At 45.7% G+C, this 144,179-nt stretch overlaps 2 protein-coding genes across 2 annotated transcripts; both read left to right on the top strand.

Annotated features, from left to right (window-relative positions):
- The first annotated feature begins 37,549 nt into the window (after window positions 1-37,549).
- On the top strand, window positions 37,550-114,211 carry LOC8026773 (corticotropin-releasing factor receptor 1-like). Its single transcript, XM_042289627.1, has 11 exons — window positions 37,550-38,234; window positions 65,070-65,228; window positions 83,267-83,361; window positions 86,196-86,308; window positions 88,850-88,982; window positions 97,998-98,154; window positions 107,361-107,491; window positions 109,200-109,285; window positions 110,686-110,824; window positions 112,518-112,559; window positions 113,963-114,211. The coding sequence occupies exons 1-11, from the start codon at window positions 37,550-37,552 to the stop codon at window positions 114,209-114,211; spliced, it is 1,989 nt and encodes a 662-aa protein (XP_042145561.1).
- Window positions 114,212-125,544: 11,333 nt separating this feature from the next.
- Window positions 125,545-143,292, top strand: LOC115331890. The gene is made up of 2 exons (XM_029994154.4): window positions 125,545-125,899; window positions 142,752-143,292. The coding sequence occupies exons 1-2, from the start codon at window positions 125,687-125,689 to the stop codon at window positions 143,115-143,117; spliced, it is 579 nt and encodes a 192-aa protein (XP_029850014.2). The 5' UTR covers window positions 125,545-125,686; the 3' UTR covers window positions 143,118-143,292.
- The last annotated feature ends 887 nt before the right edge of the window (window positions 143,293-144,179 follow it).

The raw sequence follows: 144,179 nt of genomic DNA, 5'->3' as shown, positions 1-144,179 counted from the left end.
GAAAGAGCGATTAAAGAAAAAGTATCAGGTTTGTAGACGATTGAATAAAGACAATAATCCTCTGCGTTCGGCTGTGATTGAAAACTTTGAGACACTAAATGACGCTTGCGATTTTTTATATGGGGAGTTACCGAGAAAAGAAAGTCGTACGTTTTTCAACCCCCATAAAAAAAGCTATGCATCGCAGAAAGCTCAAATTCTGTGAGAATGTGAAACTAGTTGTTGGAATAGAACGTGAAAGTTGGAGAAGATGACGTTGCCTGGATTAAAAGATACTTGAGAAAAAGCGTAATTTCTCCATAAGCCTACACCCGCCTAACCCTAATATCGTCAAACGAAAAAAACGATTATATCGTAAATGCTCACGGGAATTATATAAGTGAAAAACACTTGGTATTCTGAAGCAACCCGAGAGTGAGGAAATACGAAGGTTGACATCAAGAAAGAAGCAGAACTTGCCAGCAAGAAAGCGAATATTGTTTTCTGTATTGCTGACAAGTTCATTTCACTGAGATAGATATTACAAGCGCCCACAATGTAATTTGTTTTTGTTTTGACGAATTTAAGCTTAGGTGGATGCCGGCCCACAAAGAAAATCTTCTGAATGATCTTGTGAACGAAAAACGTAATGTTTTCAAACTACAGCATTCTATTCCAACAGCTAGTGTCACATTCTCACGGACTTTAAGCATTATTCTGGGATGGTAGTTCATTTACCCGGGCCAAAAAACACGGTTCTCTTTTCTCAGGAACTACCCGTACACACCTTTTCCACAAGGACGCCGCCATCTTGAATGCCGCGAAAAAACATTGTTTTGCCGTCGCTACGGGGAGAAAAGACGTTCAGGATGTATGCGTAACCGCCACCCGTTCTCGTTTTTCCTCGTCTCTATTTTATTTATATTTGCCAGTGGAAATGCTTTTTTTTTTTTGTTTTTGTCGTCCATACTGGATGTCTACAAGGGCGCTAGAGACGAGAGACACTGAAAAAGTTGCATACGTCGTTTCACACTAAAGGCCCGTTCACACAGCAGCGCTTGCATACGTTTTATTATGTTAAAGCCGGTTCATACAACACAGTCTGCTTACGTTTTGTTATGTTCCGGTAGCTTACTTCTCCGGGACAACTGCGCTTCGTATGAAGCGTGGAACCATTTCAAAGAGTAGCCTTGCACGCTACATTCGTGGCACGGATTTTCCAGTGACTTATAAGCTATAACTAGGGTTGCAATATCAATCCCTGGAGAAGGGGAACAAAGGGGACAAAGGACAAACACAAATCTCCAAACATTGCTATAAGCGACTGTTGCGCGACCGGAAAGATCCGCCTGGTAGAGTGGTTGTTTGGGCGAGTTGGTTTGACATCTTATACAATCGTGTGCGCAACAAAGACGAGGACAAAAGCAGAGAAGAGGACACAACAAGGCGCCTTGTTGTGTCCTCTTCTCTGCTTTTGTCCTCGTCTTTGTTGCGCACACGATTGTATAAGATCCGCCTGGTCCGGGTATCGAACTCGGGACCTCTGCGTTTCCAGTGGAGCGCTCTACCAACCGATATAACCAGCGGTTAGACGTCAGTAGAGCAAACGGGTTTTATCAGCTGCCTCCAGTCTAACACCAACCAGGGTGAACGGCCTGCACCAGTCACCTATAACTGTGTTTGGAGATTTGTGTTTGTCCTTTGTCCCTTTTGTTCCCCTTCTCCAGGGATTAGTATTGCCATTTTAGTCAAGCTCGCTTGCTCCTCTGCATTAATTGCATATTAATCATAACTATGGTTCCCTGCTTTAGGCGTGTATTTTTCGTCAAATTGGAAGGGAGTCTTTCGAAGTTTATTTTGTTTTTTTGCCCAAAATAACGGAGTTTATATGTAGTGCCAGCTGAAGGTAAGAGGAGGAATAATCCTTATTTTATGCTTAGCTGGCGCTGTATATAGCAATGAGCTTCAAGCCGTCATAACGAAGTTTATCGCATTTTATTTTTGTGAAATTCTCAATTCTCCGGAATTTGGATTTTTTTATTTTGCTTTGTTCTTAATTTTTAATATCCCGCTCTTGATTCATAAAAAAAGAAAAGAGAAAGCTGTCCAGTATGAATTTATATTTCTTCAGCTGGATTTGGCGTTGGCGACCTCGGCATAGGTAATAGTAGCTGTCCTACGACAAAGCTTGCAAAAACGGCGGTGCTTCAATGAACTTTGACACATTAAAACTTATTAAATCGCAAAAACAAGGCTGGGAAACCCGTTTTTTTTTTTTTTGTGATATTATTATACTACTTTACTTCGCAGTTGCACGGACCCGAGAAGTGGTGAATAGGAGAAGTTTCAGTCGCCCATTCTCCCCCACTCTCACAAAATGTAAAGGTTCACAACGTTCACTGTTTTACCGACACAATTCCCCTCTTACCTCTAAAAATCGAAAATAGTACGGTCGTAGTCGGGAACCCGAGCAGAGGCTTTCGTCGTGATATAGGAGCAGAATTACCCGTTGTCCCGAACGACCCTTGCAGAAATAAGCGGTACACTCTCTTTTGCCAATGATTTGAGATATGAAATAAAACAGGCGTGGCATCTGCTTTGCACCAATGACCCTGTGCCCTGAACAAACGTATTTGTGGAATACTTTTCTTTTTAAATTTTACAGTGTGATTTCGAAATTTAGAATTTATCGAATTGGAATCGACGAAGATGTTTTCCGGAGGGCGTTTTACTAAATTTTCTCGATTTATATATATAAAAAAAATAATTTGGAATTCACTTTTAACGTAACGTAAGAAAACGTAAGCAAACGCGCCTTTTGCGAATGGGCCTTATCGTTAATTATTCGTTGCCGAAAAAAAAAATACGCGCCAATTCGTATGTCGCGCCGCAACTTATCTCTTCGAACCGGTCGCCATCCTTCGTGCGAAGCACGGATGTCTCGGTGACTCGCCACCTAAGCGGACGTAAAAGCCAATCGGGGAGCTCCAAAAGTGCAACGTCACGGCCCTCGTCGCCTTTGCGCGATTGACCTGTCGCCGGATAATCTAGTCGAGGACGTGCGAATGGGCCGCGATCCTTCGCTTTTCCTGCGCGTGCCCAGGCTGGGTCCGCGATAGCAAAAGGACGCACAAAGACGACGGGCAGCATGACAATGCACTTTTGGCGCTGCATGATTACCTCCGTCGGGTCGTTGTAAACGGAAACAAACGTGGTGGCGTCTCTTCGAGTGCTTACACCAACAACACGCAAACGAGCCACGTGTTTGCCCACACCACTGCTAAAAACGTTACTGGAAAAAAAAAAAAAAAAAAAAAAAAAACAGGCCGAAGACATTTAAGATTGTTTAAGTGGGAGAAATGAGAAAGGCATTAGGGCTGTGCGAATAGGGGTTTGAATCGAATAGCGTACAGTCATCCCCAGCTTCTGCACTGTTGAAAGAACCGGTCGTCTTGGCTTCCCTCGTACTGTCAAGGCTATGAATGACGCAGCGCTATCCGATTCGAGCTACTATTTCCACAAAGCATTAGAGTCCGGCGGTGACGTCACGCACCCCCACTGCGCAGGCGCAGAACCCCCGCCGGCTCCACGGCTTCCGTGACGAAGCATCTGCGTTTGCTGCGCTTTTGTCTTTTATATCTGAGTCGAGTTCGCTTTAACATTGAGCGGCGCGTGCTTGATGACGTATTTTTATGGCCATGTTTCGGGGACGACGCCGACGCCTTTTCGCGTAATAAAATATATCAAACTGTCGCCTTAAAAAAAAAAAAGTAACGATGTACGTTACTCTTTTCTCGCAAACAAAAGGAACCGTTACCTATAAGAAGTGACAAATGTTATTTTTTGCGTTGCTTTCTGGACAGCGTCTATCCAACCTGCTTGCCATTGAATGCCGACAGGGTTTTGCCCCACTGGGAATTTGGGGAATTTCTAAAGTATGGGAGCGTTTACCCGGGGAAAAGAGAGGCGAAACTTTGGAGGTTTGTTTGATGGTTACAAGAATTTATATAACTTGGCGCCTAAAACTAAAAAAAAAAGGTTGGTTTTGGTAGGAAGATGTAACGAGTAACGTGAATATGTTACCCGTTACTCGAAATAAGTAACGTGCGTTCGTTATTTATTACTGCTTTGACAAAGTAATGAGTGCGTTACTAGGTGAGTGAAAAAAGTAACGCCTTAAGGCCACGGTTCCACTGAATGTGGCAGTTTAGGTACTTTTTGGCAGGTCATTACTCATCTCCTTATAAATACTGTTTTGTGGGATTGATGTCATTCGAGAGGTAATGCAATCCTCTTTCATTTGATATTATGTATGTTTTGGATTTTACTGTTCATGCGCGTTTGTAGCGTTGGGAATATGATGGCGCGGACCCTCACTTGCTCCGCTAGTTCATGTTTTATGAACGATCCATTAAAGATAGCACGGTTCCAATATAGCAGTTTTGTTAAGATGATGTCGGAGCAAAATGTAACGATACACTTTTTTGGTATTTGCACTACTTTGTTTTTTCATCCCTCCAAATATTGCCCTAAAATTGACATTTTTCAGCACAAATATGTTTTTATTGACAAGCGCTAGGGCAATGAAATTAGCTACAGATGTAGTGCCTATAATTGGTAATATGCAGAAAAAAATTTAATGTTCTGTAAAAATTTTTTGTTTAGATATTTTATATCAAACGTAGCACTTTTTTGTGCTTTGAGTCATCGTACTTCAAATGCCGCTGAAAAAATATTTAAACTATAATAAAATATTTTATAACATTTAGAGCTACAATGGTTGCCCAAGAGGTGGACGATGGCTTTTTTTCATTTTCAAAGCGATAACTCTCCAGGAGCCCTTCAAACTTACCTGTTTTTGACGCATATCTTTTTAGACATCAAACAGATTTATTGGCATCTAATAACATTTATTGTTTGGAACAGACATACATTGCGATGTATTAAATTTTCACAATGATCTTGCGTTGGTTTCATAATAGGTGTAGAGCTTAGCTAATTTTAAAAACAATTAAAAACTGTTTGGGTGTTTTGTTGCGCTACCTGGCGGATGGCAGACAAAGTGCTGATTTCTAGTGTTCGAAAAATTTCCGAGGGCGGCGTTGGCGTCTGTATCATCATCAATCGCCGTGTCTTTTTACCTTCACATTTAAAAGATATATTGGACGATTTACTATCGATAAATGAATGGTTTAAGTACTGGGTCAGGTTAATAAATCTAAGACAAATAATTACACACGCGTAGCGTGATATAATCTGTTGATTATTCGATATGATTAAAATCAATAAACAATAAAAACGAAGAGGAAAATAATACACCCGAGTTCACTTCATGCCTACAGTCACTGAATGAGCTTTAAAGTGTCGGCACTCCGTTCCCCAAAATCGTTTTGGGCGCCGCCATTTTGGGTCCTGTTCAGTGCAAACGCAACTGCCGATCGTCATGATCCAAAAGCACGACTTCCTCAGCATTAGATGCGGTGCTAGGAAGCTGATGCAATATTGCAATGCTCTGTCGCGGGTAGTTTAAACATTTGTGGGGGACGGAAAAGCGTTTCCTGTGTAACAGGCTGAAGTTGCGCTAGTTGGTACATAATTTAGGTAAATGGTCAGCTAGAACGAGAGGGACAAACACAGACAGGGAGAAACAGAGACATACACACCGCTGACTATCAACTAAGACTTTATATTTCTTCTTCTTCACTGTGACCCACAAATTCACACCTAAAGTAATGCCAATGAAGGACCCTAAATCCTTACAGTACACTAATAAATGAAAATACTAATTAAATAATATTAAATTAAAATTGAAACTAATTTTTGGCTCAACGTTATTAATTAATAATTAATAACGTTTCCTGTGATTTTAAATAAAGCTTCAGGTAACTGGCAACCATGATTTTAAGCCACAATATGGCCAAGTGTCGTTACTCTGAACCGTAGCTAATTTACTGGCACAAGCGGGAACAATGAAGAAGAGGCAGGTGTCAAAAGGTAGTGGCTTGTGGAATCCACGGGGCCTACGTCTTGGCCCCTCCAGGTATTAGAAGCCTCTTGAACAAGAGCATGAATAGTGTCATTAAATAAGCTACGTGTCAGAGTAGCGACACTTGGCCATATTGTGGCTTAAAATCATGGTTGCCAGTTAATTGAAGCTTTATCTGAAATCACAAGAAACGCTTTTCCGTCTTCCACTTTAAACAGTGTGCGACAAAGCGAAGCAACATTACATGAGCTTCCTAACACCGAATCTAATGCTGAGGACGTCGCACTTTTGAATCATGACGATCGGCTGTTGCACCTGCTCTGCACAAGAGGAGGGAGCGGCCAGGTAGGAGAAACGCGGGTTTTATGTGCGACCGTTCTAACCGTCTCAAAAGAGAGAACGCGCGAGCTTGCGCTGGTTTAAAAAAAAGGCATCCAAAGAAAAGAGGCGGCACGCTGTGCTCTTTGTTATTATGCGTCTAATTGCAAATTGTTGTGTGTATGTTTACACAGCCGGAAGTTAGTCCGCCTCAGTGGGCGTCTGACTCTCAGCTGTAGATAAGCAATTTAGCCAGTGCGGTACAACCGCAAACCTGGTTTCTTTAACGTGCACCACGCAGTAGTGATACACGACCACACGCCGGTAGGATGCTCTTCCAGATCGAAACGGGCAGGGGCGGGGTGGCTTCTGCAGCGCGAGCTTTCGCTCCAAGTGCTCCGAGCTGGGGGGCTAAGCTCGCCTCCGGCGGGAATCTCTCCGATGCCACGTCAAGAGGGAGGGGAGGAGCTTCTTTTGACTCCACCCCGGCGAGTTTCCCACTCCCCCTCTTACATTTCCGACCCCACCGGCGGCGGCGAGTTCCCCAGCGTAGCTCCGATTTTTCCCTACGCTCCGCAGTGAAGGGTTTTTATTTTATTTAAATCGGGGGATCGGTGGCCGGCTGGGCTAGCGCACACCAGCTCGGAGCACGTCGAGCGAAAGGTCCGTTGCAGAACCCAGGATGCTGGGTTCAATACCCACCCCTGCCCGTTTCGGTGTTGATGAGCATCGTACCGGCGTCCAGTCGTGTAACACTACTGCGGGATGGACGTTAAAGACCCCAGGCTAGCGGTTGTACGGCACTGCATGGCTAAATTTCTCATCTACAGCTGGGAGAATCTTCCCCGTTGAGCCAGACCAAGTTTTAGGCAGTATCAACATACATACAGCCCAATTTTTTTTATTTAAATCGTAAATGACAAATAAGAATAGGTAACAGCAGGGATGCTAATTATACAAACATTGCTTGGATGTGGGCTAGTTGACTAGACATTGTGATGGTTTGCTGCGCCACGTAGATGCAAGAAAAACGCTCTTGATAAAGATATAAACTAAAGCAGAGGCTAGACGAAAAACAACATACAGGAATTGCGCAGACTAACAACTGTGTAATTTCTTTCTCGTCTTTCTCCCTTCACACCGCCACACAGCCACAATATTTTTTTTTTGTTTTCGGAATAGGGTGCACGTGGAGCGAAAGCTCGCGCTGTAGAACCCAGGATCGTCGATTCACCCCCACCCCTGCCCTTTTCGATGTTGATGAGCATCGTACCGGCATGCGGTCGTGTATCACTACTACGTGGTGCACGTTAAAGACCCTAGGCTAGCAGTCATACTGCTCTGGCTGAATTGCTTATCTACAGTAGGTGACAATGTCGCAATGTTCTGGCATGTTCTCCTGCTGTATAAACAACTAACGGCCAATTTGTTTGTCAAAATACGGTGTGGAAGAAGAAAGATGAGAAAGAAATTACAGTTGTTAGTCTGCGCCATTCATGTATATTGCTTTTCTTCTATCATCTGTTTTAGTTTGAATTTTATCAAGTGCGTTTATCTTGCATCTACGCAGCACAGCAACCCATCAAAATAATTGTAAAAGCCTGTAGGTAATGGTAAATTGCGTTCCTGGTTGCAGATTGCCGTAAAAACACATTTGTTTCTAGGATTCACTTTGTAGAATTTGGATGTATGATTCACGACGGGGGCGACGGTTCATTCACGGCTCCATCGCCTCAAGCCCGGTTCGCCACGCAGTTCATCGCGCAGCCACCTTACCACGTCTTTCGAGAGGCGATAGTGTTGTTAAAAATGAACGTCGTCCATGTCAAACACATTGGCGTGGTTTAAATACCTATGCCGACGGCAAAACACGAACGAAAACGCTGCCATTTTGGACGCTTCTCCCTGATCTCGCGCCCAACTCGCCCAAACTCGCCTAGGTCGGAGCCGCCAAGCTTTTCCCATCCACGGCGGCTTCTGCCACGTCACAATGACGTCACCGCATCTCGCCGCGAGTTCCAAATATGAAATTCTCCTACTGCCTCAAACCCTCCGTTCTGACGTCACGATCTAGGGAGTGTCGGCGCGTGTCGTCATGCACGGCGCCGACCAATCGCGGCGGTCGGCGAGTTTGGCGGAGAACTCGCCTCGATCTCGCCGCGCCGAGCTTAGCCCCCCTGGTGTGCGCTAGACCATGCACTCGGCCACCAATTCCCCCCCCCCCCCCCCCCCTCCCCTTGTGCGTCTAATTTACATACAGGTATAAGTATTTGCAGACCGACGATGGACGTCGATCGTCTCGAGGTAATGTAACGTAATAACATTATATAAATAATAAACTTGTTGAAGGACTCAACGACTCAATTTTTTAATTCTTGGATTGTAATATGGCCGTAGCCTATTGTGCTTGCTGTTGATGAAGAGCAATATGAGGTGACCAGGTAATGATTAAATGATGAGGCTCCATAAGGACGACGACATTAGTGAGTGTCGAACCACAACGTACAGTGCCATACTTGTTCCAAGTATCGTGTACCTAAGGACTTTCTTCTCCCGCAACAGAATATGGTAGAATCAATGAGAATGCTACTTTACAACTGTACGTGGAACAGGAGAACTGCACTGTGCAGAAGTGCGGCTTATTCGTTAATAAGAGGGACGGATTTCTAGCAGCATTCCCTGATTGATTACTTGGAACAAATGGCCTCATTGACGTAAAGTGTCCCCGTTACAAAAGCATACTTAAACCGCAAAGGAGTATGAGGCGAAAAATAATAAAAAGGAGCCTGGTGCGAAAGGTTCAAATCACCCACCATGGCTTCTTCTATCAAATACAAGGGCAGTTACACAATACACACAGAGAGTTTTGTGATTTAGTTATATTTACACTCAAGGACGTTGATATCCAACGTATACAGAGAGATGACACCTTCTGGTCAACCAACATAGAGCCTTTTCTACTCAAGTTTTACATGGAAGGCCCGATTTCCGCTGAAATTCCTTACGTAGACGAGTTGTCCGACCGAATAAACTGCAATTACTCCTGTAGAGGTGGTCGCCTTTATTTATTACTTTTTTTTCGACCGACAGTACGGCATATCCCGCTCTGTTTTGTTTAGCCGCCTGATGGCGCTTCGGTCGGGAGTGGGGAGGCGCTTTGGAAGTCGAGTGTCGCGTTTCAGGGGGTCCTGTGCCGTTACAAGTTGGCATTCTGCTTGTTTATGAGCTTTTCCCGGTATCGGGGAAATGGCTGCGGGCATGTCACCCACTTCGTTGCATTTCATGCGGAACCCCGGTTTTTGAACGCACGTGAAGACACTTAACTTTCCGACGAGAGGCTGCTGTCTCAGCGCCGCGTGCGTCTACCCCTTGACCTTGGGACGCGGGGCCAGACGTAAAGGTTTGCCGGTTAACCCACGGCCGAGACATTAACACGTCACCGGTCGCCAGGTCGTTTGCTGGGAGACAAAGTGCTTCAGAGGTCTCGGAGTCGTGTCTCGGATCTCTTCCGTCACGCCCGGGGACCAGGCGCTCCCTATATATGTTGCGTATGCCTGGCGTGTCTTTCTTTTTACTTTGTTGCCAACGGCCTTTCGCGGTGGCATAGACGTGCCCCAGTCGACATGTCTCGATGGTTCTCGTCGTTCGCGAATGTGCATCTTCTGTGGCAGATAGGAAAGCCATAAGTCGTATATAATCTTCGGCTTCTGAGAACCAAGGCTCGGCTTATGGTTCACTCCCGGAGCAATGACCTCTCACCCGATTGGTGGAAAGTGCGCTGTGTGTAGGCGTTCTAGTTTGGTTCCTCTAACCAATGGGACCAGGGTCGAACCCTGATTGGCCTACGTAGGTTCGAGCACGCTGTTTTAGACCCTGGTCGGACAGGGGAATCTTGGAGTTTTGGATCGGGCTCGTGAGCGACCCCACTGACGTTCAGCTCCCGCGGTGCGCCGCGTTACCTGTCGTGCGCGACAGCGTCTTCGTCTTCGCGGCTACAAGGTAGTCGCCGTCCTTACCGTGCGCGGTAGGGCCATCCGACGCCGAGGCGTCTGTGCAGTCTGTAAGCCGTGCGCGGCAGTTTATTACAGTTCGCACTTGTATTTTATGTAACTGTTTGATTCTTTTTTTTTTTTATCGAAGTAAAGTTTCGTTCATATCGTTAACCCTCCGAGTTGTCGGTCGCCTCTGCATCACCACCAACGCACCCAGCCCTCCAGCAACTACCTTCATCCACGATCCCCCGGTCCTCGACGGCAACTTCAAGGTGGTCCATCGAGGTCGGGGAAAACAACCTACCTCAACATCTACTACTCCCGATGTAGGAATCTCTCGATCTTCGTTTGTAAGCCATAGTATCATGAGATCGAGGGGTGTGGCTCTTCGTCCACCGAATATTTCTTCGGCGGGTGTTTTTACCGTGTAAGAGGAGACCGTCGCGTGCTGCCGGAACAACAACCTTTCGATTCTTCACTGAACTGCTTCTTCCGTAAGCTTCGAAAGGGCTTTTTTTGTTTCGCACACCATCTGTTCTGCATGGCCGTTAGTTGCAGGATGGTATGGTGCACTAATGTGATGCCTGATGCCGGTTTTTTTCTTCAAAAACTTGTTTATTTTGTTTGAAGCAAGATTTGGCGCGTTATGAGATAAAAGTATTTTTGGTAGGGCAAAAGTAGGTAAAAGAGGCCGTAGAGCGTCAATGACATGTTTGGACGTCCTGGCAGGCATCGTGTAAACTTCCAGCCACTTAGAGTACGCATCGCCCATGACTCTGCAGATGCGGATACGTTTCGCCACCCACCGATTGAATAGTGGATCATTTTCAGTTACTGTTCATGATGGCGTTGGACTCAAGGAAGACTTCGAGTCTTTCCAGAAAGTTAGCCTAGGTGCCAGGACTTTTGTCGAAAGCGGTAAGTGTTCGAAACGTCGACAACGTCGGTAGCCACGTGTTGTGCTTGGCACTGGACACTTTCGCTGAGACGAAACTTGCTTGTTCGTCTGCCACGAGTCGTCCGATATCAGGTCATCACCGCAACACCATCTCCCGACGAAAACGCATGTCCATAGTTAGCAATCACGTGAATCTATAAATTTCCGAACGCTCATAACTTGCCGTCGCTAAACGCCATTCATTCATAGCGTCATCATTGCAAACAAACGCCTCCCTATTTCTTCTGATGGTTTTCATCATATTCCTCCTAAGCTGTACTTACAACATTATGTGTTTCGGTACTTCCGAACATATTGCAACGGCGTTTGTTTTCTGGGAACCCCCCCCCCCCCTTGTAATGTAACAACCTTTACAACATCTCCCGAATCCCATGAAACACAATATATCGTGACGTTATTTTAGTCGTCATTAAAATAGTGAGGTAAGTACCGTAAATCGCGAAGCCGTTCACTAGACGTCCGCTTTCACGGTGTCTTGGAAGATTGAGTCTACTGAGCGTGCATTCCTGCAGAAGAAATTTTCATTGATAGAATATTGACACGTCAATCAACATTTGATTCCTTCTTGGTAGGATTTATTGCGAAAGCCCGTTACAACTGCCGAACCGTATCTCCCTATATCAGAGAACAATTTATACCCAGCCTGACATTCTCGGATACATCCGTTTGATGGGCCACGCCACTTGAGCTAGCTGAGCACAGCTGGCAGCGGCGTGAGTAAGGCCACGAGGGGAACGTGATGGTGCTCGAGCCATCCCACTGTGAACCAATGTTTCGGCCACCCCACGGGTACGTGTCGCCATCTATTGGTTGAACTAACGCTTTGTTCAAGATGGCTGCCGTGGGACCGCAGCCTTAAGCGCGAAACACATGTACGACGAAACCGTCCGATCCGACGTGTGGACTGCCGGAATGACCTTGGGGGGAGAGGGTTTTCGTAGCATCGGAGAGCGTTGAAAACCTTCGCCTCCGACCGTCGTATTGCGCGGTCGGACGTCGGATCGGACGGTTTCGTCGTACATGTGTTTCGCGCTTTAGCGGTAACGCCTTTTACCTGTGACGCATTGCCGCCAACACTCCCCGTTCCAGGTGTGAGCACTACATGTGCGGAGGAACCACATTCCCGGGGCCGACAGCGGCGCCACCGCAACAATGTGACGTCTAAGACTTCGCATAATTTTGATTTCGACGATCGATAACCTCGCTATATAAACGAGACAAAAAAAGAAAATTAACGCGGTTGATATTTACGAAGAGCAGGAGAGAAGAACAGGCGGCGGTCGGTCGGATGGGCGCCCCTATAGTTTCGCGCGTTCTGTCGCAAGCGCTTCACGCGTTGCGTAAAGCTCTCGGAGGCAATTGCCTCAGCGCAATCGCGTGCCGGGGCTTTCCGCGGGGTTTAGTTTGCCGATCGCTTGGATCGAGCCCCGCCCGCCAGACTGCGATTCCAGCGGTTTAGCATACGGCGAACAACGTGACGAGTTTCCCCGCGAGTTCCCACGTGTCGTCTTTGCATACAAGTATAGATGACAAAGTGGTATGTTGATTCATCGTCAAGCTCCTTTCGCTTGTCACGTTGGTTTTCTTTTTTTTTAGAACTGTATTTTGTCTGTTCATCTCTAACAGCTGACAGTGGAAGCGACGTGCTCGTTGGACGAGTCATAGGTCCATCTTTCGTCACGTGATCAACGCTGAGAGCGGAGTTGGGTGATGAAAAGGAGGCGGCTTATGGATCCAGCGAACGCGCGGCTTCTATTGCACTGTCAGCTTAACAAGGTGAATGTAATCAAGTGTTTTGGTCGTCGGGGTTGGGTGGAGCGGGTTTGAGCTTCTATCGCGGAACATTGACCTTGTGCGCAGCCTCGGACTTGCCGCTTATACCATGCAGCGATGATAGTACCTCCAGGCAGCCATAAAAGCGGTTTTACCGCGTTGCACAGAGTGCAGATCTTTGATGTGAGGTGAAAGGCGTCCTCAGATCTATATTTTCATGCCATGAGAGTTACTGGTACCAAACTAGCTTGCGCAGCAGAACCCGGGGACCCCGGGGTTCAATCCGCACCCCTCCTCGTTTAGATCTAGGTAAGCATCGTACCGGAGTGCTGTCGTGTATAGCTAGGGAGCGATACCCGTTAATGGACCCATGCCAGAAGTCGTAGTGCACTGACAAAATTCCTCATATACAGCGGAGACAGCAGATTGGGGTTAACGTTCCACTGTCTAAACATACAAACAACACAAATACTTTATTGCAAAACTATACTTGGTTTTATCTTACAGTGAAACACGGATGCCTATGGGAAGCCTCAAAGCCAGTCCAATGCTACGTGGCTGTCACGGGACCTTCGAAGAAAGAGCAACGACGTGCAATGGCAAAATAATTAAATATATATTGATGTATGTATGATAAAATACACAAACCGCAGGCCGATCTGGTGACAATACATCTTCGCAAAACCTCGAGACTGAGGAAAAGAGAGATAAGGGGGCACACAGACAGAGTCTCAAACACAGTTACAGTATATTTGCCAGTCACATGTCAACTAGTCTCACCTCCTCGCCACTTGTGTACGCCACTTCCTCCAGCGAGGCTAGCCAACACCTCCTAGACTGGGAACGCTCTTTCCGCATGGCCGAAAGAGGGGGTCATCGGGGCCGCGCTCAAGCGCGGAATAGAAGGCAATGCACAGGGGGCTTACCGTCATAGCAACGAGCTATTATTAATGCAAGTGGGTTTATTTTCTTAAACGCCAACTGTGCACAGCATTTGGCTTAGAAAGGTGTGTTTTTTGGACTGTCAACTGATTGTTGCGTAAAATCTTTGGTGTGAAATGGAAGAACAGGGTAGGTGTATGGACGGGGTCTCGAGATAGATGGGGTTTACTTTTAAGCACGAAATTGTGAATGATGAAATTATCCCAACAAGATGGATTATTTATGAACAATACTTGCCAAGTACTTGATAAAGAATGATTCAAAATGGTATTACACGTCACAGTATCAACATAGTTGACGTAGTGACGCATGTAATAACTGAATTCTTGCCTGAAACTAAGCGGTGTTTTTAAGTAAAAACCAGTCGTACGATGTTGTTCTTTTTTTTTTTTTAGCCACGAGTTATTGCTATTTGTGCAAGGAATTTATAGACGGATTTTAGTTTCTTGTGAAAGAAAGTTCAACTTTTTTTTTTTTTTTTTTTTTTTTGCAGCTAGAATTACTCCAAATCTTGTCATATATCTTCCAATTCAGAGTTCGGAGGTTTATCTTCCAATTAAAAGTTTTGAGCTTATACCGCTACATTAACAGGAGACGGCTGTTGGGTCCGTCTCGTGTCTGCAAGAAAGTATGAATATTTCTGATTAGCCAGTATTGTAATCATGAAAACTGGGTTGTAGATATATTGGTGTGGCAAAATTTATTCCCTTTGTTTGCTGATATACAAGTCACATCACATCAACTTGCCTGTGTTTGACACCAGTCAGTTCGACGAAGACTCCAAACATCTCTCGTGGTACAAAACGTAATGATCTCCTATGACATCTGCTTTTAAGTAAGTTTGGGCAACAGCGCAACGTCAGAAATCAAGTTTTCTGGGTGAATGAAAGGAAACGGACGTCTCTCGAAGGATATCAATCTCCGTGAAGTGAAGCTAGCACGCCTGAAAAACACATGTGACTTCGTATAAGTGACAGCAGTTTGTGAGTACTTTTTTATTTTTCACGTGTCACGTGAAACACAGATGTCCCGATAAATACTTTCGAGCACAAGCACGCGTGTCAACATTTGTTCACGCGCACGTCTCTTTACACTGACAGATATGATATTTTACACGCCTCCTTTCTTTTTTAAATGCTTTACAGCATAAAAAAGAAAAACAGAGGAAAAATAGCGGTTGCCCAGTCGTAGTAATAGAATCAATTGCTCTATAGTGGAGCCGTTAACCTGGCCGCCTAGGACGGCGCCCAACGTCATATCCGCCCGCAAGAGGAATTACACGGACAACACGGACTGTGCATGAACAGGCTGTCAAAGTACTGGTCCTATCTTGAGTCCTCGACGGAAGCTGTCGGACGTAACCAAACACTACTAACGGGCTTTCAGCCCAGTGAGCCGTTTTCGAATGACGCCCGACATGATGCCATCCGATGTAAGTCCAGAAATAAGCGCTGTATCGCAGGCTAGCTAGTAAACATTCACACTTAAAAAATAAAACAAAAACTGTCTCGGTCTTTTTTTTTAAAGTATGAGCGATGTAAGTCATTCGACGGAAGCTCAGAAGACTTAGGGAGCGACTGAAACTGCACAAGAGACCCGGTAAATCAAAACAAAGAGTTCTAACCCCGGTGTGTTGCAAGGTTTTCCCACCGGATGGCTCTTGTCCATGCCGCAGGTCACCGTCTCGTGGGAGCTTCAGCACATGCACTTTTTTGTTGTTTTCATATAGTTGCCGCGCTTCCGTAGCACAACATTTGTTCGGCATGCCGATCCGCCCAAGAAACACACGTGCGCGTACGCTTTAAAACAAGGCAGGGCAGACGACGGGTGAAGAAAAACGACAACAAAAAAACAGTGTGAACAGCTTCGACGTCTCCTGCTCTCCTCCCGATTTGAACAGTCACGCGTGCGCAGTCGGCAAGTCGGCAGCGCCCCGCGCGCCGCCACCGTCGCCAGGCCACCGCCACCGGCCGCCGGGGCTATGCTGTTATCCCTCCGCCATCTTTGCATCCCTATTCGCTAACTCTGAGGTATGGCTGATGCCTTTAATCTAGGAGGTGTCGGGGTAGCACGAACGATCTATCCTCATGCATCACACCACACATCCCGCCATTTCACACATAGATGTGATAATCCCGCGCTCTTAAACGCAGCTGCAATGCTGACACCTGCCAACCACTAGAGCCGCTGACGGCCCCGTCCCCCTTCCCCCGCCCCTTCCCCAAGTCCTCCTTTTCAATCAAAACCCCCGCCGAGACAACCTTCACAAGTCCCCAGATTGACAACAAATAAGACACCACAAAGCGTTATATTCTTGAAAACCTCCGAGTCAAATCCACCAAAATTGGTTACCCCTTCCCCTTATATCTCCCCCTTTTCCCCTTCCTCAGTTCCCCTTCGCCCTCACCTCCGCAAACACAGGCTAAAAAAGGGACAAACGGGGAGGAGAAATACGAAAAGGCAAAGCGTGAACGCACCAAATTATTAATAGGGAGTTTTCGTAGATCGCTTCCGCTGTCCCGCAACGTTCCCCTGGAACTCACTACGAGATCCGGGACTCTGGAGGAAAGGCTAGCGCCACGCATGCACAGTAGTTCCGTCTTCGTTGCAGACAGCCTAACGGAGGTGGGAAAACGGTTTACGAAAACTCCCTAATGATGTCAATGAAAACGTGACCAATTATTCATCTCCCGCGGTAATGACGTAGGAGGGGCCTTAGCCGTTGGAAAGATCTGATCTCTTTATCTAAAACAGTGGAAGGGTTACTAATACAACTTTGCACACTAGATATTCTAACTGTCTCTCTCGTCAACCTTTTCCTGGTTATATCCCTCACATAAATGTTCAGTCTCACCCCACTCAAGGACACATTCATAGCACTCATCTACGTGTCTGGCAATTTCTGAATTTCGCGCTCTTCAGCTCAATGCTCTTTTGTTTTCCATTCACCCGTCATTAATACGTCTCGATCCTTGTTTCCCACACGGCAAAGGGATGCGCAACCTACACCTTTAAAGAATTGCACTTCACAGTTCCTACGTTTTTGTGCGCGACCCCTGGACCCGTCCGCAGAGGGAGTTTAGGGGTGGACACATTTAGCGCGAACACCAATAGAGTCCCCTTTTCGTGTACGATATTTTGACAGGTTAGCGTCTATTACCAAAGTTATCATCTAAGTATACTGGTTGTCACATCAAAAAAGAAAAAAAAAGATAGTTATGCGAAGTATTCATGCGCTGTGCGAAGTAGACCTTACGAGATTTTGTTGTCGAAGGAAGAAACTACGATTTTGGCGTTTGAAAGGTGTGCGTCTTGATGAAATATTAGCAAGTTAATATAAGATTTACCCATATATATCTCAATTCACCCCATACAATAGAATAGTTTTATTAGTAACATACATCATCTTGTGCAGTGCAATAGCCAGCTGGTGGAAGCCTCAATGCCTTGTGTGCCTAACTCGGCAGGTGGCGGAAATACGGTATATTTAAAGTAGTACATACTAATGTAAAGCGTTTGCATTAAAATTAACATTTCTACAAAGTGACGTCTTTGGTAGATCGCAAAAATACAAAGCAAAATAATCAAAAGAGCGCAATATATTAGACCTAAAGCAAATAATGAGACAATAAAATAAAGTTTAAAAAATCTTACTGCTTTAAACGCTTTAACGATTTCCTGAGCTTCTGTATAGGAGTAATAGAAAAAAAGTTGTCTTGGAGGTCATTGAAAAGATGTGGTACGTAATCAGACTTGTGCACGTTACTGAAAAAAGTAAACGATCACAATTACAATTAGAGCCTCAAAAACGTAATCGAAAAATTACTCTAAAGTAATCGATTACTTTCCACGTTACTTTTTATTCAAATTTTTTTTCTTTATTACGGTAGCATAATCCTTGGAATATCGCGCTCAATTGTTCCAAAAAAAAAAAAGCCTTGACTGTTTTTGTTTAAAGCTGAGTGAGTGACGCCAATACACCCAATCCCGCTCGTAAAAAAAAAATGAAGTAAAAAGAGCGCTGTTTAAATACATTACTCAGAAGAGGCTGGATAGGTCATTTTCATACCCAAACGTAATCTCCGGTGTACCGGAAAAAAAAAAACATGTACTCAGGAAACAAAGCATAGTGTAGTGACCTACTAATCCTTTTTCGAAACCACTAAGCACGGGACGTGCTTTGTGGTTTCGAAAAAGAAAAAGAAGAATGAACCGTTGCCCAGAGGTGAGTGACTCCAGCACATCTAACCCCCCTCCCCCCCCCCCCCCCCCCCAAAAAAAAAGCATTTATATATATTGAAAATTGTAATGGGTAATATTGCAATCAATTACAACAAAAAAGTAATTCAAGTAAAGGGATCGTTACTCCTAAAAGGAAGTAATTGAAGCGTTACAAAATTAAAGTAAAATGTAATTGATTACAAGTAAGCCATTACTTGTAACGCATTACGTACAAGTCTGTACGTAATACATGCACATACGTTCGCCATAATTTCTTCTAATTCGCGGAACATCCTATTGAATAGAAGGTCTCAGTGACCGCTGTACAGTGTGCTGCGTTTTAAAGTCAGAACTCCAGAAATGACAATTTCTCTAAAAAGCCCGGAAAGTGATGACGGATGCAGTGCGCTAAATATACATGTACTTAAAATTTCAGGTCTATAAAACGCCATGCTTTTCAAAATATCTTTTAAGAGAGAGAGTTAGGAGTTAGCTCTGGTACACCAAAACGAAGAACGATTAGAAAAGATTGTTATACCGTAACATAAGTAACTATACGCAAGAGCTTGTGCCAACACTTTTCTAACAAAGAACGGCATAAAGATTTTTTACTGCAAAGACAGCAGGAAATACTCCTCAATCTTTTACATAAATATATGTCATGTGGGTGCACAAAGACATCACTGTCGAAGTGTATACCTAGATATTTTACCGAATTAACATACCCAATGGTGTTACATTCACACTCCCTACAGCTTTAGGCGTGCGACACTATAGCTGCTATAGCATGTGAAAGTTCAACCTGTTTGAAAGGGTTGTTAGAGCAAACGAGTTGTTATGGAGGCGTTTATTTTCATTAAGTTAGAATCAAAACAGTTCATCACGACAGTGATGCTATTTTCTAGTTGTTGAACAGCAACCTGACAATTTTCATGACGAGATAGCAAAACCGTATCATCTGCGTGGTGAAATAGCTTACAGGATGAAATCAGATTAGGAAGATAATTTAAATAAAAATTAAAAAGCAAAAGTGTGAACACTGACCCCTGCGGCACGCCAGACGTTAAGACAGTTATCTCCGTCTTACGATTTCTAAATGCGACATCTTGGGATTGCCCTGATAGGCATACTTTTAAAAGTGAGAGAAATGGACCCTTAAAACCCAGTCTGTATAGTATGGTACTAAGAAGTTTACGAATAATGCTTGCAACAGCTTTTGACACATCCAAGAACACTGCACAGTTGAACATATTATTCTGAAAACCGAAGTGAATGTCATCACAAAAAGTTAAAATTAAACCTGAGTTCCTCGTTCCAAAATAAAACCATAATGATGACTAGATAATAAACAAGAGCGACCTACAAAACTAGTCATTGCTCTCAAGGTCTGTTTTACAATTATTTGTGCAAGATACAACAAGATGGAAATGGGTCAATAGTTTTTGGAGTCATCAGCTGCCCCTCCCTCATTCAGCGACTTTACAATATCCGTTTTCGTCTCCATTGGCCAGTTCCCCGACTCAATTTTACCATGAATCATTCATAAAATTGTACATGCTTGATTGTCTCAAAATGTCTTCGTGTGGCACGCGTATAAATTTCAGTAGAGTAGATTGTTGGGCTAGTTGGTTTTTGGAATTTGGAATACATTTTAGCGCTCAAAAAACAGGGACAAAGAGGCGAGAAACAGACAGCACAGTGCGCTGTCTGTTTCTCGTCTCTTTGTCCCTGTTTTTTGAGCGCTAAAATGTATTCCAAACGCGTATAAACCCCATCAAAACCTGGAGACTTTCTTTCTTTCATTGAGTATAAATAATCACGCAAGTCAAGCTCTGATAACAATGAAAGAAAAGCAGAAGCTCCATAAAATTCGTGCAGTGTAATATCTTGGTCATCACTATCCTGAACGACCCCGGAAGTACGAGAAAAAAGCGCATTGAAATCAAGTGGCTTTTCCGTAACAGACGAAAAACGTTTCTATCGTATCATCAGTAAAACGCTTTTTTGACGCCCTCGAATTAGATTGGCTAACTCCCATGTTTTTTCTGTGGCAAAACGGTTCTCATCAAATCGGGCTTTTAAGTACCTCCTCTTAAAAGAACGGATTACTGCGTTCGCTTTATCCCTTGCCATTTTAGTTTCGTCCCTGAAGGTTCTATTGCTTGGGACACGTTTGAAACGATTCCAGAGAAAATCTTTATACATTATGGCCGAAAAATCTCTAACGTAAGCCATACATAATGGGGCTCACGTTTTTTAATAATACCCTCCTTTTTTCACAGATTGAGGAAAATAGTGAAAATATTTAACCAAAACTGTCATACTGTGTTGCTGACTCAACCGAAGCTAACAAACCGTTCCAATAGTAGTTTTTAACAATTCGATCGAGCCACGTTTGATCAGTTATGTTCACCTCCTTCGCCATTTTGTCGGAGTCTTTGTCACTGTCTCTCAGAATTATCTGGTCAACTATAAAGTAGCGATCTGCTACTTTCTCGGCAATTACTGCAATGGTCATTGTACTTTCAAAAACACGCATATTAACGCGGTCAATGCACGATGAAACAAATTTCTTTGCCAAGAATTTTTCACGACTTGGTGCCTATATATCGCATTCGATGCCGCAAGTCCTAGCACATTTAGGCAGTCACATACACTTGCGCTCGAGCAATCCAGTGTGTTTATATTGACGTCGCCAACCAAGCACACTTGCCTGGCTGGGTTGAAGGCTGACATGGCCTTATCGAGGTTGTCCGAAAATAAGTTCACGTTGTTCGAGGTTTCGCGATATATTGCTATCAGGATAATGGAAAAATCTTGTCGGTTAATCTGCAGATTTAGGTAATCGGAGTGCATCATCGTTATTTCAATTTGGGAAGTACACCAGCTACATTTCACGTAAACACATATTAAACTACCCCTACCACACCATCTCGTAAAAGCAAACCGTTCGTAACCTGGAATAGAAAACAGCGTTGTCATGCCCTTGTTAATATTGACCTCGGGTAAAATAAATGCATCAATGACTGTGCCTTAGTCTTCAACAATAATCATCCACTTATCTCAATACTTTCTAATACGTATTACATTCACATCAATAAAGTAACCGACGACTCTGAAGATTCTTCAAATTTACTTATAATTAACGAAATGTTAGAAAACTAAAAGAAATCCACGACAAAACATCTACACTATCTTGTACAAATCTGCAACGCTATTGATGCGCGCCAACGAAGACTTCTCGTTTTTCTTCTCAAAGTGGTTTCCGTTTTTTACCCACGTGAATCTATATTGGTTTTCTTTCGCTTTTTTTTTTTCTAACCATCCAGAAGAGCTGACAATTTTGCTCGGTAAGGTTCTTGTTGAAAAACAGCCTGGGCATAGCTATCGCTTCAACAAGAACTCGCAGCTTTCCACGTGCTCCCCACCAGTGGCGTTTCAGTTCAGGTGAACCAAATTTAATCAACACCACTGGGATCGATCCAGATTTTGCATAAAGACAATGAATGGCAACAATATCGATTGCTGCAAAATTTGACAACCCAAGTGTAACTGCCAGGTCACTCACGTTTTTCTGAGATCTTCATTTGTTGATGTCGGCAGTCCATGAATTTCCAAATCTACAAGGCGACTATATTGCTCCCCCTTACTGACTTCGTCCCGTGGGCATTGAATCGTTTCCGCTTGCGCAGTTAGTTTCACACAGTTTTTCTTGTTGCCCTATAGCTCCTTGATCTTGAGTTCGTTTGTTGTAGTACTTTCTCTAGTACCTGGACGTACTGTACGGACAACTCATCAACTATGGTCTCCACCTCTTCGAGCGCGGCTTGTAATCTCCCTACTGTAGGTTTCAGCGTTAGTAGCTCGTCAACCTTAGCAGGTAGTGGCAAGAGAGTATGGACACTTTCCTTCCTTGCCAATAGGGCAACCAGTTTTTTTCGGTAGGACTGTAGTTGAGCAGGCACCGCTGTGGGCTCGTATGTGGTAGTCTGTAAAGGAAGCACTAAGTTCTCAAAATCACTTCTATTTCCCTGGGCGCGGCAGGTCTTACAGCTCCATTTGTCGCGTTTCGCTTGTTCCATGTTAGAATTGGATGATTCAGCAATTCCAGCACAAGACTGTACCAAATGATATCCATTTTTACACACTAACCAGAACATACATTTTTACTCGCTAGCAATTGCTTCCAGGCGTGCCACACACTCTTTCACAGATGACAGCGTGTGCGGGACGCAGACAAATACTATAGCTACAAAAAAGATAAAAACCCCATCTCACCTGTTTGAAAAAAAAAAAAAAAATAATACAATCTGTCTGGGGAGGTGTTTCACAGCACTTCGCCACCGGCTGTGATGATCGATTCATTGTAGCTGGCTTTTGTGGTCTCCGATTACTCGATTAGCATGTGTTGCGCATCTGTGACCCGGGGGAGGGGGGGGGTGTAAAGAAACCAATAGAAAGGATGATTCGGACGCTTCTCAGGCTCGCCACGGTAGGGGCTTACCTCCCCAGGAATGCAGCCGCATCACTTCCCCCATAAAGGAGTAAATAAGAAATGCTCTGCAAAAGGCCATACCTTTTTCTTTTCTTTTTTTTTTACTACGGTTTTTGAGGTGAATACGAGAATACGAGTATGTATACGACAAAAATAACTATATTTGACTACACTAATAGCGCTGATTACTGCCGTTTAGTCGGGATAAAAAACTAAACAGAGAAAAAATAAATCTAGACATCGCTTTTTCGAACTCAGCGTCGCCATCGGTGCGTGATGTAGCGGACACTGGGCCGCTTTTTTTCCAAGACGCAATTTGTCAAATTTCGAAGGACATTAACTTCCTGCCCTCCAACAGTAATAAAAAAAAAAGAAATTGCACGCGGTTGTTTGAATGAATGCAAGCAATTGAAGAACCAAAAACAAAAATCCAGCCATCGCGTGCCGTGACACGAGAGCGACCAGACTGCGTGCTCTGGCGCACGATCCATCTCATCTATGGGCGAATTCTCCGAAATGGACGGCACCTAGCGACCAGAATAGAAAGCTGTCACGGCAGGTTCGCTGACCAGCATTTCCTAGGCCAATCAGATTTTCACAGCGCCTTGCGATCGGAAGCCGCGGTCAGACTGCCCAAACATCATTAAAAAAACAGTCTGCAGCCAGTGTCTGAGGCGTCTTATGTTTGTTTTTCTGAAATTCCTGTAACATTGCTTTTACACAAACCATCTGTAGAAGAACTTGAAGTATTGATAGTTTATAAATCAGACATGCTACGAACTTCCTTCAGCTTGACCAGAGTTAATTCTCTCATTCTGTCTCCAGCCAGGGTTAAACAAAATTGTGACTAAAAAAAAAAGGAAATAAATAAGGTATATTCGATTTAAAGCGGAATTCGATTGAGATAAGATTAATTTGATTTAAATGACTGTAGCTGGTAAAAGAGTGCTTCTTAATCACTAGATGTGTTTTTGAACATGACAGATTGACTGACTTATCTGTTCGATCACCGAAAGCAACCGAAAAAAAAAAAGAGAATCACTGTAAATGTAAAGTACTACCTAGTTACTGACTTCTTGAGTAAAAACGGCCATAGTAAAACAAGGCCAGCTTAATATTTTAACCGAGTAAAAAAGCTTTATTTAAATGTTTTGTTCTTACTTCTTTACAATAGAACATTACTTTTTTTAGTGTTAGTTCCATTGGCGTTCTTATTTGCTTGCAGTAGGACGTTACGCGACGGACGGACGCAGTGAATAGGGATTTTTAGGGAACCGTTTTCGAACATCTGATACGGCACAATGCGGTGCAAACATGGTGCCTTCTATATTCGAAACTTTCACAGTCTATAGGGGCGCGCTAGTTCCTACTAAAATGGCTGTCATCTGTCACTGATCTCTACTATAAGGGAAAAGGCGCATAGCTGCTCTCTGAGCCTGGCGCGAGTGAACCCACCGGAAGTTCGGTGCTTCTCCCGGAATTCGGGCGTCTGCTGGGATTTCTAGCGCATTCAGTCGGTGTTTTGGTCCACGCTTGCTTGTGCCTCTGAGTGGTTTGTGGTAATCCAAGTTTGAATTTAATGTCGAGAATGGGGCATCAGAACGTGTCACATGCGCACACTCGATCAAATAAAATCTCTAAATGTTTCCATCGAATGGCTTTCCAGAAGAGTTCTCGGGTCTGCATGCGCCGTTGCTGTGCAACGAAAAGGCTCTCTAAAGATGACAAAAAAAAAAAAAAAAAATCCAGCGTCGTGTATGTTGTTCGAACCAGCACCAGTTGAAAAGCCTTTCAAGCGCTGATTTCCGGAACAAGCAGCTTACTTCCGGTGGCTTCAAACCTGTTTGCTCAATCTCCGTACAGCCCCCTGTAGAGGAGATCAGCGATCGTCGTAGAACAACATTATGAGTTTGGGCCTCCAACGCGCGAGTAAACCCAATTTAGTGAAATAACAGGGATGTAAGAGCCTTATCTCATACTTCCACGTCAGCCAGGTGTAATAAGCACCTTCCACCTGAAGTGGATCATGGCTGGGCTCCGAGCTTTCAGAGCCCCTGCCAAGCACGCGCGCTCGTGCGGTGCAAGCACTGTTCAGGCATAGCCTATGGTTCAGAGCTACATGCTCGCACTTTTAGCATAAGCATCGAACGATGCATGAACGGTGTGAAGAATAAAGCCGTAGAAACAGTGTTAAGTATGTAGAAATCCTGCTTATTAATTAAGGTGATATTTGTTCGAAAAGTTTGTCATTCCAGAGTTACGTGGGCATTTTTTTTTTTTTTGTTTAAACTTTTTAGGTTGGGTTCGGCGTTTTGGAGGGAGCATTGGCGAAGGCATCGTGGCCGAGGTGGGAGAGTTCCCCCCACGGTCGTTAAGAAACGTCTCGGGTTTCGGGAGGCGGTGCGGGGAGAACCCGTGCTTGGAGTTGCTTGCGGCTTTTAACCGAGTGTGCCTGTAATAGAGGGTTTCGCCACTCAGTGTAAAATTTTCTCTTTTTGCCCGATGTAATAATTTAGCTGTTGGCGCCAGCGAGACTGGGAAAAATGCAGAGAACGAATCTAGAAGCAATTTGGATTTGGCGGTTGGAGCGCCAGGCTGACAGCTCGCCGACCATTGGGCAACAGTGTACCACGTGGGAGTGGTGAAATTTGAAAGGATTGATCGGTCCCTGAGGGGACCGATCAATCCCTTCAACTCTACAACTTTAAGTTATGCATGAAATATAAAATAGAATGCAGTAAAAATAGACTGTTTCATTTCTCTAGCGTCCCTGAAGGAAAAAAACTCAAATTATCCAACTCGTAGTTCTGAACCTTGGTTCATTGAAAACTCCCGCTCTAACTATGGTCTTCAGAGAATCAAAATAACTCTCCCGAAGTTACTAAATATGCTAACCCTAAAGCACATAGACATAACTACACTTTCACCCAAAGAATTGCGGTCTTATTTTTTGTGTTGCGAGTGATATGGTTACACTTGAGTTGCATTTGTATTTTACTTGCTTTGTTGCTTGTTTTTTGGTTTTAAATCCACTGTTCTCTGCATTAGCTAATATTGTATAACTTTTTATCTTTTTTTTTCTTCCTTTAATATGTATACCCTGTGTGTGAACTCGCATTGCCGCTGCTGCTGAAACTTTTGTGGTGCTGGGAACTCGTCAAGCTGTCCATGCAGCTTTTTTTCCCAGCCCCCGCCATTGTAAAAAATGGTAAATAAACATTGAATTGAATTGAATTGATTGAAAGGAGGCTCCTACGAGCCTACAAAAGGACTGCCGAGAGGATTCTCGAGGATTGGCTTCGATTCGATTTCGGGAGTCTGGGAACAATAATGTAGGATCTAATTTTGGGATTTTAACTCACTGTTGAGTTGTTTTGTTTCATAATAAACGTGGCCACACTGGCCACTGCAAAGCCAACCAACGTCACAATGTTGTCAGCGGGATTGAACAACTTTTTGTTGTTTTTTTATCACCTTTTTGGGGGGTGTCATGGGGCGAGCACCATCCGGACCAGGACGCTCACCCCCATACCACGAGGTCGAAGGGAAGTTGACTAACAGGTTCAAAAACACGCCATGAAAAAGCGCCAAAATCCAAAGCCAAAATCCAGAATCTTTTTGTTGTTTTTTTGAACTGGGAAAGAGGGGGGGGGGGGGTGGAATTGTCAGACGCATTTCAAGACATCCTCAGAAGCCCCCCGAGCGATCTGCAGAGCGGTGGCATCGTGTTCAAGCCTTGACAAAATCTCGAAGAAAAGCTCTTATTCCTGTCCGTATTACGAAAGCTCGTGCAAGAAAGTGAATTCCAATCCCGGAGTCTGTCTTCTGAAGACGGCACCAACTGTTCCTCGGCTGCCTTGAAATTTAATCGTCGCTCGTCGCTGCGCCGAACCGTCCGCCTCACAACAGAATACTAATCCAAGGAGCGAAAAGGTTTAGAAATGCCAGGCGCAGAGGGCTGTTCCTTCGTCTCACGGCAGAACAGGATTTTCTCAACCGTAACACGAGCTCGTCGAATCTCGCAATGTCAAAGGTAGTTTCGAGACGCTGTCCTTCTCTAGGGCTCTGCGTCGTGTAAAAGTAGATTTACACACACGAACGAATAAACAAAGAGGACGGAGCACAGGAGGCAACATCTTTAACGACAATTTAACCATCAAGGTGATTCGAATATCCTCGTTGCCAGATGTCCGAAGCTTCACCCGAAATGGCGGGGGAAACGGATTTCCGTCCTACAACAACGTTAGCACTGTCCGCGAAAGAGCGAGGCGATATCGCCTGGGCTTCTTGGCGTCATGTTGAAGGACCAGAAACTCTCATATTCGAATCGGCACGATTGCCAATATACCTTTTTCCAAAAGTCCGCTCCAACTTGTTACCGCACCATCGCTTGATCGCACCTACTCTGAGCACGTAATGGACACGAGGACCGCGTCAGCGCTCGGCGTGAACTCGGCTCAGCTCGCATTGGAAACGAGTGCTGCGTCAGCGCTCGGCGAGGATTCGGATCCAATCAGGCGCGTGTCCAAGCAACAGCGACCGCCAATGTTGCTCCATGGACTTTTGAAAAGGATCTGTACTGCGCCCCATCTGCACTAAGCACACCGAGGTTATAATGGGCAGGAGGTGGAGGTCCCTATGTCCAATGCACGGGCTAGGTGTAACGGAGGTAGGCGGAGCAACGAACTCTTCTCAGCCAATGGGGAGCTCGTCAATGGGTGCTGCCATTGATTTTTGGGGAAAACAACCCTCGTTGCCATGGCATTTCCGTGGCAACCTGCTTTGTTTGCCCCAAAAAACAATGGCGGCGTCCACTGAATCGGTGTCGAACGGTTTGGAGCCCAACACTTGCCTGACCAGTAGGAAGTCGGCGTGTAGCGGATGCTCTCGACACCGCGCCTGGAGCGTCGTCTAGAACGAGTCGTCATAGCGTGGCTTTGGAAAGCGATCGCGTGTTAGTCGTCGTACGCACGAACGCTGAGAATGGCATCGCGGGTTGAGAAAGCCGAACAAACCCGGCTTCCAGAAGGTGTCGGTTTCACTCCGCCATGATGAGAATGCGGGTTCGCATCGAAAGATCTTTTGGTGCGCCGATCGAATCGCAAGACAGCCGCGACAGCGAGCAGACGATGCAGACCGCAGGCACGGAGCAGACGTAGCCTAACGCAGTCGACCGAGCGGCGAGCAGAAGCTCGGAGCTTGGTTGGATTGAGTTTGGATGGGAGGCGGTTCTGATCCAAAGGTATGTTCGTATATGGTTTTAATACGCGCGTAAGAGTGAAGTGTAGTAACTCTTTGTGGTTGAAAATAGAGTGCACGTGATGTTTCGATCATGATCACGCAGAGAGATGTAAGAAACGAATGCGCCGCTCAACAGATCTGTTTTGCTCGGACAGAGTGTGACCGCTCGGACGGCAGATTGCCGGCCCTCGGCGCATGGCGTAAGGATTATGACGAACGTTCCGCGAGTCGCACTCTTCCACCATCATTTTGGATCAGCGTGATTGAAACATCACGTGTACTATATTTTCAGTCACCGAGAGTCACTCCGATGCACTTATCAGGTTTGTTTCTCGCGACCACCGCCAGGGTATCATTTCCGGCTTCTGCTTGGTCACATTTGAATTTCTGAAGACGCCCTGGAACACGCCCAGCCCGCTTCCAGCCATTGGCGCCTCCTCACATGTCTCCTATACTTCTTAACGAATGGCGAAACTCTCTACATATACGGCTCTGCTACACGAAAATCCAAGAATAAAATGCCGATACCTTAGTAGCTCCATACTTTTTAGATAAAAAAAAAGGCGTTATTTATGCGCTGGGCGAAGTAGTTCCTACAAGAGTTGGTTGAGGGGAAGGGAAAAAATGAGGCTTTCAGCGTTCGAAACGCGTACATCTTGATAGAATAACATGCAGGTAATCTAAGATGAACCTAATTAAACGGACGAATTTATCATAATTAATAATTAAATCTTAATTAAACGCGTGAGGGGGCAAATTAGTAACGTTTTGCGAGAAGCCGGACTCTTTTTTTACTACGGTTCTTGATCTGAATGAGCGCATCGTCGTACCAATTGAGAAACCGGCAGCGGAAGAAACGAGAAAAGGTGTACAGTAATCCATCTGTATACTTTCCCTGGTGCTCGGCACCTTTCGTTTTTTCAGCTGACCGCGGGAAAGGGTTGGGGGGGGGGGGGGGGGGGATGGGGGGATTTCTAAACCCACCCTTTGTCTTTTTCTGCTGATGGTTGCACTATTACCGAGCGAGCCTGGCACGCTACTTCCGCAGCGTCGTCATTATTTTATTGCCTGAAACACGTGAAGGTCATCAGAAAATGGGTAGTGGAAGTATGAAGGCGGGGGGTTATACTGGGAGGGTAGCGGCTCAACGAGGGTTTCTTTCACTTGAAGGGACGCGTATTTTGCACAGATTTTGACCAACATAACGAGAGACGAAAGAAATACACTAGTTGGGCCGAATCTAAGAAACGTAGGTTCCGTTACCGATGCTACTAATGTTTGGTTTAAATGTAATTTCTATCCTTGGTTTCCATTCGACCAACGCTATATTTTTCTTTAGAATATATAGAGTGCTCGACACAATAAGATTAGAATTAGGTACGTTACTCGTTATGAAAATAATAATCAAACAATGCAAAAAAGGGCGCAAGGGTCAGTAGATGACACAGATAAACCTTGTAATTGTGTTTCTTTTAACTTAAAAAAAGAAAACCGTATTCTTCCCATTCACCGATTCACCCACCGATTCAACTAAAATAGGTTTTGCTGTTCTTAATTACCACCATGTTCATATCTTCAGAAAGATGTTCACACCAATGATGTGAACAATGCGGAAAAGTAAAGCGGATATAATTTACGTACAATCTAATTTTTCACGGGTAACTTACAGTCTGTGATGCCGGGTAAGGATGACGAAGTTGTTTATCTTGTTTGCAAGCTTCTAGACCTTAATGCAATTACGGTCAGAGTTGCACGTAATCCATTACAAGTGACGAGATTACTTCTAATCCGTTACATTTATCAGTAATTTTATTAGAGAAAACTTATAGATTTTATAAAGTAATTTGCCTTTCCTGCAAATGTTCGGCGCTTCTATATCGGCAAGCCGGAGAAACGTTTTTGATGGCCTGCGTTGCTTCCGGTTCTGCCCGCTGCAAGCTATGTTGGCCATGATAGCTGCCTGAACGCGGCAGGTAAATGCACTCGGCGTTTGTTTTTCCTCTATCCAACGCAATCGACGAGTACATTTGTTTGCAATTAATGCGTTGACTACAGACGCCTTCGTCCGTTTTTACATTTTGCCAAATGGATGGACGACGGACCTCGCCGTGGCGCCCGACGTGACTGACGGCATGACTGAAGCTCTCGTCGACAAATGAGAAAGTACAAATGGTTACATTAAAATAGTATTCATGTTATATGGAGCATCGGCAGTAAATTAACGAAATATTCGAGACCAGGTTACAGTTAAGTCAAGCTTTTTTTGAATCAGGAGATATCTGCTTACTCTGGTTACAAATTTTTATTGAGAATAAGTACTCTCACAAATCTGAAGGCTCGCTCTAAATTGTCCGAAAAGCTCGGTGCCTGCACGTTCCGATGTCAATTTTTCATCAAAGGTGTATTTAGTAGTGAAGTTCACCTTGTGAAATTTCAAAGTGTAGCTATATTCCATTAAAATGAGACCAACAAACTTTCCCGGGTGGCGGACGTGTTTGGGTGCTATAGAATTTGTTGGTCCCGTTTTTTACTGGAATGGAGCTACACTTTGAAATTTCACAAGGTAAAATTCACCAAAAAAATACATCTTTGATGAATATTTGAGAGCTCTATGTGCAGCCACGGATTTGAAAGGAAGCCTCGGCATTTATGTCACCCCACTTCAGGTTACAGCTCTGTGTGACTGTAGGTCATGAAGAAAAAACACAAAATCGGACACACCAGTTTGTTTTGAGCCTTGCGCCTGAAGACAACGTTTCAAACTAGTTTGTTTACTTAAACACATACACGAACACAACGCATCAAGTTGGTTGTTTCTTCTTCCTTATCTAACCGCAAGAACAGCAGATGCGGTCGTGTTAGTTTATTTATTTCCCCAGACATGAACCCACTACTCACCAAAAGCTGCAGTAAAACGGCTGCTCCACAAATGTCTTTCCGGGGTTTGCACATAGCAACAAACTGTGCAGCATACCCGCTTTACCTCAATGCTTTATGATCATTTGGCAACCGTGGGTGGTTTCAATGTTTACAACAACCGAAAAGCAGATAGGCATTTAGCGTAGCAACGCGAGACCGCCAAAAGCAAAATCGTGCGCCAGTCAAATACAACACTCCAGAAACGCGAAATCCAAGGCCCTCGCTCTGCGTGGCACATAAGCAACACGGCAGCATTTCCTAAGCAATCTGCTGACTTGTATTTACAAACCACTACAAAAAAAAAAAAAAAAAAACCAAGGACATGAACTTTCCTTGAAGTGACAACTGCAAACGCGAGAGTGCCTTGAAGGCTGCCTTTACGAGCCGTTCGAACTATTTCGCCGGATACCCCGAATCCACAGCTGGCCACAACACGATAACGGTTTGCTAAAAGTCCCTCCGCACTACTGGAACATTTGAAGCATGTTTTTAAACGCGAGCCCCGCGGCCACGCTATCACTCGGGTGCTGTGGTACGGCCGATCCGTGTCACATGTGTTTTGGACGGCATCAAGAAACGGCAGTCACGGCATACGTGCGTCTACATTTTCCTGTTTTAATCGACATCCTAATTACGTTTTTTCAGGTATAAAGTAGTGTTTTTGTTGGTTTTATATTCCTAAAGCTCCATCCTGTAGTTCATCGACGTCTCAACAAAGGCTCGAAAACTGTTCAAAGGCAATAAATGATAAAAAAAAAAAACAACAACAACGACAACAAAAAAAAAAAATAGTTTCTAATTGAATTGTTATGTGCAATTAACGTGTCGCGGTATTTTTCTTTACCACCGGAATTTGCCTGCCGAAATGAGTTTATATTCACGTGGATTAATTTTATTCCAGGTTTATAATTACCCGTATGGCAACTGTTATGCCTTTGCCATTCTAACAGCGTCAAACTCCCAAACTCCGGTTGTAACGGCGAAGCTTTGCACTTTCACCGGGGCAGAGAGCTGTTCAATCCATCGCAACAAGCACGCAATGCAGGGCGTCAGGCATTCGTGAGTGCCTTAATTGAAGGGTGCGCAGCCAAAACCACCTAGAATAATCAAAGCCTGCGCACTAAAATTTTGAAGTCATCAAATTGATATTCCGCGGAGACGCGGCCATGGCGCAACTACGTAAGAAAATATCTGGTACCGACGTGAAAAAAATGTTTCTGGTCGAGCGGCGCGGTGGTGTTCGTGCGCATTTATCCGACATCAATATACGTTTTAAACGCCCAGTCTTGTAGAATTTAATGTAATATAAACGTAATATACAACGTGTTACCAAAGCTGAAATTACCATATTTATATTTACGATTATCCCCGTAACCGCGGGACAACGCGAAGTCCCGCAGCTCCCCGGACACTCCGAATGAACCGGCGGTGGTGCGACATTTTCTTCCCTCATACGGGCTTCGATTCTGCGCGAGTAGGGTGCTGCAATGTTTTCGTTTTTTTAATTTTGTGATAGTATGAAATGCCGTTTTTCGGCGTTATCCGTGTACAGTTGCGTCGATATTGGTAAATATGGGTGGTAATCTAGTTTTCACTGGAAATTGAATAACAAGTTCGCGTAATTATTGAAAGTGCGTTGTTTGTGCTTATGTGTTTATTTATACTAATGCTATTTTATTGCCTTTACCGCGCTTATACTAGAATCTTAACTGTTTAAGGTAATAGTATTATTGCATACAAAATAATATTTTTTTGTTATAAGACAGCTCGAGCCCATAGGGAGAAGTAAATTAGTTGACTGTAAATAGTAAGTTTAGTACCCCTGCCACACGGCAAAGTTAATTTATTTTCATTACTTAATACTGGATTTAATCAGCTCGCAGTCTTGAGTGATTATACGAGCGTCGCAAGCTGAGTTGTCGACCCCATAATGTCATTCGATCAAAAATTACATTACTTTTGCCAGGTGGCCGGGGTATAATGCAAGAATTCAGTGACTGCTCGGGATTACATCGCTTACCTGATCGTAATGATGTATTCGCACGACGGAGTTTCTTCCCGAGGAGAAGAATGAACGTCATCGAGTTTTGAGGTCACGTGCACCGCGTCACGGATGTTCGCTGATCCCCTGAGCTCGCGGCATGCTCGCAAGGGCCCGAAGAGAATCTGTGACAGACCTGCAGAATATCCGCCGTTCCGTCGATATCCGTCGGAGCGATCGGGCCCCCTCTTTTGTCCCCGTGCTTTTGGAGAGGGATAATGATGAATAGCTTTCAAGTGTGGGATGCCTTTTCTTTATTATTTTTTCCCTGCCTTTTGTTGAATGAGCCCCCGAAAGTCGCCAACAGGTTTCCCAAAAGAAAAACTCCGGCGACTCAACTACATGCGACTCTGTCCTGCGAATGGTCGCTTGGATTTTCTCCACTGCCTCGTCCTTCTCGTGTCGTTTCCTTCTCTCAGCTCTATGACGTATTCGGTTTTCTCCGGGGATAAAGATCTCTCGTGCGAAAACACCATAAGTGACAGTTGTCTAGACGTGTCCGCGTTGACTACGTCTACCCGATTTTTAACTGATCTGTTTTGCTGTGTCCAATCACTGCGGATCTTGCCATTTCGTCTGTATAAAATATGCATTCCTACAGCAATACTTCCGTGACTCAGCGATATTTGCGTGACCATAAATGATTTATACGCATACCTCGTGCCATTTCGTACCGATTATTTAGCGGTGTAATGCTTTGCCCGTGTAATAAAATGTTTTCGGGACCCCATGCTATGTGCAGCTTTCATTTTAGCTAATAAGACACGCGTATGTGACTAAAAGCGCGTTACGACGGTCGATCCACGCGCGTTGCCTTCGCTTCGACGCGCGCCCCCGATGGCCTTCCTTTGCGACGTCGCGAATAGAGCGCTACGGCCTTAGTTTCTAGGAGGTGTTGCTCCTCTACTCTAGATGATGTTGGTTCAGTGCGGCGGACATCTTCACTTAGAAACGAGGCAAAATGTCCCACGACACCTTTGCAGAGCCAGCTGTTGCTCAAGATCACAAAAGGGGGCTGGCGGCAACAATACACGCTTCCATAACACTGTTGCGTAAAGGTTGGAAGTAACACAGCGAAAGCAACGGATCTAGGGTGCCTTCATGTGCGCTTTAAACGGATCGCTTTTTGAGGTAACGGTCACTTATTTACCTGGAAGGATAATTGTAACTGTAATGAGTTACAGTTTAGCATCAGGTAATTGACCGATCTCACCAAGCGTTGAGCGCATGCGTGACGCCGCCATAACTTTAGTTCACAGGAGGCAAACGGCATGTGCTTGAGACGCCTCGTGCCGTTTTGTGCTCTACGCGCGCATAGCTCCAACAAGGTTGGGGCACGTGCAGAAAGACTAAAGTGCCCTCGATGCATTCCGGCGTCGGTGGCGTGGTCAAACTGGATGGTGAGATCGGTCTATTGTAAATGTAATTCCATACCTTTTTTTTTTGTAGCGGTTACAGTCTTACCAATCAGTGCAGAGAAATGAGCGATTCTGTTTGTGCTCGTGTTTCGAATCTGGTTATTTGTTTATAATGCTTCTTTGCCGCCAGATAGTGCCAGGACGTCCAGACCTCGACTAAAGTGAAAATAAAAATAAAAATTATTTTTCATTTCATGTCACTATTAGGAATATAGTAAATATACAGGGTCTTTTTTTTTTCTTTTTTAAGCTTAACAGATGTATTAAAAAAAGAAAAGCCGTGAAAGTTACACTGATGCGGTTTGTGCAGGTGAGTTATACAATCAAGGGGAGATAGTATAGGAGGCTAATTGTAACGATTAGGTGGCTAATTAATTCAAATTCGTTAATTAACTTTTTAAGTATTGAAAATAGACATATGATTTCAATTAGAAACCTGATGGGCGTCATCGAAAACCACTAAATGGTAATTTTTTCAGAAAGACTTTGAACGCGTGAGAAGCGTAGTAGTGCACTAAAGTTACCACTCGGGGAGCAGGGACGAAATTTCCGTCGGCTGCTAAGTAGTTCTACCGAAGGCCTAAAGAGAAACAGGAGCCAAATGACAGGACTACGGCGCACGCGCTGCGTGTTGCCGCACTATTTGTTCTCTGCTCCGCACGCCGCGGCACGCCTCCTCACAGCTTTGCGTCCACATCTCCGAGTCTCCTGCAGAAGCGACGATCGCTTCCCGCAGTGTGGTCTTGGATCCAACATGGCCGCCCTCGGAGCACCATTGTGATACCCTGCTCCGCAACATAGCATATACACTTACTCTAGGCTTTCATGGCTCTTAGCGCCCTCTGGGGTCCATTGTGCGGTGAAAGACAGTGTACGCGACATCGCATCATTTACATTATATACAGGTTGAAGTTGATATAAGGGTGCCGGCTAACTGGTTATTCAAGTTTATTTACAGCTGGTTGTCTAAGTAAGGTTCTGTTTTGTGAAATAAACCTCAGCACTGTTTAGAGATCAGTGTTGTCCTATCCTTCTGTTTTTCTAATCTCCAGAGGCCAAAAGAAAAAAAATGTGAGTACAGTATAGCCTCACCGACAGCGCGAGAGAAGAGCAACCAAAACAATGTCCCCAAACAAAAACTAAAATAAAAAAAGGCAAAAACAATTTTTCCTATATCCCCATCGCCGAGGATTTCATATATACCTCCATACCCTCTATGGGACATCCAATAAAATATATATGAAGAAAATGTGAGATAAAGAATAGCGTGTATATACGTAAAGAGGTTGGTAAAAGCTAAACGCATTACGATATCACCTCTGGGCAGCGGGGAGAAGGCCTCCTTATGGGGCACGCACTCAAAGAAGATTGCGCCCAGCCAATAAGACGCGGACAATGCCGGCGGCCCTGTGGTACTTTATACGAAAAGAAGACGTGGCCAGTGATACGGGACAGAATCCATCCGAGCCTGAAGTGTGGTTCGGGTTGAGCAAGCGCATACTCCGCCTCGCTGCAACTTGGCAAACGACGAAAGCTGCGGTCCCAGCGAGCCAATCAGGGCATCGGAGGGAGTCACGTGACTGGAGTCTACCTCGCTAGTTACGTGCAGTGCTGTCAAAGCTCCGGGCGGTAGGGAGAGAGAGGCGAGCCGGTTTTTGCACGAATTATGAGCGACGGGCTCATCTCCGAGGGAGACAAAAGCGACGTTTGGGACACATAGAAGAGGGTCCGAAGAAGAGGGGAGTTTCTCCTTCCCATCTTCCCCGACTGCTTGGGTTACACGCTCTCCCGCGTACCTTTGCGCTGTCAGGTGATTTGCCTCCGTTCATCTGATTCACTCGAGGTGGCCGTAGCGTTGGCTGTTTGCGAAGTCACGGCGAAGAGAAATGTATTGCAAGTGCTTGTGGGTCAGGAACGAGAGCAGAATGGATCCATTGGTCTATAAAAAATGCTCGCGCCCAAACGTACCATTTTCTAGCTGCGTGTAATGAGCGAGAACTAGAACTAGTCTCAGTCTTGATTGATCGTCGGTTACAGGTTAAGAAAAAAGCTGGAGCTCCGCCCACAAGCGTAAAGCGCCGCTTGAAATGCCTACGCCGTCAAAGAAAATAGCTCCCTAGCAACGCCGTTTTATCCCTCTCAAAGAAACGTCTTCTAGGCCAATACATAAATAATTTAGTTTATTCACGATACTTAAAGAAGTTGAGATACGTTATTGTCCACGCACGGGTTCAGTATTAATGGACAGGGGTCATGTCTAATGTTCCGCCTTCTAACTGACTTCCTGTCTAAATAGCTGTCTGAACTTCTGTCTTCCAGTGGTTTCGGTTTCGGTAGTTGAGAACCAGACTTTTTTGAAAAACTAAAAAAAAAGAAAGGACATTATTATTTCGTAACTAATGCAAATTACCTTATTTTTCTTAGTTTTATATACTTTATAGATGAATAGTGTATGTTTAGTTGATTTGTTGAATAGAAAATCTTTTGCGTTTCCGGTTTCGACGAATTCGCGATTTGGAAAGTCGTTCTCCGGTTGTGTGTTCCACATGTTTTCCGTCATGAATCCCAACGAGGAAGCTGCGGAAAGTGATTCTTCGGATTCTTCTTGGTCGAGAGACCTACCGTCTACGCCAAAACGCTGGTTCAAGAAGCACAAGAGCGGCCACATCTTGAACAGCGGCCAACGAGAGCTCCTTCTGAACATGTACGTTCGGATGCGGCATACGGAGCCCGACCTCGACGTGATTGAGGCCTGCAAGGCAGTCAGCAAACTGTCAGGTGTCAGCTTGTCCAGTGTGCTTGCAATCAAGAAGGAGGCAAGTGCGAATGATGGGCAACTCGCGTCACCCTCTCGGAAGCGCCCAACAAATGCAGGCAAGAAGCGGCGTACTGCCAAGTACGGTGACCTCGTGCTGTGTGCCTTAAGATCGTGTGTGCATCGGTTTTTTCGCCGGAACGAGATGCCCACGGTTGAAAAGATAGCAGCCGAGTTCCGCACAAGCCCAGAACTCCCCTCGCTGCAGGCGTGGACCGTGCGTCGTCTCCTTCTTGACATCGGCTTCAGGCGAGAAAGGAGGGCTCGAAACTCGCTCATGGTCGAGCGAGACGACATCGTCGCTTGGCAGCAGACGTACTTGCGGGACATCACGCGTCACAGGCATGAGAACCGCCAGATTTTTTACCTCGACGAGACGTGGGTGACGGCCGGGCACACTGCCTCGACGGTGTGGGTGGACAGCACTGTGACCTCGTCCCACGACGCCTTCATGCGAGTTCTCACAACGGGCCTGAAGCAGCCGTTGGTAAAGGGCCAGCGCCTCATCGTTACGCATATCGGCAGCGAAGATGGATTTGTCCCTGGGTGCCTGGACGTCTTCCGCGGCAAAAAAACCGGCGAGTACCACGAGGAAATGGACGGCCCTCGGTTCGAAAAGTGGTTCGACGATGTCCTCCAAAAACTGCCGACGGGGAGTGTCATCGTAATGGACAATGCCCCGTACCAATCCCGGCGGTTAGAGGCGGTGCCGACGACCAGTTCCCGGAAGGAGCTCATCCAGGGCTGGCTCACGTCGAAAGGTATTGCTTGGGACGCCAAGATGCTGAAGAGGCAGCTCCTTGAAATCGTGTCGTCGGTCAAGCCGCAGTACGTGAAGTACCGTGTGGACACTGCTGCAGAAAGGGTTGGTTGCACAGTGGTCAGGCTTCCAGCCTACCACTGTGAGTTCAACCCAATTGAACTCATCTGGGGACAGATCAAGAATCGTGTCGCAGCCCGAAACACAATGTTCAAGATTGGCGACGTTGAGAGACTCCTCAAAGAAGAAGCTGAGCAGGTCACGGCTAGTAACTGGTGCAACGCTGTGAGGCATGTCGTCAAAGTGGAAGAAAGCTTCAAACAAGGAGGAACGACAAGTGCTCACATCGAGCCAATCGTCATCGCTCTTAATGAAGGTGACACTTCTTCTGAGAGTGACATGTCCAGTGTGGGGCCCCTCGACGCCCCGTGATGTCAACATCAAGGGGGATCAACCCTAAAAACAAAACGGTCCTTTTAAGGACCACTCATATGCTGTAAAATCGGATGCGTGTCGTACACGTCTCCCGTGTCTCATGTTGTTGACGTGATGTTGTGCTTCATTACCTCATTGCACTGGTCAAGGCTTTTTGAGGTCTGTAAGGTCTGCCTTACATATTCCACTGGGCCGTAAGTGAGCAGCATAGAGTTTCCAATCCCTCAGCACTGTTCCACTTCCTCGAATCGGCTGGCCCAAAGGCTTAGAAGGTGCAACTCAGAGCTTGGAGTTCCTCCATGCACCTCGACCAACTGGGTCACCGCCTGTGGTAAGCGCAGTTAGAGCGGAAGCGGAGAGTCCGTATTGATATCTGTATGGATATCACCCCAATCCACAAATTGTGCGGTGCAATAGGGAGGCTGAGCTTATAGGGCTTGCCTACAACCTCAGTCTCCTACTATCATGCCGAGTTTTATGGTTTACATTCTCGTAATGCCGAGCATTACGAGAACAGCGACTCGTGTTAGAAATGGGGAGAGCTAACTTTCACTTGCCAAGATTCGCGCTATTTAACAAGCTTTGCACTTTGTCTGTTTACTTCTATAGCTCGTTTCTTTTAGTACTGTTAATGTTTTATAGCTTTCTCGGATGAGCGCTAACACAAAGAATGTCAGTTCAAACGACACCGGGAAAAGGTAGGTATCGTGCATACCACTGGTTTTATCCTCCCTACATGCAATCGAAGGTGCAAAGGAGGCCGCTATAGCAATCGTCACTTACCATTTGATTGATAGCGACGAAAACTTGGCAGGAGTTGCACGGTTCACAACTGAGTGAATGACGCCGTACAACGTCGTTTCAGTAGTTACACTTCGTTTATTTATCCACCGTTGCAAGCGAGGGCGCAGGCAATGCCTAGCAAAGGAACCCGGTGCTGGGGGTGCCGGCAGTTCACTCGTGCTGCTAATCTCGCTCATACATACTGTTGTTATCACTGGATGATGAGCGCTGCATTTTCATCTCGCCCCACGGAGTCCACAGGGAAGAAAAACGGCGATACCGGCACTGTATTGACAGGCGACTCGAGGCAGGGAACGCAGACCTCCAACGAGAGGAAAAAAAGAAGACGACGTCAGACGAGCGGCCCAGCGATGCTAAGCCTTGCGTCCGCTTCGAACTTTCCGATGGCGATACCATCGCCGGATCATCACGTCGTCGCACAAAAGCTACTGCGAACGCAAGTCGTTACCGTTGAGACTTCGCGGCATGGCCTCGCGTTAGTAAAATACCGTGGCAAGACCAGCATATTCGCTGAAAAATGCTGGTGTCCTGTTGCTAGGTCCAGGCTGCCATGTTGGAGGCTTTCGTCCGGAAAAAAATCAGGATTGGTCCGCAGAGGCCGTGACGTCACGAGGACGCTCGGGCGCGATTGGCGGTAAGTTGACGGCGGATGAATACATATCGATGTGCAGCTTTTTTCTTAACCTGTAACTAGTAAGCGTTAAAGGGATACTGAACCAAGGAATTTGGTGTCCATAATAAGTGGCTCACGTTCTTTCCACGAGCCAGCAGCCGCCGGTGTGCGCGAGCACAGGCAACAAAAATGACGTCACAGACCTCCATTCGTGGTTGAGATGACAGTGAAATGTATGGGCTTCGGACCAAAGGAGAATAAAGACAAGTTTTTCATATACACAGTGGTGCCTGGTGTAAAAAGTAAGCGATGAATTGGTCTAACAAGCACGTAGCTTTCACTTGTAGAGATGAAAAGCCTGTCTTTATTCTCCTTTAGTCCGAAGCCCATGCATTTCATTGTCCTCTCAACCGCGAATGGAGGTCTGTGACGTCATTTTTGTTGCGTGTGCTCGCGCACACCGGCGGCTGCTGGCTGGTGGAAAGAACGTGCGCCACTTATTACGGGCACTAAATTCTTTAGTTCAGTATCCCTTTAAGGATATTAATAAATATCATTTTACGCCAATGGGATGAGAATCATCCCATTGGCGTAAAATTGTTCATTAAAGGGGTACGGAAACCAAATTCTGGAGCTCATTTCTTTGTTTCAACACGACGCAGGTAGCAGCACAACCACAGAAACATAAATATTGCGCTAGAAAACGCAAGAAAACATATTTTAAAGTGAATTAAACGATAATCAAAAACCACCTGGTAGTTGGTTATGAAGCTTCAATGGAATGTCGTGACGACAACATGCCTCTGAAAGCAGCGCCGCAGCGGTATGTCCGCTCACTGGTATAGATTGCCTAGGCCTGAACGCAATACCGAGGCGTCTTGGTGGAAAGAGCCAAAACGAAGTGAGCCACCTTGGTTTCAGCTCTCGCGCGACGTGCAAACGCGTGCTTCGGTTGTTCTCAGGTTTGGTGCGCGTGCTGGCCCCGCGATCTCTACAGCCCTTTGGTACTTCGACAAAGCGAGATTGTAACGCGTTGACGCCTCCAAGTGGCAAAACTCGTCACTACGGTACGCTTGGTCGTCCGAGGCATGATGACGTCCAGGCGTCTGCCGGATCTCCCGAGATGCATCGCGCTCCTCCATGGCTGATTTTGAAGCGCTCGCCAAAATCGCGGCATTTAGAGCATAAAATATAGCCATCTGCTCAAAATACGACCGTGCGATTATTCATTACAGGCTTAGCTGATCATATTGAACTCATTTCTTGATGTTTTCTCTATATTTCAAGTTTCGATTCCGTATCCCTTTAATGTATCGTTGTTTTAGAGCTCCTAGGAACCCGTTTCTGAGTTGAGCGGCGTCGGCATGACCGCGCGTTGCATTAAGGGCTGTTTCCCAAAATGACGTCACAGGTGACGTCACGTGTGACGGCGCGAGGGTAAACTTCTCCCGCTAAATTTTGCAGTAAAAGATTTTGCTAAGTTTGGTTGAAAATTTTTCTGCTAAATTTGGAGGGAAAATTTTACCCGTTTGAAGTCACGTAACGTCACATTTAAAATTTCAGGTGACGTGTCATGTGACGACACACGTCAATTCAGCGGGAAATTTTCCCGGCTTAATTTAGCGGGAAATTTAGCGAAATTTTTACGCTAAGTGGGATGGGAGCAGGAGAGGAGGATGGGAGGGTACGGAGGGGGAGCAGCTGCATACCCTCCCCTTCGTGCCCTTCCCCCCTCCTCCTGAAGAGCTGCGCTCCAATTCGGCATTACAGAGAATTGCAAACGTCTAATTTTTTAATGTGTCTTTATTAAGGGGTTTCGGCGGCCGAGGGGGCTAGCGCCCACCAGATCGGAGTACGTGGAGAGAAAGCTCGCGCTGGAGAAGAACCCAGTGATCTTGAGCTCAATCCCCAGCCCTGCCCGAAGAACACACTTCCAATGAAGTGAGTTCGGGGAGCACACTACGCTCGCTCCGGTAGACCAAGTGTGTAATCTCGATAGCAGTGTTCTAGGAGTAAAAATAATGGAAGAAATTAACGCTGCGTAAAAGTAGTATTATTTTGATAGGAGTAATATTAGATGCGCACTTGTTTTCTGTTGGCAGGAAAGTACTGCATTGTAGAAAAACAAGCGGCTAAACTAGTTTCCAGCCTTGGCCCCGGCGCGACAGCCAGCGACGACCAGGGGGGCTATGTTGCGCTTTTTGCACTCCCAGGAGACTAGGGAGAAGGGAGTGACGTCAACAACGCAGCAAATGCAGATTAGATGTTGATTTCGTTTTCTTCTGTCAACATCCAATCTGCGTTTGCTCTAGTCGTTGACGTCACTTCCTTCTTCCAAGTCTCCTGGGCCGGTTTTCTCGAAGCGATGGTAAACCCATTTTGGTAAACCACGGTGCCTAGGAAGGAAAAAGTACCTAGGTACTGTAATAAACGGCTGGATATAGAACAACAGTAATTATTTTTGATTGGGCAGTAAGATGCGCCATCTATCGGTGAAACAAGCCAATCATTTTGTTTATCCTCTTTTTCCGATGGTTGTTATCGATCTAGTATGGTATTTTAAGTCAAAATGTAGTAATGTTGTACTTGAAGACCAATTTATTTACTTCAGATGGTACGAGAAATTTTAGCTACTATGCTAGGGTTTGCCGACGAATATTCGAAAATGTAAGATACATTTCCTTCAATATGTTTCGCCATAAACAACGCATACATTTCCCGTGTGTCTTCCAGTCTGGCAACGCCGGTGCTGTAGTCTCCTTTTTGTTCCTTGCGACGCACGTTTCTTTGATTCCTGGTGACTTCAATTGTTTGCCCTCTTTTCCTTTTGCCCAACCGATCCACCGGTGACGAGGAGCTAAGCTTCTCGTCACCGTTGAATTGCTGGCCACCGGGGATATGTAGAAACCTCGATGCTGTCGGATTACTGTCGGCGCACTGCGAACAAAAAAGCAGTACAATGTCCCAGTTGTTCACCCGGAACGAAGACTTTATCGAGGATAACCCCCTTCCTTCGCGAAGTAATCGCTGCTCACGAGTTTTCGTGCATAATGTAACAAATTAAACGTGTTTGTATAAATATATACCAACACTCGTTCGCAAAACATTTTTTTACTCACCATAAAAACACTTGCAAGGCTTATGTACCGTCATATGTCTTGGATCCCGGACTGCTGAAGAGTGATGCGTTCGCGGAATGCTGCCGTCGGTTAGTTTAGTAGCCCCTCTGAACTACCGCTTTGCCTGACGTGCTAATGGGTTGGTGGTGCGTCCTTAATATAACAGCCGGATCGAAATGAATGTTCAGCAGAACTAAGAAGAACTATTAGCCCTCATTAAGCAACGTAGCGGCCATTTTGCTTGTAGGTACTGCTCCTCCCTCGGCGCCCCTGCTCTTCCAGTCACGTGACCTAGAATTCCCTCTTCTAGGGACAATAGTTAACTTTAAACCACGGTTCGCGTTCGAGAAAACGGGCCCTGGGAGTGCAAAAAGCGCAACATAGCACCCCAGGAGGCGCCTGCAAGACTCCACCATGCAGGAATCTGAAGGTGGCAGGAGAGACACGAACGGCTTGCTTGAAATGGAACTCGCCCAAATGGGGCAAGGTGTCTTCGAACCACCATTCGTTCCTCTGGAAAGTCCACCGTTCTCGACTGATCACGGGTAGGTTGTCGGCCATGAGAGCGGCTATGGTGAAGGCCTTGGCCTGCAGCTGCTGATGGATGTCACTTGAAATTCTTGCCTGTGCGTCGGCATTCAGGTCCAGCTGCCTCTCATCTGAAAGGCGTTGGGCTCTCACGGAGAAAAGTGCCCCAACCACGCGCTTCCACTGTCCAACATCGCGGATATCACCCTCCAGCTCGTCCTCCACACACTCCATGATGTTTCGTTGTGGCGAGTGGCCGAGTGGGCTCGTGCACACTAGAAAAAAAGGCTTGCTTACATTAGCTCGGAGCACGCGGAGCGAATGCTCGCGCTGCAGAACCCAGGAATCCTGTGTTCAATCCCTACCTCTGCTCGTTTCGATCTGGATGAACATCGTACCGACGTGCGGACGTGTATCACGGGCTTGTAATGGCTGATCGTAATTATCAAGTCAGATTTAAATTCGGATTAAAGCTCGTGACTTAGCGCAACAATGTGTGGTAACGTGTTTCTAATGAGACGACGAAGCTATATATAAAAAAAAATCCGTATGCACTGCAATATTTTGCGTGCCTATTACTTACCCATCGTCATTGCCATCATTTTGGAGTGACACTCAGGCTGTGTTCCAAAATTTACTCGATCCGACTCCGGAGTAAAAGTTTCGTACCGTGGCGTTTCAAAACTTACTCGAGCTTACTCGATGACGTCAGAACTCGCGTACCAGAAGCGGGTTGTTTACTCCGGAGTAATTACTCGCGCTACCCTCCTCGATCGGGGGGTAAAGTCGGATCGAATCGAGTAAATACGTCACGTGATCTGTTCGTCGTCTGCTTTCTGCGCCGACAGGCGTCAAAGCTCGCTTGCTCCGTTGGTTTTGGTGGCGGACGTTCGAAATGACAAAGAATTAGGTGCAGCATGTGTGGTTATTGCGATTTGCTGTTGTCAACGCAGGAATTGACTGCATTACATCCAGACCGTCGACCTTCCCCGGGAACGTGTACTTGTTATTATCTGAGTGCGAGCGTAAACAGGAGCTCCTCGTCCTTGGCGTTGGGGGAATGCCGTATTCTCACGTTCAAGGCCGAAAATGTTTGAACTAAGTATATGATAATGTAGTATTTTTGTTTCCTCCAGAGTGTGTGTAATGAGAGGATAACGTTTGTAAAGCAGTGAAGGCTTCGAAAATTTCACTGTAATCACATTCGCGTCAAAGCGAACGTGAGTTTCATATCATTCTGGAGAAAGCACCCTCGCGCTGTACCGCTGCACCGTGTGGAATATATTTCTGCAAAACATAATTGGTGCAAATTACAATGCGTGGAATATATGCGTTTAGGGCACCGTGCAGCGATCGCGCTGATTAATAAAAACACATTTTTTTTTTATGTCTAGCTGTAAGGAGTAGGTAATTTTGATCTCAATATACAGCTCAAAACGAAGGTGAGTAAAAGGAGCTGGTGGATCCACCTCGAAAAACACCGCGTCGTCATTAACATTACCGTTCTTCGGGTGCTTTCTCCATGATCAAAAGGATCGTCTGCTATTTTCTGCCATCGCTGCTGTGTTTTCTTTTTGCCGTCGCCCAAGACGAAGCCAATCCGCGTAGTATCCGGGTGATTATCCTGGCCGTTCCAAAATCGAGTCGCGGATCGTTTACTCGCGATGTCACGTGGTATTACCCGCTGACGTAGGAGGCAGGTTACTCGGGTAAGATTTGGAACATAGCCTAAGTTTTCCCGTGTAGCACCAGCACACTTGGAGTGCGTTTCGACTGGCTGAAGTGCACTCGCTTGTAGTGACACTAAACTAGCCCGTCTGACAGGGGTATTAGTTTGTTTTAGGCAAAAGTCAAAGAAAGCATAAAAACACTTAGGGACAAGGACAGACAGCACAGTTCTTTCAACCAGCAACACACATTTACTGGTGTCTCCACATGTGTGTTGCTAGTTGAAAGAACTGTGCTGTCTGTCCTTGTCCCGAGGTGTATTTCTTCTTTCTTTGACTCCTGTATTTTCACCAACGAGCTTGAGTTTTACCTTAGAGCGGTAAATCGGAACCCACTGCCTGCAGCGGAAATGGCACCCCCCCGGTTGCCGCCATCTTGCCTGTTTGCCACATTAGTGATCACGTGACGTCAAGATGGCTGCGCCCAACGGTGGGGCAGATCAGATTGGCCAGATCGCGGTCAGCAGATGGACACTCTGAAACTGCGTTCGATTATTCGAATGGCGCCGAGTTATTCCGGCGGATCAAGTCACGTGACAAGACAGATACAGCAACGCTGGACGCGGGTAGGTTTTCGAACGCAACGGGTGCGAGAACTTCACCCAGGAGTGAGATAGAAGCTGCGTTCGATTTACTTGCAGCTCCTGCACCGGTGCAGAAAAGTGTGGGGCGGTGTACTTCCTGTCGTATCTCAATGCATATACCGGAAGTAGACTGCCCTACACTTTTCTGCACCGGCGCAGGAGGTGCAAGTAAATCGAACGCAGCTTTTATCTCACTCTTAGATGAAGTTCTTGTACCCGTTGCGTTTGAAAACCTACCCGCGTCCAGCGTTGCTGCATCTGTCTCGTCACGTGACTTGATCCACCGAAATAACTCGGCGCCATTCGTGTAAGATTCGAACGCAGCCCCAGAGTGCCCATCTGCTGACCGCGATCTGGCCAATCTGATCTGCCCTACCTTTGGGCGCAGCCACCTTAACGTCACGTGATCACTAATGTGGCAAACAGGCAAGATGGCGGCAACCGGGGGGGTGCCATTTTTGACCGCTGGTTTACCGCTCTAAGTTTACTCAAGCTCGTTGATTTTTACCAACACGCTCTTTGATCTTTCTTTTAGGCAGTCCGGTTAATTCAAAGATATCGATGCAATGTAGAGTTCACGCGCTCCTCAAAATTAATTATAAGGAGTAGATTTGATTACGTACAAAAGTAACAAAATTATCTACATGAGTAATGAAAAAAAAAAATAATGCTACGAAAAATGCTCAAAGTGCAGGCGAGCTGCTGCGTATTGGAACTTGTAGATAAATTAGATGTGTGGGTGATCTCAAGTGACATGGTTCTTCTATTCCTTTGTGTACCTGTGTGTCAAATGAAAATATTTCGGTAGGGTTCTCTTCTGGGCCTGCTGATATTGTTTTCTGCCTTGGTGTGCTCGGATCGAGCTAACCTAGGAATTGAATTACCTGAAAATAAAAAAAAAATAAAAATATATATATATATATTGCTCGTATATATTGTTGGAGGCTGTGGACGTCCTTGGGAATTAGATAAAAAGAGCGTTGCATGAAATAAAGTTTGTTAGTTCAGTTTGAGAGGCTGTCAGTCACCTTTCTTGTGTTTTTATAATTTATCTTTGAATTCATTCCCAGTCTCGGGATTTAAGCATTATAAATAATGATATAAACAAATAAAAAAAAACAAAGTGAATTGTCGAAGAAACAATGGCGCCAAAAAAAAATACCGATTACACGATGTAAAATAGCATATTTTTGAAATGTTAAAACGCACGTTGCTCTTATAATTACACTCAATAATGATAAGGCGTGCATTTTTAATATCATTCAAGGTACACTATTTGTTCTCGGGTATAACTTATATTTATTACCATTTTACTTAAAGAAAACTGTGTAAAACTTAACGTATTATGCGATAAAGGTTGTAAGGAACGTTTCAAGGCTTCGCGAAAGATGGTCGAAGAAAGTGTTAGAGGAAAAGATTTCTGCGTGAATTACAAATTAAAACCAAATGAATTCAACGAAGCTGTGAATTCACTACCACATCTGCAAACCCTGGTGACTCGGCAATCGCAGAACGGGTGAAACCTCACCGCGCTTTATGTGGTACGTTAATTGAACTACGCTGCTACGCGTTCAAAACGAACGACTGAGACTAAAAACAAAACAAAAAGACGCAACATACACAAGTAAGCGAAAATATCCCCTTGAAAGCAAAGCCTTTTCATGTCATTTCAATCTCATCTGTGATAATATGGCCACTGAACAACAACAACTGCCATCCCTCTAGTCCAGTGGTCTCAAACTCATTTGAGTGTGGGGGCCACATAGCCCATACCGGAAAGTTTGAGGACCAACGTAAGACGGGGGGGGGGGGGGGGGGTGTTGAAGATTTTAGTGAGAAGAGACCTGTGCCCTATGCTTTTCGTAAACTCTCAGTTTTGCCAGTGACATTTTTAAATTTGGTTTGCTTATATGACAACTTTGGACCCTGACCTGATGTGATAACGGAAATTAAAATTACACTGCTCCGCCAACGTGCTGGCATTTTTAGTAGAACAAGAGAGCAAGGAATCTATCGTTCTCCGCTTGAATTCCTCACAATTTTTATTATAACACTCTGAACAAACACTCGTCTTTTACTTGTGATATTTTCTTGAAGGTGAGAATCCCGAGCTCATAGCTTTATCTTTGGCACTTGCTCCTGCTAAGCGAGAGGTTGCGCAGCCGAGATGGATCCTTCAACGAATAGCTGAAGGTTGCAGACATGTAGCGGAATTGTTGTACATACAAAAAAGCTGGGAAGCAAGGAATAAAGCGAAACAAAGGGCAAATGAACACAGATAAGTATAAACTACGTGAAGAGGTGAAGAGAGCGGAGCTACTTTCCGAGCGAAAATGAATCGACGAGATGAGATCACTATGACGCATGTCATTGCTAGCGCTCGAGACATGGAAACCGGGACTCGCAGCCGGTTGCCTGCGGGCCGCTTCTGAGCGAGTCGCGGGCCGCGTGTTTGAGACCCCTGCTCTAGTCAGTGAAATGATGTCTATTTTTGAGTGTTCACTGCTGCTTCTTTACAAAAAAAAGAAAAAAAAAAAAAAGAACCGTACATCACTAAATGCACGTCCACTAGGTCAAGTAAAACCATATCTTGATGTTTACTTTATGGCGTGACCTATCCCGTATTGAGGGCAAGTTTATTTAGGATGAGTTTATAATAAATAACCATTTATTCTACTTTTTACCCCCTTCTAAACTCTTTTTTTTTTAAAGTCGCATGCAGAATGAAGTTTTACATGCCAGCGTTCCTTTTCTCTCCGTGGATGCTGCGGTGCATTTAATCGAACAAAGATTGCTTAATTTGCAGATTTGTAAATTTATTTTTTATCTCGTTTGAATGAAGTTGGCGCGGTTCTCCGTACAATTTCGCAATTCCGTGTTGCGAAATTGTAGTGGAGTGGCTAGAAGTTTTGAACGCAGTTTCTCAACTGGGTTGACGTATAATGGGTTTAGATTACCGACACACTGGCAATTATGAAACACCTTTCGGGAATTGGGGTAGGTATCTGGCCTCTGTAACGTGTCAATGAGAATGCTATTAGAAAATGCGAAAAACTAAGCAAGAAAATTAAATTTAGGTGGAAAAAAAAAAAAGAAAACGTAGAGTCAAGAACCCTTAGGTCGCTAAATGCAGTTTATGCGACGGTAAAGGGAGGCGGGAAGGATTGGTGGCCGAGTATGTTATCGCAGCTTGGAGCACATGGGGTGAAAGGTCGCGCTGCAGATCTCGGGGACCATGTGCTCATTGGAGAGTTTAAAGGGGCGGGGCAACGATTTTGTGCTCGGCGTAGATACCAACTCAATTGAATCCCTGACGTTTATAACCAATGAAACACGAGTTAGGTTTCCGCCTTGTGTAATAATAATAAAAAAACGAGCGGCGTTTTTTTTTTTCTTTTGCACTTGCGATTTGAACGACAGTTAACGTGATCTAAAGTCGCTGAATCTTGAGAAAATTGCGCCAATGCCTTCCCTTCCTGGCAGCCGAGCAATTACCAAATTAAATTTAATGCATATCTACAATACCTATAAATATCGGTTATGTCTAAGTTATGGGTCTGAAAAAAAAAATAACGTTGTCAATCTTAGTGAACAAGCATCCTTATCACTGAAAGAAGACAATTATTAGACCTGTGTTAGAATACGCGTCTGCAGTGTGGAGCCCATGGCAGAGCTCTCTGGTCAGAGAACTCGAAGATATTCAATCGCTAGCAGTGCGTATAGTTTTTTCAGATTTCAGACGAACTACGTCTGTGACCGAACTTAAAAGGAGAGTCAATATAAGCCCTCTGTCATACAGAAGAGAGAGCCAACGGTTAGAGCTTTTCAGATTTTCAAAAACTGTATAAAAATTGATGGCTCCGTTTACTTAAAACCAAAACGTTTTTACTCGGAACGCTTGCATCACTCAAAGACCGTAGCCCCTATTAAAGCTCGAATAAATAGCCATAAACAATCTTTTTTTTTGTGCATACAATTGATTTGTGGAACGGCCTTCCCGGTGATGTTGTCGATATTGATTCACTCTGTTTTTTCGAAAAAGCCGTAGATAATATTTTTCAGTGCTAAGATTGCTTTTATTGCTCTTAGGAAATTATTTTTACTGTCTTTATTTTTTATTACTGCTGTTACATTTACTGCTATACTGGTATTGTTATTACTAGTATTATATTTGGTTACTGTATTACTGTTGATATTGTTTCTCTTCTTTCGAATAAGTCGTATATAATATTTTTCGGTGCTAAGGTTGCTTTTTGTTTAAAACTGTTGTGTTTATAATTTGCATGTGTGACACTGTATCACCCCACTCCTGCCTTGGCCCTATATTGGGCTGGCAGTATTGATAAATAAATAATAAATAAATAAACATATAACACTCGTAGCCTAGACAACTGGAAAGTTTTTAGTTGTAGAACAACGTATGGTAAACAAATGCTATCCAACGTGCTTCCGACCCTCCTTAATTACCTAAATACTCATAGTATTAATCTTTTAACATCAACAGTAAAATATATCAGAAAATTTTTTTTTCTTGTAGAGTGAATTGCATAGCAATGACTAAGTAGAAATTCCACTCAATGTCCTCATTTATAAGTTACAGTTATATCCGTCGAGTATAAATTTAGTGAATGAGTATAGAATTACATAGTTGTACGATATATCTTGAATCTTGAACCGTTGAGTGTCTTGAATATCTTGAACCCTTAAACGTGCACTTATTTTTTTTAGTAAACCGTCTGTTTAGCAGAGCTAATTTATCTGCGACATTGGAATTTTGTACATTGATTTACTTACCTGCGTATTTTTTTTATTTCTGGTATTTTGTTTTGTTTGTTTACAAAGTGATGCATTTGCTTTGTGACCTGCCGCTGTTGCCAATTGAGGAGGGAGCTCGGGCTCGTCAAGTTGCACAAATGCAGCTTTTTTCCCCAGTCCCCTTCCATCATGTACTTGCACTTGATGAAGAAATGAATCTTATTATTAAATACTAACATACAGACGATCAAGGCCTCACAAGGCGATGGGCTAATTGTCTCCGTTGCTACGGCAATCGCTATTTCAACCCCTCCAAATCTTTGAAGCTTCGAGAGGGTTGTCCTAACCCAATCTCACCAAAATCACAATGAAGCGTCATCGAACTGAAGGCGTTCCCGGCCAATATGATTGTCGTTGGCTTTGTGTATGTAACAAACTTATCAATCATGCCAATCTCCCCGGATTTCTTACAGTTGTGTTGTTGCTCTTGCGTATATAAAAGCAGGAACATTTTTTTTTCAATGCCTCCAAGCACCGACACCGCATGTGGTCCATGGTATGAGGATGAACACCTGCTTCGCCGGTGTGTGGATAGCACAATCTTGATATGGAACAAACGTCTCTATATAAGACCCTTTTTGTACAAACGCCCACAGGCGGTTCTCGAGGCTTTGACGTCATAAAGCCCCTGTATCCCGGAAAAAAAAGGCGCCATTCATTGTTGTAGAAATGCTCGAGGCACGTGCCGCGCGCCACTTCGGGGAAATTCATGGCGTCTGAAAGTTAGCTCAGTGCTGTGCTGTCACTGTAGTGCTGTGCCGCCATGATCTTCCCAAGGGCTGCACATTGCACGTGCTTCGTGCATCGACACACTTTGCGCTACTTTTGAAATATAAAGGGGCTTTATGACGTCACAGAGTAAACCAGCTTTCCTCCTTCAAAACGTTAAATTGTAGAGGCTAAGGACCTCGTTAACCCTGCAACTTTGTTGTCCGTTTAGAATTTGCGCTTTCTAGCACTAGTTACATAACCTAGCTCGACAGGCTTGCAAAGACGGAGTGACCGGAAGTCACGTGGGATGCAAGCGGCAGTTCATGTTTGTAGACAGCAAAAGGGTCTTATAAAGTCATCCTATCCGACACCAGCGAATTTAGATGGGCTCACCAAGAATGGAGAGTTCAAAGAGAAATCGCTCGTTTCATGAGCCAAAATGGCGACCATACGGGGAACTTGGAGCTACTTCCCCGCGATCCAGTTAGTTCAACGTGATCTGGAGCCGATTATATTCCGCCAATGTTTATCATAGCCACGTGCTGGGATCGACAAAACACAGGGCCGGGCTGAGTTCCGGACATTATTAGGGTTCGGCTATTGTCGTCATTGAAAAAGTTAGGCACCGGTCATTATAGTCTGTTTTACCTTACGATGTACCACAGGAAAGGCAACAAGCGCGAGCTCCTTTCTCTAGGGCACAGGGCGGCACAAGCTCTCGTGCATTAAGGGCAGGCGCCAACGTTATGAGCTCGCGCTTCTAGCCTTCGCTGCTGTACAACGTAAGGTGAAACGGAGTGTAGGGAGTATTCACTGCTGGCCATAGCTGTGTGCACGAATGCTGGGCTCGTGCTGATGCCGAGCTTCCACAGTTCTTTAGCAACGTGCACCCCGCACCACCAAGATTGCCGGTCTTAGAAGCCTATTAATGTGAGCTCGTTCTGAGCATGCGGTCTCAGCAGCGCCCTCAAATATGGCGTCCAGTGAATACCCCATAGACTCGAATGCTTGTCGAGCGAGTGATCCTCGCAAGCCCACGTCGAGTACTCACGGAATGCTCGGGTCCAATCTCTGAGCCGCATTCAAATATCAGCGCTGGGGGGCACAGCGACCTCCAAATTACGTAATCAAGTTTTGCTAAGGAGAGTTTGAAAGAAATCGCTCGCTTTTCTCCTTGAAATTACACCACAACAAAGAGCTTTCTTGGTCAATGTCGTTGCGAGCGAGTACACGTGCCCCCCCCCCCCCCCCCCTGCCAGCAAACTCGTGTAAAGTGAAAGAAAAACAATCCACCTGAATATCGTTGCACCGCGCCCCTTTAAAGGCCGGTACACACACCGTCTGCTTAAGGTGCCTTAAGTTTCAGAAGCTTACGTGTGCTTACATCGGGAGTCGCCGGGATATCTTTTGCTACGGATGTAATTATTCGTTCGTTATCTACACAGCGGGAGCTTAGTCTGCCAGAAACATGGAGACATTGTTTTCTACTGTGGATGCGAAATGGAACGTGGCAACCCAGATCAAGGAGTTAGCTTTGCACGCGAGGCTCGAGGCACGGGTGTTCCGGTAACTTATAATGTAATGTAAGAAAACGCAAGAGAACGCTCTTACGTGAATGGGCCGTTAAAAAAAGGTGGGCCCCAACGCTTTCGCCTCGCCCCCCCCCCCCCCCCCCCCCCCCCCTCAGCTTTGGGCGTCACACAGAGAGGTATCAGAAAATCCGCGTATGCTCAGCGCGCCGCCTCAAGATGCTTGGGGTACCAAAGCGTTGGAGATTTCTGCTCTAAAACGTCCTATTTCTGCTCTAAGACGTCCCTCCCCGGCGCCGTACTCGCGCGCGGCCGTGAGAAGCACGCTAAGGACTCCAGGCAAGCAGGAACACTGCACTGGCGCAAATTCTCACGTACAACGGAATCACAAGGCGTCCACTGGGGCTAACTATGTTCCCGCCGTCTAAACATATCACAGAGCACAATTACTTTAGTAAAAAACTTTTACCCTCGTCTGTGGGCCTTCCAACGAATCTATCCGTGAGCCTAACGACGCCTAGTCGCCAACCCCACACCCAAAAAACTTCATCGGGAGCGCAAAACTTTGCGCAAAGCCTCGCGCCGCACTCGGGGGTAATTAAAAAGGCCTTTATTCGGCGCCTCCTCCATCGGTCAGACTTCGACCTTTCGCCAGCGGCGAACCTGGCAGCCCAACCCCTCTATACGCCTGAATCGTTAAACAGGCCTCAGTCGGAACGCCGTGTCGGACGTGTGCGCGTCATCGGTAAACCGAGAGGACACCGTCGCCCAAATGAACTCGCGGATCACGGGGCCGAGGGGATGCATACGCCGCCACACGCACGGTTGTGGCGGGTGCGGACGCCCGACCCCATTCAACCGATTCCATGTGCCGGTATTAGGTCGGCTCTCTTGGAATTTTGGTCGACTCCCATTTAGGAAGCAGAGGCCGTGAGGAATTCGTGGTCCGGTGTCACAAAAAAAATTTGTCAGCTACTTTTATGTCCAAAGTCTGATAACGCATGAGATGCAGTATTTAAGAAGGGATAATTTACATTTGGTTAGAAGCAGGGTGGCTAGTTGCGCTTATTATAAGCGGATTTGGGCTTCTTTTTTCACCGTGTCGCTGGTAGATTTTTCCAGTCGCTTGTCGCGTTTTTTGTGCTTATTCGCGTTTTTCCTGCAAATATTCTTATTTTAGTGCTCGTCGTGCTCACTGACAGCGCGTTTGTCGTCAAAAACGCGAAAAACAGCATGACCGTTTGGCGCAGCGGTTAGGTGGCGCTAGCTACCGTCCGTCACAAAGTACAAAACTATTACTATCCATTCACAAATGTTTTGGCACCTTGCCCATCTTGCCAGTCGGCAGTTGAGGTCGTCGTGTCTAGTTGCCATTGTATTTTGTGCAAAATGGCTTCGAAGTGGTCGAAGTATGGCAAACGATATTGTAAAGGGGAAAAGGAAACACAGCTTAAGGACTGGCTCCGACCAGTCACCGGAGGCAATAAAGAAGCAGCGTGCAAGTGCGAGATCCGAACTCATCATGCCGACCTCGTTCAACACATGGCAACAGAAAAACACGTGAGGAACTCTCGGTAATTTTCCAGGGCACGTTTGACTACCATGGCCTTCACCAAGTCGTCACCTCCAAGAACGATACCAGAACTGGAGCTCAAGCTGGCATGTTACTCAACGTGCCATGCCACTATACGGCGGACAGTGCATATCACGCTGACTTCGAATTTGAGCGAATTCGCCTTTGTATTTTAACCAGTTCTCTTTCTCATTTTATTATGAATTAAATATTTTCAAGAATGTGTACATTTATTGAACTTCCGCTTGTTTTGGGCTTCTTCACGAAGGTCACGCCGCTTTTTTTGGGCTTGATTGGGGACGACTATTTGCTTATTCGCTTGGCCGCATCTGGCCACCCTGGTTAGAAGACATTAAAGAGTGGTTTCGGGGATTTAAGAACCGTTAACGCACTTGGAACCTCTTAGAACCGTGTGCCTTTGAAACTTTCTTACCACGAAAGAGAACACTGGAGCCACATGCCGAGTAACAGTAGAACACTTGGTCCCGTATATTTCCCTTTTTCTTGCGCTTCCTTTCTTTGTTTTTTGGTTTGAAAAACATTTTGACAATATTATAAGCGGCAATTTGTAATATGTGGTACTTACATTTGAACTCCCAAATACCGTAAAACCGTTTCTGTAGAGTACTTAATAAATAATGCACACTTCAGATTAACGAAACTTTTGTCCTTCTGGGGCCTAAACTTCGGGTAGCCAGTTGTCGGAATGTTCATAGGAAATAGAAGGACGTCTTTGTCCTCCATAAATACTAAAGCAGTCCTCGACGAAGCAAAACAATATCACCGAAGCCTCCAGACAAAACAGCTGAAGTTCAGAAAGTCGCAGTTTTGAATTATAACGATCGCCAATAGACCCTTTCAAAAATCCATCAAGCAACATTGGCGATACGAATTTCTTGGGCACGAAGAGTTGTGCTTGGCTCCGAGTCCTCGCCGAACGGTGACACAGCGCTCGTGTTCGATACGAGTCGGGCCGAGCTCAAGCCGAACGCTTGACGGAACCCCTCGTATCGAATACACACGCGCTCAGAGTATACGTGCCCAAAGAGCTGCAGATTCGAATAATTGGCGCAGCAGTCACTAGATGACGCGAACTTGAAAGCCGTTAATAGCACCCGCTTCGCACGAAGCATATGCATAACGACGCCATTGTCATGGCGCTCGTTCTGTTTGTGGGTTTCGCTATCAACGGCTAAACCGATCACGCACAGAAAAAAAAAATCGGCAGAGACAATTTCTATTGCTTACGTGTAGGAATGCGAAAGCACTCCTACACGCAGCGCATTCCTACAAGCAGCACGCTACGTCTTCCCTTTTCCCATGGCGCTCCGGCGGTGAAGTCACGCTCCTCCACTGCGTAGGCGCTGTAAACCCCGCCGGCTCCACGGCTAACCGTGACGATCCATCTGCGTCGCTGTGCTTTTCTTTATGTTTTTTTTTTTTTTTTTTCTGAGGCGCGTCCAGTTTAACCTTGAGCGCCCCGCTGGCTTTCGGGACGAAGCATCTGCGTTACTGTGCTTTTGGACAATGAGACTTCGGGTGCCGTTTCGCTGCTACAGACGTTTACAGACAACGCCGGCTTCGCTCCATGGGACAGTGAATGCTTTCGCATTAAAAAAGCGCAGGATCGCGAACCACTTTCGTCTAACGGCTTTTGTGGGTGATACAAAAGTGGCACTAAGACGATGAAAGCCACGACGATGCACTTTCGGCGCTACTCGATTTACTCCATTGGGTGGAAGCGTCCGCTGTGGTCTGTCTTTAAGTCAGTTCAGACAGATCTGCCGTTTGTTCTGATTATGTTAAGTTACGAGAGCTTATGTCTGCTTACGTCGAAAGTGATCGGGTATCCGTGCTTTGTATGAAGCGTTGAGCAGCTCTGCAGTCTGTAGACGAAGCACGGATGCCTCTAGGTGATTAATGAAGTAACGCAAGAAACAAAATGCAGGGAAACGCTCGTGTATGAATGGGCCTTTAAAGTGAAACGTAGTGGAGTCGACACATCTGCGTCGGTTTTGTGCACAGCATGGTGATGATGATGATGATGATGCTGTGTATCTAAAGGTCATAAAACAAAAACGTAATACGTGTACACGTGACGAGACAAACAGTGAGATGATTTTTGGAGCATAACGAGCACGTACCACATGCCTGCAAGCGTCGTATCGCGTTCCACGTGGCGGTGTGTGCTTTCAGAACACCTCTTATTGGATACAGTTCGCTCCTTGTGCATTAATAAGGCAGATAGGAAATGCCCGAAAATCAAGGTGGAGGGGGGGGGGGGGGGGCATTGGGAAGCCCAGATTCAAATCCTGGGTCCGGCGTTTATTTTGTCTTTCGGTGGTTTCGTAAAACATTGATCAATTCGATCAAGTACGGTTCATTCACCCGCATATATTCGATTATATACAGAGTGTTTCACGTAAGAGTGACAAAAATTCCTAAAATTAGTGTATTCGAGGTAAAGGGACAATTTGCTCGGGACCGCATTGCTCGTGGAGGCGGACGTCAGAAAATTCTCGATACTTTATAATTCGGTCGCTAATTACGTACAAATTACTAATTATCTTTTTAATTAGTGAAAATAGACAATAGGTTCCAGTGAGAAACTTCCTGAATGTCATTGAAAATCCCTGGATCGGTAATTTTCAGAAAGACTCCGAGCGTGTGAGAAGTGTAGTAGTGCACTAAAATTACCACTCGTGGAGAAGGTACAAGGCTAGCGGTTGCGGTAAGGCGACCGCGCGATTTTTCCGTCTCTTATGAGAGTCCTCGCATTGTACGTGCTCCACGAGTGGTAAATTTAGCGCACTACTACGCTTCTCACGCGCTCAAAGTCTTTCCGGCAATTACTGATTTAGTCGTTTTCGATGGCACCCAGCAAGTTTCTAATTGGAACCGTGTGCCTACTTTCACTAATTAAAAGGTTAATAAGTCACGTTTGTTTAATTAACGAACGAGTTAGTAAGCATCGCGCATGTTCTGACGTCCGCCATCATGAGTAATGCGGTCCCGAGAAAATTATCGTTTCACCTCGACTACACTAATTTTGGCAATTTCTGTCACCCTTACGTGAAACGCCCTCTTGGGGGCAACGCGCGCGTCGCAGCTGACAAACAAAGTCCTCTCATCGCCTTGGTTGCAAGCGGCGTTACCAGATGACTCTTCGTTAAGCGTCTAGTGCAACCCATAGATTTATTATAATAATGTACGCTGGAGATTTAACTTGCGCTAGTGCCTATGCGACTTCCAGGAGGTAAATTGAAGCAGACAGCAACCAATCTTTTCTTTCGGTGCTCCTGTTCGTTCCTATGGGAAAACGCGCGTGCATTTTGTCTTTTCGGCGGAAAATAACATGGATAACCTTTGTTATTTGGGTCGTACCGAAGAGTATGTATGCCTTTATTAACACTTTAAAAGTGTAATTGCTTTACTTACAACAATTTTTCTTCGCCAGTGAACGATGTTAAACTTCGCTATATTTCGGGCCCAAACCTCCGATCCATAGAGGTATGCAGAAACAAGCGACAATTTTGAGCAACATATCAAATGAAAGGAATGTGAAGGTGTTCAAGGTTCGCCAGCATTCCGGAGGTGCTTATAAAGACTTTTTTTTTTGTTGTTGTTATTCCTTCAGATTTGTTTAAAAGATGCCGCGAAAGCTACACTTATGCGGTTTGTGCGGGTGAGTTACACGGCCAAGAGGACATGGTATAGAGAGGTAGTCGCAACTATTTGTCGGCTAATTAAGTAAAATTTGTTAATTAACTTTTTAATTAGTGCAAATGGACATAAAGTTACAATTAGAAACTTTCTGAGCATCGTCACAAAGCACTAAATCAACTATTTTTAGAAGGATATAACGCCGGGGCAGCATTTTATGGTGTTCTGTAAAAACGCTCCATTTGGACGCGTTTCTAAATTTCGGTCTCTTATCGGAGCGCACCTTTGCGCCCGCGGTCCTGCTGCCCGGTGGTCACGGCGCGAAGCCACCTCCTCGCCTCCCTCGTAGAATGGAGGGAAGTATGGCGGTACGTGTGTTGCGCGTCTTGGCCACTGGGGAGCAGGGCCGCGGGCGCGTGGATGCGCTTCGATAAGAAACCGAAATCTACCGCGTCCAAATGAAGCGTTTTCACAGAACGCCGTAAAACGTTGCCCCGGCATTATATCCTTCTAAAAATAGTTGATATAGTGGTTTTGGATGAGGCTCAGCAAGTTTCTAATTGGAACTATATGTATATTTGTAATAATTAAAAATTTAATTAAGAAATTTTACTTCATTACTCGACTGATAGTTCCGATTATGTCCCTACACTATGTCCCCCTGGTCGCAAACCTCACCTGCACAATCCGCATAAATGTAGCTTTCACGGCTTCTTTAAAACAAATCTGAAATAATAATAAAAAAAAAACACCCTGTATATTGCTGATATGCCCGTCCTGTCACTATATAAATATGACCACGTCGTGCATATCTACGAGCGCTTAAAACATTCAAAGCGTAAATAATAAAGTATGGGGTATGGATGATGAATCCTTTTTATTTCCTATGCCGGGTAGCTTTTACTGGGCACGCTGTTTTCTGGTCCCCCTATTTTCAAAGATTTCGAGCGTGCGGGTGATGTTTCCAACGTCTTCACACATCTTCACGTGCAAAAAGAATGAAGCAGTACTTATTAATTGAAAAACTGACTATATTACGTGGCCTTGAATTTATTTTGATCGTCTGCATGCGCAAAGAGTTGCTGATCGAGTGTTGTTCTTGCCGTCTCTCCTGGTTTTCCAGTTCTTCGTTCGTTTGGCCCCTACATCCCGTTTGGCACGTATTGCCACGTATATCTGACTGGAAAGCACCGATGCCGTGTTCGCTCTAACAGTGTCCGACAGTGCACGTAAATACGTGTGCGAAGCTTTTTTAGCACCGTTTTTAATGCCATGAATTTGAAATGAAAACGTATTAACTGACCAATTATTTCGCCTGCGTGACTGAGGAATGTTCCAACCTACCTAGTAGTTACAAGTTGTCCCTGATATTTGCTGTTATAATTAAGCGCACAAAGAAGATGCACTCGCGTTGTCCCTTAGAAAGGCATTACGCGGACCGACTGAATGCTGTCTGCTTCAACCAACGTTGACTTCAACTTGCCACAGCACACTAGCGTTAGTTGAATCTCTAGCGTACGTTACAATACCTCTATGGCGGAAGCCTGTCGCGGGCCATGATTTCCCGTGAGTCTGTATGGCAGACATGCGTGTTTTTTAATTCGTTTTATGTATGCCCCACGTCACGTAGAACTTGGCGTTTCCGCTACGCGTGTTGTTTAGGCACTGTTTCGTCGCTCACCTTATAGTTTCGTCCCTCAACGGCGGCAATAACAGTTTTATGAACGCGCTGAAACTGAGAGATCTCTTTCGAGATGCGAGCGGTCACGAAGCACGTTTTTATCTTCTCATCAGCGCTGTCTGGACGGCTGAGTCGCCGCCGGCTGAGGCTAATCGGGCGCGTGCCGTTAGGACTTTATCTGGACGATTGCGGGCGGCGTTCACCGTTATGTGTGTCCACAACAACTCAAACGACATGATTGCTTCACGCAGCTACCTCTTTGCATTACTGGCCACATTGTGTACGGCAATCGACCAATGCAGCTGCCTGAACTTGTGATCACCATAGCCGAACGGCGACTGCAAGTGGAGTGATTATACGCGACGGTGACTAGCCCCTGGGGCTTGCATGCGTGGCCCGTCAATTTTTCAGCAACAGACAAGCAAGACATCGTTCCGCGTTCCTAGATAGCCCATGCATAATCAACTGGCTTGCCGTCAGTCGAATATGCATGTGTTACTCTGGCGTCAATGTATTCAAAGAGAGTCTTCAATGTTTTATTGGGCGGGAAGAAAGTAGCGCCCGGTAAAGTGCAGGTTGTCCGCAATGCAGCCGATAAATAGATAGAATCTGCGTTGACAGCAAAGACGTCGCTGCCGTCGCGTCCTCAATTGACCATGCGCTCGCCATGACTTTTATAGCAGGATAGTTTTTTTTTAATTTTGCAAATCAGAACGATGTCGGAAAGTCAAATTGGCGGTGCTGCAGTTGAACATGTGATGACCTTCAGTAATGACTACAGACTTCCATTGTGTTACCTACATATATCATCAAACATGTTAGCAACTGATGATAAGTAGACATGATAACCAACTCGTGACATTAAGGCAACGTTACTAAAACACACAGTTGGGAAACTTACTGTCGAAACCTGGACCGCTGGCGTCCACCGAGAACAAACCAAATATGATAACAGCGCCACCCTTTAGCGACGAGTCAGGACATGGAAGTTGCTTTATATTGCTATTGCGGAATGGCCCTGCGAGATGGCGCCACCTAAGGTCTTTCTATACTGAAAAGTAGCGACTTCTTTTCCCTCCTCCCCCTTTTTGTTTCTCTCTCGCCCTCGCGCGTCGAAGGTGGCGCCGCCTGGATCGCTTCAAGCTAGCAGATCCTTCCGCTTGAATGCAATGGGCGGAAGGTTGTTTTCGTTAGTCTTCGTGTTTCGCAATTGCATTTCTGTCGCGAGTTCTGTAGTTTAACGCGTAATTGAGTACGGAGACGTTCGAGATATCAGCAAAACGAGGGAGACTGACTGGAAAATGCGAACTAGGGCAAACATGGGCACGGACACGCGATGCGAGCACGGTCTACGCTACTTTGCTATCGGAGCGAGGCTCTGTTTCGCTCCTGCACGAGCAAAGCCGCCGACTACGTGCAGCAGCGAACTCTTGTATGTTGCACAGTTACTTTGGCACAATTGAAGGCAGTGTCTTTGTATTACCGCACGCGTGCCCCAGACGCAAAGAAGGGAGATCACACGCTCGGTTTTTTTCGTCGCCTCGTAACGGAGGCAAGACAGGACACGTAAGCACGAAGGGATTGCTGTTTTTCTTTAAAAACTGAAGCACTCTCCTCAACAGCTACCATGCCTCGTCTCACCTTAACATAGACCAACCATAGAGGCTACAGACGTGAGTGGGCAGCTTCGACTGGGGCTCCCGCTGCATGAGTGTTCACGCAACCGAGGCGCGATCGAACGCAAGGAGCCTCCACTTGTAAAGTTTGCATATAGTTCAAATTAAGAGGAGATATCGGTGGTCTTGATAATAAAAAAAGTTTCCCTTTTAACGGTACCCATCCTTGGCGTGCGCAACGTGTCGTAATAGTTGCGCAAAAACGATCTACTAATATTTTATCCCCATTGATGTAAAGGCGCGACTGGGAGCCTTCACCCAATACGCGGCATAACGAAATCAGAATATTCTGCGTAAAAAAAACAAAACAACCTTAGCAGAACAAGCGAAAACACAAAATATCCGCTAAGGCTGGCGCAGCGGGCAACCGGAGCGAAAATGGCGACGCGGGGTCTCGAAAAGCAAAAACAACCAAAACAAAATCCGCGCGCAGCGAGCTTCGAAGGGTGGTATACATTCGTCCAGTGAGAGGAGCTGGCGACATTCTTCAAAAGATGTCGCTACCTTTCCGTATAGAGGGACCTTACAGCCACCGGCCTTTGCGCGACTCGAACTGAAACCAATCCGGAGAGCAAGTCGTCTGATTTTTGCGAAGGAGGTGTGGTGACGTCAACACGATGCCGAGCTCTTATTGGCTGATTGATAAAAAAAAAAAATAGGGGGTAGACGTTGAGGCATTTAGGACTTGAGGTCTACTCACTATCCTTTCAATCAAAGCCAATCAGAGCTCGGCGTCGCTCTGACGTCACCGCAACTCCTTTGCAAGTAGCAGACGACTTGCTTTCCGCATACGTGCAGCCGTGCAGCTCCCGGAGTGGCCGCTGCGGGAGAAATAGCAGCGTTGCCATTAGTTCGGTTCTCGAGTACGGATCGGAGCCACTTTTTCAAAGGAGGCTCTTACGGCAGTTTCCCAACTGAGTATTCTTGTTACGTTGCATCGAGACAAAACCAATCCTACTCGTTTCATCACGCTCAAATTCCCAGAAAAACAAAATGAAGTACACACTCTGTTCACCCTAAGCTGAGACTGCAGCCAAAGCTACAAGGGCGAGCTATAGCCCGCGCTTCTGACTTTGAGACGTGCATTTGAAAGCAGCGACCTCGAGCTCTCGTGCTTGTGGCATTGGCTACAGTCTCAGCTTAAAGGTGAGCGAGTGTACGATTGTCCTAGTTTGCTGACACCACGGGAAGGCAGGCGAATCTGTGAAAAGGCTTTTCCCAAAGAATGCCTTAAACAAAATGGCTCCTTATTTGTGTTGTGCACAACGGTACGCTAAGCACTGAACAAAGTTTCTTTTTTTTTTTTTTTTTTTTTTTTTGTCCCCAGCTTTTGTTGCCGTTTTTATGTTACAACAGACCATAAAGCGTGAAACCCCGAGTGAGCAAAAATCACATTCCTTGCATCGCTGAGCGGTGTAACCATAGCAGCTGTTGCAGAAAAGCAATGACATAGCCGAATGCTGCGCCGTCATCTCACGGCAACTGTGATGGTTGTCATGGTTACACAGCGGCGCAACGCGACGCGGTTTTTGGCTCACGTGTGTTGTACCGCTTTACGTTTCTTTATAAAGAGGGCGGAGAGGAAGAGGGTTGTCGTGGCACGAAGATTATTGTTCGGGACTTTTCACATCAGGGCCGCACACACGTTGATATGTATAAGGTGGCCACCATGAATTCTAGCGCTGTTGACCCCAGCAAGTTTGTTTCTCTTTTTTTTGCAAGAACAGAGTTACGCCGTGAAATTTCACAAAACCACCTAAATACACATTCGGTGAGAGTTTGAACTTTCGATGTGCAGGCGCCAATCTTTCCCGGTTCGTTTTAAAGCACAAGGATTCACTGTGTAGCACCCTATACACGAACTCAACTCTGTTACGTCACGGCGCGGTGATGGCGCGTCGGGCGCACTTCCGGTTAGGGACTGTGGGCGGAAGTCGCCATGCGGGACGTGCATTCCTGCGTTGGTCTGAAAGAAACCAGACAAAAACCTGCCTCCTCGTCAAAATGCCGCGACTGGGGCTGCACCGAAAGAGTCGAGAAAGGTTTGAAGGTCAGTTTTTATGTGCTTAGTTCGTCCGAGAGCGTGGATATGTGCCGTGAAAAGGAAAAACCAGACGCCGTCGGACTACGATTGCTTGGGCGGGAAGCAGTTTGGGTTGAATTCACTGATACTTGTGGACATCAGATTTCTTTGTTTTGTTCCAATATGAACGCGGGAAAACCGTCAAGTTGTACGGACCACCTGCGGACTACTCATGCGTCTTCAAGTTCAAACAGCTGCCTGATTGTTCGAAATGTCGTCTGCTCTTTCAAACGTTCCTATTTGTCGTCAGCTCTTTCAGACAACACCGGCCCGTACACCAAACACTGGCCCGGTAATTGCGATAAATATTAAGTGCAGGCCTTAAAAGTCTTGTAAGTTGGAAGGTGGGTTGGGGTAAGAAGGCTCGATGTAAGCAGTATATTCAAGGAGATGTTGATCATTTTTTTACCAGTGGCCATCGCCGACTTGTTATGCCCGATCTTCTTGGTTCGATTCTGCTTGCGATTTTCAGTATCGACGTCAAACATCTCAGCAACGGCCCAGCCTTTTGCAGCCCAAGCGATGTCGCGACTGAAAAGAGCGAGCAGAATCTCATCAAGCGAGTCAGGCTTGGGCGCCGATTCTGCGGCGTCCACGCGGAATGAATCACCGCATGTCACATCATTTACGCGATGTTTTGCGGTGTAATGAGCCTCGTTAATTTAGCTGAGGCCGCTGCAGTAATCAGACATTGCCAGGAAGACGTGGAATCAACAATTCCAACGCGAAAAAGAGCACGGGGACTCACACTGGACGCCGGCAACATCGCCTTCCAATGGTTTGTTTATGAGCGACGGCGAGGTTCTTGCCCACACTCCATCACGCATGCACGGCGCCGGTGGCGTCCGCTAGGGGCGCTCCGGTTTGTTTGTAAACATGAGTTGGTCTATATATATAGGTGATCGAAATAACCAGGCTCAATATAAAATTGGTCGTAAAAATCGGCGCCTGCTCATAGGAATGTAAACTTTTCGTCAAACGTGAACTCAACCAGGTCGGTTCCTCATGCAAAAATGCAAGCGTAGCTCCCTTTCTGTAAAAAATAGGGCCAAAACACTTGCCAGGGTAAAAGACGGACGGCGGCGAAGACGATCGAGTCGAGTGGCGCTACTTCCTTATCAAGACTGCTCGCGAAGACCGTGGTACATTAAAATGAATACAATCTTTATTGTTACCTACCTTTGGTTTAAAATAAATACGGACAATAAAAGCACAAATTCAAGTACAAAAAAGCGCGGTTGCATAATGACAGTGCTCTTGCAGCCGACGGATTTCGCCTGCGTGTCGTCTGCTTTCATTCGCTGGTCGGCTACACCTTCGAACGCTGCTCCCGACACCATCTATAAATACGTGCTCCAAACGCGCCCCGCCACTCGACTCAGTCGTCTACGTTGCCGTCCGCCATTGACCCTGGCAAGTTTTATGACCCTATTTCTTACAGAAAATAAGCTACGATTTTTAATTTCACAAGAAGACACCGACCTGTGAAATACACCTTTGACGAAAAGTTTACATTGCTACGTGCAGGCGCCAATTTTTACGGTTCCTTTTAGATAAAGCCTGGTTACTTCAGACACCCCGTATGTATAGAAACAACGGTCACTTCCGCGCGGTATTAAAAGCTTGGAGCTAGCTATAACCTGTCCCTGTTTCTGGTTCTTTGATTCCAGTGTCTACAGTTCCAAGCCCGGTGCACTGCAAGCCGGCCTGGGACTCGTTCACGTGCTGGCCCCCGGCTCAGGCCGGTGCGGTGCTGCGCAAGCCGTGCGCTGACATCATCGCGTCCCTGGACATCTCGCTCGACGTGGGCGACAACGGCCTCGCCACAGGTGGGCATCGGATCAACCCCAACTGTCCAACACTATTAACAAAACAAAAAAAAAAGTCATTGAACTTGCTTTCCTGCAGAACTTGTATATAGCCAACGGTCTACCACGGTATATCACAAAATCGACATACCTCAAGAGCTGCGCTCTAATTTCGCATTACAGGGAAACGTAAAAGTCTAATTTTTTCACCGAAAGTCAACGTGATTGAGAATGAAGTTTCACGGCGTGGTGATTGTCACTCCGCTTACTTCATACTTCAATGAAAGCAATCCCCCCGTCCCTTGTAGACCGCGCTAATTTTCTCCACGAATGCCCCGAGGAAAAGTTGAAAGGAGTAATTTTGTCTTAGAAAGGCGGGGCATGCAGTATTACTGCTGGAGGACTGGAAGACTTAGAATGACTGATTTCCTTCTTAGTGCGTAGTTCGCGGTGTCGCGCTTCCATATATCTCAACGATTGACTGCAAGCAGATCGGCGGAAAAATGTCCGACCGCAAAATACACCTGTGTGGGACGGGAACCTGGCCGTACGACGCCTGTTTAGTAGGTAGAGATTAAATGTAATTACTGCCTGATTCACATGGTGCGACTTGACTTGCGGCTTCAAAACTGCATCGCGCATGCCGCAAAAAAAAAAAAAAAAAGACATGGTGGAAGAAAGCGGTGTTCAACATCGAAGCTGCAAAAGTTACAATAAAAATCGCACAATATAAGTCATGCTTGACTTATAAAGGAAAAAAAACAACAAAAAAACAAACAAAGGTAGTTTCAGAAATGCCCGAGTCTCACTAGCTAAGTTCAGTGGATCCTGGGAAAGCAGCGTCAAGTTCCTTGAATGGTCGTCATTTTGGCTCACGGGATGAGCAGTTTCACCTTGAGCTCTCCATTCTCGGTGAGCCGATTTAAAGTCGCTGGTGGCATGTAACTAGAGACGTTCCTTGAATACCGAGATTTTTTGTCCACAAACCTGCGAAACAAGCGCTCGTCTTCCTAATGCCACCATATCCGGCGCCGGTACTTGGCGGCTTCGAAAAATAATCTACCTGTCTCGAATTAAGTAAGAACATCAATACCATAGTAAGATACCTGTGGAGATGAGCGTGATCGATAAGAGGATGGCGTACGCACCGCCAAAGACGCTTATATTGCCGAGGAACGCTTTCAGTGCGAAAATGCTCCATAGCGATTGTGGTGCAACTGGCTCAAACGACCCTTTCGAAGCTTCGAAGATTCGTATGAACCGAAATGGCGATTGCCATGGCAACTGAAGCAGATGAAACAATTACTCCGCGAAGAAGGGGCGTCTGCATGTTAGCATATCGCTTTTGTGTCCGGCTAGCGGGCAGGGAAAACAATGGGGCTACTTTGCCTCGATCCAGTGACTTTATATCACTGCATTAAGGTTCTTTGAAATCCACGTACCAAACGCACTTTCCACCTACCCGCAGGTGCCTCGAGCGGAACCGTTTAGCATGGAAACTCGACGCGCCTCCGTTGCCTCGTAGATCGAGAAAGGTCATTTGATCGATAACGACTTTGGCGATTAATCTGCATACCACTTTAGCGCGTTCGGCTCCTATCTGCACAAGGGGAAAGAAGGCACTAACGCGGCTTCGAAAGAAAAGAAAACACCAAAAACATCAGGAAAAATATGACAGTTCTTCAAGTGATGAGCACGTGTAGGGCGTTTAACGATACCCGTGACATATTTAAATTTTTATTAATGCGACGAATAAAGTGGTGCCATACTCCGTTTCACTCCAAGTCCGACCGAAGAGGACGCTATGATTTGAGGGAGACCAATCGAGCGTTGCTAATAATGCATCGTCACGGCGGTTGTTGTCTTTGTGCCTTCGCCGTTTCCGGCCGAACCAACGTTACTGAATCACTCAGTTGGGAAACTGCCATAGAGACTGCTCTGAAAGAGTGTCCCCGATCTGTCCTCGAGCACCGAGCTAATGGCGAACACAACGCCGCCAGTTCTCCCGCAGCGGTCGTTCGAGGAACTGCACGTGACGTCTATTTTGGCTTTAAAGGCCGACGACCAGACTCGAGATTCTGCAAGGCAGAAGACCCTCCTCTTCACGCCTTCGGGCGAGGGAAGCGAAGGATGGAAAGAAGGGAGCAAGAGGGGCGGGCGTGGGTGGAAAGGGTAGGAGGGAGAGTAGGAAGCGGGCGAAAAGTGGAAAGCGCGAACTGGTCGTCGGTCTTTAAGCGCGGAACACATGTACGACGAAACCTTCCGATCCGACCTGCGGACTGCCGGAATGGCCTCTGGGGGCGAGGGTTTTCGTAGCATCAGAGAGCGTTGAAAACCCTCGCCTCCGACCGTCGTATCGCATCGGGACATCGGATCGGACGGTTTCGTCGTACATGTCTTTCGCGCTTTAATCGGCCATTCTGGCGCCGAAACAGATACAGCGGAAGAGGTTACAGGGGTGCCTCCCCGTCTCCCCGGCGGCCGCGCCGTGAATTACTACTGCAGTTAAGATGCACCTATGTCGGGACACGCTACCTGAAAGCACCGCTGAGGCATGGTTGTATAAAAACTATATTAATTGTGCCGCAAAACCTTGCAAACTAAAGTTTCTAAAAACATCGCGCGCCCTTCATTTTGTACAAAACTTCAATAAAAGCCACTACAAAAAGAGTTTTTTTTCTGTTGGTTTTTACGCGAAAACATGCTTTCTAAAGGGGTGTCCAAACAGGACACTACAAAACGCACGACTCCGACAAATCGTGAAAATTGAAGCGGGCGCGAAGCGGGCGCGTCCGCTTCAATTTTCACGATTTGTCGGAGTCGTGCGTTTTGTAGTGTCCTGTTTGGACACCCCTTAAAAGCTCAAGGTGACCACAATACAGGCTAATGACAAAGGCCGTGTTCCAAAATTTACTCGATCTTACTCCAGGGTAAGGGTTTTGTACCCTTGGCGTTCTAAAACCTACCCGCGTCCTGCATTTTTCAATCCGTGCTGTCACGTGATAGTTCCGCCGGAGTAACTCGGATCCATTTGGGTAAGATTTGGAACACAGCCAAAGAGTGGCGCTGTTGTCGTATTTAGCTCGGTCTCGGTGGACGCCAGCGGCCCAGGTTTCGACAGCGAGTTTCCCAACTGAGTGTTTTAGTAACGTTGGGCCGAACCGATCCGGAGCGGAAGTTTCGTCTGCTTCCTTGGCACGGGGGTTGCGACGATGTCAGAACGCAGTGCTCCCATTGGCTGATTGAAAAAAAAAAATAGTGGGTCGACCTCGGTGTGCGGAAAGCGGGCTTGTTTTGTAAACACTCTGTTGTTGTAGAGGGTATTGCATTTCGGAACGATGCAAAGTACTTACCATACATAAAATTTGCCTTACCCTTTTTTATTTTACAGTTTGAGAGACTGGCTGTTGCGATAAAACTTAATGTTTTCTTTTTCGGACGTTTCGTGTAATTTAGTCTAACAATCAATGGGTGCAAATGGAAATCCTGAATGCCCTTCGCGTTTAGTTTCTTTTACTTTATTTTTGTCGCTTTAATCGTTGCCAGTTTTTTTTTTTTTTTCTTTTTGGTTGCTGCAGAATTTAGTGATACGGCGATCTATTGCTAAATAATTGAAGCACGAGCCGCCTGTGCAATTATTTTACGAAGAAAAAGTCTAAAACGAAAGGTACATTGCCTGTGCACAGGACATCGCCGAATTTTAGTAATTTAGCTGGAAGCGTTTCTAGATTTCTGAATTTATTCATATGCTTATATACGTACCCTTAAAAAACCACAAACACCACAAAAAATAAGAAGAAAAAAAACAGAGCAATACTTTTGATCTTGGCGACTCGAAACATTAAAACATTAAACTGTTTTAATGGCATTTTCAAACAATTTGTCGTAAATAATGCCAAAATATATTAAAAAAGCCGCGAGAACTGGTTTCATTCCACGGAACGTTTAGGTACGAATGACTCCTCGAAGGCATTAATGTTACATTGAAGTAAACCCACTTTCTACTGATATGGTCATGCTTGGCAAAATATAGAGTGGCGAAATATGGCAATGAATATTTCGGCGAGCACATCGGCAACTGCCTCGCGAACGCGGTTCAGTCGCCAGTGGTATAGTGGCGCAATAACGAATCGGAGGAAAAATAGGTGCTTCAAAACGTTTTCAAAAGGAAAAAACGAAAATCAAAAAAAGAAAACTTCCTACGTTTTGAATTTTCAAATACAAATACACAGACAGACACAAACACAAAACAACTACAAAGATTTATCCTACGAATCTGCCGCAGCCAAACGCAATTTGAAAACGTATTGGGTTTCTCCATGCTTCAAAATAAGAAGAAAAAAAGTATTCTATTGACAGACCATATCCAAAATACACAGAATTTGATTCCCTCCCACATGAAAACGATGTCCTGCCACCTTTAAACACCATCGGTAAACAGTTACCCGCAACGGTCGGCAGTCGGATTGATTACACAGCAAACCCTCGTTCATTTTATCTTCATTACATATATATACATCTAAAAAAAAGAAAAAAGAAAAAAAAGCTTTGCGAGCGTGTTTAACGGGACCGGAAGTTCCGGAGAGCGAGTTTACCAGTTTGCGATGTCGATATCCTTCCGCGTTATTATAACCGACTTTTTTTTTTTTTCTTTCCGGGAGTGGTGGTTGAACGACTGATGGAGTGGGAACACCGAACAGTGAACGGCGTTCACACTTGCATTTGATCGCCGTCTACACGCGGAACCGAGATCATTTCTCGGCGCAGTCCATTTTCCGCGCCTGATCGATGAGCCTCCCCTATAGAAGCACGTCCGCATGTTTTTGAACCTGCGTACTTCGCTCACCGCCAAGCTGACAGCGCCGCGGGCGCTACGCGTTCGCCGTACGACTCGCGTCCCTTTTATCGCGCGATCCCGCTCTTTTGCGAGTGGGTACGGCCGGAAGGGCGATCACGAGGCGAAAGATGGAGGAACGAGTGGGCGATACGAGCACGTAGCTTCCACCGCACCGTCACATTTGGGGGCGAAACGGGGCATAAAGAACGTTCCACTTCGTTAACGGTTCTCCCATTTCGGACCCCAATGTGTTCCCGAGTGGGCTTCAGAGTGCCCCATATTCGAGAAGCCGCGCGACAACATTCTGCAGAAAAGATATTTTTTTTTCACTTCACAAGAGCCCACTTGCATTACAGGGACTCAAGTATATTCCCACGCCACGCCACTGACCAAACAAAAAAATAAAAAAAAGGACCCCACGTCGCCGCGTGATTCTAACAATAAAAGCAATAGTTTTTTGTTTGTTTTTTCAGTCTCTCCTTCGCAAAACTTGACGACGAAGTTGTGGATATCACATATCGTTTTGGCGCTCTCAACAATGCGATCTCCAGGATTCCGTCATCAAGTTTTGCCATCCCCGTGATGACGTCATTCACATGCGGCTTCATACCCAGGACACGAGCACTGCGTGAACGTTCTATCTATAGGCTCGTGACAATCAATACATCCACATGCATTCGTGCCCAATCGCTGGGATGAGGGAAAGAGTCGAACCTTTTAACGATGTGTGGGAATCAGTACCTGCCATGGGCTTTTTCAATTCCAGCGAGTCGCAATAATAAACATTGGCGGCATATAATTGGCTCCTCATCACGTGGTCGCGTGTTCTAGCTGCGTGTTCAGTAAATGAACGCTGCAAGTTTTTTTTATATCTTTTGCGGCTGCCACTGCGCTAAAAACAATAATAACTAATGCGTGTTTCACTAGTCATGAATGTCAAGGAATAATTCAAAATAATATTCAGTGAAAGTAAAAAAAAAAATTGTTGCTACGTAGCTTTAATATAATTGCATAAAATTAAAGATATTAAGGCGACAAGAAGCGACGCCGTAGTATGACGTGTGTTCTCCTAGAGCCATTCCGGAGGTGACGTATTTTGTTCACTTACGGGTTCTTACGCGCAAAATAATGTATCTGTACGTGTTCTATCATTGCTGGACCAATCATGTACAGGAAAGGCCTAGTGACTTACGCTTTTGACGATGCTTGATGGGTCCCACTACCACAGCGTCGGTGACGTCGAACATTTTGCGTTCGTCTTTAATGTCTAGAAGGTGTTGGACTGAGCGTTTATCTCCAAGTTTATTTTCGTGAAACAACAGCAACAACCCGCGTAATTACTTCATGCACGTTCAAACTGAGACTGTCTAAAACCGTAGTCACACTGTTCATATATCGTTCAAAAAGACGCGGTGTTCGCTGCTGCGGAAATATCTGTAGACACGCCCCAAGCAAATGCGAAGCATATAATAATAATACTATTGTTTTGTGTATGTTTATATAGATGGAAGTTAGTCAGCCTCAATGAGCGTCCTGAGTCTCAGCCGTAGTTGAGAAATTTAACCAGTGCACTACAACTGCTATCCTGGGGGTCTTTAACGTGCACCACGCAGTAGTGATACACGACCGCACGCCGGTACGATGCTCATCCAGATCGAAACGGGAAGGGGTGGGGATTGAACACAGGATTCCTGGGTCCTGCAGCGCGAGCTTTCGCTCCACGTGCTCCGAGCTGGTGTGCACTGCACACGCGTTGTACACGATCCAGATTACAGCCGCCATTGCTGACCTTCTCTAGTCTCACCGAAAAGAAGCCACTGAAGCGGGCTTTGGCGATTCTCGAGAAAAGCCCTGGATGGAGAGAAGTACACCGTCGAATCTAAGATGACAATGGCCTATCCGACCGTCTTGCTGTGGTAATGATGGAGCGAAGTGATCAAAATCAGAGTCGTATATGAAGAGAGTTTAGTGAATGGGAGGAGCCGGCGGGAGTCGGGGTGGAGCGGCGAAAGTGGCGCCGCCGCCACCGTGACGTATTTCCCCCGTGATGATACTGCGAAGTAAAAATATCTGAGACTACCTTGAAGGAACCGCACACCGCGGCGAAGGAAGTTCTGTTTCTGAATGAGGCTGAAAGAAAATGAACTGATGATTGTAAGATATTGATGGAAATAGCGAGTTTTGCGGTACCGAGTGCGTTTAGTGAGCCAAAAAAGGTGATATTCACGAATAATGTTTCCTGAAACACGAGGCAAAACTGGAAACGTAGGATGCGCGTTTGATGTTAATTTCAAAATTCTTACGGAGCCGTCTCCACGGCTTTCAGCGTCCACTCGGTCGTGGCCGTGGTGGCAATCAAAAGAAAGAGTGCATTTTCGATGTCTTCGCCACGACAACTTTACGTGCAATGCCCTTTCAGTTACAAGGGGTCGCAAACTTCAGCTCTCGCGAGCTGAAATTACATACTTGAATTCATCCTTACCTAAAAATTGTGGTTTGAAGATAAACGTTAAGCTCATTTCTTGCTCCAAGGGAATATTCGTGACTAGTGGTTGGTCACAAAAGATGCCAATCAACGTTCCCAAGGTCATATCAACAATTTCGGCCAACGACGTGCCCTTAGGTTCGCCCTACTCTTACCGATTAATGACCGAACTCTGAACGTATACGGCTCCAATAAAATGAGAGGAAACAAAAACTGAAGATCGATTATGACGGCGCCCATGCTCAGCTATCTGAAAGCGTTGGTAGACGGCTTAAACACGCGCCAGACAGAGCCGCCATCGCCGACTTTCTCTGGTCTTACCGAGATGCTGAGCTACTGAAGCGGGCGTTGACGAGCCTATACAAAGGCCTATGATGAGAAGGACACAGTAGCATCTAAAGTTGCAATAACCTGTCCTGCTGTGGCAATGATGAAGTGAAGCGAACGGAATAAAAGAAGAGGAAAACTGAAGGTCCATTATGGCGGTCCCCATGCGCGGCTGGCTGAAAGCGTCTATATTCCGTTTCAATTCTAAGTATGAACATGGCGGAAACGATAACCCGTTTCATACTTAATAAGCAACGCTGCCAAAGCCCCGGGCGCGAGCATGAGGCTTGATCTCGTCGATCATTTGTGCGCGTTCTCGCGCAAACGAAATCATAGATGAAGTTACGCACTCGCGCCGGTTAGCTTTGAAAGCGTTGTGTAACGGAGTATAGAAAAGCAGGAGCTCCGGACTTTCAGTGTCCCTGCCAAGCGCGCATGCTTGAGCAGTGAAAAGCACTGTTCAGGGCCACATGCTAGTACTTGTAGCTTCGGCCTCGCTTACGTTTTAAAGTGAAACGGAGTATATAGCTCACTCGGTCACTGATTCCTTTTCATTGGCGAAGCACGTTTCCTTCATACATACGTACACTTCGAGCTTGTGTGCAGAGAGGGTTTGTGCGACCAACGTGAACCGTCCTACAAGGAAGAAACGGACCTCGGACGGTGCCTGCAAACTGTCTTTTTGTATGATGTACATGCTGTGTGACCGCGAACAGTTTGCGCTTACCACTTCCCTCTTCCTCCTCTCCCCGTTCTACCCTCCCCACCGTTGCCTGTTTCCTCCTCCCCCATGGCGAGGAGGATCGTCTGCCTTGCAGAATCTCGGGTCTGGTCGTCGGCCTTTAAGGGAGGAAACAGTGATTTGCCGGATATGTCTGCGGAGACGACGTGTAACGGAAGGTCTTCGAGGAGAACATGCATACAGTACCTACGTCTTTTGTACAGATTTTTTTTTAGATGCGATAGCACCGTTTAGGTTAGCTCTCACTTCCAGGAGAGTCTTTTTAATCTGTAATAAGAAACCATTTATTAGATATAAAAAAAAGCAAACTCTCTTTCTCGTGTTATCCTCCTGTGCTCTATCGCGCTTCCTTCTCCCGTTATCGCGCGGGTCGCGGGACGAGGCGCTCAACGGGAGTGCAGAAGTTTTCAGGCGGTGATCGCAACAGCAAGCACCTGACTAAACAGGGGAGTGCCGAACAGTGGCGACGTTTCACTATAGCAGAAAGAGAGCGACATTTGACTATAGCGGAATGTACTCTTCATAAAAAACGAGTAATATACCCTTTTTTTTTAAAACTGTGCGGACTCTACCAGCTGCACTGCGCCGGCTGTACGAGACCGCACTATTTTGGGCGTGCACCTTGAGTATGCATTGTTCGCAGTGCAGTGTCAGTAGAAAGTTTCAGTAGAGCGTGTTTCCCCCTCCGCTAAGCCCCTCCGCTACCCGGAACTCTACAGCAAAGGCCATCGGCACGCAGGCGCAGTGGCGGTTTCTTCGTAGCGGAGGGTTAGCGGAGGGGGAAACACGGTCTACTAAAACTCTCTAGTGTTCGGCGTGTACTTGGGTCGAAAGGTATGCGCAGCGCAAGTTTGTCTGCTTCCTTTGCAGAGGTTGCGGTAACGTCAGAGCACCTAGCTCTGATTGGTTCTGATTTAAGGTTAGTGGGTAAACCTCAAAGCAAGCTGCCTTGAAGTCTACCGGGTGTCCTTCAATCAGAGCCAATCAGAGCTTGGCGTTCTGACGTCACCACAACCCCCGCAAAAGAAGCAGACGAGCTTGCGCTCCTCATTCGACATGAGTGCCGCGTCAGCGCTTGGCGTGAACTCGGACTCAATCTCAGGCTTCGCGCAGAAAGCGACGACAAAAATATGGCGGCCCCCAGTGTTGCTTAATGCACCCCCGCGGGCAATAAGAGCCAAAGCATTCGATTCGGCGTTTTTCCGCGTAGGCGGTCCCGACAGGCTCAATTATCTCTCAGTTTGTCAGATAACCAGAAGTATCGGTTCCTATCTTGTGGAGATCACGGCCGCGAGCGGGCCGGACATGAGCCAACGGGGGCGAAGGGAGAAGGGAACCAGGTAGGCACGAGGCAGATCTTTGGTGGCGAGCTCGAGGATGGTGTGCGACGGAACGGTGAAAGGACAAGATGCTGCCAGTGCTGCCTCCAGAGCGTCCAACTGTGAAACAGTAAATCCTTTGTATCTCGCGTGTGTGAACCTAATTCAGGGCGGTCGAGGCGGGGCCTGACCGGGCGGTGGCTAAAATGGACACCATCATTATCTTGCGCTCCACGTTGGGCGCCAGAAAAGGGTAACCTGCAGCAAAACACCGCAACAGCACAACACCATTTCTTCTCGCTCAGAGTGACTTCCCATCTGTCATTGTGTAGAATCATCCTGGAAGATTCTACAACCGCGTATGACGCCAAAAACGCTCTCATATTTCTTTTTTTTTTTTTTCTCCCGGGAAGGAAAAAGGAATGTTTCCGCGATCCATAGTTTACTTGTTTAGTCTCCACGGGGCCTTAGAAAAGTCGAGAGTGAAAGAATTAATCGTTGTCTCGGGCGGTGGTCGGTTCTGTGCGGCGGCAGTTCCGAGTTGCAAGAAAATGATTTACAAGAGGACGTTTGGCTTTTTGCGTGTGGCGGGTGCGGTGGTCGATTGCGTGCATGCCTCCATGCGTCTCTGGGGAACCATTAAAATGCTTCTTTTTTCCCACAAAACAGGGGCTTGTTAAAAAAAAAAATTATGAACACATGAAATTCAATTGGAACGGGTAAACTTTCAGGCGGCATTAATTAAAGATTCTGTGGAATTCCACGCATGATTCAAAATTTTCGCAATAAGTCCGGGCAGAAGGATTTATTTGTATGTCTTAGAAGCAATCTCACTGACTTGCGTCACTGCCGGAGGCATGAAGACAGTCCTCGGTCGAAGACGTCGTGTCCGATGTTCATTTTTCAACAGAATCAGGTCAATCAATCAAGGTGTGAAATAAAAACAGAACAAGCGCCTTCGCTTGTCTAGTATTCACTGCGACGCGTCTCGTTGCGTGCCGTCGCTTCATCCATACGCCAACCCGCTGTTCACAAACACGCCCGCGTTTGCCCACACCAGGTGTGGGCATTGCGCATGCGCTGTACCGACAGCAGCGCCACCACTGCAGCGTGACGTCAGAGCGTCAAGTTTGTGCGCATGCGCAGAACCAACAGCAGCGCCACCACTGCGGCCTGACGTCAGAGCGTCAAGTTGGTGCGCACGCGCAGTACCGACAGCAGCACCACCACTGCGGCGTGACGTCAGAGCGTCAAGTTGGTGCATTCCAGTCCAGTGAGTCAGCATTTTTTGCGTGGGCGAACAAATCCCTGACGTTATTGACCTGTGGAACACCCGTTAGTTTTTCACCGCACGCAATCGAAGTCGCAGAAAAAGTTAAAGAAAAATTACACCATCTTCCCGAGGGGAACCATGGGGTGATGCGGAGCATCGCGGATCGTTATTAACGGTGTTATTAACGGTGTTAGTGACGTTGTTAACTTGCGTGTTATTACGTTGTTAACTTGCGTTGGTTACCACACATCGCGTGAACGTTGTTGGAAACTCCGCGATGCTCCGCATCACCCCATGGTTCCCCTCGGGAAGATGGTGTAATTTGTTTGCTTCCATCACACTTCATCGGAAGAACGGAGTGAAGTGGAGTCAACAGCGGTGAACTGAACGCGCGCAGCGCGCTACCGCTGCTTATATTCACACTTGAAGGAGAGGAGACTAGAGGAGGAGAGTTGCGCATGCGCGCGCGGTGTGAGTAGAAGCGAACGCACGCGAAGTGCACGCAGCTGGTAGAGAGAGAGAGAGCGGAGAGAGCAACGCGCAGATGTTGGAGAGAGGGAAGGAGGAGAGTTGCGCATGCGTAGTGTGAGTGCGGACTGCGACGCCGCGGGACATAGACCCGAGCAAGAGATGCTCCGCATCTAAATCTAGCAGCGTTCATCCCCTGAACTTGCAGCCAGAACAAGCGACCACGTGATCTGGAGCCGATTATATGCCGCCAATGTTGATCATAGCCACGCGCTGGGGTCGGCAAGGCACAGGACACGCGCTGAGTTCCAGACATCGTTATGGTTCGGCAATTTTCGTCATTGCAGTGATTGGACATGGGCCACTTCCCGAATGCTTCTCGGGCATCCGACTATCACGAGCCCAAATCGAGTGCCCAAGCAATGCACGGTTAGAATATATAAGCCGCACTCAAATATCGCCACTGAAAAATACTGCGATCCTCCAGTTACGTCATCAAGTTTCGCGAAGGAGAGGTTGAATGAAAAGAACGCTCGGTTTTGACTTTGAAATTAGACCGCAACAAAGGAGGTTCTTGGCCAGTGGCGTTACGTGCGAGTATCCTTGAGTCCCACTAGTGACAGTCAGAGCCGTATATGTAGAGTTTGGCCACTCATTCGAAAGTATAGGAGACAAATGAAGAGGCGCTATTGGCCGAAAGTGGGCAGAACGTGTTCCAGGGCGCCTCCACAAACTTCGCAAACTTCACAAATGGGAATGTGGTCAACCAGAAGCCGGAAATAATACCCTGGCGGTGGTCACGAGAAACAAACTTTAGAAGTGCGTCAGAGTAACTGTCGGTGACTGAAAATATGGTGCACGTGATGTTTCAATCATCGTCATTCAAATATCATGGTGGGATAGTGCGACTAGCGGAAAGATCGATATAATCCGTACGCCAGGCGCCGAGGGCGGGGAATCTGCCGTCCGAGGGGTCACACCCTGTCCGAGCAAAAAATAGTTCAACTGGCACATTCGTTTCTTGCATCTTTCTGCATGATCATGATCCAAACATCACGTGCACTCTATTTCGAGCCATGAAGGGTTACTACATTTATCTATTACGCGCTTATTAAAAAGATTAAAACTGTTCCTCGCTACCACCGCTAGGGGACTGTTTTCGGCTGTTGATTGGAAAAGAGAGCATGCCAAGACCCCTTTCTGCGTCTGGTGCACGCCCTGGCTCTGCCCGCGCCTCCTATTAATAAAACTCTCTTTATACAGGGCTCTGGTGCCAGTAAGCTCGTGTAAAGGGAAAAACATTCCAATTGAATATCGTTGCATCGACCCTTTAATAACTTGAGCATGCCCCACCTTTCCCAAACCCCAAGCAAAAGTACGGAAGAAAAAGGTGTAGTCGCTTGACACGCAGAGTCATAATTATGTATTGGTCTTTGTTCCCATATCTCGCTTGAACGTGTTGCGGTTAAACGTATAAAACAAAACAAAAAAACATTAGCATTTTTATGAAAGTGTGGCCTATCTTGACGTTTTATGACACCAACAAATTAATATTTTTTTTAGCTCGGATTAGTTTTAACACACAATGCGTTAATGAGCCGGAATTCGTGCGAAAAGTGTCCCACTTTAGTGTGACGAAAGCGATTTACATGCAGGCCAAGGCAATATAAAACATTCATAGCTCATAGCAGGGAACAACTGCATTCGCATCTAAAGCATGTAGAAGGCACATTTAGTTTTACTCACAGATTCATAATCATAACTAGGCACAGTTATTTTTGCCAGCGAGATTCGCCAAGGGGCTCAGCGGAAATCGAATCCCGGACCATGGGCACAAGGAGGAAGTGAAAGAGGGCGCAGTCAACTGGATTAACCATGACTTGCCGGCGACGGTCAGTTGTTATAGCACGCGACTGTCCGTGGCGACTGATACTTAGTCCAGGAGATATAGTCCGTGGCCGATAGCCGGCAGCCAGTCATACTTAGTTCAGCATTCTTAGACCGTGGGCGACCATCGGCGTCGAGTCATACTTAGTCTAGTATACTCTGTCTGCAGGAAACCGCTGGCAGCTCATCATACTTAGTCACGCGTACTTCGGCGACGAGTCATACTTAGTCCAGTATACTTAGTTTGTGGGTGACCATCGGCGCGCGCAGCTTGCCACCGAGTGACGAAGTAACAAGAGATACCGTTGCGGGGATATGACGTCAGATTTTCCGGGCAGAACTCAAATAGCAGCCTAAAAGGTGCACTACACCTCCTACCCTCGCGATTACATCAGTTACCGCAAGGGGTTCCTTGCCCCTCAAGAGCACTTAGAATTCGAGGCCCTACACTCACCCGTGGAAGAAGCAGAACCTGTGGAAATATTCTCATTTCGTCATGCTCGTGGCACAGTCGGGCTCAGAATGAACTGAAACTTGTAATTTTGATAGACCAGAGAACAGAACAGTATCACCGTGTGCGCAGCACTTCGGAAACCGCTGTACGCTTCCCGTAAGCAAGTATAGGAAGTCATAACATATGCGTAATAGATTCATGGCACATTTTTTGACGGGTTTAGCAAGAAAAAAAGAAATAAAGACACGACTCTTTTTTTATTAGAGTGTACATTGTTTTCAGTATTGCTTTCAATTATCTTTATAGATGCCAATTGATTATAGTGATATTTTTTGGTTATTTTTTTTCTCCTGCGTATTTCATGAGCACTTATTTCACATATCTTTCACAACCGCCGTAGCGGTAAACAATATTGATAAAGAAATAAATAAAAGTAAATAAAACGTAGACGTTCAGTTATTCAAAAGGCGCGGGAACCATGAACTCTCAGAAGTTTCGACAAATCAGAATCGCCTACGTGGTCTGAAAGATGAATACATACCGACGCGTCTGAAAATTACGAACGCCATTGGCGCAACTTATTTCGCATAGGCTAGATGCTAAAATTAGAAAACGCTCGGTTTGAGGAATGGAAGGACCAGCTTTTCCTCAGCGACCCCTCTAATGACGTCAGGACCCCCGCGGCCGCAAGGCTTGAGGCGGGGTCTCCACCTCGGGACCAATAAGTCTGCGAGCAGCGGGAAGTTGCCTCGTATTTTCCGTTGCGGACGGTGCTTCGAAAGCTACGCACACCCCGGACCAATGAACAGCCTCCATTTCATCCCCTGACCCAGCAGTCCGAGCATGGAAGGAAGCGCGATCACGTGGCGAAAGATAGACGGACGAGTGGTCCAACGTGCACGTACAGTTTCCACCGCACTGTCAGATTACGGGGTGAACGGAGTTTATAGGAGTTGCTGCTACGGGAAGAATCGTTAGACCGAAGGGATCGCTGTCGCTCGGTTTCCCGCGGGACGGAGACGTTGTTAAGGGGTATAAGGGGGCACTCTCTGCCATCATCCCGTCACGGGACCTCGTTTAGGCACCGAAAGGTTACCGACCCACTGACGTACTGCAACGAGGAAGTTTCAAAATCAGTAGAGAGGTTTACTATTGCCATAGTCTCCTCTATGCTCACAAAGCCTGGCAATTCAACGACGGAGCCATAGAGTGCCCTGTCGCAGATTTGCAGCGCGAGGATCTGGTAGCACAGAGCATAAAAGAGCCGTTTCTCGGGGAACCTGGATGTCAGCGCACAGCTTTTGTGCGACGAGGACCCGAAGCACACTTGTTCGCTCGGGAGAAATGTGTTTCGGTGTCTCGCCGCCGCGGGGCGCCAGAAACGTGGCTTTTCTTTCATCCGTTGTCTGCCGCTCCAACTTTTTCATTTCGGCGGCCGCTTCTCGAGGCTATGGTACTGCGTATAGGAGCAAACGCAAGCTCCGCGCATTTGCGTGTCGTCCCCATGCGCCAATTCAAGACGCAGTTTGGGCTTCCACGCACGTTCAGTGTGGGAGACGCAACGCTAACACGAACGCATGGTGCTCGCGTTCGCTCGTATAAGCGATACAAAAACACACTATTGTAAGAAGGCGCATTTATCGTACGGATGTTCGGACAGAGCGATGATTGCCCGCTTTGGAAATAGGTGCCTTGTACGTGAATCGATGATCGTCTTTGACACGTAGTCAAGGTTACGTGTTCGTTCAATGCTAGGCTTCTTTTTGCAGGACGCGCGTGATGTGTGTGATATGCCACGGAAGAAAGCTATTCGGAGTGCAAGTTTGCCTGCTTCTTGCGTACGGGTTGCAGTGACGTCAAAACGCCGGGCTCTGATTAGCTCTGTTTGGAAGGATAGTCGGTAAACTTCAGTGCTAGCTGCCTAGGCCCACCCCCCATCCTTCCAATCGGAGCCAATCAGAGCGCGACGTTCTGAAGTCACCGCAACCCCTACGCAAGCTGTAGACCAGGCTGTAAGATAGACAGGTGGGGAAACGAGAGCCAAATGAGCGACCGGATTGTGTCCCCCTCGGTTTTCTCTTTTTCTGTGGCGCCATCCATGTGGAGCACCGCGAACTCTCACTCCGAGTGGGCGACCGGTGGTGACCGGCTAAACTGACGGAGATGATTTCTCGTGGATTTTCAATGGATGACTTTCGTGCTCTCGGTTTATTTTGCGCACTCTCCCATAAAGTTTCATGCAAATGCGATTCCGATTTTTTTCTTCTCGCCGTAGCGCCATCTGTCGCAAATCGGCGGTACCCGCAAGCAGACGAGTACACAATCCGGTCACGGCGCTGCGGTAGGCTTCTATGGGCCGTTTCCCCACCTGTCTATCTTACACCCTGCTGTAGACGAACTTGCACACCGCATTGCGCATGCTAAAAGCGCGTTTTACAGCCCAAGACCGCGATCATGAGGAGACTATTGGAACTATCTGTACTTGTATTGACCTCAAGAAGCGACGTAAAAAAAAGTCCGGCTCTACGCAGTACGTTACTAGCTTCCTCCTTTCCGTGATGAATTAAGGTATATATGGGTGGATCCTAAACTAGCTTTATGTCGTTTTATCAAGGCGTACACGTTTCAAGCGTCAAAAGCGTCTTTTCTCCTCTCGACAACCAAATCTTGTAAGAAGTATGTCGCGCGGGGCATAAATCATGCGTAAAACGTTGTTTTTTTCCCTCTTTATCTGACAACGATTATACCTACTCCGTTGTAGAGGGTAAGTGGGAGAAGAGGAAACCCGGTTTTTCTCGCCGCAAAAATGAGCTACACATTGCCGAATACTACTCTGCGCCCAACTGTAGCGCTAGCGGTTGGGACAGGCCATATGTCACCTGTCCCAATTGCTAGCGCTGCATGACGCTAAGTGCCGAAGCCTATAGGCTTCAGCACTTAGCGTCATCCCGTGCAAACGTTAAAAGTCAATTTCCGAAAATTTTCAGTGAGGAAATGACGGTCACGAGAGCCCGCGGATACCTGGCGTTGAATGGCGTCTGCTACCGGGAACGGAAGCTATTTTCTCATTGAAAATTAACGAAAATATTCAATAACTTTTTTTTTTTTTTACCAGATAACGTTACGTTTCGATGCTTTGAGATCTGCTCCTACCAGCAAATGCTACATTTGTGTAAAAACTGAGCAATCGGCAAATCGTAACTAACGCTTGCTGTAAGAGAAACATGGTTCCCCTTTCAAGGCAAACACTCCACATGTAACCTTAAGTCTTAAGTAGTATAACGCCCCCTTGCTCCCAAGAGGTCAGCCCCGAAATACAAGATAATATTGTCAACTCAACCAAGTAAAGCGTAAATAATATTAATGCCAGGACAATCTAGACAGATGATTCTCTGAATATATTTACCCAGCTAACGCCAGCAGCAGCTTAAGTATGCATGCTTACGGACGTTATATAAAGTCATAAATAAATTTTCTTTTGTACGACTTTGCCTCCAAGCAGTTCATAAACGTTGTTCCTACCGTAAATTCTCGGACACCCCGTGAAACGATTGTCTCCAGAATGGGATTTTAACCGCGTCACGAGCGGTCCGTTATGATCTCGTTCCGCGATTCTTTAAATGTTGAATTAGCCTCGGATTTTAATCTCGCGACAAGAAAACTCGTTGTTAACGAGTCCCGCTGTTCTATATAGAGCGAAACGGGACGTGTTCATGCCTTCCTTATGAAGATTAGAGGGTCCTTCCTCTGCACCCCTGCGCTGGTGTTGTCTCATCATAGATTTATATCCAATTTCGGGAAGTCACCCTTTCGGCTCATACTTCCCAATGCCCACTTTTTTTGTTTGTTTTTCTTCTTTATTTTAGTGGGTAAGCGGGGGTCATACGTTGTTTTCTTGCTGGGGTCGCATATAGCGTTTTCATTATCTTTAGCAACAAGACTTTATTTCCCCGTATTTGTCTCTGTTAAAATACTCTTTTCTGTAAAAAAGAAAAAGAAAGACACGCATGAAAATTTGGAAAGAAAAGCTAGCGCCAAGAACGGAAGTAACTTTCGGTCATAAACGAGTAGGGTAGAGATCTGAGAAATGATTCAAACACCGCACGCTGCTGGAGGCAAAGGCTCTTTTCTTATTTGTGTGCAAAAATTGTAAATTTCACATCGATTTGCAAGACTCTAATTTCTTTCACAGGTTTGGATGATTGGAATTTTTGTTGTTATCGTATAGCATATGATGGTGATTTTTCGTTTTCTTGTCGCTTTTCAGGATTCTATGCCTATCGAGTGTGCGGACTCGAGGGCGACTGGTTGTGGGGAAATTGGACCAACTACACCGAGTGCTTGGGACTCATCAACCACGAGGTAATGTGTTCTTAAGGCGGGCCTCGTTTTTCCTAACGTGGACATGGTAGAAGCTGCCTTTCTCTTTACCGTGCCTATGAAACAGCTTGAGAGACGCGAGGCGTAGCTGAATGCGTTGACCCTTCTCTCTTCGTGATCAATATCTTGGCGTTCTGATTGGCTACCGAGCGATGGTAAGATGCTCGGGTATTGCTACATCCTGCGTTTCTTAAAGTGTCCGTTCTCAAGTTTCCAGCGACCATATCTGCTGCGTTGCTGAAGCGTGATACAAAGAATTGAACAAGACAAGATCGAAAATGGCGGACTCGCTTCGAATACTTCTATCATTCCCTTTTACGAACAACGTCCGATGGGGACGTTGCCGAACTTCAAAGCCGTCAGGAAGTTAACTCGGAGGCTGACTATGGTCACATAATTACCAAAGACGACCATTAGACGCTTTATCTTATGCTACAATTGAAAACGAGCGTGTTGGTTAATAGATACAAAACTTGAAAGTATAAAACAGAGAGGACGAGGACGAGAACAGGACATCTTTCATTTAGCAACAACATAGAATGGCACAACGATAAAAAACCGCCCCCAAGGGTCTCAGCGTTCTCAAAGAGGGAAAGGAGATACTAGTTATGAAGGAAAGGGAATACACTAAAAGAAAAGTTTGAAAAGCGCATCAGTAATCAAGTTATTTTCGATTAGTTAAAATTAACCTTGGTCATTGTCAATGATAATGCAGAATTATTCTTGTTTGCAGTCCAAAAAGGGAATTGTACTATAAATATAAGAGTCTAAAAATCTGTAGCGTCACGACGAGGTGTCAATATTCTAGTTATCTCTGGTGTTAAGAATTCGACCTCTGTCTTTGTCAATGATAATGACGGTGCAGAAATGTTGTTGTTAACAGTCCCCATGGCAAATGACTCGATGATTTCTCTCCCAAATCTGTTGTTGTGCCCTCCCAGTATCTTAGTATTAGAAAAATGAGGAGTACAGTCATCGCATGTGCGGCTGTGAACGACAATGGGGTGATACGACTCGGTTGAAGCCTTTGATGCTTCCAAGTTATGTTCTCTGAGTCGGTGGTTGTGGCAGTCAGTACATTGGACAGACTGGCAGTCAGTACATTGGACAGTTGTGGCAGTCAGTACATTGGACAGACTGGGAGATGCGTCAACCACCGACTCAGAGAACATAACTTGGAAGCATCAAAGGCTTCAACCGAGTCGTATCACCCCATTGTCGTTCACAGCCGCACATGCGATGACTGTACTCCTCATTTTTCTAATACTAAGATACTGGGAGGGCACAACAACAGATTTGGGAGAGAAATCATCGAGTCATTTGCCATGGGGACTGTTAACAACAACATTTCTGCACCGTCATTATCATTGACAAAGACAGAGGTCGAATTCTTAACACCAGAGATAACTAGAATATTGACACCTCGTCGTGACGCTACAGATTTTTAGACTCTTATATTTATAGTACAATTCCCTTTTTGGACTGCAAACAAGAATAATTCTGCATTATCATTGACAATGACCAAGGTTAATTTTAACTAATCGAAAATAACTTGATTACTGATGCGCTTTTCAAACTTTTCTTTTAGTGTATTCCCTTTCCTTCATAACTAGTATCTCCTTTCCCTCTTTGAGAACGCTGAGACCCTTGGGGGCGGTTTTTTATCGTTGTGCCATTCTATGTTGTTGCTAAATGAAAGATGTCCTGTTCTCGTCCTCGTCCTCTCTGTTTTATACTTTCAAGTTTTGTATCTTATGGGCATATATTTTAATGAAGGATCGGGTATTTTTTCCGTTTCTACAATAGAGCGTTTTAGTATTGGGTACAGGAGCAAACGCGGCGAGCACAGTGCGTTTCCGGTAGCGTTAGCGTGCTCCACGCTGCGCATGCGCGGCGTCGTCATGCGCCCTGATTCAAGACGCAAGTTTTGGGATCCCGCGCGGGCCTTGCCGTCTCGGTGCCGTGCGGAGATCAACTCGTCTGGTTCTTGCGCTGGAGTTGTGATGACGTCAGAAAGAAGCCGAACTCTGGTGGACCTTTTTCCGAGAAGCGTTCTGCGCACGCGCGAGCGCCCGATGCCAAGCGGCGGAAGTCGGAACGAAAAATCGAGGAAATTCGGAAGGAGGCTGTATATCAGCGAGTAGAACACGTAACTGCAGCATATATATAATTGTCTTACACAAAAAAAAAGAACGTCGACGGAAAGGAAAACACGACGTTTGGGTGGACGCTACGGATGCCCCTCTTTAAAGTCGCGTTGGGCAGGCACCGCTGCTCAGAGAGCGAAGAAACTGGTAGCCTAGCTCCCTATATCGATTGGTAGCGCAGGTAGGTCACTTCCTCGATTTATAGTTCGTGCAGCCGCCGCCTGGTGCCGTCGGTATGTGGAAAAGGTCCCTTGGCTTTGATTGAAGGATAGTGGGTAGACCTCAGAGCAAGCTGCCTTGAAGTCTACCCACTATCCCTCTTTTAGAACCAATCAGAGCTCGGCTTCTTTCTGATGTCATCGCAACCCCTGCAAAAGCAGCAGACGAACTTGCGCTTCGCATTGGCTGGGGCTCATGGCCGTCTTAGTTGCCGCTGACGAGACGTCAGTGCGCGCCATGTATAGACGCTTGTAAGTACGTCCTCTGGGCGCCGCCATTTTGTTGCTGGAGTGGGTAGATCGTCCGGCAGTTAAGGACTGCTGAAGCGTACCCACGGACTCAGCAGTGCTTGACTATCAGACGATCTAACCTCTCTAGTAGCAAGATGTCGGCGCCCAGAGGCCGGGATTCTATGAAGCGACGAAATAAATTGTCGATTATTTCTTGCAGCCTCAAGAAATGTCATCCGTGGTCTCTCTAGCGGTCAGCTACATCCTCCTGCTCTTCTCGCTTCTCTCTCTCATCTTCCTTTCTGCTACGATGTTTATTTTTTGCTACTTTCGGTACGTCGCCTTTCTTGTTTTGAATCCTTTTCTGACGATAATAATCCCCGGAGACGGGAACAAGGGGGGACAAGGGACAAACGCAAATCTCCAAACACCGCTAGGTGTTTCGAGATTTGTGCTTGTCCTTTGACCCCCTTGGTTCCCTTCTCCAGGGATTATCATCGCATTCTTTACAGCCCGCCTACACCGTTGCGTTATTTGCTTTATTAGCAAATCCCTTTCTCTCTCTCTCTCTCTCTTGTATTCTAAGGAAACATGGTGGTCCACTTTCCCGCACAGCATGTGGGAGAACCAATTGGTGCTATCTCAGCGAATAACCAGGCTAAAAATATGTCTAAACTAAAAAAAAAAAAACAGCAAAAAAAAAAAAAACGAAAGAAAAACAGTTTCCGTTTTAAAACTGTGCATGAAAAAGCGCCACGTTCAACACTACAGCATAGATTGTAGTTTGTTTTATCTAAATATATGTTTAGACTCTCCAATGGGTGAGCTTCCTCTGCAGATCGCAGCGATTGGCTCTTACAAGTGCATTGCGGGATAGTAGGCACTCCATATTTATTACGGCGTGTGATGCAATGCAAATTGTCATTACGGATATGAATATAGACCTAGGTTACAAATATTTTACCGAACATCAAAAAGAAAATCAAACATGAATACCGATTTATACTGAGATACTGTAGGCATCAAACCCCCGCTTACTTTATTACATTATCGTAATTGGAATTTTAATAAAGACAACAATGAAACGGACCCGTATATCTGTTGTCAAAACCTCTTTCTCTGTAAAAAGAACAACAACAAGAACAACTGAAGGCCGATTTTAGTTAGTCATCCGAAACGTATATGGCAACACAAGTGGAAGGGCACAAGACACAGTTTCTGACGAGTTTCGAGATAAAGCTTCAACGATTTCCCTTGACAACATTGTGCACCCCGCAAGAATAGGCCACCTCTGAGAGAACAAATTAACTCGGCGAAAAGAGCGCCCGCCTTAAAAACCCCGCTAAGGCTTGCCCTCATCTTGATTTGCACATTGTCACCAACACAAATACAGGGCGCTACAACCCTTACGATGAACCGCGGACGACGCCACGAGCCTCCAAGGCCAATGCGCTGGGTTGGCCCGGACGGCTCGAAGCATCGCCTGCGGTCGATCGTGAAGTGAAACGAAATATACGCTTCTTCTCACCCTAAGACAAATTATAACAAAGGCTACAGACCACAAGCTCCCATCAGAAGCCGGTTTGAAACCACGTGATGTATTTCTCAAACTTCCTTATCGAAGCGGAGCACTGATCAAGCACGTTGGAGTGATGCATCACGTGGTGTCTGGGTCGCTCGTGGTCTGACGCTAGTTGTCCGTGGCTTTGGATGTGGTTTGTCGTGAGGGTGAGACGAAGGGTAATTCGATTATCGCTACCGTATGTCCCTCACAGGAGCGAGACAAGTCAATTTTGTGATGCAAGTTTGTAAACAGAACGGTTGGGAGTGATTGCGTATCGACGAATTCCTGATTTGTTAGCTCAAATTTGGCGGTTAGCAAATTGGGTTATACGTTTCCTCGAGCGAAATTAGTCTGTTTCGTTAGCGAGGTCCCAGGAGGAAATTGAAGTTCCGTGTTGACCCGTATTTTCTTCTTTTTCAATCAGGTCTTTGTTGAAATGCAGTGCTTTTCATGGTTCTGCAAACATATGTTTAACAAAAGCGTCTGTCCAGACAGTTGTCTGTCCTAGCTTATAACAAGAGACGTTGCGTGATGCCGGCAGTAAATGCATCGAGAAATCTATTTGATAAATACACTCGAAGGGTTGGCTCTGCAGAAATTAGAAGTTCGTTATAGGCACCTTTTATTTACTGAAATACGAATAGAACATTTTCGTAAGCTTGAAGTTCGTGACTAAATTAGAATATACATCGTAGCTCAAAGGAACGGTTGATTTGAGGCAACTTTAGCAATATAAACTGCAGGTACATGGTCGCACAAACCGCCCTTTTTAACAGTTTTATTAAAAAAAGTATGGAATTTTTTTATTACTTCTTCGATGCGTGCAACCCGTTGCTCTTTCTACCGCCAAACTATATCAATATTTGTTCTTTCAAAATTTCCGAAATTGTTTCGCTAATAGTTACTTGCACCTATGGCAAAGTGTTTCACATTTGTTGCAGGTGGAGCCACGCGAGTAATATCACTTTGGTGCCCGAAACGCGATTCTGAATGGTGTGCTTACCGCGTCATCGAACGCGGTCCCTTGATTTCAGCCTGATCACGTCGTACAAGTGTCGTGTTGCTGCCTGCCGTGATTCTGGCGGTGGCACAACAAAAGGAGGTAGAATCGGCAGACGCCTGTTCTGCTGCAGATCGCACTCCCGATTGAGTGTCCATGAAGTTTCAGTAGCCCCCCGCCCCCTCTCCCCTCCCCTAGAACGTGGTACACAGACCAGTCGGAGGCGCGTTCCAGACACACATCAGTACATAACTCCCAACATCAATAGGGCTCAGTGAAACCGAATGTATTCTACTACCCGGCGTGACAGGTCGCTGCAGTGTTCCCGAACCCGAGTTCACCAAAACCTGGTGCTTGCACTAATGGTGCACGCCGTCATGCTCGTCGTCCTCTCTCTGCCAGTGGTGGTGCAATCGGACGCACCGACGCCATTCGCGCAAATAGTGAGTACACTCGATGATAACCTTCCGACTGTTTTTCTCCTTTCTTCCGATGGAGCCAACCAAGCGGGGCCAGAAGCGCATCCACACGGCATTCGTCGTCCTTGCGCGTTTATTTTTAATGGCTAAACCAATCACGCATAAAAAGAAAAAAGAAAAAAAAACAGGGATAGACGCACAAGGAGGACGAGTGCCGTGACGGCGCCGTTCAGCGCCTCTTCATTGTCTCCGTCGGACCGTTAGCGTCGGCTGATATTAGACTAAACCATTGTGGGCCTTCATCACGTGCATAGAATTATTATAATGTACGCTAGAGATTCAACTGACGCTAGTGTGCTGTTGCAAATTGAAACAGACAGCAAACAGTCCGAAATTGACTTCCGGTAATGCATTTCTACGGAAAAAAGCGAGTGCATTTCGTTCCTGCGCTCGATTATAAGAGCAAATATTACGAATAATTCGTACCTACTAAGCACATTGGAACATTTCCCAATCACGCAGATGAAATAATTGAACAATTACGGCGTTTTTATTTTAAAATCGTGGAATGAAAAAGGTGCTAAAACTGATTCGTACATGTATTTATGTGCACTGTCGAACACTGTTAGCGCGAACACGGCGTCGGCGCTTTCCAGCATGGGGGATATACGTGCTAAACGAACGAAGGACATGTGGAAAACCAAGAGAGACGGCAAGAACTACGCAGTAACACTGGATGAGTAACTCCTTGTGCACGCAGACGATGAAAATAAATTGAAATTCACGTAATATAGTCCGATTTGCAATAAATAAGTACTGCTTTATTCTTTCTGCTCATGAATATATGCGAAGATGCTTGTTCTGGGTTCAAATCGTCACCCGCACGCTCCAAATCTTTGCAAATAGGGGGAAGCCAGAGAACAGGTGAGCGATAAAAACTGCCCAACATAGGAAATAAGAAGAAAACACACTTTCGTAGCCCACGTACTTTATTCTTTACCTTTCGAAAGTTTTTTTAACCACTCGTAAAGATGCACGACGGGGACAGGCATATTAGCAATATATACGCCCCAGCAGAATACTGGCAAACTTTGAACACACTCTACATTCCTTTCGATCGTTATTTCGCTTAGAATCGTCGCTCGTTTCTACATACCTGCCATGTGACAAAGGTTCGGGCCTGAAATATAGCGAAGTTTAGCATCGTTCAGTGGTAAAAGAATGCTGTAACTAAAGCAATCACACTTTCACAATATCAATAAAGGTACGTACTATCCGGTACAACCGAAGTAACAAAAGTTATTCGTGTTATTTTCCGGCGACGAGCCAAAATTCACGCCCGTTTTCCCATAGGAATACGCAGGAGGACTGGAAAAGTAGACTGCATGCTGTCTGCTTCAATTTGCAAACGGAAGTCCCGTGGACACTAGCGCCAGCTGAGCCTCTAGCGTTTATTATAATAACTCTATGGTCACGTGATTTGTTGCGTGCGGTTTTTCTTTCCAAATTAATAACCACTGACAGTTTAAGACAGGCAGGGCGTGGAGAGCTCCTAGCATCTCATCACTGTTCTACGGCCAATCAAGTTGCGGCGACAGCAGATAAGGACGCGGAAGAACAACACATCACTAAAGCAAAAATAACGTGAACGTCATCCTGCGTTTCTCAAGCCGTCTGCGACTATGCGGAACGCGAGGTCGTCCGCTTCTTGCGCTGGGGGTTGCGGTAAAGTCATAATGCCGAGATTTGATTGGCTCCGATTGGAAAGACGCTGGATAGACCTCCTCGAAGCAGCTAGCATCGAAGTCTACCCGCTATCCTTCCGATCAGAGCTAATCGGAGCTCGGCGTTCTGACGTCACTGCAACCCCCTGCGCAAGAAGCAGACGACCTCGCGCTTCGCATAATGGTGCGGGCTCATCTAGTGCTTGCAACGTGCTCATGCACCCTACTTCTTCGTTAGCGTTCAACGAGCACAGTGCTCACCGAACGTACACGAAACAAGCGGACCGTGTCTTACCCCCATGGGAACGCTATCCCGCTCTCCTGGCGCCAGCCGAAGAACTTCTCCATGACGTAGCGATCGAGGAAACAGCCCGAGCAAGGGGAGGTGGCTCACCGAAGGCCAAAACTGCGGCTACACTGCTCTCCACTTCAGGTCCGGCCACAGCCGCCGCTGCGACCGGATGGAAGCGAATCAAGCGGCGCCCAAAAATGCGTCGTCACGCTGCTCGTTGTCTCTTTGGGGCTTTCACGCTGGAAAGGTCTACGAACCTTTCTGACGCGTATCACCCAGGACGTAAAACGCTGAGTCACTTGGGCTGTGGGCGCATGCCTGGGGTCTCATATTTCTCAAAAGAGAGCTACTGCGCATGCTCAGAACGTCTTCCACAGCTTAGGAGGCAAAAATGGCGGCGCCCAGAAGGCGAATATTGGAAAGGTCTATAAACAGCGAGCAGCGCACGTTCGGCAGTCACCCGCAATTATCGCGGCGCGAGGACGAAGCGAAAAGCGTAGATTACTCGCCAGACGAAATTTTTGCGTGGTCACGATTCCAACCTTGAGCGAGCGGTCTTCTACGGTCGAGCTGTTCCAGTGAACGCCTCAAGCAGTTCTCCGGTTTTTGCCAGGATAGCGCTCCCGTGAGATAAGACGCCGTTTGCGTGTTCCGGATAGGTTTGGTGAGCTCCGAACAAATACTCGTTTAGGGCTGAAGATAGTTTAGTGTTTGGTCTAAAGTGGCGCTCGTGCTCGTTTTGTGTTCTCGCTACATGGCGGCTCACACGTATTTTGATGCCCACTCGAATTTATAGTGCACTCCGCTGTCTTTGTTCTAGCTACATACTCATTTAGTACTGGTACTATAGTCTATAGGGCTCAGAGTTAGAAGAAACATTCGCTCATTTATTCTTATTTGGTACTTGCATATGAGTCAATGTGCACATCTAGTTCTTTTTCATGCTCCTTTCGTGGATTCATTTACTGTGGTTACTACTTTCTTTTACATTTACTCCTCAGTTTAATTTAGACATCAAATTTATATAGTGTACAACTTACAACAACAACAAAAAAAAAGAAGTCATAAGGCCAGGTGTGTATGTCTGCATACTGAAAAGTATTTTGTTTATTCGTCAAGAAAAGTTAACATCCCCGCCCCCCCCCCCCCCTTATCCATAAGACTCTTTAATATTCTTTTGACTTTCTGCTTAATTAAAACAATTAGCTTTTTTCACCAGACGAAGTTACGTATTGTTAGCAAAGTTAAAACTAACTTCGTCGTGGGAATAAAAAAGAAAAAAAGGTTCCCGGTATCCGCTAAATACCCGGCAGTCCATCTTCACCTTGTTGCGTACTAGCGAAAATACTAAAACGAAATTCATTTTTCATCCCTGCGAAGGCCACATAAAATGTCAAATAAGGGAGTTGCGAAATTCGCACAGTCGGGACAACTTGACATCTGAATAGAATTCGAACATAATCTAGACAAACCCACCCTTTAGCTAATGCGTGTGAATCGATGCGAGGACAGATTCAATTCGACACAAAACGCAATCACGGTTCATTCTTTCTTACAACTCCGCGCTTAACTTCTCCGTCGACACAGGAAATTAAACTACGCCACCGGTACGAACGATCGGGACGTTTCTTCAGTCCCCGACTGAAGGACAATGGAAATTGGGGGTGATATCTTTCAGTTGTGCCGCCTCATGCGCGAGGGGTTTCCTGTGTTCGTTCGATAAAACTTCGCCGTCTCGCAAGCCTAAAGCGAGCCCCCGCAGCCAAGGCACGATAAAAGACAACGGACACGTGCATAAAACATTTCCGTGCCTCTCTTTATTTCAACGACTATGCGGGTCGAAATTGTGGGAGAGGAGGAGATCAGAGCGTGCGGGGGCGCCAGCGGGACGAGCTCTGACTGGAATATGATTCGCGGGCAAACGCAAAGCTTCCCCCCCCCCCCCCCCCCCCCCCCTAAAAACAAGATTTTGTTTTTTATCCGCAGGCATAAACTACGCCTCGCCGAAGCGCTCGTTCGCCGTTCAAGTGTAGTGCTAGCGTTGAGAGAACCAGACGACAAAGTTTCAAAGCTTAGCCTTCATGCTATTCAAAAGCTATGAGTGATTTTCTGAAACGTTCGATAGAAAAATGGGGCTCGTCATGTTTTTGGCAGTTTTCGGTTTCTGGCCCGCCGTAGGGCTCCTTTGTATTCAAGAGCTCCGTCGTCCGCCATTTTCCCCATTGAACCTTTCAGAAAGCCACTTATAACTTTTTTCAATAAAAGAACGGTTAGAACTGTACCTGTGGCACCTGGTTCGGACAGCTAGCGCTTCATTTTGGCGGAAAATGAGGGTTCGGTGACACATAGTTTATTTTTGCAACAAAACAAACCCCCCCAAAAAAACCAGTAATTTGTTTTGGCAACCTTGTCCAATTAGTCTCGCGTATATCAGATGTATGGAACTCGAATGCAAACGGAACGATGCCTTAAAGAGCACTACTCTAACGAACCGCAAAATCACTGTTTTCTTAAACTACACGCTGCCCTCAGTTCAACGCACCAAACTGATTAAAAGGCACATAAGTAAAGGAACAACAGCTGACATCGTACATTGTGGCTAAATAAGACCCTTATGTTAAAGTGTATACCGGTTCATGATAAATCCTAAAGATCATCCATATTATGAGAGAAAATTTACGAGTAGAAGTATTATAAATACCAGTAAAGAACGGTTTTCACACAAACAACGTGGCGCTATCTAATCGCTGTATCAACCTAGCAGAAACAACGCAGATGCTGCGCTGCCTTGAAAGTAGTCTGCAGTGATTTGAACCGCTGTATCAGCTCTGTGCACTGATAGAGCGAAAAGTGAACGCTGCATCGGCACTAAGATCGACGATAGTTTCAGCGCTGACTTAGAGTTGCGCTATGTTCGTCTGCTTCTTTTGCAGGGATTATGGTGACGTCAGAACGCCTAGTTCTGATTGGCTCTGATTGAAGGATAGTGGGTGGACCTAAAAGCACGCTGCCTTGACGTCTACCTAATATCCTTCAAACAGAGCCAATCAGAGGTCGGTGTTCTGACGTCACCACTACTTGCGCAAAAGAAGCAGACGAACTTGTGCTCCGAATTGTGTTGTTTGTTTGTTTAGACACTGGGAAGTTAGGCTGCCCGGATTGGCGTCTGATTTCTTGGCTGTAGATGCAAAATGTAGCCAGTACAGTTCTACTGCTAGCCTGGGGTATTTGACTGGCACCGCGCAGTAGTGATACACGACCGCACGGCGGTACGATGCTCTCATTCAGATCGAAACCGACAGGGGCTCAGATTGAGCCAAGGTACCCTGATTTCTGCAGTGCGAGCTTTCACTTCACGTGTTCAGAGCTGCGTTTTGCTAACCATGCTCAGTCACAAACCTCCATAATATGGAGTTTTAGAATAGCGCACGCTAAAGCTTTGCGCACGCAAAGAATAGCGTCGTCGCCACTGCGCATGCTCCGAACGCAAAGCAGGTTTTGCGCTTTGCGTGCGCAGTTTTAGCGTGCGATATTTCTCGGAAATAGCGTGCGTACGCAAAGAGCCTTTGCGCTTCTCCTAGGAGGATTCGTGATGAGAAGTTGGCTAAAGCCAAGACGAGCACAGTTAAAAAAATGGCGGCTTCCAGGATTATGTCGGCGGCTGCTTTGGCGGCGTCGTGAGTTCGACGTCGGCGGTATCCTCGCGACGGCAATTTTCGGTGCGGGACGACATTGTACTCGGTTTGGCAGCGATCACCGGCAACTTGATGCTTGCGACGCGCGAACATTTCACGGCGAAGGAACGATGTGCGAAGGTCAGTACACGAGACCTCTCTTGCCGAGGCGACGCAAGCGGACACGACCGGTCAACCGCTCGCGTCGTGTTCTCATGTTTAAACAAATTAAAATGCTACTCTAAACCAAAAAACTCGTTTTCTTTTAAAGTTATACATCATTTCGTGTATGAAATAAAAATTTGACTGCATCTTGGTGGCGTCGCAAGCGCGAGATGCTTGGGCTTTTGCGTCGCGGCGGAGAAACGCTATTCTAAAACTCCCCTGCGTCGCGTGCGCTAATACAAGCGCTAAATTTAGCGCTAGCGTGCACTAAAATTGCGTACGTTATTCTAAAACTCCCTATTAAATATAAAAAAATAACGTAAAATACCCAGGGTCAGGGAGCAAGGAGGACGCAAACACAATTAAGTTGCCCCTTGGCTTTTTTTTTTCTCTTCTCTTTCTGTATTTTTTGTTTTTGTTTTTGCTCTGTTTGCTAATGTTTATACTTTTCGCTCTGACTCACCCAACACCAAACGATGGAAAAATATAAAAGTATACCTAGACAACGTCTGGACTATATTAATAAATATTTGGGGGGCACGGACCACCCAAAACAATTCTCGCGCTTCGTGTACTTCTCACCCTTCTTTTACAAAGGCGATTTATTACAGGCTTCGGCCAAGGATGGAAACTTCGCGGAACGCCCGTGTGGCTGCACTCTGACCGCTCTGGCATTCCTATTGGTGATCGCGTGCATTCCTTCGTCAATCTCGACCTCTCTCTCTAGGGCCTATTGACGACAAACTCGCCAGGTCAAACACCTCGGCATTGCTCGGTCCCCACGTACCTGATGACATTCCAGGTGTTGATCGCCCCGCAGCACGATATACCGCGTTCATCGCGTTCACGAGTGTCGTGCCTGCAAATGGAGGGCCTTCGACCCGCTTGTCTGGAGCAATTCGGTACCTCTGCAGTACCACTGTCACACGAGGCTATACTAGAATGCTGTGGGTCCTACGAGAACTATTTTTTATGTCCTTTTCGCAACTGTGCACTTTTTTATTGTTTTTTTCTTTGTGTCAGTTGTACTGCGAGTTTGTGGTTTAATGTCTTTTCTTTTTTATAGACATGCAACACGTCCGCAAGTAACTTTTTGACTGCGTAATATATAACAAAAAACAAAAAACACCATTCCACGTAGCTTTCTGTAAGGTCTATCGCAGTTTGGGCAGTAAAATATTATAAAACGGCACCTATTCTCCGTTTTAGTACGACAGCGAGCTCTGGGATTTCAGATTCACTGCCAAGCAGGCGCCTGTTGTGCGGCAGAAGTACCGTTAAGGCAATGGTTCAGGGCGCGCGCTTAATCGTAGCTTTTGGCTTCGCCCGCACTTAGAACGTAATATTTATGCAATTTACAAACAGTGCGTTCACATATTAAAGAGAGCAATATTGCGATAAGGACTCTTTCGGTATATCTTCTCCAGTGATACCGGTTGTCTCGTGCTTTTGTAATCGCCTCCGCCGCGTAGCGTGTTATTGACCCCGATCCCCAAGTCAAGCACACCCCGAGTCCATGATTGGAACACTATCCCAGCAAAAACATTGACGTAACACTCGTGTTAAATATGGGCTCAGGATGGGGGTCGGTAGCTGATAATAAATATAAAATAAAAAAAAAAGGATCGGTGACTGAGCTTTTTTACGCAATACCACGTAGAACACGAGGCCTGGGCCTTTCGCCTCCAAAAAAAAAAAAAAAAAAAAAAAAAAAAAAACGACATCACTGGTGTATCAACGCAGCGTCGCCTAGCTGACGTCAGCGTCGTCGCCAACGCGTCTAGCAGCGTCTCACAGAGGGCGCGACGCTAACGACCGGCGACGCCAAACGGATGCGCCTGCCGCTTCGCGGCGTATACCCTCGTCGAGCTTCGCAGTGTGTGCCGCTAGACGTCGAGTCGGGGAATCCTCTAACAGTGACGTCATATGCAAACCTTGTCTTCAAGATTGTGTTTTTGTTCTTGCGCCCTGCAGCTCGGAGGACGTTCAGCGATATCTTGCGCTGCAGAATGGTTCAGTCGTGCATCGATCCCTACCCCTATAGCCGTTTCGATAGAGATGAACTTTCGCATACCGGCGTGCGGTCGTGAACAGTTACTGCGTGATGCACGTTAGGGACCCCAGGATGGCAGTTGTATAGTGCGCTGGCTACATTTCTTTTCTTCAGCGTAAACCAGCGTAACCGTAGCACGAAAGCAGATTCATCTTATGCTGTGTAAATACACACGTTTAATTTTTTTTTTTTTTTTTTTGATTTCAGAATGATTGATTTGCGCGTCAGATTATTTCCGTGGTAGCCCAACCGGATTTGGCGCATATACTTAAAAATAAACTACTCTCAAAATTTATATGAGGGAAAAAAACTACGTTTATTCACAATTTTTGTTTTGTCCCGTCAAAGGAACAAACGTTCTAGCAGAATTTAATTTTACAGCTGCTTTAGGTGTTTTGTTTCCTCATGGGAGTGAGTTTTGCTTTGCAATTTGACTGATTAGTTTTTTCTTCAATCGGGATGCTTATAGTTTTCTGAGATTATTTGTTGACACGGGGACTACGCCTGATGATAGGGCAAAATTCTACCTACCATTGTCATTGGTAAACAATGAATAGCCCGAAGGAAACACAACGACCAGAGCACGAAGATGGGACGAGCGCTTGTCCCGTCTTCGTGTTTTTGTCCGTGCGTACCTTTTGGTCTCTGTGTTGTTCATTTAACAAACTATCCCACTTTAACATTCTCGTACGTGGTGATCGGCGTCGCTGTATGTCGGAATATCGTTTACACTGACCGAAACAAGATGATAACAAAAACGTCAATTTGAAGACAGTGAAGGCTATCACTGTGATTATACGAAGAGCAAGTCGTCTGCTTCGTGCACAGCAGTTGCGGTTAGGCCAGAGCGACGCCAAGTTCTGATTCGATAGTGGTTAAAGCTCAATGCTAGATGCCTTAAAGTCTACCCACTATTCTTTTTTTAAATCAGCCAATAAGAGCTCGGCGTTCTGACATCATTGCAACCTCTGTGCAAGATTCAGACGTACTTGCGCTCTGCATTATCTTGACAATAATATTAGTTCCTCGTAATGAATACCGTATTTATACTTAAACGGTACCTTGAAAAAGTATGGTATCATTGGACATTTCTAAGATTGTACGTGTAAGTTCTTCGTCCCTCTTGGCCAGCCTCCCCTCTGCAAGAGCATCCTGTCCCTGAAGATGTACGCGGCCATGGCGTCCATCAACTGGATGTTCGTCGAAGGGCTGCTTCTCCACTCCAGGATCACCATCTGCATCTTCCGGCAGGACGCCCCCTTCAAGCTCTACCACGCCATCGGGTGGGGTGAGTGTGTGCTCCAGGCCACTCCGTTTCCGCTCCACTGTGAACGGTCTGCCGATGCAGGGATAAGCAGTATTTCAAATACAAGTATTTGAAATACGTATTTCAAATACTTTTTGTATTTTGCATTTGTATTTAATTACAAATTGGGTAATGTATTTGACGTGTGTATTTAAATACTAAAACGTGGGTATTTCAAATACAATTGTAATTAAATACAATTTTGAGGGCGAAAATACATCCCTCAAATTTATTGTCACTGCCCAGAGTAGGAAGAAAACTACGTTCTGCACCGAATGCAGTGTCTCTCAATTAAGCACAAGCGTTTAGTGACTTTGTGATTACGGTGCTAGTCCAGGGCAAGAATAGTGACGAAATCGACGTTCACAGGCAGACTGGCTAAATAAGTGCCTGTCACAACTTGTTATGCTTTCCAGCCTGATCTCCATTCATAGTGTTGCCTGGAACATTCTAAATGTGCGGGCCGTCCAGATTTTCATAACTGGTGCGAGTTGCAACAATAAAAATTCTCTGGCTAGTGCTGCGTGTCTTGGTCGTCTCGGTTCTTTGTTGGTCTATACCAAGATGTAATCGACAAAAAAAAAACTGTTTGAAGCTTTGTACTTTTTTCACCTATTACGTCCAAGCAGATTACATTTTTTTTTAATCATATTTCTATTACATTACTAGAACCTCGCACACTAACTCCCGAGTATGCGATGCAAAATTAAAATGAGATACCCAGAAACCCGCTGCAGGTGACCTGAAGTCGCTGACGCAAATTTTGAAGAATGTATTTGGGAAAGTATTTGGAAGAGACCAAATGCATTTGGTTGTATTTTTATCTTGTACTTAAATGCTTTTTTTGGAAATGTAATTAAATTTTTAATTAAATACATTTTTGACGAAGTATTTGTATTTGTATTTCGATACATATCTGCATGTATTTTGCCCATCCCTGTGCCGATGGTTTAATTTGGTCGGGGGAAACAAAAGTCCTCAGAGCGGCCTGAATGACTGGCATTGAACCCGGTAGCACTGATCAGCGTCCATTAGCAGTCACGTCCTGGCGGCGAACAAACAAGAGTGATGCGCAGCCCGAGCAACACAAAAGCATGGCTAATAAAAGATAGTCCGGTTCCACACACAGCGTTACGAATTTCCTCCTTCATATGTTCAATTAATATTCATATATGTGAGTGCATCATAGGTTAGGTTTTTACTGTTTTATGAAGACGTGGGGCGTTTGAAACGCCAAATCCGTCGTGTCTTCCTTCGACAACCAAATGTTGTAAGAACTACTTCGTGCAGCGCATGGGTGATGAGCAAAACTTACTTTTTTTTCCTCGATGTGACAACAAGTACAGGTGGTATTCAGTGGTGGCCATAGCTGAGGGTGTAGCTGCTCAGCGCATACTGCCGAAAAGCTTCCACCTAGCTTTTGCAACGTGCATTCCGCCGTATCAAGATTGCCGGTCTTAGAAACCTATTGGCGACGTGCGCGACCGAAAGCGTCGCTGTGGTCGGCCTTCCACGATTGGACCAAAAGCTGACTATGACGTCGGAAAGGGTATACCATCGACGGAAATAAGAGGAATGAAAGAACTTTAATTTCGACGGTGTTGGCAGTGTTGCTTTGAGAGCGCAATGATTTCAGGCTTCCACCATGCTATTTACAAACACCATCGAACTTGATGTTCGCAAGGTAATGACGTCACAAGAGGGAACCATAGGAGGGCGCCACCAAAACATCTCGCCGCTAATAAGTGTGAGATCGTTCTGAGCCTGTCCACTAAGCGGTGCACTCAAATATGGCGCCCAGTCAATAGCTCCTGTTTTCGACGTGCGCGACTAAAATAGTTGCTGTGGTCGGCCTGCCACGATTGGCCGAATGCTGACTATTACGTCAGCAAAGGATTTTTCATCGACGGAAATAAGAGGAAAGTAAGAACTTGAATTTTGACGCTGTTGGCAGTATTGCTTTGAGATGGCAGTGATTTCAAGTTTCTATCATGCTAACTACATACACCATCGAACTTGTTGCTCGCAAGGTCATGACGTTACAAGAGGGAACCATAGCAGGGCGCATTTGTCTGGCAAGTAGTAGGGTGCCTTCATACACTTTCGGGTGGCGGCATCTCGGTCATTTCTATGCCCAGAATGCACGCGCTTCGATCTCGTTCGGAGCGAGCGCTTAGCCCTGCCCGGTGCCTTGGCGCCGTTTTAAGGCCCATTCGGCACGCGCAGGCAGTTTTCAATACAACAATGGGTGTCTTCACTCTATGACATACGCACATTGAGGCACCCTAGCAAGTAGCGTGAAATGCGCCAAAGCACGAGGCTCATGACTCGTGCAGCATTTAGACGCAAATGGTGACGCAGCACTAGAATCAGTAGCCCTTGGAAGCAAACGGCGGCGTAGCACTAGCTAGTGGCACGTGTTTCGCGCGTTCGCACAAAATGGTGGTCGGTACTTGCGTAAGAAATTCGAGAGCGTAAATTCATCAGGGGCATTTACTCAGCTTGATTTCTGCTTATATGGATCCGCTGACATCTGCTGGTTCGGGAAGGCCGAAGCGAAGCGGCCGTAATCAAGCTTCATTGTTCAGGGTTGCCAGAAAACGCGACTCCTGTCATAGTGGCACCTGTATCCTGTTGTTAGCCTCTTGCGTGAAGTGTGAACAACGAAGAACTAGAAAGGGATGACAGTTTTAAGAAAGAAAGAGAAATAGCGTGAAAAAGAGAGAGAGTTAAAGCTATATCTCTATAACTTCAGGACTCACATGAGGAACGGTATTTTGTTTCCTTTATCTTCTCCTTTCCCAGACCTTTACTGATAAAGCGTAGACGCATTCTGGCTTATCGACGCTGCAGTGAGCTGCATGCTTAGGAAGTCTACGTGGATTTAGTGTGGAAACTGGAACGACGCTCAACGTGTTCTGAAAAAACATTCATATAAACAAAACAAAAAAAAAAAAGAAATAAAAAAAGGAAAAAAGAACACCCTATTTACAGCCTTTGTGCGAATTAACCGAACGCAGCGGCTATTTATTTAGTTGTTTATTTATTTTACCCTCAGGGCCAGAGACATCACTTTAGGAAGTGGGGAGAGAACCAGCAAATTAACAGTTAACAGCAGTCGGTACACCTCCCAGTTCCAGATTTGGGAAGTAATCTGTTAAGGCCCGTTCACACTCCTGCGACCGAGTACGACCGAGAGAGACGAGACTTGTTGAAACCTCTTAAAATTTCTTAGGACGAGAGAACACACTGGCACGTTGGCGCCATCTATGCGGTGACCCTGGAACTGCATTGTACAAGAGCGAAGGTTTTGCGGTATTGCCGAGGTCAAATGTGCGTAATACCTGTAAGAAAGGCTCGTTTATGACGTTGACAAATGTTTTCAAGCCAAGAGAGAAAGGATAATGCGCGAGAGAATTAGAAAGTATGCCGGGCTGCCAAGTTTACACTGCTACCCAATAGATGGCGCCTGTCTGTCCTCTCGTTGTAATAGGTCTCAAGGAACCCAGTTTTAAAAGGTCGCTAGAGTGTGAACGGGCCTTTACTTTTTTGAGTAATTTTGTAATTACCACGTTACTTTTTTCTGAAGTTATAATGTCATTTCGTTACAAAATATTGGTAACTGATTACTTCAATTACTCGTTACTTTTTAAAAATATGAGGATAATACAGTAACTAGAGCAATATGAGCAGAATATTCAGCAGCATAGAGAGAGCAAGTGCAACAAAATAGAAAACACCAGGAAGGGTAGAATAGCCGAAAAAGAAAACACGATTTTTCGTAGGACCGACCGCTAGAACCACTAGAAAAACGGGCAGGGTATGTACAAATAAACGAAAGACATATATCAAGTAAGATAACGCCGGGCAGTCTCTCTGTCGCCTTCCATCGTGTTTTTTTTTTTTCTTCTCCCGGGTGGGAAAAACCTCTTCGACGTCTCCCGCCACCTGCACAGACATCAAACGCGGGTCCGTAACCCCTCGATTCGCGGGTTCATAACTCGCATAACAGACTATGTGGCCTCGTGCGAGGGGTTCGAATTCTCTTTGTCTTTGATGTGCGCTACAGCATTCTATACCCCGTTTCACCTTATGTTGTACCGCAGCGAAGGCTGGAAGCGCGAGCTCAGAGCGTTGACAGCTGCCCTTACTGCACGAGAGCTTGTGCCGCCGAGATCTGCCCCAGAGCAAGGAGCTCGCGCTTGCAGCCTTTCCTGCGGTACAACCAGAGCCTTTTATACTGGGAGAGTTCGGCGGGTGGGAGGGGCTTACGGCCCGCTAGGTCTAGCGGACTCAGCGGGCGCCGCTTCCGCCATGATGTGCCTCCCGGCGAGTGGGTCCCCATTGACATGCGATGCATACGCGTGTAGGTTTTGCCGTTTGCGCTTTTGTTGGCGTAACGAGAAAGTCGATAAATCACGCATTTTGTTACGTTAATCATACGTTAATCATAAACTTACCTCGCACAATCGAGAACTCGGCTTCCAGTCAGCCCTTCTTGGTTTGGTTTCCCAGATCTTGTGCCTTTCTTTTCCTTGCGGGAACCGGTACATCCTGAACCCCTTTTTCGCGTTGTTCGAGCACCCAACGGCACTGCAGTCCCCCATTTATTTTTCATCTAACCTCTGGCAGAGCGCAGCGCAGAACGATCATTTTCATCGTCGTCTCTCGCTCCATGGACTCTAGCGAGCCGACTGCCGGCTCGAGTCAGTAGGGCAAACGGGTCTTATCAGCCTCCACCAGCCTTACACCAAACAAGGGTTAAGCTTGCAATTTAAGGTTATAATTATAATGCAATTAAATGCAAAGGTGCAATCAAGCTAGACGGCAAGGCACATCATGGCGGATGCGGGCAGTTGCCAGACTGTTTGATCAGTGCTGCCAGACTGGCGGCTGGATCAAAGAACCGCCGAACTCTCCCAGTATAAAAGGCTCTGGGTACAACATAAGGTGAAACAGAGTATAGAACAACCTTGAGGCACGGCTGAAAAGCGCCCGGCGCGAGGCTAAGAGCATCGTTTTCGAGGGTACGGACGATACTTTTGGTTTACTTATCTGGACATGGCGGTCGAGTCCACTCCTCATTTACAGTCAACGGTCAACATAAAAAAAAAGGGGGGGGGGGGGGGGGGGGAGTAGCCATTGAAGGTGTGCCGACGGAGAGAGAGAGAGAGAGGACGCGTAAAAGCGGTGTGATCATCTGTTGCCACCACTTTTCTCTTGCCACTTTTTCTATGACTGTCGAGTTTTCGGTTATACTGTGTCCGTCGTCTCCACGGATGAGATGTTCAAAATTCCGGGCATTAAAGAAAATGCAAACCTAGGGTTTCAATGCATACTTTGCTTGCCAAAACAACAACAACAACATATTGTCATCACCAAGAACACCAAACCCTAATCTACGGAAACGCATCGATTGGCTATACATTGGGGAATTGTAGTAGACCGTTTCCGCAGCCCGCTAAGCACCCGGATAGCGCTCCGTAATCCGCCATAAGACCTTGAACTATGCAGATAAGGCTGGCGGCGCGCATGCGCAGCTGCGGCGTTTTCTTCGGGGATACCGGAGCGGAGGAGAAAAACGGTCTACTACAATTCCCTAATGTAACGTTAGCACCAAGTTTTTCTTTTCTTGTGAATAGCAGGCGAAATACCCATGTCAAAAGGGAGCTTTGGTAGATCGATTCTTTAGCTCCGAATCTCGTAGCAGAGGTAGACGCTGCTACTGAGCATGAGCACCACTGGCTTTGTCTGCACAATTCCAGGGACCACTTTCCAAGGCCGTAAGCCAGCGGGATAGCGGGTGTGGTTGCAGCTTTCGGTGCCTCGTCAGCTTACAGAGGAACGGAGTGCACCTACACTCTCTCATAAAGGGATACTACAACAAAATTTCGGCGCTTATTTTGTGGTCTATATCTGTTCAAAGAAGCAGTATCTCATCGAACGCACCAATATCTTGTTAAAAAAGTCTCGAAAAGGAATTTTAAATCGAATTAAACGATTAGCAAAGAGCACCTTGTGGATGTCGCTAACGCCTCGTTTGTAATGCCCGTCTAGGAACCTTGACAGCTAGTGAAGTTGAGTGCCTCGCCTCCGGCAACGACGAGAGAAGAGGGGAAGGAGGAACTCCCGTCTTCCCGAGAATGCCTTTTGTGTGTTCCAGAAGTAGCTGTTGTCCCCCTACAAGATTATAAAAGATTAACCCGTCGCTCAAAATTCGTACAAAAGCAGCCGCTTCGGTGGCTGGAACGACTAGGCCATCCTCTCGACGTCAGCCTCGCCGTAGCCTTGCTCTTCCCGAGACGACCTACGTCACGATTGTGTCGGATGTCACGTGCTCTAAGCCGGTCCTTTTCCGAGCGCTTGCTAGAGTGGGCCGTTTATAACAAAAAATAGAGCCACCAGGCTCAAAATACACACGCGCGATTGTCATTTACGGATATTGTGGATCATATTCAAAGTATTTTTGAACACGAAGAATATATTTCAAATTTCTTTGAAGTATCTATTTAAATACAATATTTTATTTCTACAAGGGCTACTATAATACGGGTGTTTGAGAAATGGAGAGTAGTGTTGCAGAACACTTGTGCAAAATATCAAATTTGTTTCTATTGTTTGCTGGGTAAGTGTACAAAAAAAGTAACGTGAAAGTAATTTGTAACGAAACGAGTAAAGTAATCCTTTACTTTTCAGGGAAAGTAATTTGTAACGGTAATCCATTACATTTGCGATTCGGTATTTTGTTATTATAATCCATTACATTTTTTTTTAAATAACGAGCACAAGTCCGTCCACATCTAGCGCACCCTAGCTTGTGGCCTTCTTGACTGTTCTTAGTTATGGGGAACTTCTCCCCTTTAGCTGCTTACTTGTTGTCTCAAAAAGTACACTTGTTGCCTTCAAATAAAGCTTATAGCCAGAAGTAAGACGGGAGCAAAATTAAAAAAAAATATGCATATATATATATTTAGTGCTGCCATTTTGTTAAAAGAGCTGGAAACCAAGCAGTGAGCGAGCCTGGTTCGTCCAAAGCGGTTGAGTGCGTGAACCGGGGAAAACAAACGAGCCATTAAGGAGTTTTCGCGAGTTGTCTCCACACGAAAGGTTCGTCCTCAAACGCATTGGCGACGCCACTGCGCATGCGCGCGCGAGTCGTTGCCGGCTTCGGGACGCTATTCTCTTTCGTTTCTCCTATTCCGGCCGCTGAAGTCTTTAGATGGCCGCTGCCACCTAGCGGTTGTCGCCGCCTACTCGTCGGGTAGCAATTGCGAATTACGCGGGCCCAGTGTGCCCGTTATTATTATGACGGGTTTTAAGGTTCTCACGAATTCCTCAAGATTTTTTTTTTCCGTGGTGCACAACTCGAGCGAACGTAATCCGAGTGTGGCGGGTAAAAAGGGATCTACCGATGAAAAGGATCTATTCGCCGCTAGGGGCGCCCTTGTAGGGGTTCTGGCGGTGTGACAACAGCGGGGGTAAATGTGGCAGACGTTTGTTCTGCTGCAGGTCGCTCTCGAGATCGACAGTCCGCGGAAGCTTCGGTAGTCAGGAGTTAGGACGCCGTGACGACAGCAGCACTTGCGTTCGCTCGCGCTTTTCGCCAGCATTTCTACGCCCAACCGCCAGGATCGCGACAGGCAACAACATGACACTCCGGCTTCTGTGACGTCATTTGCAGCCACCTCGGGGCCACTTTCAATGCATGGGTGGAATAGGACGCGACGTCAGGTTTCGTGACGTTAGTTTTCCCGCTAAATTTAGCGGTGAAACTGAATTAACGTTTATGTCACTGTCGTCAAGTTTTTACCTGAATATAGCGAGACATTACCGGACGCACGAAGGGTCAATATTTTGTGATCTGGGTTTTTTAAAAACGCATTTCCCTCTTTAAAAAAGTCACGCGTTATTATTTTCCAGTATACACCTTTCCAAAAAACACTCGACCCCAGGGGCAACAAAGCGCTTTCGAGCCCAGTCACTGAGTTTGAGGCTAGACTCTCACCGGCGTCCCTGCTAACCCTAACCGACTGGACTGTGATTTCAGTAGGCGCAGCCTGCGTAGGCGCAGTTCCAAACGCTGCTGGCAGCTAAATTCTTGTGTTTTCCCGCCATATTTTGTGTTTCATGGGTCGTGTATTTTCCCGAGGACATTAAAAAAGCATTGTGCCACATTAAAAAAAAAAAAAAAAACTATTTTTGTTGGGTACGCGCGCGACAGAACGAATGCGACTGGAATATATAGTTCTAGTTATTTTTTTTTCTTACGATAAGTTTTGACGGCGCCGCGGGATTCGCCGCATGTGAAACGACAAAGCGCTTTGCAGACAAAAATAAATTGCAACAGAAAAGGGCCGAAAGGCATGCATTTTTCACGCTCACAAATAACGTGTTTACCGATGGACAGGACACAGCAAACAATTGAGGAAGTGTTCACATTCGAACAATATTTCGTACGTACCACACGATGCAGCGTTATCCGAAAAAAATTTATTTGAGAAAGATCTCAAATAACACAGTCACAGTCGACGACAGTCACATCTTGACGACCGGACGGAATCCGAGATGACTTGGGGGCACGTTTTGGGGAGAGCTTCCTTTTTTCACAACCGCACCAAGGCAAAGAAACAAACGCGACTGACCCGTTTCTCACCCCAACCCGGACAACTAGTTTTGGAGATGACTGAGGATTCTACACGGATTATCTCTTGGAGGGGGGAGAACAATGTTCGCAAAATCGTGTCTAGGTTCGTTGGACGTCCTTCACCTCCTTCGTTTCCCGTGAATGTCGAGCAGAAAAGCTGGAATGGCAGGCACTTACCAGCTTCATTTCTCACAATGGAAGATAACACAAAAAGGGTGCGCAGCACGCATAAAAAAAATTAAGTGGAAACTTTCAAGAGGAGCGAGAAAACGTCGAATGCAAAACCGCAAAAACGTACGTAGAGAACCGCGCTGAGCGGGTCTTCACAGTCCCAGAGAGTGGCACAAAATTTCTAGCTGATAGAGGGCGCGAGAGTCGCACCAGCCGCATCAGCATCAGCAACATGGCGGCGGCCTAGAAGCGCTTTTTGGAAAGGTGTATAAACACACCTGTAAACGAAGTTTCAACGTAAAACGGAAGACTGCAAAGAAGCCGTCTTCTACCCAATATTTCTAATCCCGCGTTCACTTCGTGTTTCTTCAAGGACTTCCTCTAGTGTTCATCGTGGCGTGGGCGTACCTAATGGAACAGCAGCTGCGCACGGCATGTTGGGAAGGCTACGGGTCCAATCCCTACGTCTGGCTGCTCATTGGACCGAGGCTGGTTGCTCTCCTGGTGCGTGCCGCCTTACTAATAGCCGTAATAATACTGATAACATATTAATTATTTACTACCCTCTTACTTAAGATAACCACTCTTGTTGAAAGATAACACTTCCTCGTTCAGCCTGTCACGTTTCGCATAACCTCATTCGGTGATGTTTAAAAACGTCTTGCTTTTAATTAGAATGCAATTAAATGCAAAGGTGCAAGCGAGCTGGACAAGAATGACGAAAATAATCCCTGGAGAAGGGGAACTAATCCTATATATATCTATATATATATATATATATATATATATATATATATATATATATATATATATTTATTTATTTATTTATTTATTTATCAACTAATCCTATATATATTTATATTTGACCTTTGTCCCTCTTGTTCCCCTTCTCCAGGGATTATCTTCGTCTTGCTTTTGACAGATAAAAATAAAAGAAAAAAAAGTGCCTCCTACTTTTTCAATAGCAGCAGACGAGTACAGCGGAGTTTCACTACAATTGGTAATTGGGCTCATTTGGTAACAATTTGCCAAAAAAAAAGAAAAAAAAAAAAAACGAGGAAAATTAAAAAAGCAAAAAACAAGAAAAGCGAGGACAAAAAAAAAGAATTGATTGCTCCTTTTTGTTTTTTCTTTGCTGAATTGGGAATGGAATGTCCTCCGAACTTCGCTTTTGTGCAAAGTGAGGAGTGCCACGTACCTCAAACGCAATCTAAACGTCCTCGGTGTTTTTTTTGTTTTTTTTTGTGCGCTGTTGAGTTTGCCTTGTCCCGCGTACGTTCCCTGAACGTCGTCATTTGTGTGCAATGATAATGACTTTGTCCTCGAAACGTCTTACGAACGTCGTCTTCGTTCGACCCTGGTGATTCGCACGTCCCCCGAAAGTGTAACAAATGTCGTCCTAACATCGTTTTTTTTTCTTTTTTTTACCATGCAGTTGATTTTGTTTTTCTTCCCCGAAACGTTGTGTTCGCGCGCAGTGGAGATTACCTTGTTCCGCGACGTTCGCTCAAAAAAGAAGCCCTTCCTTCTCCCGTCGCAAAATAAAAAAAAAATAAAAAAATAAATAAACAAACGTTCACGTTGTTAAAGATGAATTTGCATGTCGGTCCTCATATCCGACGCTAAGTATTAATTAGCGACGATGCTCTCCAAGAAGCGCAAATATTAAAACCTGAGGGACGCACTCCTTAATAATATTACAAACCGACTGCGTTAAAAAAAAACAAAAAACCTTAAAACTTTCCAAAATCTTTTTAAAGCGCTCAAAAATAATATCAAAAATAAAAATTGGCGCAATTTTTACATTGCGAGACACATATAATGACAGGATTGGTTCCGAAACATTGCTTTTGTTTCCAGAGCAAGCCCGCGGACCAGAACCGTACGCAGGCGTGTTGGAAGCATACATATATGTATGAAGGAAACATGCTTCCCAACATCTTCTTAATCAAACTTCAAAGCTTCAAGCTTTGAAGTTTGACTTCACCAAACTTGAAACATGCTTCAAACTTCAAAACTTCAAGCTTCAAACAAAACACTTCGAACATGTCTGCAAACGTTTTTTCTGTATAAGCAATGTGTTTGGAGCGTCCTACAAGGAAGCTACACGCCTCAGTAGACTCTCGTTTTGCATGAAGCATTATCAGTCTGACCGTGGCTTTAGGCTTAAATATACTTCTGTGTGTCTTTGTTTTCTTGCGGTGCACGGCAGGTGAACTTCGTGTTCCTGGTGAACATAATTCGGATTCTGGTGACTCGGGTCAAGTCTGCCGTGTCCGTTGAGACAACCCAATTTCGGTGAGTGAAAGTATACGCACCCTCCTTAATGATCCGCTTTGCGACGAAGCCGTCGCGCCGGCTGAACCAATTACAGTGAGAACCGAATTCTTTATGCGATGGCGCGGCATCTCGCCTTTGTGCGATTACGCCGATCCCTCCCGCTTCGATTTCAACTAATCCTACTTTGAGACGGATTCTTGCTGACGCCCATGGCGGAATTAGGCCGCGCGAGAACTTCGTATATATATTTATGGACCTCTGAACAACTCTCAACCCAGCTCATTATCATTATTATTATTTTAGCGCCACAGATCGCGGGACGGAAGCGAATTAAGCTTGGAATCAGTTCTCGTGGATGAATTCGCGAAAGAACCTGTAATCCATGATCCTCCCCAGAAAAAAAGTAAAATAGTATTGAACTAGTGAAACACTGGAATGGTGAAGCCAACCATGCAAGGGAGCTGCATCGGCAGTGCACTATCTAAAAACAAGAAAACAAAGAATCTTTTCCTGTTTTTGTTAGTTGAAGTAGTAGTGTGGGGGCTCTTGAGGTCTGAGATAAGTAAATACTGACACGGCAAGCATGGTAAAGTTGCTCACACGTTGTTCAACCTTCAGTTTGAAGGTAGGTTTCAGATTTATTTTATGTATTAGTGTGCCTTGTAGTACTGTCTTGAGCATACAAAAGTAACAAATGTTTCGTCTAGCGATCTCAACAATAGTAGAAACAACGTAAACACAAAACTTCCACCTTTTTTCACAGCAAACTAGTTGGCATTTAAAAATAGTTGAGTGGGTTTATGGATAATTACGCATGAATAAGAAAGAAACAACTTTCATTTTCGTTCACGCGTAGTGATTTGGCTAGATCCCAGTTCTTCTTGTGACAATTGAACAAACGGGACACAAATTGAACCGAAATTTCTGCTTGCTACCAGAGACAATTTTTTTTTGTGGTGAATTTTTACAGAATGAGTGTTTCGTGAAGGCCATATAAATAATTTATAGTCTACCTACCCGCATTTCCCACAAAAACACCTCAGCCTCATAACAAGTATTGGCCGCTAAACAGATCTACACTCTAAAAAAAGCCCGTGCGTCCACTTTCCCGCACAACAATTGGAGAGCCAATCACCGGAACTTACGAAGGCAGCTCAGCGAATGACGATGCCGAATCATATGTTTAGACCAAAAAATTCACTCTGAGTTGCGACATTAAGCAATGCAAAACGTCACGCTTGCATTGCTTAATGTCACAACTGAGACTGCGTTTTTTGGTCTAAACATATGTTTCGGCATCGTCATTCGCCGAGCTGCCTCTGTAAGTTGAGGTGATTGGCTCTCTGAGTGTTGTGCGGGAAAGTAAACACACGGGATTTTTTTAGAGTTTCAAACTGCGCTGCCATGTCGTTTAACAGGAAAGCAATCAAGGCGACGGTTCTACTCTTTCCACTGCTGGGCATCACGCACCTGCTGTTTTGCATCAACCCTAAAGACGAAGACATGGGCCTCAAGGAGGCGTACATGGTCATCAACGCTATCCTACAGTCCTCGCAGGTGAGTCAACCCACAGAGTATCCAACCATAACATCTTCCAAAAACATACTTTCTTAAATTAGTTATAAATTACTTGATAGGCGATAGGCATCCAAAAAACAGCTATCGCGAGAGACGAGGACAAGCAGAAGATCGGACAGGACAAGGAAAGTAGGGGACTGTGCAAGACGGCGGGGCGAGGCGGGACGCTGACCAATCGCAGCAGGCGGCGGTGTCCTAGTCCCTTTGTCCCGCCGTCTTGCATAGACCCCTGGACAGGATAAGGACAAGGACAGAACAAGGGGAAGTAAATGATACGACAGGACATCGACAAGTAGAGAACTGTACAGAACATGGACAATGGCAAAACAAGTAGGAGTAGAAGACTGGGCAGGACAATGACAAGGACAGAATAAGGACAAGTAGAAGACTTGACAGGACAAGGACAAAGACTGGACAAGGACAAGTAAAATACTAGACAGGAAAAGGACAAGGACAGGACAATGACTAGCGGAAGACTGGTGAGGACAAGGACAAGTAGAAGATTGGACAGGACGAAGGTAAAGATAGAGTAGGGGCAATTAGAAGACTGGACAGGGCAAGGACAAGGACAGGGCAGGGAAAAGTAGAAGACAGGACAGGACAAGGACAAGACAAGGACAAGTAGAAGACTGGACATGGCGAGTCTTCTACTTGTCTTTGTCTTTCGGGCTGGCTGTCATTGAGTGTTTAACCACCATCAACTTAGATTCTAAGCTATTTAATTTAGTGCCATCATCGGGCACATCACTTTGTAGGGAACACTATCTATAGTAACCGGCAGCATAACAGAGGCAGGGCGTGGCTTACTGTGCTCGCGATTCTTGCTTTGGGATTAATTCTTGAGCGTTCTTATTGACTAATGCCGACGATAGCAAAGCGAGCGATAATCATATGCACGAGGCTCACCCAATCATGCGTTTCTTTAGCAGGAAGCTGAAGAGGTCTTTGAATTCAAACAACCAGTAAAGGTCGCAATGTAGACACCTTAAAAAAATTTACGTCTGAAGGTTTCTTTTGAGCTTGTTGTTAGGAGCGCCGTAATAATCAATTACAATTTTTGACCTAGACCCGCTTGTTTTGCGGCGCTCCGACGGTAGCAAAGCGCGAGAGCGGGGGAAAAACTAGCGAAAGTGACGTCATCAAGGGGGTCAGATGATCCTTTCTCGCCATTATGCTGGCTCGGGGATGCCCACGATGACGTCACAACGCTGTGGACAGGTAACAGGCGGCAGACTGGATCGCTTCACGGCCGGCGGCAATCGCTGCACGTAGTTTTTTCGTAACAAATGCGGTTTACATTTACTTCTTCCCAAGATAAGTGCGATAACCGAATTCACGGAACAAATAGCTATACAAGTCTGCTCGTAACTCAGATTTGTTGAAAAGTACTGCAGACAAAAAGCTGTAAGGGACTGTTGTCAATTTCCTTCCGTACGTTTCGATTCCAAACTTTTCCAATGCATACCTAGCAAAATGGTATCAGGGAAGGAATAAACTTGTTAGTTGACACAGGTTCGGAATTAACCGAATACAAATCGAGGAAGAATTTTCGTTTTAGTTAACACGTAAGAGTTGCTTGTGCTTTTTTTTTTTATTTTAAGATAAATCTTAATTGTGTACTTTAATGACATGTTTTCTGTTTTTTTGTTGTTTTTTTTTCTGTTTTCCACAGGGAATATTTGTGGCTGTGCTCTACTGCTTTATGAACTCCGAGGTAAGTTTCACGGAGCATTGAACCCTCTGTCAATTGTCTCAAATATGAATACATTGTTAATTAACTTGACTTTTAATGTAAGAATGTGGCTTGTATAAACGACCCTGCTCACAAAAAAAAAAAGAGAAAACAAAAGTGATGCTAGAAAATGTGGACACGCCCTTTATTCTGCGTTAAAGACAAATATAATATACTCAAATATTTTACTATACAAAATAGCCAGACACGAAGCACCACGCTCCTAAAACTGGAAAGTATCAATGCGGGAGGAAATGACAACGGATTCTTTACGAAGAGACAAAAATACCATTTGAAGCTGTCTATTCATCCCCCGGACATGCCTCGAATTAAAATTCCTTGGTTTTGCTTCAATTCGTTCCGAAACGTTTACAAAATTGGACGCTTCGTACCCCAAAGGTATTTTACATTTCTGAAACTAAGCCGCAAATATTCGTTGCAGTTTTGAAGCCCTGAAGCCGTTAACGATTATCGCAATCGTAACTAACTATTTACGTATTAGAACGCAAGTACAGTCTCCGGCGATATGAAAGACCCACTGGGAGCGCGTGGCCGAGGCGGTGGCTGGCGGGGGCGCTGTGAGCGCTCCGGGCAGTTCCGTTCTGCTTCGAGGGGAGTACGCTCACTCGAAGCTCAGCTAAAGCGCGCTCTTATCAGTTTGTGCTGAGCCCCGAGTGAGCGTCTTCCCCTCGAAGCAGAATGGAATTGCCAGGAGCGCTCGTAGCGCCCCCGCCAGCCACTGCCTCGGCCACGCGCTCCCAGTGGGTCTTTCATATCGCCGGAGACTGTACAATATTAAACCATAGAAATATAATTTGGAATTTATTTCCAACATTTGCACAGCTTGCTTGATAAACATTGCTGCGATGTCTCCCCCAAATAGACGGCAAAAAGAACGCGATAAAGATCTAATTATCCGCGTTCCGCCACTGCTAGCTTTGCGCCTGCTGCACGAGCGTTAACTTTGGCGCGCCCCCGAGTTTCCCACGAGCTTCAAGTCGTTCTAGAAAGTGTTGATTTAGTGGTTCTCAATGGCGCTCTGTAAGTTTCTAGTTGGAATCATATATCTATTTTCACGAATTAAAAAGTTAATTAACGAATTTTAAATAATTAGACGACTTATCGCAAAGATTAGCCACCCACATAATGTCCCCCTATTCGTATAACTCACCTGCACAAACCGCATAAGTGTAACTTTCAGGCCTTTTTTTAAGCCCGCGTTTGCCCACGCCGGGTGTGGGCACTGTTAAGTGCGCAGAAACCTCTGACGTCAGGCCACCACAGTGGTGGTGACGTCAGAGGGTCGAGTTGGTTCATAGGAATCAAGACAAGCGATCGTAAGCCTGACCAAACTCGCTCAGCTCCATCCGGTCGTTGTATTTCAGGTCCAAACGGCTGTGAGGAACGCATACCTGCGAGCCGCCATTCGTCGCAACCCCAACAAGGACCGTTCCTTCGTGAGGGGAAACTTCTCGCAGACGTCGACGGTGTTCCTGTCCCACTTCAACGGTTCCACGGTCGAGAACAGCGCCCCCTCGCGGCTGGGCACCAAGATCGTCCGACAACTCCCCAAACGGGCGACGTCTGGCCCTCAGAGGATACCGAGGAACACGGCGGCGGTGGCCGCAGTCTAGTTCCCCGAGAGAGCGTCTAACGCGAAAGAATAACACCGGCAAAGAGGCGCGACAGACAAGTAGGACGAAAGAACAGACCCAGCGATAGTATTTGTACGTGTCAGTTGTTTCTTCCTGGTTCTTGTCTGCTGTCTCCTCGCGCTGTTGTCGTTTCTGGTTAGGCTCTGCCAACTAGCTCTACTCTTCAAAGGAGAGATCGTCCAACGAATGGGCTGAAGACTGCAGCAAGTCGTCATGTGAGTTCTGTCTCGTACACCGTGGGAAGCAAGAAAGATGAACGAATGCAACCGCAATATTGACCGAGCTATACTATATATTGTATCACTTTAAGTCAGAGCGGAGTGCCAAGCAGCAGCAAAAGCGCCATGTCATGGCGTTCGTTCGTCATCTCCGTGCCTTAGGAACCATTGGCTAGAACAATCATGCAAAGATAATGCGCCGCGTCCTTGGCTTTGTATCTGTATTTGCGTTTGTATGTCTCCTAGCCTTTGAATGCGCTCTGACTGTTAGTAATACGGAGTATAGTAACATTTGACTAGCGTACTGGGGGGCTATGTCCGACAAATGTTTTGTTTCTCCTAAAAAGAAACGGAAGTGACACAAGTGATGATATCGCGTCTGATTGGTTAGAGGCTCAAATGACGGAAATTCCCTCTTTCGTCATTTGAGCCTCTAACCTATTTTTAGGAGAAACGAAACATTTGTCAAACACAGCCCCCTGGATTACTCAATACTAAAACCATTTGGAACTGTAAAAAAACGTCGCCAATCCCTTATGGGGTTAATTGTGCTAGGTGGCGTGATCATTAAAAGTCGTCATGTGGAGGTGTTCGTGTAAGCTTAAAGAAGGCCTTTGTGTGCGTGATTTTCTTACATTCCTGTCATTTATGTAGCTCGGACGAAATTGGTATAAAATGTAAAGAATAATACAAATCCCAGAGCGAAAAAAATTATTGACATATTTTTTTAAAGTTATTACAGTTAGAAAAAAGGCAGCCTATATATTCTAGGTAAGATAAGAAAAAAAATTAGCGTTAACGTGAATAGTTTAGATACACAATCAATAAGAATTATTTTCACTAGCAGCACTACGTGTCGTGAGTAGTTTCGAATTCCGCTGAATTGTACGTGACAAATTAATTCCGGCTGCAATTCCCTATGATTTTTTTTAAATTTCCTTTTATACTTTATACAAATTAGTGGCTGGTTTTACTACGACATAAGGGTAATTGTAATTGTAATAGTAATATACCAGTATAAAGTGGTACGGAAACGAAATGACATGGAGCGCGAGCTCTCCACCCCACGCTTCAAAGTCGAACAGCGAAAAGCGCAATGCGTATCGCGCTCGTGGCGTCAGTAGTTCTCGCACGGTAAAGGGTACTGTAGTTGCGAGCCTTTCCGCTTGGTGGTGCCACCGCGCGACAATCTCGCCCAGTAGTAATTTCCGAGGACTGCACGCATCATGACCTATACATAGCTTGCCCGTAGCATCATTTGCGGCCGTGAAGGTATTTTATGCGCCACAGGCGTTCGCTTCACCCTGTTAGTTTCACACCGCCAAAGTAGTGGCTCGAGAGAACCATAAAGTAGAAAAATCCGTCAGTACCCAGCAATGGCGTACGGTTGCCATTACAGAAGTCCCCGCGTCCTCAGATCAAGTTCCTACCTAACGTCTGCGAAGAACGGCGATCTTGATGATAAGGGAATGCACGTTTCAGAAGCACTGTGGAGCTGAGACTGTAATCAATGCCAAAGCAAATCCACAACAACGAGAGTTCGAGGTCGCTGCTTCGAAGCGCTGTTCCGCAGAGCGATCCAGCGCTCGCGCTAGAAATGCATATCTCAAAGCGCGGGCTAGCTCGAGCTTTTAGCTTTGCCTGTAGTCTCAGCTTATGAGCGTTCTCCGCCAAGTCCCAATCAGGACTAAGTAACTCCACGAGAGAGCCATAGTGCCGCGAACTGATGTTGCTTCTGAGGAACTTATGACGTGACGGCGTTCCAATGGAGCTTCACAAACTGCCACCAGACGCGAATTTGAAAGCTGTTCATTCGTTTTAAAAATCGTTTTCTTAACTTTTCTGCCTCCAGCCCAGAAACACTAGTCTAGGTTAGTGTTTCTGGGCTCCCGGTCCAACATAGACCATATCTAAACAAAAAAAAAAAATAAGTGCAAAACATTTCGTTTACGTACCCCTTTCAGTGTACAACAAAGCGGTTTTCTGCTTTTCGCCACATGAGCCATGCCGATCGAATATCGAGGCGAATAGTGGTGGCTGCGCCAATGAACTCTGTCCGTCATTTCTGGGCGCATACCTCGAGTACCAATGCGGAGGCTAAGTTCGTCTGCTTCTTTTTCGAGGGTTGTGGTGACGTCAGAAAGACGCCGAGCTCTGATTGGTTCCGACTGAAACGATAGTGGGTAGACCTCAACGCAAGCTGCCCTTCAGGTCAGCTCTTCAAGAGCTAACCAAAGCTCGGCGTACTTACGTCACGAGAACCCACGCAATAGAAGCAGACGAACTTGCGCTCATTATGGGACGCCAATGCCGTGTCAGCGTTCGGCGTGAACTCGGCTCAACTCGCGTCGAGAAAAAGTGCTGTGGCGGCGTTAGGTAACTAAAAGAATTAGGCAACTTAAACTTGTTGATAATGCATTTAATGAAAAGGTTCAAGCGATCTGGATAAGAATAACGATAATAATCCCCGGAGGAGGGGAGCAAGGGGGACAAAGGACAAACACAAATCTCAAAAACAGAGCTAGACTTAGCTTCTTAAATTATATCGTCAGAAGAGACCTTTTTCAAAACCCCATCGAGCAACATTGTCGGGTCGCCATTTTTGTGTGCACGATAGCGTGTGGTGAAAATCAGAAAAAAAAAAAACGCTTTGTTTCACACTTATTCGCCTGTTCTGTTTCCAGGGACTCGAGATCCTGGAAGGAGTGAGCACTGGACATCTATGAACACTCAATCCTGCCGTCTATATCTCGTGGCTGGCATGTCAGGAACGTGTGCGTCAACAGAGCGAAAACAAGGCGATCAACACGGACCAATTTAATTCTCGTGTACCTTAAAGGGTCACTCAAGCGTTTTTCGTTGAAGGTTGCTTTCGATGGCATAATGTTTGTGACCAACTCGAGATGGCTGGACGTCCTAGTTAACTCGCAGCAATAAAAATACGCGCAGGATCATTTTTCTCTTGTGGGGCAGGGGAGCCTTTTCGAGTTCCTACCAGCTCCGTAAAATTTGACCAATGACGTTACCGGATGTTACAATTATTGCTCTTTTTAGTCGCGCTGTGCATTGTATTTTGACAAACGTCCGACGGCGCCGCCCCCCCTGGTGTCTGCTCCAATGCGCAGAAAAAAGGGGCGTGCCCGATCATTCATTCGATTTTAGTATAGAAATCGGCCGCCCATGACATTAATCTCGGTTCTTTTTTGAGAATGCTTAAAGTCCGTAGATTGAGTTATCGCAATAAACAGGCGACCTGAGATTCCACCTGAGTTCCCCCTCAAAAGTCACCATCTACTTTCCCGTGAAGCACCTGGAAGAGCCAACCGCTTTACTCCACACAGGGAGATCGGCATACGTAAGGCTTCAAATGCGCGTAGACCAAAAAAGGTTTGTGTTATTACATTGAGCTTCAAGTTTTAGAGGATAACGTCGGTGCGCAAACGGGGTTCTTGTTTACTGAAAAGGGGGGGAAGGGGGGGGGGGGGGGCGGCAGGGGCTAATGTTGGCTCTATAGACCGACACGCTGTGTACAAACAAGCCCGCGTTTGCCCACACCAGGTGTGGGCACTGCGCGTGCGCAGAAACCAGATTCGCGTGAAGCGAAGCGTCTGCGCATGCGCAATGCCGTCGACAGCGCCACCGCGGCTGCGTGACGTCAGAGCCGCGTGTTGGTCTTAAATCCAAATGGAGCAGACGCTGCGAGGTAATGGGACCAATGAAACAGCGTGGAAAGCGCAAGTCACTGGGCCTTTTCTGTTTATGTTTGGCTCAGCGATGATAGAACCCGTACGGAAACCTGAAAAAAACCATGATGGTGCGCTTTTGACAATCTATGATTGGTCTCGTCAGCTCGTAGCGTCGGCTGCGTTTATACGAAGGGCGAAACTAGGTATAAACATATTTTATACAAGGAAGAACACGAGCAAAAAAAAGTAGTACTTTTTTTAGCAAATTAGTTTGCTGAGCTTGATTTCTACCTTCCCCTTCGTTTATCAGTTGCGCAATGTTCGATTGCAACCAAATCAGAACGCAAAAAAAAGAAAAAAAAAATTTAAAAATAGCGTACCGTTGCAATCAAATCAAAAAAGCAAAAAACAAATTTCGTGATTTGCAAAAAAAATCAAGCTTTTTTGTTTTTTTAGTATGGTGGGTATTAAATCAATAAAACGTTGTTAATACAATTGTACTTTATATTTAATGTGATTCTTTCTGACGCGCTATTATTAGTTATGGAACAGATTGCGCGATCAATCTCTCATGTTCAAAGATGCACCTTTTTAAATTTACGGACTTAAATTTAAATTTTCGGATTTCACTTAAACCAAATAAATTTGATTCAGATAAAATAGATGCGATGTAAATAAAATAAACCCGAATTAAAATAAAATAGATAAGATGTATTTTAATTGGGATTTTTTTGCCGCCTTGTTTGCGTAGACATAAACGCTCGGTCCATACGTTTTTCACCTTAGATCACAGTGCAGCCAACACTAGGAGCCGACCTGGCCTATCGGGCCGTGCCAAAAAGGGCAACAAGACGGCGCTGGTCATTTCTTTAGCACGTCTGAGCTATCATCGGCTAATAAAATCGAGTGCATTGTCTGGCGTCACAAGTAAGCGTATTTACGCGTACACGTTTGCATATCTGCCAGCCTGTGACGTACTGTGCTCTGAATTTCGTTGAAACGAGGTATAAAGTGCAACGAGGAATTTCACGTCATTCACGTTCTTGCTGGATTCTCGTATCGCAAAACCAATAAACGTTAGAAAAAAAAAAAAAAGAAACGCGTAGGCATGGCGAATTTGACAATGCCTTTCAAGTGTGTACTTCGATGGAATACTTGTTCCTACCTGAATAAAGCGGCGTTGTGAACAACGTGCCCATTTTACGAGCATCGAAATGGTCTGGTGATTCCTTCGTGCGTTTCGACGAATACCTGTCCGTTCAAAATTAAAATCTGTCAGCCTTTCCACTCCGGTGAAGAAGAAAGAGCAGTGGAGATGTACTATGAGCCGCAATCTATGAGTGAAGGCGGCAACCAGACTCCCTGCAGCCGGTTGTCTGGTTGCCGCCGTCACTTTTAGATGGTGGTAGCTGACCAGAGGGTTGTGTCGAGAGTTATTTGTCGACGGACACGAAACTGAGGAAACTAGAACTTAACAGTGCCGCTCTAAAGAAAAAGAAAAATTAAGTTACGAAACATGTGGGAAGTCAACTTGATCTGAAAATACCGAACTGTGCTCCGTTCCACTTGAAGTCCGACCGCAGAGGACGCTATACACACCGAAGGAGCGGACGAAGATAAGCAAAAGTTCGTCATCACCGCGTCCGTCGTTTTCGTGCGTCTGACGTCGCCGACTAAACAAATCACAAACAGTGAGGGTGTCACTCGAGCCTGCGCTTTCTTTCTCCGCGTGATGTGTTTATCAGGTGGTAGTAAACGCGCCAAGAAAACGAGCTCCGTGTCGATGCAACTTTGGCACTAGTTCATTGCCTCATTAGATCGTGTGGGTTGCGCTGAGATTAAGGTCGGACCAGAGGTTTGAGCCTAGGGTTGGACTAATCGTTCTAACCAGAGCTCGGAAGTCCCCGCCTGATCTTGTCTCCTCTTCTCTCTCACTCTCACCGCGGATAGGTACCACGACCGGCTTGAATACGCTTGATTCAAACTTTCACTCCTTGGCGAGGGGATCGACCTATAAGTGGAGTCTCGCCTATTCTCACGAGAGCTCGGTGTTTGCCTAGCAGGAGGAAGGCCGGGCCGTGGACTGGATCCTCTACTGCGCGTATCTTCTTCGATCGAGTGCCGGGACACAGATCGGACACGAGTACTCCGTCGGCATTCGAACCAAAAGTCCTTGCATGCGACGCTGGGTGCGTTGCATTATGGCATTAGTTGGGCCATGGAGAGAAGTGGCACGTTTTCGGTTGACGTTGTAGTGCGTCTCGTTAGGCATTGAGTGGAAATAAAATCGGACCGTCAGCGGTCTTTCACAAAGATGGATGGCTGCGTTGCAGCCATCCGTCTTTGTGAAAGACCCCGTTGAAGCAGGGACCGTCAGCGGCCTCGTAAGGAATTGCTTAGACTTAGCGAGGTGTAGGAGTAAAGCCGGCCGCGTCTCCTACCTTTTCGGCGGCCTGGCTATCCCTCCAGAGTGCAGAATGTCTCTCGCGGTCCAGGGATAATAAAGGAAAGCTAGAAAATTAAGGAGGATTGAACAGGATGATCGGTTCAGTACACTCCTTCCATCTGCTATCGTAGTCCTTTGTTTACCTGCAGAAGCTCGGGTACGTCAACCCCTCCTCCCCCCAAACAAAAACAACAACAACAGCAACAAAAATTTGTCCCCTCAATCTATGCGTATTCGTAGGCAACACCAAGAGTTTAAAGTATTTAAGAAAAGTCATACCGTCGAAACCGGTTATAACTAAGTCAACGGGAATGGGAAATCATTTTGCTATATCCGCTACTTCGTTATAACCCACTTCGGTTATAACGAAGTGCAAAAGGGTATCGGAAATCGTGATAGCTTCGCTGTAGCCGCTATTTCGTCATGACCGACTTTGATATAACCGTTCTCGACAGTATATTCACAAATGCATCTATTTGGTCGTGACGGAATGTCGTGAAGTGCGGTTAATAAAACGAAACCGAAACTTTTGCCACTGAGATCCGAAGGTGCTTTGGAAGGCATTAAACGCCGTTAGAATCGCTTCGATTGTGCGAGAGGTTGCGAAATCAAAGCGATTTTACGACCTTGCGCAAAATCACGACTTTGCAAAAAATCGCTTCGATTTTGGGCAAAAAAAAAAAAAAAAGAAAAAGAAAAATATAAATAATGGTTACGTTGTGTTTATTGGTTTAGTTCTTAACTTGGTTGCTAAGTGACGCGGCGGTTAAATCTCCTCTACAATACATGGCTTGCCCGTGATGGCATCCCCCATTTTGGTGGTCCTTCCCACTTGTTGTCACCTTAAACGAAAATTCGGTTATGAAAAATGCATGCTGCAAAAGGTACGTACGCACTCATCAGCAAAGCCATCCCAATGGACTCTAATATGACTTTCAGTGAAAGCCACGTATGGCGGAACTAGCGGAACTAGTCTGAGCATGTCGCATACAATTGACGTCGTTCTGCTTTAAGGCCAGCAATGTTATGCACCCTGATTAGCTTCATATTTTGTGTTCATTATCTCGCTGCTTCGAACGAAAACAAGAACAACAATAACAACAATAACAACAAACCCTCTTTGCTTTAGCGACATTTGCACTTGCAGCCCGGCACCCAGCACTCAGTCGCCCGGATATCGTATATTCGTTAGGATAATGCCGGCCTTGCTTCGCAGAACAACCCCACTAACAACTACGGCATACATATGTATATACCGAGCACGGGAAACTAGCGACGACTCCGTATAAGCGAAAGCAGTACTACTGGAGGCGCTGATACCAGCTGCGTAGCTTTCTGCAGCCACTGTACTCCGTACACTCGTAAGCTGACAGTGCGGTCGGAGACACACGTTCGGCGAACCAACCAATCGCCTTCCTTGATCAGCTGACCCCGATTTTTGCGCGAGGGCACGATCACATGCCGAAAGATGGGGGCATGAGTGGCTCAAACGGGCACGTGGCTTTTACCGCACTGTCAGCTTAGGGTGAACGGAGTATAGCTGTAAGGATGGATTAAGCGAGACTTCATAATATGCGGATAGAATTTGTACTCGCTCGTACTTCACTCTAGGGTCATGTCGTCAGAGCCTTCTATCTTATATCTCGGATCTGTTTATGCCAAAACACAATTCGGCCGGGTTCAAGAAAATACCTCTCTTGCTTTAGGGTAAATGAAGCCAAAACTAGGGGTAGCCTGCTTCCACCGAATATTACACGGACAGTCCGTCGAATAGAACGTCATCATGTTAAACGTGTTTCTCCCACCGTGTGTTACTTAAAGTGACCGTCAACGGCGGTCATGTACAGGGTGTCTGACCTTAATTCAAACAGATTTATTAAAACACCGTCGTAAAATGTACACTGACACGGTCTGTACATGTAAATTATAAGGTCAGGGGGACATAACACAGGGCTGCTAATCGTCACAATAAGCAAAAAAAAAAAAAACTATCGAAAACTTGTTGAATGGGGTCTTTAACGTGCATCACGCGGCCGCACGCCGGTACGATCATAATCCAGATTGAAACAAGCAGGGGTTGGGTAGATTCACTAAATCAGCTGCGCTTAGAGTATCGGCACTCTGTTCCTCGATATTGTCGTGGGCGCCACCGTCTTGGTGCTTGTGCAGAGCAGACGAAACTGCCGATCGTCATGATTCAAAAATGCGACTTCTTCAGCATTAGATTCGGTGCATTCAGCGTTAGATTCGCGAACAGTTTAAACATTTTATGGAAGGCAGAAAAGCTTTCATTGTGATTTCAGATTACGTTTCAGATAACTGGTAACCATTATTTAAGCCACAAGATGGATAAGTGAGGTTCACTGATCTCCTATTTCAGTACTACTACTACTACAATAGAGATCAGTGGTGAGGTTACTCTAAAGCGTAGCTTATTTAGTGGCATTAGGGTGGGGACTGAACCAGGTTCTGCCTAGAGCCACTTTATGTGGCAGCGTAGCTGCCAGAGTAGCGACACGACGCAAAATTATCTAGATGCACGACGTCAGAAGCGCTGATAGTGATCTCCATTTTGGGCCTGGGAGGTTGCCATGGTAACCGTGCTTCTAGCGTCGCCGGGCGGCAACCGTTGTAGTCTACTCTAGTTGATATCTCCATTCGTTCATTGAAAAGTGGTATAAGACCTATAAGACGCTTGGCATCGCGGTACGGCAAGAACTTCTGGAGGAACGGTGCCTGTTTTTTCTGAAAGGTGAGACGATTTGCAGCCCGGGGACTGTCGGGCGACGAGAGCTGCTATGGTATCGTACGTGCACGGACAAGGCGAGTGGTTTTCGGCGCCGCCGGGATGGCGGCCGCTTCGTGGGACGAACGTACCGTGCTGGTACTTTCGGACTTCGCTCGGATGGAACAAAATCCGATTACGCCGGCCACGACAAGACGATTGGCTCGGAACATGACTGCTGCTCGACTGCCCCATAGTGAGCGAGTATATATGTTTAGCATCATACTTCTTCAAGACCCGATCATCCCTTCAAGATGAGATTTTCCCACCGACTGGTGAGGAGCGACGTCGACGGGGTTCAACCAAGAAGGACGGCATGGTGGTCTCTTGGGAATTGTGGACGCCATCAAAAGAGACGGACGCCGGATATGAGGTGTTCTTGCAGAAAGGCAAAATGGTCGTTCGGAAGTTTACCGGCATTCAAAAAGTCAATATTTTTATCTGGTGTAGCACACATATCCGTGTTAATGGGGTATTCACACGAGGGAGAAATCTCGGGGATTTCTCCCCGGCACGCGCATTCCACGACGAAAACGTCAGGCTTTGCGATGTGCAAAAGCCTCGCGTTTTCATCTCGTTATTTTATTTTTATTTTTTTATTTTTTATTTTAAACTTCTTCTTTCTTACCTGTAATCCTCAACTCGGAAGAGAACTGTGAAATCACGCAGTCGTGACATACTAGGGCACCGGTGCGATGACCCTAAGCCTTCACCATGCTTTTTAAGCACACCGTAGAGCTTGGCATTCGCAATTAATGATAAGTTCCGTCAGGGCACTCATTCGCCAGGAACGCGAATTAAAATATCCATGGACGAATTGATTGCTGACGAGCGCATACATCCGAGCGCCGCAGTTTTCGTGTCCAATGCGCGAGTTGGGGTCGGCTGACGTCATTTTGGCCTTTGTAGGCATTGTAAATAGGATATTTAGAACCATACACATATTATGATAACGTCATGGCACACTGACATTAAGGAGCACAAAACGGGCCCAGCTACAGAAAATAAATATTACACTCGTAAGAAATAAATACGTCTGTAACTTGTTAATTACAACGACGAAAACCCCTCTGAGCATCTAAGTTCAATAGTATGTGTTGATGAATTGTCATATAGCAGGACATTTCATATACGTCACTTGAGCAAACGCCAGTTTTTCACTTGAAAAACAAACCAAAAAACACTGCGATCAAATGCAAGCTATTGCAACGAAAACAAGTTATATCAAAATCTTCAGAACTGCCATTTCGTAAAATTGGCGATTAGTAAAAAAGATTAAAGATCGCAGGAGCTTCCTCGCTAAAAGTTTGTGATCATGCGGTTACCTGGGGCAAAAACAAATTCTCCAAGGCCCAACATGCGACGCACAGATTTCGCATCGATTCTCAGACACTCCAACGTTCAAGTAAAGCTAAGAGAATGCAAAAATTCCATGCTAAATGTCTTATCGATCCTCAAACACATCCGGAAACCCAAGCACCTCTAAGGCAATATTAATATGCTGTCGCACAGGTGCTAATATCCAGAGCGATCTTGCACAGAAAGGGTATAAAGTATACCATTCTTTCAGATCTTCACGTTATACCTACGTCAGAAAGCACGAAGAAGCCCTAAATCGCCGGCAAGCTGCGGCACAACACGACTAAGGGCACCGAACAAACTCGCATCCACCAGCTCTGGGCGCTGCCATCTTACCGATGACATCACGGCTGTTGAGAGGTCACGTGACGAGTCGTCACTCGGTTGCTACGGAAACCGAGTCAGCTCAGCTCGTTGCTATGGTACCGCGTGTGACCAATCGCGGTGAGAGGCGGCACAGGGAAAAGCGTGGCGCTACTCTGGCAGCTACGCTGCCATATCGAGTGGCTCTAGTTCTGCCGCGGGAGATTTTGCTTCACGTGCTTCGAGCTGGTGTGCGCCGCGTGGGCTAGGCCACTCGGCCGTCAGTCCCCCTGGCGAAGAGATAGCCACTTATCTATATTGTTAATAGTTTATACAGTATATTATGCAAGAACATGGCGACATTGTCACCCATTGTAGATAAGCAATTTAGCCAGTGCGGTACGACCGATATAGCCTGGGGTCTTTAACGTGCACCACGGAGCAGTGACACACGACCGCACGCCGGTACGATGCTCATCCAGATCGAAACGGGCAGGGGCGGGGATATACAGGGAGACAGCTTTTTTGATGTCGTTCATCCACGGGGCCCCGACACGAAGACGAGAAAGCGGAGTTATATATAGAGTGAGCAAAATGGCAAGGACATCAAGATCAACAACATAAGCGTACGAGCGCGAGATCGAGGGCCGTCTCAACATGGACGAGTGCTCGGGAGCGGCGAAGACCCAACAACAATGCATAAGTCCTGAAAAGGAGACTGCTCTTCCCGCTCCCCTTGCCGAAGTCCAAGCCTTGACAAATCTCACCGAGGGATGGCTAACATTTGCAGTGCGATGGATGGAGATCTCGGAAAAACTGATAACCCTCGCAGATCACGTCGCGTTTTCTCTTGCAACAAGAAGCCTTCCTGTAAGTACCCGATCCAATGCTAAATCTTCGTATAGGTTGGCCAGAGCGTGTGTGTTTTTGTAGCATATGGATTGCTCGTGATATCATACGTATCCTGGTGGCGGGGAGAAAAAAATCGTATTACTTTTTCTGGAAAAAGCAAATTTTTATTTTTACTGAAATCGGATGAATTTTATTTAAATCACCATAGCACAGAAAAAGTAATGCGGTGTCACTGAATATGTTTTTAAACATGAAAGATTGTCTGATGAATTCGTCCAACTACTGAAAGCTACGGCGAAAAAAACAACACAAAGTTTAAGCTTCTACATTACCATTTAATTGACAATCTTTTTTGAAGTAATTAGCATCATGCTACAACAAAAGTAGCTTGATAGTCTTGGTTAGTTAAAACGTTTTTTTTGTGTTTTCTAATTTTTTATATGAAATTACACTTGTTCTCGTTTCGTTCGCGTTTTGATTTTCCTGTAAAGGAGATTATGTAACTGAAGAACGAATTCGTGGATGGTAGAAAGAAAGCTCGAAGCTCTGATTTGGTAGCACCGCCTTTTGTTCGTGTTCTGCCTGCTATGAATCTTCCTTGCCTGATGCCCATTTATTGTAAATACAAGAAATGCACTTAAAAAAGCATAAATGGTTAGACGGACATTAAATATAAAATTATTTTGGCGATAATATTTTGGAGAAAAATGTTGATTTAAATCATCATATGCTGTGATTTAAATCGCGAGTTAAAGGGACACTGACAGGGTGTTTATGCTCGCCGAGGTTTTTAGTTGTACGTGACATATGAGAGCTGAACTACCCAGAACAGAATTTGCGGCTCGAAATTCGGTTTCTTTCCGCCCGAAAACCGCCGATCAAGAACTGGCCGGTTCGAGTCTCGCTCACTCTCTTTTCCGCGGTCACGGGCCGTTTTCTAAGGTATCGATGCGACCACCAAATTTAATCAAAGTTGTGGGTCACTGAAGGCACACACTCAATGTTAAAAATAGAAAAAAATATGAAACCCATTTTTTGTGGCTTCTAAAAAGCTGCAAATACGTTGATTGAAAAAAAAGTTCCACAGACAACCGGAAGCATTCTGTGCGTTCGTCGTTTCGCGTATCGTGGGACTCGCGGGGACGGCGATGGCAGCGGATGACCGGCGTGGGACCTTTATTTCAGAACTGTTGTTCGCGGTACCGGCGACTTCTGTCTACCTTTAAAAGAGAAATTTGGGACTGATCAAAAGAATTGGTATTCATCCCGTACGACACGCCCGACCACCAAGCCGATTTGCACGAAGACGTCGCCGAGCCGTCGCTCCCTGCTCATGGCTGAAGACATCGCTCGCGCAAACGTCAAGCACGACGTGTCTACTTCGAGTTGAATATGCACGCGTACGATTTCTTTACTAGGTGTGAATGTCGCCAATGCGTGGTGCTTCCCGACTTCGGCCCGGGAGTGCTTTTGCTAGAGAAAAATCGGCAGCAAACTTTCGAACTTACAGTTTACCGATCATTACTAAGGAGAGAGATCCACCAGTAAAGAGGTGCCCCGGTAGGACCGAAATCGACTCCCCGTGAAACTTTTTTTTTTTTTTTCAAACATTTTCCGATGTTAACATATCTTTTTTTTTTTTTTTTTTACAATTATCACTGAAGAAACAAACAAAAAAATAACAAATAAATGTTGTGGACGACACTTGGCTGAGTTAAATGGTATGGGATTTCCTTTTTGACACTTGCGAACTCAATGTAATCACTTTCCACAAAATGCAAGAAGCATATAAATCAGGAAGCCTGTGCTTTCCGAGGTGCCCGTAAATGTTGAATTGCAGCCAGCCATTGGTCCCGATCCCGTTGATCTTTCGGAAACTCTGTCGCACAATGCCCCTTTTTTTTTCGGACGCAGGACATGTGAGCCAGCTCTTCACGCAACATCTTGGGTGTATTCTTTTCGGAGCCGATCATGGAAATTCTCCACGGGCACTCACTACTCATCTCCAACTCCTCAATGTACAAAACAACTCATCTTGGAGTTCAGAACAACGAGCGGAACAATCATAACTGCAAAAGCGAACAGTTCCCGTACGCCGCATGTCGTGTCGTCTGCTACGGAAAGGAGAAAAAAAAAAACAAAAAAAAAAAACGCACGGTCGGGTGTAGTCACGTGACTTCCGCCACTCACTCTCTTCTCTCGACTTCTCCGACCTCCGTCGGGTTTCGGTTTCGAGCAGTTGCGTCTTTTGGCTTTATTAAAAAAATACGCTACTCTGTTGCAAAATATTAATTGGGTAGTCCTCCGACACCATAATGAAGCGCCTGGCAAAAAATGGAAAAAAAAAATTTGGGGGTGTCAGTGTCCCTTTAAATCATGGTGATTTTTCTCCTCCACTCTATAGCTGGTACGCATTACTTGCTCTTGCAAAAAAAAAAAAAAGAAACCCGTTTACAAATATCTAAAATGCGAAATTAGAGCGCAGCTCTCGAGAAGGAGGAGGGAAGGGTACAGAGGAGGAGGAGAGGAGGTAATCCGAACCCCCCTCTCCTCTTCCTGCGTACCCTTCCCTCTTCCTCCGGTTACGCCGACGGCGGCGACGGCGACGCCGCTAAACACGGGAACGAGCGCCTAAGAGCTGCGCTCTAAAACAAATTCAATGGTGCGATATGAATGATGGAAAAGGTACGCGCTCAGTAGCAACCAGTAAAGTCACCCGAATGGTCACTGACCGTGAAGTCAATGGAATCTATTTCTCCGTGAGTGTTTTCTTGGACAGGGTTGTTAAAGTCATGGGACACAAAGATTCTTTGCGTTATAACATAGCAGGAGGAGCGGCCGAAAAAACGCCGAAAGGTTTTCATTTCCCACAAACCCGCAGGTCCGTTTATTTTTTTGACGTATTTCGTCACGGCGCGAAAAATCCCTATTACTCCAAGGCGCCGAATTAGAGCGGCACGAGAGCACGCGGAGGGGACCGTGGTTCACAGGTGTAACGTCAGAACAAAGATTATCGGCTGTTACCACCGTGGCTGTGACCAATACGTTCGATGATCTCTAAAAAGCACGGCGGAGGTTTGGGGTAATTGCATTTTTAAACTCAACACCGTCGAAGTTGACAGTCTGATATCGCTCTTATTTTCGCCAATGAAATAAAAAAAAAATAAAAAAAAACGTTTCTGTTATTTTTTTTCTGTCCTTGATCAAAGAGTAGCCCTTCGTAGCTAGGTCAGAGCTAAAGTTACTAGATTCTGGAAAAGTAGAGTCATTGCCTTCCCTGCATGCTGGCCGAACACAAACAAATACTAACATACAGACGAAAAGATCTCACAAATCGAATTGCTAATCGGACTCGGGTGCTATGACAATCGCCAATTTGGCCCCTTCAAATCTTTGAAGCTTCGAGAGGGTCGTTCTAATCCAGTCGTACCAAAAGCTCACCATGGAGAATCATCGTACTGGTACAGTGTTCTAGAGGGGGTTGAAGTGGCAAGAACGGCGGCCGCTTTGTGAAGATTTTGCGCGTAGACGACACCTTGGCGCTGCTGTTCTGTGCCCTATAGAGTGCCTTCATACACACGCGCGCTTTTGCTTGAGTGGTGACATCTCAGCCATTTTCCCGCCCAATCGTTTTTTAAGCATCTTGAAGTGCGTGCAATGCGGTGTCACTCAGCTCGAGCGCGTAGCTTTGGCCAATGCATAAGCGCCATTTTACCGCCCAAGTCACGCACCGAGTGCGCGAGAGCCTCACGCGCTCGCACATTCAGGGCAACAATGAATGTCTTCACCCTGAGACAGACAGACATGTAGGCACCCTAGTGCCCTAGGAGCGCGCCCCCGTCAGCGCCATCATCAGCGCTGTTCGGCGCTTACTACTGTGGTTTGACTGGAGCTTTTCGCGGTGCGAAACAACTCTTAATGTTCTTCTGGATACTCTGTTTCACCTTATGACGTAGCGCCGGAAAGGCTACAAGCGCGAGCTCCTTGCTCTGGTTCACATCTCGGCGGCACAAGCTCTCGTGCGTTAAGAGCAGCTCCCAACGCTATGAGCTCGCGCTTCTAGCCTTCGCTGCGGTACAACATAAGGTGAAACGAAGTATATTAAATTGTAGTTCTGCCTTTGGACTAATGCCTCTAGAGTGTGTGCTATCCTCTACTTGAAATGTTCCCGTGTTTTGAGGGAGATTATTTAATTAATATCGACTCCTCCCCCCCCCCCCCCCCCCCCCCCACCCCAGTACTGACGCATCGTTCGGCAACGCTATCACTTAGGCTGCAGGCTTAATAGCTGCGAAAGAAGTTCTACGGTGCTACATTTTGGAGAAGCGTATTGCGTCACCCTCGTCGTCTTCTTCGTTCATCGCACACGTGTCATTAATTCTCCTAGGGCACAGAACTCCAGCGCCACTCGCGGTATCTACGTCGACCGTCTTCACGCGCTTCATTAAAAGCGGGCGCCGCTCTTGCCACTACACCCTCTAGAACACTGTAGTACTGGGCCCGTTTGCTCGAAGCTGATTTGCTTTGACAACGGTAGGAGGTTAACAGCATTTCCCTACGAGGGCGAATTTTAGGTCACGTGACCGGCAGAGTAAGGACGGCGGGGATGCATGGCGGTGCCCCTGAGAGCGTGCGTCGCTCGATTTGGAATATGTCGCAGTAGCTGCAATAAAGACGCTTTAGTCAGCACTGAATGGTGCAGCAGGCTTTCGCTTTGCCTTACCTCACTTATATCGCAAAACCTGAGCAATGACCTCGCCACATTTTTTAGATAGTCTTTTGATTCTGGCCAAGCCTAAAGAAACGCGGTAATTGCCGACATGGCAAAGTTTTTGGAATACCTTATTGGATTGCCTTGACTCGATCGGCCGGGTACTAATAGCAAGCAGAAGCACACAGAGCCCCAATGAACGTTAAATTTTCCAAACACCGAGATGCATGCTACGAGTGTGGTTACACGCGCTGCACGTGCTAGAGCAAAGCCTCCTCTATACTGACAAAGCCTGGCAGATTGCTACCAGACGCGGCCGCCGAAAGAGAAAAGGTAGAGCTGCAGACAACGGATGAGAGAAGAGTTGTGTGACGGGCGCCCCGCTGCGGCTAGACGGCGAAATACACTTCTCCCGAGCGATGGAATGTCCCCTAGTGCTCCTCGCGTTCCTCGCGCTACTGCTTCTTTTCTCGTCGGGTTTCATAACCTTGTTACGGGACCTCGCCGCTGCAAAAGCTGTGCGCTCACGTCCAGGTTCCCCTAGGGTGCCTGCATGTCTGTCTGTCTCAGGGTGAAGACATCCATTGTTGCACTGAATGTGCCAGCGCGTGACGCTCTCGCGCACTCGGTGCATGACTTGGGCGGTAAAATGGCGTCTATGCATTAGCCAAAGCTACGCGCTCGAGCTGAGTGACACCGGATTGCGCGCACTTAAAAAGGCATGACAAACGATTGAGCGGAAAAATGGCTGAGATGTCACCACTCAAGCAAAGGCGCGCGTGTGTATGAAGGCACTCTAGGTTCCCCGAGAAATGCTCTGTGCTACCAGATCCTCGTGCTCCAAACCTGGGACCGGGCTTTCTATGGCTCCGTCGTCAAACTGACAGGCTTTTTGAGTATAGGGAAGGCTATGGCAGTAGTAACTGCTCTAAATCAGAAGCCGCCATATCCGCGTGCGCTGCTGCTGAGCGCGTGCTGACGGCGAGCTTCCGCAGTCCTTTTGGAGCGTGCATTTAGCAGCATCAAGGTTGCCTGTCTCAGCAAGCTATTAATGTGAGCTCGTTCTGAGCATGCGCTCTAAACATCGCCCTCAAATATGGCATCCAGTGAATACCTCCTATAAGAAATCGTGCCTTGCACGCGCCTTCGTCAAAGCCTTAATGTGAATACTTACTTCGAATCATTCATATGGGAAAGGCGAGCGCGCACGAAGCGTAGAATAATTTCACCATCCTCCACGGTGCTCTGGTTATTTAGTAATAGGTCTATTTTCTCTAGAGCCGAAGCACAGGTTTTTAATTTATGATAGTTTTATGTACAGTTCTTACATGCTGGCCAACCATGCTGTGGGCGTACCGCCCGCCGTTTACTGCTCACTTCTACCTCATCGTTTTTAGGACTAAACTTCGCCATCCTCTACAGATAGCCGAACATTTATGAATTTTCCAAACATGGAAAAATTAAGTTTTATCTTACCCAATATTTGTTCCATGAGGAACAAAAATGTTTCTTAAGCTCAAACGTATGCCGTGCTGCGTCGTGAAAACCTGGCAGCGCGCGATCTTGGGTTCCCATTTTTTAATATAAGTGGTTCCCACGAAAGCCACTTATATTCGCTAGAACCAGTAGGTGACACAGGCTACCACCCCATAATAAAACGCGGAGCTATCTCTCATCCAGACCTCGTCAAACTTGGCTAGGTACTTGTAGGTACCTAGTAGGAAAGGGTGGTTAATGTTTTGCCGCGGTTAGTTGTTAACCGGCTTCGAGCAGACTGAGGTGTTCCTCGCTAATATAAGCGTCTTCGGCACTGAGTATGCAATCAACCTATCAATCACGCCCAACTCCACGGATCTCTAACAACTATATTGTTCTTCTTGCGCATTCCAAAACAGTAAACTTATTTTTCAGTGCCTCCAAGCACCGACACAGCATGTGGTGGTGGTACGAAGATGTACGCTTGTTTCGCCGGTGTGTGGTTAGCGAAATCTCGGTATAAAAAAAAAAAAAAAAAAGTCTCTATAAAGATACCCGTTACCAGGGGATATAAGTCGACTCACCAAGAATGGAGAGGTCAGGAAGAATTTGCTCATTCGTGAGCCAAAATGGCGGCCATAGGGGGAGCTTGGCGCTGCTTTCCCACGTTCCAGTTACTTTAGTAAGTACCAGCGCAGTAGCGTTGTCCGCCGTCGGGCGCATTTCTCCACCGGGAAGTTGTCTCCTCATCGGCGAAATAAAATAATTTTACTGCGTTCTTTTTTTTTTTTTTTAAGTGACTATTGGTAGCTGTAGGCCAGTGGCGTAGCCAAGAATTCATTTCGGGTGTGGGGTGAGCTTTGTTTTATCATCGCGTATAGTAATCGACGTACTGTACAATTCACGGGTACAGATACGGCCGTCCCCTGCCCTCCGGTTGGCTGGAACAACTCGGTAGTCATTCAATATTTCTCTTCCTTTTTTAATAAAAAAAAAAAAAAGTTATGACTTTGGAGGGAGAGGGGGGGGGGGGGTCGGTTGACCTCTCAAACCACACGCCTGCCTGCACCATTGCTGTAGGCTACCCAAAGCGTCGGTGTATGGGGTTTTAAAGATTAGCCAAAAACGAATTAACCCTGCTTTTATCAACGGAAATAAGGGTAATGTCAGGTCGTCAATATTGACAGTTATGTCTTAAGAACTCGATGACCAAGCTTTCATTGTACACAATCAAAACTCATCACCGTCGATTCTAAAACCCACCATCGAATTTGTCGTTCCAAACTGACCATCCTAACCCTGACGTCAAGGGTAAGAACTACAAAAGGACGTCACTGAAACCGCCCGCACACTACGAGTCCTGGTACGAGCCTCTCATTTGGAAGTCTGTCATGACCGCTCGTGAGTTCATGGAAAGCGAACCAGCAAGGCATGTAGTTGGGTTAGTTGGTGGTACATACTGTTTGGAGGGAACAGCGCAAAAAGGACGTAGGACGAGGTCGAAGAAACACACAGACAGGGCGCTGACTTACAACTGAAAGTTCATTGCTCTGAAGAAAGAGAAAGAAACACAGAAAGGAGGAAGGGGAGAGAACAAACAAATCAAACCAATAACATGCGGCATCACCCACGCCCACGCTCCGTCACACGAACCTGCCACACTTTCTTACAAAATCCACCTCGTCATTTGCAAGGGCAACCGAAGGAGCGCTCACACACGTGTCAGCTCCGATGGACGCGATAAAAAATGCTTCGTCTATCTCCCTCGCAGTTTTGTTTTTGTGACGAGACAAAATATTTATGTCGCGCAATGACGGCGTGCAGCCACACCTGTCACAATGAACCGCTAGGTTCATTGTGACAGTTTCTCGCCCTCAGGAAACCTAGCGGTTCATTGTGACAGGTGTGGCTGCACGCCGTCATTGCGCGACATAAATATTTTGTCTCGTCACAAAAACAAAACTGCGAGGGAGATAGACGAAGCATTTTTTATCGCGTCCATCGGAGCTGACACGTGTGTGAGCGCTCCTTCGGTTGCCCTTGCAAATGACGAGGTGGATTTTGTAAGAAAGTGTGGCAGGTTCGTGTGACGGAGCGTGGGCGTGGGTGATGCCGCATGTTATTGGTTTGATTTGTTTGTTCTCTCCCCTTCCTCCTTTCTGTGTTTATTTCTCTTTCTTCAGAGCAATAAACTTTCAGTTGTAAGTCAGCGCCCTGTCTGTGTGTTTCTTCGACCTCGTCCTACGTCCTTTTTGCGCTGTTCCCTCCAAACAGGAAAGCGAACCATTTTAATTTCAGAACCTCTAGAAACATTATTTTCAAAAATTGTACGTTGTGTTGTTCCTCGTCGTCGATCAGTTGGAACGCATCTAAGCAGGATTGTCGAAAAATGAGACGGGGAGCGGAGCGGATCCCCCTCCTTTCCTTCTAACCTTTCCCCCACGTGGCGTCGAAAGAGGGGCAAGGGGCATAAAGGGGTGAGGAGGAGGCCTTCGCCCCACCCTTATAATAAAAACATTTTGGGGGAAGAGATATCCCCCTTCCTCTGTTTCCCGAGCATTTTCTTCGCCACTTCCCGACCTCTAATTTGGTTTGATCTGTGTGTTCGTCGTACCCGTTTTTATTTTCCTTTCTCCAGTTTTTTTTTTTTTTTTCGTCATTCCCCGCTGCCCCATTATTTCTCAAACACTACCGACGCCAAGACCCACACCGCGTTTCGATGACTTCGGTAGCGTTGTCGAGAGTGACGGAAGTTGAGCTCTATATAGCCATTTACATCACGCACGGCTCCACAATATAATAAGGTGCCACCTTTGCCTCGATTTCGAAGCGGAGGTTTTGTCCACAAATTCTTCCCAAAGTTGTGAAACGCCACTTTGTATAACTTTCACAAACAACGATCTTGCGACGAGAATGTTTAGAGTGTTCAGAGCCCGCCTAGGGACAATCTAGACAGCATTAAGCCTAACGAGGCGGAGGATGTGAACACAGGCGGGCGCGGCGTTACCAGTGCAGCCGTTGAATCGGACGGCTCCACGGTGTTGCTCGCGCGCGCTCCGATGAAGCTCGCTACTACTTTGTCTTTCACAATCTCGCTGGAATTGAACACCGAAAGAGTTTGGATGATTGACGTCTTGTCCCGCAAGGCGCCATTGTCGAGAGGGTCCAATCAGCAGGCTCCGCGAACTTCGGGCCCAACTTTGTGTTTTACGAGTTCAGCGACCCAGGAGATTGAGGCTGGCCGAATTTAGGCTTTGTTTTAAACTTGAGCATGCGTAGACTGAAGAGTTTCTCGTGACCCCTTTCAAAGTATTTTTGAAGATGAATTAGGGGGACCGCGAACCAGACTCTGGAGCACACGAAGATTGTACACACCATCATGCCATTATACAGTGATGACGTCATCAGGGCCTTCGGGTGACGTGTGTAACTCCAAATGAGTGATTGGCTGGATTGGTGATTTTTTAAAATTATATTTTGATTATTTCTGAGCTTGTATAAAAAAAAGTTTTTTCCCCTCAATAGTCTGAACTAACGTACGAACAAATGATACGCTATCTTTGACTGTCACTCCGTTGAGGCCTTAGCTTCGACATTGTGACCTTTCAGCTGTTTTGAGCACGTCAGATGTGCATTATCTGCCGAAAACCTTCAATTGGGGAGGTTTGAAAGTGCACACGCAGGACGTGTGCTCTATAGATATTACATAATGTATCTAATTCTTATGAAACGTAGTAGCTTTGTTGATACAATTTATGTAAAGCTTGCGCACGGCATATTATCGCTGTGCCCAGTTGAGGCGACTTTTGTATGGCATGTTTTCAATCTACTGAAGATATCATAAGCGTTGCCTTTGCATTGCCAATTTTGCACTATAGAACTACTACATGAAGCAACCACCAGCACTGCAGGACAACGCCACGTGCAAATGGTGTACTAAATGTTTAATGCTGAAAGATTCCGCGTAATCGTGTTTTCCTTCTTCGATTCTAGAGTACCGAGCCCGTGCCTGTAGACAATTGTAGATTTGATTAAAGTTTCTCACTGCATTTGTAGAAGAAAATTGACAAAAACTTTTCTATAAATTAATACCCGTGCCACACGGGCAACTCGAATGCCATTTACAACGAATGACATTTGAGCGGACGGCCAATCAGCGCGCGACACTCCAAGCATAGCCGAGCTGATTCGCCTATCACACAAATGTGATTCGTTGTGAATAGCATTCGAGTTACCTCGTGTGGCACGGATATTAGACATTTCATCAAAATCTTTTTCAAGCTTTGTTAAAAAAAAATTGCAAACACTTCGTCATGCTGACAAAATACCAAGGAGCACAGAATCTTTCCAACTCAAACCACAGACATTTAGTATTTTTTTTTAAATATTCTGACTTTTTTAATTTTAATTTAACCTTTTTTTAGTAACGATAGTCTATGATGCTCATTCGTGAGTGTTTTAGCCACCGGCTCATAATACACACACTGTTAAAAATTGGAAAGAGGAAGAGGTACGAAGACTTGAAAGTATAAATACAATTTACTCGTATAAATATAAATGACAATTTCCTCTTTTAAAAATTTGATACTGCACATGTGCTACATCACTGTCGCGTTAGAGAGTGCTTGTAACTCCGATATGCTAAAAAAAAATAAAACATTTTACATCCGAACCATACAAACACAGCAGAGTGCTATCAGAGACATGCTATATATATATATCGGTGGTTTCATTTGAATTCGACCAAGCTTGTCGGGGTCGGTCCTCAGAATTACCGGTCAAAAATATATGTGAAATCCCAATCCCTGCGATGAACAAAACTGCCTTTCAAAAAAATAGAAATATGTCGTTCGAGAGAAAAAAAATATGGAACGCTGCCGGGTGAAATGCCTGGAAATCGCGATTCCATTTCTGCTCAAGTTTACACGGTCTTTACAAAATATTGAGTTATCACTTACTCCTAATACTTTTTATACTATAAGTATGTGATGTGTTCTATTTTTAGAGGTAAATTATAGTTTTTTTTACCATTTTTAGTTATTTTTACATAAAATCGCAAACATGCCACCCAGAGCAATTTCGACTAACATTGGGATAGCTATATCAAACGAACGGTATGGAGCTATGTCATGAGACATATATCAATACGTAGCTATTTAAATAACCTATCGATTGGTATGTGTTTCTTGTTTATCGATTTTATTGAACACTATTGATTTCACCCCAAATGTGTTCAAAAATTGAAAATATACAAATTTCGAAATAACTTTTTTCAAAAAGGCCATTTTTTATTTTCTTCTAACTTCTCTACTTCATACCCCATAAGGTGTAGAAATAGTGTATATAAGCCTTGGGTGTAATATTTTTGTTGTATTTTGGTGACAACCAGTTAAATAAGCCAATTTTAAGCCTGTCACTCGATCCTTGGTTCAGCTATTCTGGCTTCACCACAAGGGTACTGGCAGCCTCAATAATAACAATCGGTTTTAGAAGCCAGTTCATCATGATCCGTTTGCCATTATATATGCTCATGACGACTCCTGGAAAATCTGACGCACGTTACGGAGGGCAAAATTAACCATTCATGTTAACAGTAATGCCACCTGCAGTCTGAGAGCGGGACAAGCTAGACATTATATTTTGAGATTTGGCGGGCGAGTGTCCTTACCGATTAAATCGCTGAAGCAGAGTGCGGTTAAGTGAACTTGAATATGCAACCTATATGTTACATACGATAGCCCGGTTTCTGAGAGAAATGAAACCCCTTACTATTATTGCAAAAGCCGTTATAGCTATAGAAATAACAATGATTAAAATGTTCTTAATGCTTTGTAATTTTGCCTTCAAATTTCACGGCTAAAGGAAGCTTCTTGCCATTTTCTTTACTTTGAAACACGAACAGGAGCGAAATTGGTAGGAATTAAGAACGTGGAGCTCCCGAAAGCGGCAGCCGGCGTTTCACCAAGAGAGTTGGACATCTGGTTGTAATTTGTTTACGTAGTTTAACAAATCACGAACAAAATATTTCTGACAGCCACGTAGAACTTGAAGACGACTCCTCTTCAAAATAAAAATAATAAAACAAACTGTTTTTTTTTTCTTGCATCAAACGGGGTGCTAACGTAAGTAGCACTCTGTTCTTCATCGAACTGACTCAAACGCGGGTCCCTTTTGATCAGCGCGAGGGAGAGCAATGATTGTCTCAGACGATACATCTGAGGCAATCATTGATAAGCTTTGTTGACCTCGTTGACCTACGATAAGCTTTGCTGACCTCGTGCTCCCGACCGAGGCTGTTTATCGGATCGGTTCGCTGTCCCCAACTATCCTTCTCTGACCAAAGGACCTCACTGCGCAAACTTGTCTGTGTCCGTCTAGTCAAGGTTATCTAGAGGAGGAAACGAACAGAGTAGAGTTTTGACTTTATCATGCCGATCTCCTGAACGCGCGGAACTTTGTTTACGCAGGAGTGGCAACTCATCTTAGTTATGATCACTGTGATTTTTGGCAGTTGCCGGCAAGACCAGTCTCGGGCACGCAAGCACCACACCAAAGAGGAACTCTCTGTCGGCGTCTATCTCTTTTAAGTTCGTCAATTTGATTTTGTACGTGTTTCCTAAAGTTTGCAGTCCTCATTTTTCCCGCGATTTTATTATCGTCGTTTTTCGCTATTTATTACTTCCCTCCCCTTTAAATGAAAAGACATACAGCGCGCTCTTTCTCGGTGACGGTTTTCAGCGATTATATTCACACAGTCGTCGATACTAAAACAACAAGAAGATCTGAGGCAAACACAAAGAGAGAAATAATAAACAAGCAAAAGATCGCGGCAAGGAATAACACACGGGTTTGAACTTAGAATTAGATGGCCACTCGTATTTCTCACATCCACGTTTCAGTCATGGCTGCAGTTTTCAGCCTCAAAAGGAAGTCCTGTGCCGACTACTTTGAGAGACATAAGCGAGTGATATACCGCAACCGACATTTTCGACCCGTAACCGACCTCAACGTAGAAGCATTGAAAAGAATTTTGTCTCCAGCCAAAGCTGCTACTGTTCTGTCGACGGATATGCTCTGCCAGAACTGTTTTCGACGCACCGGTGAGCAACTTTCAGCCTGTGCGGTGAGTGACCCATCTTCAAGCTCTCCGGCAAGCTTCATTGAAGAACATGAAGTAGTAGATGACATTAACGAAGAAATATCTGCTAAAGGGCTTGAGACAACTCCCTTGCGGATGCCGTCTGTCGTAAACCCGAAGAGCCGTCACTCCTATGCGGCAAGAAAACAGCGGGAAATGGAAGTGTCATACAGCAGACAAGTACGTAAAAAGTTGGCTACAGCATATAGCCTGGAAACGAGTGAGTCAAACTCTGGGACTGAATCCTCCTGCCTTAACTGTGACGAGTGGTGGGCAAACCTCAGAGAAGCCTTTGTCAAGACACAGTCTTACCAGGAGAGATGCCAGCTGCTCACGCTTGTGCCTGCAAGTGTAACTGTTAACGAGGTCGCAGGTTTAATCCCGGAGGCATCGAGCTACATACTAAAAAAGGCCAAGCGACTTCGTGAACGTTTTGGCGTATGGGATCGTCTCGAGCCATACCAAGGCGCTAAGATAGGCGAGGACATCGTGCAGTCAGCCACGCGGTTTTACACCGACGATGATTTCGACTGTTCCCGGCAGAGCCCCAACAAAAAGGACGTTGTAAACATTATGAAGGATGGGGAACAACAAGCCGTTGTCAAGCGCTACATGACCAGGTCCATAAGAGAAGCCTACAAGCTGTTTAAGAAAGCTAACCCGGACTCCAAATTAGGATTGACCAAATTTTATTCGCTGCGACCAAAATGGGTTAAGCTGAACCCTGACCAAACCATGTGTGCATGCGTGTGCTGCACAAATTTTGATTTGTGCTTATCTGCCCTCAACAGCGTACGGGAAGAAAAAATAACGGCTGAGGATATTGTCGCTCTGTGCCTTTGCCTAGACTCAACGCCCAATTGTTTACGGGGCGAATGCAAGAAATGCCCTAGCATTGATCGACTCTCCTTACAAGAATTACAATTGGTTCCTGATGAGGAGATTAGATTTTGCACGTGGGAAAACGGCAAAATGGTGAATAAGACTGCGGACTCGAACGCCTTTTTGAAAGAGATGCAAAAATGGGCCACAAGGTTTTCTACTCACGACTTCATCCGTAGAAGTCAACGGGAACCTGCTCGGATTGAGAAGAGCAAGGTGACAACAAGACATATTGTCATGAACTTTGATTTTGCGGAAAACTGGACGGTGACCCTGCCACACGAAATACAAGAGCATCACTGGCACAAGCGTCAAATCTCCGTGTTCACGTGTGTTGCGTCGACATCGCAAGGTCCCAAATGTTTCGGTGTCGTGTGTGAAGACCTGTGCCATGACACTGCCCACGCAGTACTCGCTCTAAGGTGCATTGAGGACTGGCTGGAGAACAACATTCCAGTTTATACGTCATTAACGTATATATCTGACGGTGCACCAGCTCCCTTTAAGAATAGATTTCAGCTCTACGAGTTCCAACGAGCCGGTCTTCCGAAGATAAAGTGGGTTTTTTCTGCCTCAGGACACGGCAAGAGCGCCTGTGATGGAGTAGGGGGGCTACTGAAGCATCAGGCGACGGTGCACAACCTCCGTTCGCCTGTGGATGAGGCCATACAGAAATCAACGGACTTTGTGCACAAGGTGGGAAAGTTTGTAAAAAATGTGACTCTCCTAAATTTAAAGAAAGACGACGTGAGTGATTTCCGCAAAACCAAGAGAGCCGAATGGGGATCCATACCGGTTCAAAAAGGCATCCGCCTCTCACACGTGTGGCGACTTGAAAAAGGTCAAGTCCCTCTTCAGCGAACTGCATAATCGGTATTTTAGTGCCTACATGTTGTTTCAAAATGTGCGACTTTGTTAACTGTGTAGGCAAATTCCAGACGTTTCGCAAAAGCCTCTGCATGTATAGACGGGGGAGTGTTGTGCACCATGTATTTTATTAACGTGAATACATTAGTAGTTAAATCGAGTGTCTTTTTGTGTCGTGATACAAGCGTTTTTGTTTTTCATTTTGTCAGCTGTACTTTGTATTACGTGTGTAAGCTTATAAGCAAAACTATCTACACAGCTCAAACAGTTCAAGTTTGTGCAAAAAAAAAATGTCCATGCGTTCATCAGTGGAAAACAATTTCCATGATCACAGAAGATAGGTACTGAGCTGCTTCATGAGTGATTGTTTGGTCTTTATATTTAAATTACACTTATTTATGTCACACTGTGCGTGAGCAATTTTTAAGATGAGAACGTTCACCTGCCAGAGCTTTGGACATGTCGGCTCGTCTCACAAATAGACTGAAGGTGGCATTTCCGTTAACGTGAATGGTTAGTTTTGCCCTCCGTAACGTATGTCAGATGTTCCAGGAGTCGTCATGAGCATATATAATGGCAAACTGATCATGATGAACTGGCTTCTAAAACCGATTGTTATTATTGAGGCCGCCAGTACCATTGCGGTGAAGCCAGAATAGATGAACCAAGGATTGAGTGACAGGCTTAAAATTGGCTTATTTAACTGGTTGTCACCCAAATACAACAAAAATATTACACCCAAGACTTATATACACTATTTCTACACCTTATGGGCTATGAAGTAGAGAAGTTAGAAGAAAATAAAAAATGGCCTTTTTGAAAAAATTTATTTCGAAAATTGTATATTTTCAATTTTTGTACACATTTGGGGTGAAATCAATAGTGTTCAATAAAATCGATAAACAAGAAACACATACCAATCGATAGGTTATTTAAATAGCTACGTATTGATATATGTCTCATGACATAGCTCCATACCGTTCGTTTTATATAGCTATCCCAATGCTAGTCGAAATTGCTCTGGGTGGCATGTTTGCGATTTTATGTAAAAATAACTAAAAATGGTAAAAAACTATATTTTCCTCTAAAAATAGAACACATCGCATACTTATAGTATAAAAAGTATTAGGCGTAAGTGATGACTCAATATTTTGTAAAGACCGCCTAAACTTGAGCAGAAATGGAATCGCGATTTCCACGCATTTCACCCGGCAGCGTTCCATATTTTTTTCTCTCGAACTACATATTTCTAATTTTTTTGAAAGGCAGTTTTGTTGATCACAAGGATTGGGATTTCACATATATTTTTGACATATATATATATATATATATATATATATATATATATATATATATATATATATGAAAATATCAATGTCTTTCTTATCTTATTCCTACCGGCCATCGGTGTTGAGTCCGTTTTCTCTGATCATGTGCAAGTTGCGAGCGTCAACATTAATATTAATAAGATTTATTTTTAAAGACTGGCAGCTTGCCCTTTACGGGAGATGAAAATGCAAACACAAATGTGACACCCCGGTGGATATGACATCATAGCTCAACTCGTGTAACACTAACAACAATGTAACATAAAAAAGTAACATAAACAATTACTTGCCAGACGATAATGCAACTTTTGATTTTCACTAGTGAACACGTAATTATCGCTCATTAGTCTTGGATGATGGAATGAACAAAAATATGGGTTGACGCACACCAGGAGGCCAACGGTTCTAAACCGCGTCTTGTCCCGGTGTTTCAAAACCACCGTTCACCGTTTTTATGCGTTCTTGCAGGAGACTTCTGCTATCCCCGGTTCGAGAGTACAAAGCGCCATAACAAATTCGCGACTTGAGATAAAGCGCAAGCGTAGTGCCAAAGAAGAGAAGCCCGAAGCCTCCGTCATGACAGCTGCACCAGTGAGGAGGAGGAGCGGGGGAACCTTAAATACTTTCTCTTCTCAAAGCAGTGGATACAAGAGGAAGAAGGCTGCGGTCTTCAGAGGCAGTTCCTGGTCATCATCCGTTTCCTCCGCAAAGCCAAGAAAGAAAAGACGCTGTGGCACTTGTCGCGCTTCAACGACCGGAAGTGCCACAGGGACAACTAGAAGGTCCAGGACGAAAAGGGCAACGGTTGCGAAGACCCGAAAAAAGAAAGCCTAGACACAAAAGCTTCAGGACTAGCGGGACATCGCCAAAAATGCCCAAGAAGACGAGAGGAAGCTGAGCCATTCAGAACTAAAAAAAAATTGAAAGCGGCTGATGAGTATGGTTTGAAGATTTCTGCAACAAAAAGGGACCTTCGCCAGGGGCAATAACACTTGTGCAAGGCCCTCAGGATGGGGAAAAAGACAAAACCTAAACTTCCTATCTCCGACGTAATAAAAAAAAAAAAAAAAAGAGAAGTGCGTTTGTCTTGGAGGACGTTTTTCTAGTCGGTCTTATCTGTCAATGAAGTTAAAATATCTTCGGATGTGCGTCCAGCCACGTCGTAAAGGTAACTGAACATATGTGAGAGTCATGTAATACAAAAAGTGCTTTTGATTTTGTGTTGGAAGGAATGGTTTTGCCAAGCCCAGCTCGTGGGAGTTCTTCGCTTCGCCATACGAGAAATACACGCCATACGCACGTACTCTGAAGATGGCTCCCGCCCGAAGGTGTCAGCTAGAGCTACAACCGTAAGTACTGAGACAGATCTGAGAAAAACCATCCGAAAATAGGATAAAAATCTGAACTTTTAATTTTTTTTAGAGTATTCTTGAAACAAGAGGGGTGTTTATTGTTTGCGAAGACGAAAATGTGGTATCGTTACTAAAATGTTTGCAATCTCTATGTCGTAAACATCCCTGTGTAATATAAAAAAAAGGTCCTTAAAAAACACTTTTTTCTTTGATTTTTTTTCTAGTTCTTTGGCTTATATTTTTCGCATATATTTCCGACTCAAAGACGGGAACATATGTGCAATAAATGAATAAAACAATCACACGGAATTAATGACAAAAATTTATTTCCACGTCATTAAAAGGAATTGGCTATTTACTTGACGGATATAAAATATATGGCTTAGTTTAAAGCAGATTTACAATTTCTGCACGATAAATATTCTACGTAGTTCGTAAAACAACAAAAACAAATATTGCCTGAAATTAGATGTGACAGGGAAATTACAGTAATGTAATTACACTCATTTATTTACTTTTGGCAGTGATGAATAATTTAAAGAAT

This window comes from Ixodes scapularis, unplaced genomic scaffold (assembly GCF_016920785.2).
Source record: "Ixodes scapularis isolate PalLabHiFi unplaced genomic scaffold, ASM1692078v2 PGA_scaffold13__105_contigs__length_92229423, whole genome shotgun sequence".
NCBI classification, from domain to species: domain Eukaryota; kingdom Metazoa; phylum Arthropoda; class Arachnida; order Ixodida; family Ixodidae; genus Ixodes; species Ixodes scapularis.
The sequence above is the reverse complement of the archived record's forward strand: the minus strand, read 5'-3'. Positions and strand labels throughout refer to the sequence as shown.

Bases quoted from the DNA above. Each gene is read 5' to 3' on its own strand.
- LOC8026773 (XM_042289627.1), top strand. From the start codon at position 37,550: ATGCGAGTTCTCACAACGGGCCTGAAGCAGCCGTTGGTAAAGGGCCAG. The intron at 38,235-65,069 runs GTGACACTTCTT...CTTTGATTCCAG, and splicing joins CGTCATCGCTCTTAATGAAG to TGTCTACAGTTCCAAGCCCG. The intron at 110,825-112,517 runs GTGAGTCAACCC...TGTTTTCCACAG, and splicing joins CTATCCTACAGTCCTCGCAG to GGAATATTTGTGGCTGTGCT.
- LOC115331890 (XM_029994154.4), top strand. From the start codon at position 125,687: ATGGACGAGTGCTCGGGAGCGGCGAAGACCCAACAACAATGCATAAGT. The intron at 125,900-142,751 runs GTAAGTACCCGA...GCGTTCTTGCAG, and splicing joins TTGCAACAAGAAGCCTTCCT to GAGACTTCTGCTATCCCCGG.